Source organism: Rhinopithecus roxellana, chromosome 4 (assembly GCF_007565055.1).
Source record: "Rhinopithecus roxellana isolate Shanxi Qingling chromosome 4, ASM756505v1, whole genome shotgun sequence".
Lineage (NCBI taxonomy): Eukaryota > Metazoa > Chordata > Mammalia > Primates > Cercopithecidae > Rhinopithecus > Rhinopithecus roxellana.
The window spans coordinates 13,467,632-13,611,810 of NC_044552.1; the positions used below are offsets into that span (position 1 = coordinate 13,467,632).

The 144,179-nt window shown below is 42.8% G+C and overlaps 1 protein-coding gene, 1 long non-coding RNA gene and 1 pseudogene across 12 annotated transcripts; 1 reads left to right on the plus strand and 2 right to left on the minus strand.

The window, feature by feature from the left end:
* Window positions 1-17,788: 17,788 nt before the first annotated feature.
* LY86 (lymphocyte antigen 86) lies at window positions 17,789-81,439 on the minus strand. Of its 11 annotated transcripts, none has more exons than XM_030928168.1 (8): window positions 81,272-81,439; window positions 80,852-80,996; window positions 47,330-47,416; window positions 45,905-46,033; window positions 40,218-40,301; window positions 36,162-36,369; window positions 23,080-23,132; window positions 17,790-18,224 (listed from the first exon to the last, which is right to left on the minus strand). In XM_030928168.1, the coding sequence occupies exons 1-7, from the start codon at window positions 81,338-81,340 to the stop codon at window positions 23,102-23,104; spliced, it is 753 nt and encodes a 250-aa protein (XP_030784028.1). In that variant the 5' UTR covers window positions 81,341-81,439; the 3' UTR covers window positions 17,790-18,224; window positions 23,080-23,101. The 11 variants fall into 11 exon arrangements, with proteins under 11 accessions (XP_010380011.2, XP_030784028.1, XP_030784024.1 ...); XM_030928164.1 differs by having other exon boundaries at window positions 23,080-23,127; window positions 81,272-81,433; XM_030928165.1 differs by having other exon boundaries at window positions 23,080-23,127; window positions 40,218-40,298; window positions 81,272-81,432.
* LOC115896812 lies at window positions 47,335-53,702 on the plus strand. Its single transcript, XR_004056696.1, has 3 exons — window positions 47,335-47,439; window positions 49,567-49,707; window positions 50,871-53,702. It is a non-coding gene; the product is annotated as an uncharacterized LOC115896812 (long non-coding RNA).
* A 61,523-nt stretch (window positions 81,440-142,962) lies between the features above and the next one.
* LOC104660004 lies at window positions 142,963-143,926 on the minus strand (annotated as a pseudogene).
* Window positions 143,927-144,179: the final 253 nt, after the last annotated feature.

Here is a 144,179-nt window from a genome sequence, read left to right on the forward strand (position 1 = left end):
GTTTTTTTTTAGAGTTTTTAGCATGAAGCACTGTTGAATTTTGTCAAAGGCCTTTTCTGCATCTATTGAGATAATCATGTGGCTTTTTTTCATTGGTTCTGTTTATGTGATGGATTATGTTTATTGATTTGTGTATGTTGAACCAGCCTTGCAACCCAGGAGTGAAACCAACTTGATCATAGTGGATAAGTTTTTTGATGGGCTGCTGGATTCGGTTTGCTAGTATTTCACTGAGGATGTTCGCATCAATGTTCATCAGGGATATCGGTTTAAAATTCTCTTTTTTTAAATTGTGTCTCTGCCAGGCTTTGGTATCAGGATGATGCTGTCCTCAGAAAATTAGTTAGGGAGGATTCCTTCTTTTTCTATTGATTGGAATAGTTTCAGAAGGAATGGTACCAGCTCCTCTTTGTACCTCTGGTAGAATTTGGCTGTGAACCCGTCTGGTCCTGGACTTTTTTTGGTTGGTAGGCTATTAATTATTGCCTCAATTTCAGAGCCTGTTATTGGTCTATTCAGAGATTCAACTTCTTCCTGGTTTAGTCTCGGGAGGGTGTATGCGTCCAGGAATTTATCCATTTCTTCTAGATTCTCTAGTTTATTTGCGTAGAGGTGTTTAATAATATTCTCTGATGGCAGTTTGTATTTCTGTGGGATCAGTGGTGATATCCCCTTTATCATTTTTTATTGCATCTATTTGATTCTTCTCTCCTTTCTTCTTTGTTAGTCTTACTAGCAATCTATCAATTTTGATCTTTTCAAAAAACAAGCTCCTGGATTCACTGATTTTTTTGTAGGTTTTTTTGTGTCTCTATCTCCTTCAGTTCTGCTCTGATCTTAGTTATTTCTTGCCTTCTAGCTAGCTTTTGAATGTGTTTGCTCTTGCTTCTCTAGTTCTTTTAATTGTGATGTTAGGGTGTCGATTTTAGATCTTTCCTGCTTTCTCTTGTGGGCATTTAGTGCTATAAATTTCCCTCTACACACTGCTTTAAATGTGTCCCAGAGATTCCGGTATGTTGTATCTTTGTTCTCATTGGTTTCAAAGAACATCTTTATTTCTGCCTTCATTTCGTTATGTACCCAGTAGTCATTCAGGAGCAGGTTGTTCAGTTTCCATGTAGTTGTGTAGTTTTGATTGAGTTTCTTAATCCTGAGTTCCAATTTAATTGCACTGTGGTCTGAGAGACAGTTTGTTGTGACTTCTGTTCTTTTACATTTGCTGAGGAGTGCTTTACATCCAATTATATGGTAAGTTTTAGAATAAGTGCGATGTGGTGCTGAGAAGAATGTATTTTCTTTTGATTTGGGATGGAGAGTTCTGTAGATATCTGTTAGGTCTGCTTGGTGCAGAGTTGAGTTCAAGTCCTGGATATCTTTGTTAACCTTCTGTCTTGTTGATCTGTCTAATATTAACAGTGGGGTGTTAAAGTCTCCTATTATTGTGTGGGAGTCTGAGTCTCTTTGTAGGTCTCTAAGGACTTGCTTTGTGAATCTGGGTGCTCCTGTATCGGGTGCATATATATTTAGGATAGTTAGCTCTTCTTTTTGATTTAATACTTTTACCATTATGTAATGGTCTTCTTTGTCTCTTTTGATCTTTGTTGGTTTAATGTCCGTTTTATCAGAGACTAGGATTTCAACCCCTGCTTTATTTTTGCTTTCCATTTCCTTGGTAGCTCTTCCTCCATCCCTTTATTTTGAGCCTATGTGTCTCTGCAGATGAGATGGGTCTCCTGAATACAGCATGCTGATGGGTCTTGACGCTATCCAATTTGCCAGTCTGTGTCTTTTAATTGGGGCATTTAGCCCATTTACATTTAAGGTAAATATTGTTATGTGTGAATTTGATCTTGTCATTATGGTGTTAGCTGGTTATTTTGCCCGTTAATTGATGCAGTTTCTTCAAAGCATCGATGGCCTTTACAATTTGGCATGTTTTTGCAGTGGCTGGTACTGGTCATTCCTTTCCATGTTTAGTGCTTCCTTCAGGAGCTCTTCTAAGGCAGGCCTGCTGGTGACAAAATCTCTCAGCATTTGCTTGTTTGTAAAGGATTTTATTTCTCCTTCACTTATGAAGCTTAGTTTGGTGGATATGAAATTCTGGGTTGTAAATTCTTTCCTTTAAGAATGTTGATTATTGGTCCCCACTCTCTTCTGGTTTGTAGAGTTTCTGCCAACACATCTGCTGTTAGTCTGATGGGCTTCTCTTTGTGGGTAACCCGGCCTTTCTCTCTGGCTGTGCTTAACAATTTTTCCTTCATTTCAACCTTGGTGAATCTGACAATTATGTCTTGGGGTTGCTCTTCTCAAGGAGTATCTTTGTGGTATTCTCTGTATTTCCTGAATTTGAATGTTGGTCTGTCTTGCTAGGTTGGGGAAGTTCTCCTGGATAATATCCTGAAGAGTGTTTTCCAACTTGGTTCCATTCTCCCTGTCACTTTCAGGTACACTAATCAAACATAGATTTGGTCTTTTCACATAGTTTCATATTTCTTGGAGGCTTTGTCTCTTTTTACTCTTTTTTCTCTAACCTTGCCGTCTTGCTTTATTTCATTAATTTTATCTTCAGTCACTGATATCTTTTCTTCCACTTGATCGAATTGGCTACTGAAGCTTGTGCATGCGTCACGAAGTTCTCATGCCATGGTTTTCAGCTCCATCAGGTCATTTAAGTTCTTCTCTACACTGTTTATTCTAGTTAGCCATTCGTCTAACCTTTTTTCAAGTTTTTAGCTTCCTTGCGATGGGTTAGAACATGTTCCTTTAGCTTGGAGAAGCTTGTTATTACCGATCTTCTGAAGCCTACTTCTGTCAACTCGTCAAAGTCATTTTCCATCCAGCTTTGTTCCATTGCTGGCAAGAGCTGTGATCCTTTGGAGGATCCTTTGGCAGATTCAACAGACAAGATTGGAGGAGAAGAGGCGCTCTGGTTTTTAGAATTTTCAGCTTTTCTGCTCTGGTTTCTCCCCATCTTTGTGGTTTTATCTTCCTTTGTTCTTTGATGTTGGTGACCTACAGATGGGGTTTTTGTGTGGATGTCCTTTTTGTTAATGTTGATGCTATTCCTTTCTGTTTGTTAGTTTTCCTTCTAACAGTCAGGTCCCTCAGCTGCAGGTCTGTTGGAGTTTGCTGGAGCTCCACTCCAGACCCTGTTTGCCTGGGTATCACCAGCGGAAGCTGCAGAACAGCAAATATTAGTGCCTGATCCTTCCTCTGGAAGCTTCATTCCAGAGGGGCACCTGCCTGTATGAGGTGTCTGTTGGCTCCTACTGGGAGGTATCTCCAAGTTAGGCTACATGGGCATCAGGGACCCACTTGAGGAGGCAGTCTGTCCATTCTTAGAGTTCAACACCATGCTGGGAAAACCACTGCTCTCTTCGGCGCTGTCAGACAGGGATGTTTAAGTCTGCAGAAGTTTCTGCTGCTTTTTGTTCAGCTATGCCCTGCCCACAGAGGTGGAGTCTACAGAGGCCATAGGCTTTGCTGAACTGTGGTGGGCTCTGCCCAGTTCGAGCTTCCTAGATGCTTTGTTTACCTACTCAAGCCTCAGCAATGGCAGACACCACCTTCCCCCCACCCCCAACCCCCACCAGGCTGCAGCCTCGCAGGTTGATCTCAGACTGCTGCGCTAGCAGTGAGTAAGGCTCCATGGGCTCCTGCTGAGCCAGGCATGGGAGAGAATCTACTGGTCTGCCAGTTGCTAAGACTGTGGGAAAAGTGCAGTATTTGGGTAGGAGTGTCTCGTTTTTCCAGGTACAGTCTATCATGGCTTCCCTTGGCTAGAAAAGGGAAATCCCCCAACCCCTTGTGCTTCTGGGTGAGGCGACACTCCGCCCTGCTTCAGCTTACCCTTCATGGGCTGCACTGTTCAACCAGTCCCAATACGACTAACCAGGTACCTCATTTGGAAATGCAGAAATCACCCATCTTCTGCATCAATCATGCTGGGAGCTGCAGACTGGAGCTGTTCCTATTTGATCATCTTGGGACAGACCCCTCAAATAGCTAGCATCTTGAGATGGACATGGTGGGAATATTTATACCATGGTAACTGGAAAACACTATAAATTTCTGGAAAGCCTGTTGTTATACTACCAACACACCACTGTGACAGATAAAGCAAGGAGAACACAGGAATGGACAGAAGGGTTGGGCATGCTTTCTGTGTTTACCATTTAGAACACTGGGGAAGAGGCTATGCAGGGACTTAGGCCAGTATGCAGGGACTTAGGGGTGATCCAACATGATGGTGTGAGATGGTTGAATACAGAACTAGTCTACTTAACACTCTCAACCCTATGTTGATTCTTATATGGCATAAATGCTGAGTGTAAAGTCAGTGAGTCTGCCGTAGGGCCAACTGTGGTAAGATGTGAGGCTCAGCCGTAGAGTCTGGGCCAGGGTACTCAGCCTCAGTGGTCTATTAACCAGTGAGAGCTGAGAGAAGACCAAGTCAATGGAGACTCTATTGGGAAAGAATGGGCACAGGTTTGTGAGCCACATACGTCATCAGCATACTGGCAGATTCAACAGACAAGATTAAGTCAACTGTACTATACTGCCAGTCTACTATACTACTATACTGCCATGACAATCAAGTGAGGAGGTGAGGATAGTCCTATGTCCCCAAGCCCCTTCATCCCACCATCATGAGGTCACGAGAGGCCTTCTCCCCCATATACCAGACACCACCTTGGAAGGCATGGGCATGGCAAAAGGGCATGGAGATAGCATTCCCCCAAAAATGAGTACCAAAGAGACTATTTAAATTACTGCATCTAAGGTTAAAAAGCAGTCTCTGTATTAACTATCTTTCCTCTGCCCCGGCAGGTGGGAGCTCAGGAGGAAGACCAAGCCAGTAACAGACTGAAACTAAAGAGAATACATTTTTTTCCTCCTGACTAGTAGTATAAATATGCAACCTAGTGACACATGTAAAGTAAACGAATAGTATAACTTGTGCTTACTCAAATGTATAATTCATGAGGTTATTTTTTGAATACTCAATCATTCTTTGCAAACTGAAGTTTGGCTTCACTTTTATTTTTCAGATGGAAAAGAGGCTGAGATTTTTGTATTTGAAGAATTTAAAGACAAAATGACTCAATTTTGGGTGTCCTTCCAGGAGGTGGGGCTTTCCTCTCAGTCTAATAAGTCCACAAACTAAATTTTTATCATTTCTCCCTGGAATAACCAGAATCAGAGGAAGCAGGTCATTTAAGTCAAATTCAGGATAGGCCAATTAATAAAAGGAGAATACTGAGTTCATATAGTTTCTGTGAAAGATGTAACTGACAGCGGACTGGGATGTTCATAGTTACAGGATGTTAGGGCAAAAGAGGTATTTTGAGATAATTTAGTCCAAGAAACAGACCCAGAGAGGTCAAAACACAAACTCAGAGTTAGGCAGCTTATCGATGGCAGAATTGGAACTCCAACCTTGAACCCACACCCAATTTTATAGAAAGACTCCAGGATTTGACACTGCGCCTGCCCTCCTCCTTGTCGGGAGTTCATGTGGGAAACCAAGTCACAACTGGGAGGCTGCTTAGCGATCACAGAATTAAAACAAGAGCCTTCACTCCACTTGGTGATTCTCCTGTGGGCCCATCTTTCAGATACACAAATTCTGACTTCTCTGATTCTCTTTTTCTAAACTCTGTGAAGAAAGACCACTGGGTCTGTAGTTGGGTCATAAAATGCTTAATTAAGGTATGCTATTTTTGGGTTAAATGCTGAGCCCAACACACATTGTTGATGGGATATAAATACGTCCCAGGTCATGTGATAGTTCCCATTGCCGAGTGTTTATTTGCTGTAAATGTGTGACGTGACGTGTTGTACTGAGCGCTTTGCATATACTATCTCTTTATCCACAGTCTTGTAAGCCATCTCTGAAGGGCTGCTAGTTTCCACCTCCTAACGTGGTCTTTTCCCCTTGTCTGTGACCCTTTGTCTGTGCAGAGCCATACGGGTGCTTAGACATCCCACCTCTTCTCTTTCAGCCCCCAGGATCCCCATACGTGTGATTATGGAGAGCTAAGAGGGCCCTGGGAGCACATGGGACTGAGCCTGGCTCAGCCGAGTTCCTATTTACCCTCTTAACATGGATTTCAGCCTCTGTGTTGGCATGAGATTCCATCTGGTAAGCTGTTTTCTACAAGGAGAAGGGCAGAATAGAGGCATTGACTAAAAATTGGAAACGTTTAAGAGAAATCTAATCTTCCAGGGATACAAACATAATACTGTGTGTAAGTGATCTGGATGTATTGTCTAAACCTGAAGACTTGCAGCCCTGCGGGCCCCTTCACGAGTAGATGGCAGTCAAATCACCTTGTGCTGTCCAGGAACTGTGAGGGAGGTAGATTAATCATGTAGAAAAGCTACTGCTGCAGATGCTTACGGAGCAGCTGAGCTGTCGAAGAGCTACTGGAAAACCGACTAAAAAGGGAGATTTACAGGGGAAAGTGACAAAGAAAAAAAGACAGAAAACCTGGCTTGGATCCCAAGACAGAGGAAGGCGCATTCAGACAGGCTGGCCTTTTGAACTTCCTTGCCCAGTCTGACCATTAGAAGCAGAAGATCTGATTAAAAGTACCCAAGAATTTACTAAAAGACTTCACACTTACTTCACCAAAGTTTCTCTTTTCAGAATTTCTGTTTTCATTTCTTAATCAATAGTTGAAATAAAAAATCCACAAAGACTTTTTAAAATGTGGTAAAGTACACATAACATAAAATTTACCATCTTAATCATTTTAAGCGTACAGTTATAAAGAACAAAGCAGGGCAGGGGGTGGTGGCTCAAGCCTATAATCCCAGCACTTTGGGAGGCCGAGGCAGATGGATCACCTGAGGTCAGGAGTTCAAGACCAGCCTGGCCAACATCGTGAAACCCTGTCTCCACTAAAATGCAAAAATTAGCCAGGCATGATGGCGGGTGCCTGTAATCCCAGCGACTCAGGAGGCTGAGACAGGAGAATCGCTTGAACCAGGGAGATGGTGGTTGCAGTGAGCTGAGATTGTGCCACTGCCCTCCAGCCTGGGCAGCTGAGCGAGACTCTGTCTCAAAAATAAACAAACAAGCAAAAAAACATTTTGAGAAAATGTAAAGAATGCATTTGAATAAGTTTCTATTATAGTGTCAATGTCTGTCAGCATTTCAGGATCAAAGAAATTTGAATAGGCTTATACAATAGTGAATGCTTTGTAAAAAATGTTAAATTATAGGGAAAGTCTTCAAGTATTAATCATTCATGGATCCATTTTCTTCTTCTTGCCCAGTAAGGAAAAGGAAAATAAGCTCAGAATGAACTGTTTTTTTGTTGTTTTTTTTTTTTGTTTTTTTTCGGTTAAAGCAGTTTTAATTTAAATATTTTAATATTCAGTACTTTACATTTTGATAAAATATGTAGAACATAAATTTACCCTTTTTAAGCATTTCTTAATGTTCTCTGGCATTAGGCACATTCACATTGTGTAACCATCACCACTGTCTCCAGAACTTTTTCATCTTCCCAAGCTGATCTTTCTATTTTTTTAAGATACAAGTTGCATCAGAGAATTTAGAGTCCACATTTTCTTCTTGACTATATTTACAATTGTTCTAATGTTGTATATAAATATGTGCTTGTTTTAATGTATGCAGTTAAAAATGACTTCAGGAAAAGGAAGAGGGAATAATATCCACTGAGTCCTTACCAAGCTTGGCATGTTACATATTCCACACAACAATCTGGGAGGCAGAAATTGTGAGCCCATTTTACAGATGAGGAAGTTGACACATAAAAAAATTAAGTAGCTCTGCCTAAGGTCACACAGCCAGGATGTGATGGAGGTGAGACTCAACCCCTCTCTGTTTTTCATGCCAACATGTTCTCAGGTTTATACCGCTTTAAGAAAAGTGGGAAAAGAAAGAAAAAAAAGGCATAAGGACGTGGGTTACATGCAATTTTAGTACTGTACGATTGCTATTCCTAAAGATACCACCAAAGAAAGTATGGGTTTTGCTTTGCTGGGAATTTTAGCGGTCTCGGTGGTCAGTTCTCCTACTTAAGGTATCCTTTATCTGAAAGGACCTCTGAAGGGTTTCTGTGATTTGTGGTTGCATGAAGGTCACCCCATTGCTACTTGTCTTTATGAAACAGTGACAATAGGGACTAAGAAGAGAAAGGGGCAGGTATAGAGAGCGCGTGGAATGCTATGGCAGCAGGGAGGGGTCTGGGCTGGGCAGCTGCTCCTGCCATTCCTCCTCTCCTGAGAATATCATATCTGAGCACAGAGCGCTGGAGGAGGGAGGACGGGAAAGGAAACAGATGGCCTCTGCATGCACAAAAGGACAGCTGGGCTCTGTACGTCTCACCCTCCACAGAGGTAAGCTGGAGGCTGCGGCCACATTTCTAATTGAATTCTGCTACTGTCCCCAGGACCACTCCTTGGGAAGACCTAGTTAGAGCCATATCATGATATGATATGAGCCAATTTTTGTCAGTCTCTGTGCTGCACATGATATGGCCATTGTCTTGTCATCATTTCTGCTTAACAGACGAGGAAACAGATGTCTCATGGCCTGTAGGTGGCAGAGGAAGGACTTGAACTGAGGTCCATCTGTACTCAAGCCCCGGCTGGTCTCCACCATGACGGTCTGGTTGTCTAGTGTTGAAGTCTCCTACATGGGTACTAAACCCGGCTTCACCAATGAATACCCTGTAAACTCTCATTGAGTTTCAGCTTCCTAATATTACAAATAATGAAGGTTATAGTACCGACTTTGTGGGATTGCCATGAAGACTTAGTAAAATTACCCACCTGAAAATCGTGGCCAGATCATAGGTGAATGTTACGGCTTGAGTTGTGTGCCCCTCCAACAGTTATATTGATGTTTTAAGCCCTAGTGCCTTAGAATGTGACTGTATTTGGAAACAGAGTCTTTAAGAGGTCATCAAATTAAAATGAAGCCATGAGGGTGGGCCCAATCCAGTATGATTGATGTCCTTGCTAAAAGGGGAAATCTGGACACCGAGATCAACAGGCACATAAGGAAGATGAAGCAAAGACACACAGGGAGAAGGCGATACGTGAAAGATTGGAGAAATACATCCACAAACCGAGGAATGCCCGGGGCTCCCAGAAGCAGGAGAGAGGTGGGAGCAGGCCCTTCCCTCGCAGCTTCGGAGGGAGCATGGCTCACCCAGCACCTTGACGTTAGGCTTCTGGCCTCCAGAGGGATGAGACAATAAATTTCTGTTGTTTAAAGCTACACTTTTTGTGGTATTTTGTTGCAGCATCTCTGGGAAATTAATACAGCATACAATCCAATGTTCTTGTTCTTCCGTAGGCCATTCATTCAACAAATATTTTAAACTAAGTGCTGGGGATTTGTTCAGAGGTGAACAGATCCTGTTTCTGCTCTCAGGTGGCTCATGTCCTAGTTAAGGACACAAACACATCAACAAGCAACGATAGTAGAGTGTGGTTGGTGCCTGGCCATGGTCAAGGCAAGGGCAGGGTGCTTCAGGGGCTTCAAGGAGGGGCCCTTAAATTAGCATGTGCATCAGAGAAGCACATCTGCTTTGAGGGAGTGATATCCCAAAAATGATGGAGCAGTCGTTTTATTTGGAAAAGAACATGCCTGTTATGGTGCAAGGGCGTTAATGACTTTTTGTTGTTATAATTGAACAAGGACAGTTCCAAGTATATATAAAAAATGACAGGAACAAGCAAGATTAGAAGGGAAGCCAACGTGTTTGTTTCACTTAGCGGTTCTGCCTCCAGAATCGCTTTTAGCTGAGATGTTTCCTGATTAAGGTTGGGGGATGGTTAGTAGTGACAAGTCGAGGTTGAATAAGGTGGGGTACTGATGAGATCAGGGAACATTTATCAACAGGAAAGACTGATGTCTTCTAAAGGCAGAATACTCCCTTTATTTAACCCTTCCTCTTTCATCAACATATGCCACATGGCAAGAAAAGATTCCAAAGCCGTTGCTGCTGGGTAAGGTTGTGTAGCTTGTGGACTGCACAAGGACCCTTGACCAAGGGGAGAATGGGGACGGAAATCCAGCACACGCTCCCTTGCACAGGCTGTGTGTCTTGGGATACCTCTTTGTTTTGCACAAACATACCATCTGGTTGCTCAGTCATCTGCCACTGACTCAGGTTCCACCCAGAAAGGGCACCTTTTTCTAATTCATACAAGGTGCCATCTATGCAGCATGGTCTTTGGGTCTGGCTGCATGAGGAAGCATTTGTTTCTTTTGAAACAAAGGCCATTCTACCAGCTGGAAGTCTGCCAAGGAGTCCCTGTTACACAATTGGAGCCTGGTTCTCTGACAGCCCTAATGTGTACTCCCATGGCATTAGCTAAATTACCACCACCCAGTTAACTTGCTAGCCTGCACTCTTACTCAGGGCTTTCAGCTTATGCACCTGAAGTCAAGACCATATGTGGTTTTTATGGAGCCAGAAAGTTAGGGATGCAATAAAGCTCTAAGTAACTGGCTAATAAATGTTAGTTACATGTTTTGTCTGGGTTGCTAGGACAATCTTCTACAAATTCTATTTTGTCATATATTTAAACATGGAATACTTTGTAAATTACTTTGAGCTTCAAGCTTCTTCTCCTTTAGGGCCCTCTCCTCCCAATTTGCTTTGGGAGTGAGGTCAATGGATGTGCTGTGGGGGCTCGGGGGTGTGCTCTAGTCCAGAATATGAACAGACAGCAGGTTCTAACGCTGATTGTCTGGAGGATCGCAAGCAATGCAGCCTGTTTGTCTGAGAGCAGAGGGGAAAACAGCAGTATAGGGATAGTGCGGGCGTTACAAGTAGATGCGCATGGCCTTCCAGACGGCAGCGCGGGGAGCAGAAGGAGCTAGGGTGGGGTGCTTGGTAAGGAAATAGGATCCCCATTCTGGGGTGGCTCCAAGGGAGGGAAAACCTGTTCACCAGGGAAATAGGAGTTTCTTTTGTGTCAACAGTCTGTGGGTTCATATGAAGACATTTCAGCAATAATAACATAATTAAAAATCACTGACTTATAACCCTACTTGCATGTTACAGAATCTTCAGTTTCTCCTCGCTCCCTACCCTGCTTATTTCTGGAAGCCTCATGTCAGCTCAAGAGTACTTCTTTCCTATTTCACCCTTTAGCTCCTTCCTCCTGAGGCTGCTGTCCAAGCTGCTTAAGGTGCACGAAGACAGTCTCTGCTATCGTGTGTACCGGGGTAGCAAAGGGCCCGTTGGCCTTCCCTTCCCTGTGTTCTGGGTCCCCTCAGGTTCATGGAACAAGCTATGCTGTGCCCTACCCTCCTGCCCTTATGCCACCTTGCCACTGGGACCCCATGAAATGCTGCAGGTGCCCTGGCATTTCTCTGAATCCCTCATAAAGTTAGCTCCTAGCTGTTGCTTCTCTCTGCAGGAGGCTCTGCCACAAAACCAAGGGGCTAGGGAGGGAGACGGGACCCCAGGCCATCCTTCCCACTCTGCCTCTGCCCTCAGGAGAGTGTCCACAACATGTAGGCACCAGGACCTCCAGTGTTCCAGCCACCCTTCTAGGGCCAGCGTGCTCCTTCCTTCTACCATGAAGCCAAGCCATATGTCATCCCCACCTCAAAGCCACCCACAGTGCTTTGTTCTTGTCTTGTGTTGCTTACCATGGTTTCTCCATCACAAGAGATTTTTTGATACTCTTCTTCCCTTTTCCTAAAGGATAAGCTGAGTTTGAATTGGGATTATATTATATATTATTCTTTTTTTATATTTGATGTATTGTGCTTAATACAATGCTCGGCAAAACGTAGGTGCTGAATAAAGATTTATGAAGGGAAAGAAGGAAATGGTGAAAAAGCCAGACTATGCTTTTTTTTTTTTTTTTTTTTTTTTTTGAGACGGAGTCTCGCTCTGCCGCCCAGGCTGGAGTGCAATGGCCGGATCTCAGCTCACTGCAAGCCCCGCCTCCCGGGTTTAGGCCATTCTCCTGCCTCAGCCTCCCGAGTAGCTGGGACTACAGGCACCCGCCACGTCGCCCGGCTAGTTTTTTGTATTTTTTTAGTAGAGACGGGGTTTCACCGTGTTAGCCAGGATGGTCTCGATCTCCTGACCTCGTGATCCGCCCGTCTCGGCCTCCCACAGTGCTGGGATTACAGGCTTGAGCCACCGCGCCCGGCCCAGACTATGCTTTTATGGCACATTCACCCAGGTGGGTTTGACAGTGAGTGACCAAAAGTTTTTGTGGAAGAGCCTGATCAAATCATGAAACTGACAAGTATCTGTGATCCCTTTTTCTTCTGTGCTGTCATCATTGAGTTAATCGAAACGACATCCATTTTCCTTTTGTGCTGTCATCATTGAGTTCATCTAAACTGTCATTAGCCTGCCTTTGTTTTTAGCTTGTTTGCTGCTTGCGTTAACACATTCTGCAAGCCTGCAACTAAAACCATGAAGTGTTTCGTTATTATATGGTGTCTTTCCAAATAGCCAAGGAACATCTGGTAGAAAGAGCCTGGATCTGGAGTGAGACAGATTTGAATCCTGGCTCACTGATGGAGCTCATAAGCCTGGGGAACCTTAGGCCAGTTCCTCAACTTCTCTAAACCCCGACTTCCTCTTCTGTCATGTGGACAATCGTGTTACACACCCACAGGCTGTTCTGGGGATTAAGTATTGAGATGCAGGCCGAGCACAATGGCGGCGCAGAGATCCTGCACAAATCATTGTTAGCTTTTACACAATTATTATCATGGTTGTTGTTCTGCCTTCTCAGATGTTATCTTTCTGCACTCACATATTTTAATCTTTGTAGTTTAACTTTATGTGGAAACCTTATTGCATCCCCTTGATTATGTCAAAGGTGTTCTCTGGTTCTTTCTTGAATTTTCTTGTACCACTTCTGAGTGAAGAAAAGGAAAGAAAGCTACAACGATATGATAAAGGCTTTGGTGGCAGGGGTGTTTTCTGTCTTTCCGTGCTTGGCTGGGTTTCAGGGAAATCCAGAAAAATACCAGCTGGCAGAAGGTATCATTGTGTTTGGTTAAAGGAACATTGATGTATACCCTTTTCCAGAGAAGTGAGAAGACCAAACCACTGGAGGAAAGAATGTGGTTTTGTGTCACATGTGAAAAGAAAGCTGGGAGCAAGGGGAGAAGACTATTTCAGGCCAGAGCATTTGAATGCAACTGAAGGTTTCTGCTCCAAACGAAGTAACTGAAGACATTTACAAACGAGATGAAAATAACTCTTTTATAAACCCTATAGGACCCCTCCTTACCTGATGAAATTATTGGAACATTAGGTAGACTAACTTGTTTTGCTGATTGAGAAAAATACAGCCAATTCAAACCTGCAATTGAACTCTTGAGATAATAAACTCCCCCATTCTAATAAGTCTGGGTTATAATCAGGATGTGGCCCTTTCTGTTCTCATGCTAGCTATTTTGGGTTATCTTTCCTGAAGGCACACGTCATTGTTACATTTGTAGATGTCACATTTAGTTCTGTACACCTTGGGTGTGTGTCTTTGTGTGCAGGAAACAAGTTTAATTTTAAAAAAATACATTTTTTTTTTTTTTTTTTTTTTGAGACAAAGTCTTGCTCTGTTGCCCAGGCTGGAGTGCAATGGCATGATCTTGGCTCACTGCAAGCTCCGCTTCCCAGGTTCAAGTGATTCTCCTGCCTCAGCCCCCTGAGTAGCTGGGATTACAGGAATGCACCACCACACCAGGCTGATTTTTGTGTTTTTAGTAGAGATGGGGTTTTACCATGTTGGCCAGGCTGGTCTTGAACTCCTGACCTCAGGTGATCCACCCGCCTTGGCCTCCCAAAGTGCTGGGATTACAGGAGCGAATCACCACACCTGGCCCACATTTTCTTTCATAGGCCCTTTTGGCCGGCTGTATTATTTCTGTCGGGGGGGGGGGGTGGGGGAAGGTGTATCCAAATGTTTTCCTTAAATTCTTTTCAGAGTTCATGGCCCAGGGGACATGCCCCCATGCCAGGTCTAATAAAACTAGCTACACTTAGAAGAAATCAAGATGCCAAGGGACCATCTCAGGACCCAGAAGGGAATGTGGGCTTATGAGTGAGGGCTGGGCTTCTAGGAGTGTTTGCCCTGACGATATAGGAGGATGGGAGAGGTAAATTAGAAAGGAGACTTTAGCACCACAAGTGAACACCCACCTTAACATAATAATGACTCATTTTAATTGAGTGACATGCCAGGCCCTATTCTCAGCATTTTACATGCATTCTCTCATTAATTCTCACAGTGTCTCTACAGGATAGGTACTATTTTATAGTCAGCACCTACAGATGAGGAAACTGGGGCTTAGACAATAAAAGTCACTTGCCCAGTGAACAGCTAGGGGAGAATTAGAACTTAAAACTGGCCTAATTCAAGACATGATCTGGACATGTCCTTTGGCCTAGTTTGAGACATGCCCTTCCTCTCCCTTTACCCTTTGGCAACTTCCCCAGTTTCCACTTAGGGATATGTGTGGTTCTAGTGGGAATAACCCTGATCCAGCTCTAGGGGTGGGGCATGTGACATAGGCTAAGCCAATCAGCACAGGGCCAAAGTGATTGGTCAGGATGTTACTGAGCAAGCAATGGGCTCACTGCCTAATGTGCATAGTGGCCAATACCACTGCACTGGCTTTTAAGAAAAGAAAAGGTTTACTGCAAGTCTACCGGCAAGGAGACAGGAGGAAACACTCCAACCTGTCTCTGCAAGTTGGAGTTTAGGTCAGGTTTGACAAGCACAGGGTCATGAGGCATGATCTGATTGGATTTTGCAATCAGATGATGCTGGGAGGCATGATCTGATTGGATCTTGCAATGAAGTGATGCTGGGAGGCATGATCTGATTGGATCTTGCAATGAGGTGATGCTAGGAGGCATGATCTGATTGGATCCTGCCATGGGGTAATGCTGGGAGCTGATATGATTGGATCCTGGATCCTGACATGCTATGTTCACTTCTTAATGAAGTTCCCACTCCTCAGTCTTGTATTTAGGTCCCTCTGTAGTTGCACACTTGGTTCATCTGGGCATGCTCAGGTTACATAACCTTCCACCTGGGGTCCATGGCAACCGAAAAACAACTCACAACTTTATTACCTAAAAGTTGAACCAGATTGGTCTGATGTGGTTACAAGGAGAGGTCATGTGACCCAAGCCATTCTAGTCAGAATGAGTGACAGGGTTTTGGGATAAAGGTCTCTTTTGCCTTCTGTAGTATGGACAGTGTGGATGTGAGGTCTTCAGCTACGGAAATGATCTTTTTTTTTTTTTTTTTTTTTTTTTTTTTTTTTTTTTTTTTTTGAGACGGAGTCTCGCTGTGTTGCCCAGGCTGGAGTGCAGTGGCGCGATCTCGGCTCACTGCAAGCTCCGCCTCCCGGGTTCACGCCATTCTCCTGCCTCAGCCTCCGAGTAGCTGGGACTACAGGCGCCCACCACCTCGCCCGGCTAGTTTTTTGTATTTTTAGTAGAGACGGGGTTTCACTGTGTTAGCCAGGAGGGTCTCGATCTCCTGACCTCGTGATCCACCCGCCTCGGCCTCCCAAAGTGCTGGGATTACAGGCTTGAGCCACCGCGCCCGGCGGAGATGATCTTTTATTGTGGGACAAACTGTCTGAGGGTGAAGGCAATATTCCAGGAGACTCGAGGTGGAAGAACTGTGGAGAAATGGAGGTGAAGGGCTGATGATGAATGAGCCTCAGCAGCAAACGCTGGCTGACACCTAAACGACCCTGGGACTCAGTGGTCATGGGAGGCAACCTAGTCTGCTAAGCATATGCCAGATTCAGTTGAGTTCTCTGTTCCTCATAGCCAAAACATTCTCAGAGATGCTATTACGCCGTCCTGAGGGGCTTTTCAGTATTCTGCCTAGACTCTAGCCTGACAAAGCTTCCCTTGGGCACTGGAACATCAAAAATGTTTTTTAAAACGTTCTATGCATAACGATTGAAATTGCCCTCCAAATATAAAGAAGAGTGGATGGGCACTCAAATGTCTGAAGCTGGCTGATTTTCACAATAGTTCCTTAATTGCGGGGACACGGGGTCATCCTGAACCAAACTGTTATTTTTTGCTTCAGAAAAGTTTATTGAGGACAAATTTTCGGAGTTCTTGATAGTGATTTTTGAAACAGTAGCAATTCTCTTTACGGGAGAAGTCAATTTAGTTTCTCTGGTAGATTGTCTGGGCACTTTGACACCCACCCCCTCAGTAACCACACAATGGCTAGCCCGAGAGGGCTCAGCTTCAGGTCACCCACCTCCCCTGACACCCCTGCTTTCTGGGCTGGCACTTTCAAAGTCATCTTAGTTAATACATCCTGCCAGAGTGTTAAATAATGACAAAGACTCCAGCGTTTCTCCTACCAGGGCTGTTCGTATTCCAAGAGCAGACTCCTGAACGTTGAAAAAGGTTTTCAACTTGCTGGAATAAAACTAATGGTGAAATTTAAGGTCAAGACAGGACACTAAGAAAAAAAATATTCTGGGACAAAGAAACATTTTTTCCCCCTCTCAAATCATGTCCTTATTGAAACTGCTGTGCACTTGTACATTCAGCGATGACTAGGATAGATTCCATATATGGAAATTCCAGTTTAACACAAACCTATAGAATCTGAAACTTTCTCTCTCCCTCTCTCTGTCTCTCACGCACACACACCCACACAGTCAGTTTAAAGGAGAGGGCAAAGGGATTGGGAAGGGACTGGCTGAGTTCCACCTGTGTCTTTGGAAGGCTGTGACAGCTGTCTTGTGCCGTTAGAACATATGCGTACACAGAGTCTAGCCAGGGCCATTACTACTCGTAGTGATGGTTACTGAAAAGGGAAGGAGGTGAATGTATCAAGCTAGAGGGAATGGCCAGGGGAGGAATCGTTTGCTGTTCTTGTGCATAACACGGTCACCTCCATGTACATTCAGAGGTTTGCTCCTGAGCCTAGTATAGCCATGCACGTCTTTTCCCTCAAGCACTGTGGCCTAGGCAAGGACACTGCTGTAATTTTGCCTCCTCATAACCCAGAAAACCTCAGATGCTGGTTTTAAAGTTCACCAGGCATTTATGACCTGCTATTCTAGGTGGTTTAAAGATGTATAAATAGTGATTAATAGCAACTACTGTTTTTTAAACTATGGAGTTTTTTCTCTTTTAATCTCTAGGATGGCATTTTTATGAATGATAGTGTCAACTCACCCACCTTACGCCAGCCCCTTAGCAGAGCAAGAGGGCCAGCAGGGACACTGGAAGGACAGGAGCATTGGATGGTGAAGGGGCTATGGAGCCCACCCTGCAGTTGGTGCATCCCAGGAGAGAAGACAGGGCCACAGAAATGACTCTGGAAGTAGGATAGGCAACATGCTTATGTATGGAAAGTATTGTAAAAGACAACTTAAGAACACAGTGCCTGATACACATTAAATATTCAGGAGTTATTCCTTGCATTAATGAATGAATGCAGTAATGAATGCCATTGTGTGCTGAGGTCAAGTGTAATCACGCTTTGAGGGATGAAGGTGAAATGAGTGTTTGGATAAGTGAGAGTATGATGTCCCTATTCGTGAGGTTGCATCAGCTTCTCAGCCCTCATGGTCCAAGGGTGGGGGCCTGACCAGGAGAAGCAATGGCGCATTATCCCATCGCTCTAATTTTAGCCAGGCTGTCATCCTCCTGAATTTCTTGGAACTGCTTATGCTGCACCAGCATCCGGCACTGTATCTGGAGGAAATGACTTTTTAACTACAGCATTGTAGTAAGATTCTTTGAACAAACCACAATGAACAATGGTGGCCAGCTTCCTTTATTCTTGGTAACTGTGAGGAAGCACTCCTAAGAAGTTGAAAAGCAGGTGAGTCTGGTGTGAGGCGACCAATTAGAGAAAAAGGATGGACCCACAAGACTGCTTAGGGACTGCCAAGAGGCTCCTTAGAAACAGATACATTCGGGGACTTCATTACATCTGTGGACTCTGGGGATGTCTGGTCCTGGGACTAAAATTAGCAGCTGCACTTTTTGGGGGGCTTCTGTGTAGAGCCTTTCTCTGTCATAGGCTGCTTCTCCCACAGCGGTTTCAGTCAGAGGAGCTTGGAGGTCCCATGAGATGAAGCTGGCTGTGAGTTTTGCTACAGGCCATGGTCAGGAGCACAAGATAGTAGCATTGGCACAGGCCACGGTGGACCGTTTTTCAGTATACAGTTCCAGCAAAATCTGGTATTCTCCCTGCAAGGGGCACAGGTCAAGTATTAGACATGTGACCCACAGTACAATTAATCATTTAACAAATATTTACAGAGAAACTTCTATGTGCTGGGTGATGTTCCGGACATTGAGGATAACCTTAGAACAAAACAAGCCAACCCCTGCGCTGCGGAGCTTCCAGCATCTCTGGGAGAGACAGACCAGCCTTATGATATGTGACTACGTATGGTATGTCAGGTGTTCATGTCATGGAGAAGACTCATGCAGGAAGGGAGTGGATGGAAGCACTGGGTGGGTCAAGGTGGGTGCTGGTCTGCAATTTTGAGCAGGGTGGTGAAAGGAGGCCCTGCTGAGATGACGACGTTTAGGTAAAGACCTGAAGCAGATGCAAGAAGGTGCAGTCCTGCTATGAGCTGGGGCCCCCACCTTAGAGGGGCAGAAGGAGGCGAGTGGGGCTGCAGGGAGAGTGGGGGATGGTGGGGGTGAAGTTAGGGTGACAAAGGAGGCCAGACTCTTAGGACCTCAAAGGCTGTGGTGGGGACTTCAGCTTCCACTCTGAAAGGAAATGGGGTCAGGAGAGGGTGGCCTGCCCTGGCGCCTGTGTCAGTAGGATCCCTCTGGCTGCTTCACTGAAAAGCCCAGGTGGGAGGTGATTGCAGGAATCCGGGTGAGAGATGAAGATGACCTGGATTAGAGGTGGAGGTGAGGGAAGGGTTTGGGTGCTAGAGAAATTTTGAAAGAACAGCCGATAGGATCCGCTGAGGACATGCAAGTGGGTGGAAGAGAAAGAGGTGGGTTAAAGGTGACTCCAGGGCTCCTGGCCTGAGCAACTGGAGGGAGAAAGGGTTGTGTGCTGAGACAGAGAAGACCCCGGGGAGCACAGTTCACCAGCACAAACCCAAAATGCCCCGTCACAGAAAGAATGACTGCCTTTGGGGGTCCTTGCTGGCAGCAACGCTGTGAGGCAGTCTCCCTTCCTTTGCAGTCAGCTTAGCAGAAGCCACCTGGCAGCCAGGTCCTGTGAAGACTGTGGAAGAGCCATGCCAGTTTTGTTTGCTGCCAGCGCCCCAGCCCTGCACCCCAGCAGCCACAGAGCGGTGACGTGTTTGTAGACACTAATCTGGAGAGGAAAATGCTCTGGGGTGGTGGGAGGGTCACAAGCAGAGCAGAGGGACTGTGGCAGAGGAGGCCAGGAGACTGCTGGTACATCTTTGAACTGCCTGTCACCCAAAGGGGGAAGGAGTTTAATCTGTACAAACAAGAGGGAAGGAGTAGGTGAGACCACCGGAGAGAAACTGCATGAGAGGTGGCTTTTGTTAGAAGTGAACAACTTTCTAGCAATGAGCAGAGCTTCCAAAGAGAGTGGAGTCCCCAACCCTGAAATGTATTCAAGAGAGCTAGGCTATGCTCTGGATGGTGCCTGGGGTGTGATTCCATGATTCTAGAAGCTCCCATGAGTCATACTCTTCCAATATTGAGCAGCTGTAATTTTAGAAACAGTGTTAGGAATATAACCAAAGCAGTCCAAATGTTAGAGAATTAATTATGAGTAAAGACCGGCTCAAATTTATATCTCATTGTGTTTCATCCTTCTCCTCCTCCTCATGTACTTTTCTTTAAAATCTCTATGTGCATTTAGGTACACACCTACAAATGTATTGAACACCACATGAATTTTTCATTACTATGTTATGAGCCTAAGAGGAGCTGTTGTATTTGAAGGAAGGGGTTCTAGATTATGAATTACAGATATCACAGACTCTGGTATAAGAGATAAGAGTATTTAGGCAACCGTGCCAGGCTGGAGGCAGGTGGAGGTGTGTGCTGGGAGGCCAGGAGGCCAGGGTAGGGAAGGACTGAGTGCAGCTTTTCTGCTGTTGAGGAGGGCACAAGTTTGCAAGTTAGGAATTTGTAGGTGCACCTTTGGCGATACACAGGTCAGGCTGTGCCTATGAGTTGTTGTCCACATGCTTCGGGAGCCTAAAGGATCCCCTAAATTCTCAGTCAGAAAACAGGAGGCATAGACAGAGGACACCAGGGAAGGCTTCAATCTGTGCCAAGGGGTTGGATGAGTTCAGAGGGACATAATACCAAGGCCCTGGAGACTGAGTGCTAAGTGGGAGCGTTTTTGGCCACATGGGAACTGCCATTAGCCCAGAGCCCATCCCTGGAGGATTTGGTTGGAGGAGGTGATATGGGGTAGGTCTTTTACAACCAAAAGGCTTTGAATTGTGTCTGTTCCATATTAAGAAAGCAAAGCCTCTGTGCTTTGCGGGCCGTCCACGGCTGACCCGCAGCCAGTGTAGGGAGCCCATTTTGGGATTAAGGCCTCTAGCTCTCTCTGCTGCACACGCGATGCCCTCATACTGGGTAATATCTGCTTAAGTACCATCAGCAGTTGAAGAACTTAGGTTCTGCACTTCCTTCCTGTACTGTAAGGTGATTCAAATAAAGCTTTTTTACACATCTGGTCAACCTTTTTTTTTTTTTTTGAGATGGTGTCTTGTTCTGTTGCCCAGGCTGGAGTGCAGTGGTGTAATCTCGGCTCACTGCAACCTCCACCCCCTGGGTTCAAGCGATTCTCAGGCCTCAGCCTCCCGAGTAGCTGGGATTACAGGCATGCACCACCATGACTGGTTAATTTTTGTATTTTTAGTACAGATGGGGTTTCACCATGTTGGCCAGGCTGGTCTTGAACTCCTAACCTCAAGTGATCCATCCGCCTCGGCCTCCGAAAGTGCTGGGGTTACGGGCATGAGGCACTGTGCCTGGCCCCTCAACCTACTTTCAAAGGGGTTTTCTGACTTTAAGAAGTTCTTTTCCGCTCTATCTTATATCAGTTGCTGAGTAACTGGGTTAAAAATAAGCCAACAATGCAAAAGTGAAAGTCAATTGTTAGTGAATTTTAAGTCAGCCTCTAGTCGGGAGGAGGGTCAGAAGGACAATGGGGAAAGAAAAACAATTCAAATAGCAAAGATTTAAAGAAAAATGGAACTCTCTGGGAGAGTTTAGGTACCTCATACTAGAAGTGAAGAGAGGTGTAGTTTTTCTTTCTTGCAAAACTTTTGTATTTTAATGAAAGGCCTGAGGAGAAAACTCTAGAGATTTCCAGAGGGAGAAGCCTGGAGTCTCCCCAGCTGCAAGAGCAATGCTAGTGGAAATCCGAGATGGTAGCAAGATGGCACTCTGACATAGGAACGCAGAGGCTGGGAAAGAAAGGAAACAAACCCGGAGGTGAAGCTAAGTTAGAGATTCTTTATGGAGAAAGAGACCTACCTTTTTCTTCAGCCATATACAGGTTTTGGAGAACTGAAAGGGTGAGGTTCTATTTAAAGTGGTTACATTTTTACAACTGCACCCCCATGCTTATTGCAGCACTATTCACTACAGCAAAGACACGGAATCAACCTAAGTGTCCATGTATGGATGAATGGATAAAGAAGATGTGGTATGTATACACAGTGGAGTACTATATAGCCATAAAAAAGAATAAAATCTTATGTGTGGCAACATGGATGGAACTGGGGGTCATTATCATAAGTGAAATAAGCCAGGAACAAATACAAATATTGTTTATTCTCAATTACCTGTGGGAGCTAAAAAACATGATCACGTGGAGATAGAGAGTGGAAAGATAGATACCAGAGTGGAGAGGGAGGGGAGGAGAGGGAGAGGATAAAGAGAAGTGGATTGAAGGGTACAAACACACAGTTGATAGAAGACATAAATTCAGTGTTTGATAGCAGAGTAGGGTGACTATAGTTAACAAAAACGTATTCAGTGATGGACATCCTAAATAGCCTGACTTGATCACTACATATTATATACACATAATCAAATCTCACAGGTACTAAATACATCAGCATGTGTTTTTAAAAGATCACATTTTTATGATCCTTTCCATATTATTCCATAAGATTCTCTGAGGGCCTGTAATGCCAGCACTTTGGGAGGCTGAGGCAGGTGGATCAGAAGGTCAGGACTTCGGACCAGCCTGGCCTATATGGTGAAACTCTGTTTCTACTAAGAATCCAAAAATTAGCTGGGTGTGGTGGTGCGTGCCTATAGTCCCAGCTACTCGGGAGGCTGAGGTGGAAGAGTAGCTTGAATCCGGGAGGCGGAGATTGCAGTGAGCTGAGATCATGCCCCTGCACTCCAGCCTGGGAGACAGAACGAGACTCCGTCTCAAAAAAAAAATAAAAAAAAAAATAAAAAAAAAAAAATTATCTGAGGGGTAGCGTATTGAACATTTATTGCTTATAGCAGAGTGATGTAAATTGAGCCATTTAATAATGTCACATTATCTTGAACAGAAAGGAATTAGTGGAAAATTCTACTCTGAGCTGTGAGCTTTGCCAGCAAATGCTAAGGATATGGGCATTTTATTGACTTAGTGGCAGCTCATGAGTAACAGTGAAAGGACAGTAACCAGGGGACCTTCACGCCTCCGTGGCTTGTGCATCTTCCTTTCTCTGAACTGCCAGCCTCCTGAGCATGGTCCCAGCACATGCGTGGTGCCGCCCACACAGCCCAGCAGCACTGCCATATGGAACCCCACAAATGCCACGATCCTGCTGGACAAGACGCCGGCATCCCTCTCAGTGGGAGGTTTGTACTCGGAGGATTCCCTAAGGTTCACCGACATGTAAAATATTAAATGCCAAAATGACAAAGTCAGCGTGTCAAGAAATTTCAAGTGCCCACGGTGAAGCAGCAGTTTTATGAAGAAAGGGTTTTTGCAGGGATGGCCTATGGATAAGTTTTAAATTGTTTAACTCCTCCTCTTCTTTCTTGGTTTCTCCTCCTTTCCCTCCCCCTTTTTCTAGACTTCTTCAAGAAACAAACTATTTAATACAAAAATTAAGTAATATCTTACCTGAGGAATAGTAAATTCAGGATTATTGACAGGCCCAGCATAGTAAATCTGCTCTGAAAAAATATATAAAGCATACATGATGTTATTCAATCATTTAAAAAAATGATTCATTTGTATGTTCTGTGGTCACACAGAAGTGTGACAATTGTTGGCACCAAAATAAGAGCAGCTATTGCTAGAAATGTTTTCATTCCCTGATCTACACCTCATCTACATTCATTCACTTATTCATTCATGCCACAAATATTGGTCAGGCACCTTCCATGTGGCAGGCCCTGGGGATCCTGGGATGGAAAAAAATAAGTCTCTGTCCATGCATTGCTTATATTCTGTTATGGTTTGGCTATGTCCCCACTCAAATCTCATCTTGAGTTGTAGTTTCCATAATTCCTGTGTGTCATGGGAGGGACCCAGTGGGAGGTAACTGAATCATGGGAGTGGGTTTTCCCATGTCGTTCTTGTGATAGTGAATAAGTCCCATGAGATCTGATGGTTTTTTAAAGGGCAGTTCCCCTGCACAGGTCCTCTTGCCTGCTGCCATAGAAGATGTGCCTTTGCTCCTCCTTTGCCTTCCACCATGATTGTGAGGCCTTCCCAGCCCTCTGGAACTGTGAGTCCATTAAACCTCTTTTTCTTTATAAATTACCCAGTCTTGGGTGTTTCTTCATAACAGTATGAAAATGAACTAATGTATATTCTACTGAGGAGAATGATGATACAGAAATAACTAAACAAGACAATATCCAGATTGTAACAAGTGCTGGAAAGAGACACCAAGTAATATGAGAGAGGCAGGAGGGTGTGGTGGGGAAGGGGCCAGGCCGGATCCAGGTTGCACAGGGTTAAGTCCCAGGATTAGTTGACTATGGACAGTTGTTATCTCTTTGGGCTCAGTTTCCTTGTTTTTTTTTTTTTTTTTTCAAGATGGGTAAGGTAATGACAATAAGAGTACCTGCTTCCTAGGGTGGTAGGGAATTAAAAGAGGTAATCAATAAAAAGCACTAATAACAACACCCGGGAAGCACTCCATGAATACTCGCTAATGCCAGGAACTGGGAGGCACCATGTTCCACGGGGTGGCAGGTCATGGAGGCATCTATAAGGAGGTAGTATTTGAGCCGAGCCCTGAAGGAGCAGAATGGGCCAAGCATTTAAAGAGTTGGGGGAAGATCATCTCAGAATAACAAAGTAAGGACAGAGGCCTTGATGTGGAAAAGAGTTTAGGAAATTGGAAGGACAGAGGGAGATGAGTCTGCTGAAGCACAGTGAACAAGAGAAACTGTGTTGAGAAGAACTTGGAAAGATTAAGAGGTGACATATTTCAGGACCTGCAGGAAATGGTAGGGAGTTCAGATTTCATTCCAGAGGCAGTGGAAAATGTGTTAAAAGTCATGTCAAAATAGCTAATTTATGTTTTGCGGAGATATTCTGCTGTGTAAAGAATGCAAAGAAGAGGCCAAGTGTGAAGGCTCTTCTGTGGCCAAGGTAAATGATGGATTGGTGAAGGGTGGTGGAGGTGGAGGTAGAGAACATGAATGAGATAATATTTGTGTTGGCTGATAGCACCCACCGATGAGTGGGTATAGAGAGTGGGGACCAGGAAGGTTTTGGTTTGAGCATCTGGATAGATGGGGGTGCCATTTATTGAGATTAGAGAAGCCTGATGAGGCAGAGTGTGTGTGTGTGTGTGTGTGAGAGGATTGAAGAGCTCTAATTCTGGGAGATGGTTAATAAGGATCCTTGGAAGCAGTTGGCTATACAAGTCTGGAATTTTAGGGAAAAGGTAGGAATGGAGCTATGAATACTGGAGTTATTAACATGTGGTGATTAAGCCATGGGACAGGATGAGATGCCCCCCTCACCCCAAAGAGATAGAATTAATCAACAGAGGAGAGGACAGGACCTCCTGAGGCCCTCCAACATGCAGAGGTTGGGTTGAGGAGAAGCCAGCCAAGGAGACTAAGAAGAGATGGTCACTGGAGTGAGAGGTTAGCCAGAGGGTGAAGGAGCAAGGAAGCCAGCAGATGAATGTTTTTCAAACAGGAGGGTATTGCCAGCCATGCAGAATGCTGCTGCTGAGAGTTTGAGTAAGATGAGAACAGAACTGTGCAGTGGATTTGGCAACATGGAGGTCATTTGGTGACCTCGACAAGAGCACTGGAGAGATGAGTACAGATGCCTGAATGGGGTGGACTGAAGAGATACAAGGAGGTGAGGAAGTAAGAGTTTTGTTATGAGAGGAAGCAAAAGCAAAAAAAAAAAAAAAAAAAAAAAAGGATAACTGAAGGAGAGTGTGGTATTAAGAGTGGTTTGTTTCTTTGTTCAAGATGGGAGATACTGTACCATATTTGTTTTTCCAAGGGAATAATCTTGTAGAAAGAGAGATTGAAGCTGCAGAAGAGGGAATAACTGAAGACACGAAGGGTTTAAGAAGGTGGAAACGAACGCTATTAACACTCCCTCCTGCATTTGAGAGAAGCATGAAAATTACTCCCACAATTGCAGGAGTGAAAACAGAGCAGAATGAGTTCAGGTGTAGATATGTTTGTAGATGGGCCAGTAAACCAAGAGTGGGGCTCTTGTCTGATCACTTTGGTTTTTGCAGTGAAGTCCACAGACTTGTAGGGGGCACTAGATGGCGAAGGCCTGTGCTGTGTTGAGCAGCAAAAGGAGGAATACAATATTCGTGGACAGTGGGGAAGAAATTTACTTGAGAAATATAGTAAGATTTCTAGGCAGTGTTGAGTGCTTTTTTTGAGGTTTGTGGCCATAAATGTAAAGATACTCCAGTCAGCCCAGATGTATATTTTCTTAGAGACATTCAGTAGCTCCAGTGCTACTGAAGGTCAGTGGTTGGGGTGGAGTTTCACTGGACAAGAATGAAAAGGAGAGAAAGTCAAGGCTGTTGGGTTAGATGCAAGGAAAAGATTGTAATAATAGACCATAGAATCTAAGGTGGGTAAGGAAGAAAGTGAAGGCAGAAGGGAGTTGTTAACGGTAGTAGTGGGGGAGTGAATTGAATGGAGTTTCTATTATTGCAGTCAAGGTGCTAGAATTGGTGAGCTGGCAGTATATGAGGAAGCCACACGGCAGAGGGCTTGACATTTAGATTTCAGAAATGGTGCATTTTTACAAGCTCTAAGATATCCAGGGTTGACATGAGACATGGTGGTTGAGGTGTAAAGATGGAAATGGTTGTTGGAAGTAAGGGGGTGAAAAAACTGAGACATTATGGTGCTTGGTGGGCTATCCACATCAGTATTGAAGTCAGCAAGAAGGATGACTCCTTGCCCAGCCCCTCAGTGATTACTGCCTCCCCTGTGATTCCCCAGCACTGCAAACAAGCATCGTGGCTAAGAGCACATGTCCAGCGGTCAGACTATCTGGGCTTGAATCTGAGTTCTTTTTTCATTAATTGGTCAAGTTACTTAACCTGTCTGAGCAGTACATGTAGGCACTGTAACTAATATGTGGTTACATATAGAGGGTTCAGAGGGACAGCCTGCCCGGGATTCATTTGTCATGCTGGTGCTTTGCCCAGCCTGAGGACGCACCCCTTGCATTGCAGTCTATGCTAATCGTGCCCCTAACAGATATGCACTGCAGTGGTTCAGCTACTGGAACATGATTTCTTTTTTGGAAGTTATCTTTTTCCCAGTAGATACTCTAGTCTAACCCAAGCCAAGACAATCAGAGCAGAGAGACAAAGAGACCCCTTCTCAATCTGTTCTGGCAAGAGAAGTGTTCACTGCAACTCACCAGTCTCTAGAGCTGCCTACTTTCTGCCTGGTGTTCCAGCTTTCTTGCTAATTCTGTGACTCCTAAATGTCCTTTCAAGAAATTCCCTTTGCTTTTGTTGGCTGGATTGGGTGTCTTCTGTTTGCAACTCAAGGATGTGGCTGCTACAGGCATGAACAAGCCAAGAGCACTCCTGCTGGTTGTCAGGGTTTGGACACAATGTGGCTCAGGAGCAGAGTCCAAGAACAAGGACTGGTGTGCCATCCCTGTCTGATCTGGCTGGGCTCCCTTGGGCATGTTTCATACCTGCTTTATGCTTCTACAAATTGCTGTATGGTGGCACAGTACAAATGACTTGACCTAGGAAGCAGACAGACTTGGGTTTGAGACCCAGCTCTCTGACTCACTAGCTAAGTGATGTTGGGCAATTTGCTCAGCCATCCTGTAACTCAGTTTTTGCACTTGCAAAATAGAAATAGCAATGCCTCCCCATAGGGCATTGAGAGGACTAGAGAACTTGTGTGTAAAGTTGCTGAGCAGAATGTGGTCCCAAGGAAGGGTAGAAACGGCAGTTAGTTATTAACTGTATTATTACTCACCCAGGTGTGAAAAGGAGTAACAGAATGGACGTTCATTTGGTAGAAGCTGAAATATGCCATGAGACTAGGTTTTCTAGCTTCTTACTTGAGCCAGTGTATGTAACTGCTAAGTTCTGTCTGTGCTTTTTTTTTTTTTTAAAAAAAAACTTTTGTTTTAAAAAATGGACGAGTATGATTCTTTGAAGAACAACACTCTAATGATACCTAAAATTTTGTTGTGCTTATTTAATGCCCCCAGGTTTGCTCATTTGTGTTCTTCACCATTAAGAGGTCCCTCACTTGGCTGAGAGGTTTTCATTAAATTGGTCTCTTACAGTTTACAGTTTCTGTTGGAGCTTTTTGGGGAGCTCATGAAGTTCTTGAGATAACTGCAAGTAACTCATGAAATTGTCTCTTTTTTTAACCTGATAAAACAATACCTAAAATTAAATTTTCACTCCATCCTTTCTCAGATCTTCTCCAATTCTGAGATTCCTTTAATTAACATTCTCACACTCCAGGACTAGAAAAAGAGCCCCAGTATATTTGCAGCCATGTCTTCCATTTCTTTCATGTGCAATCTTTATCAGTTTTTAATGTGCAGTGGATTAAAGAAACTCACCTCCCTGGTTCTGAATACTTGATGTCATTTCTGAGTATCAGCTTTTTTTTTTTTGACCCAGATCTTTGGGTGATTGTCATTGAGTGTCTTTTTGAAGAGAAAATTGGTTTATAAATTGTGGAAATAAAAGGTCCCAAGGGTTTTGGGTGACGTCAACTTGATATGAGGGCCTGTGTCTTTTTTTTTTTTTTTGAAACAGGGTCTGGCTCTGTCACCCAGGTTGTGCAATCTTGGTTCATTGCAACCTCCACCTTCCATGTTCCAGTGATCCTCCCATTCTCCCACCTCAGCCTCCTGAGTAGCTGAGACTACAGGTGTATGCCACCACACCCGCCTAGTTTTTTGTAGAGATGAAGTTTTGTCATGTTGTCCAGGCTGGTCTCCAAGTCCTGAGCTCAAGTGATTCACCCACCTTGGCCTCCCAAAGTGCTAGGATTATAGCCGTGAGCCACTGCACCTGTCTGGTCCTGTGTCTTGGTCTGCCTCTTTTTGTTCTCAATAACCAGCACAGATGCAGCCTGCTGACTGCATGAACTCTTTTAGGCGACCCTCTCCCCATTTCCTAACCCTTTCGAGGATCTTACTGGAATTCCTGCCAATTTCCCAAATTTATTATAAAATGTCATTAATACTTAAGCATTTTCAGGGCACTTAACAGTATAAAAATACTCAAAATAATTATGATGACTAGGCCAATTAGCATATCAAGAACAAATATTTTTGTTTAAAAAATCATTCATTCATTTACCTAGCATTTTGTGTTCCTTTCCCACCTGCTTAGGGCAGGGTAGAGGGGAGGCAGTGTCCTTTTTTGCTCCAGTTATATTGAGAAACGATTGACAAATAAAAATTATATATAAGTTGTATAATGTGGTTAACATATCCTCACATAGTCACCTTTCGTGTGTATGTTTGTGTGTGCATGTGTGTGTGCCTGCATGTGTGTGTATGCGTGCATTTGTGCGTGAATGTATGTGCATTTTTGTGTGTGTGCATGCTTATGTGTGTACATGTGTGCTTGTGTGTGTAGTGAGAACACTTGAGAGCTACTCTGCTAGTAACGTACAATACATGGTGATCAACAGTAGTCACTGTGCTGTACGTTAGGTCTCTAGAACTTACTCATCTTCTAACTGCAAGTTTGCACTCTTTGACCACCATCTCCTCTTTTCCCGTACTCCTTAGACTCTGCCAACCACTCATCTACTCGGTTACTGTGAGTCTGACTTTTATTTTTGGATTCCACATGTAAGTAAGATCATGCAATATTTGTCTGCCTTATTTCATTTAGCATAACGTCCTCCAGGTATGTCCACGTTGTTGCAAATGGCAGAATTTCTTCCTTTTTTAAGGCTGAATCATATTCCATTGTGTGTATAGACCACATTTTCTTTATCCATTCATCTGTCACTGTTGTTTTCACATCTTGGCTACTGCGAATAATTCTGGGGGAAATTCCCACTCTTGGTGGGAATGTAAATTCGTACAGCCACTGTGGAAAACAGTGTGGAGATTCCTCAAAAAATTAAAAATAGAACTCCCATATGATTCAGCAGTCCCACTTCTGGGTATATATATATCCAAAGGAGATGAAATCAGTTTCTGGAAGGGATACCTGCACACAGGGAGGCAGTGTCAACCTGGGAGGATGCAGCCCTCCCTCTCCCCTCCAGGTGAGGGCAAGAGCAAGGTGGGAGGGAGCTCAGAGTCTGTGATGGCATCTGGCGTGTGGAGGACCAAGCTGAGGGGCTAGAGGATGAAGAGGAAGGTGGGGAGGATGTTCCAGACCAACCAAGAGCATTGTTTCTGGAGGAGCGGGGAGGGAGTGCATGGCTTTATTCTAGTGAGCTCTTGATTCCTCTCCCTGTATCTGGGTATTTCCCAAGAGACCCAAATCTGGAAGATGGAGAAGGCCCAGGCACTGATCCTCATCATGTTCCCTCTGATCTGTAGCTTTGCTTTCTTCAGTCTCTCTGACCCTTGAGGATGTAGTTCTTACTGTTCCCTTAAGACTTGGAGTTGGTAGGTTAGGGCTCTCATTTAAGGTAATAATAAACTTGCCTGGGGTAGGGACAGATAAGAGTGTCCACTGCCTTTAGGTCGAATATCACTGTAGCTAGATCCCAGTAGGCCCTAAAGGCTGGAGGTTTCTTCAGGTTTCCATGGAGTCCGGGCATTGTGGGTAGGTAAGCTCCAGGCTAGGCCAGGCCTAATTGTAACTTCTTAGTATTATTTTTCAGCGTGTCCTAATTTGGCAGCTCCTCAAGCTCCCAGGCCATTCAACTCTTATCCTCCGAGCCTCTGAGTCCTTTGTGTCTCTCCTGGAGGGGTCCTTCCGGGACTCTCAGTGCTGCAGGCTTGGCTGCTCCGTTTCAGAGGGGGTTCTGCCGGTCCTCCACATGCAGTTGCACAAAATGTGCCTGGCTCAGGGTTGAATGGGATCAGAAATCCAGCTGTGCCCTATTGGGTCAGGGCCTGCAGCCCAGGACTGGGCTGGGTCTCACCAGCATATGCTTTTAGTGGTCTGGGCCACATCCTCTCAGCCCCTGGTGGAATCCCGGCTGCTGAAGCGGGCATCAGCAGGGCCTCTGATACTACTCTGTGTCAAGGGGCTGCCCCTCTGCATGCTTTCCTGCTTCAGAGAAGCCCATGCAGGGCAACTGGGAAGTGCAGAGATGTGAACTCCTGAAGCCTCCTGACTCTGAGAAAGACAATTCTGAGGCACTCGCTGTGGTTCCCCAGGGGTTGCTGAGGGATGGAGCCCTAGTTCCCTGTGCTGGTCATCAGCTCCCTGATGCATCTCTTACTGGCTTTCTCCATCACCCTTGCTTCCTGGCATCACGGCCCAGTGTACTACCCACCCCCAAGTCCTTGAACCTGGCCTTACTTGGGGGTACCCCAAACTAAGAACACTTCCTGGCAGAAGGTTCCCCTTTTTCTAATGTATACCAAGGCCATGGATGAGCTAGTGGTAGCCCTAGCCACCTGGCTGCTGATACATTTGCACCTGTTTCTCGTGATGGAACCACCTAATTCAGAAATGATACCCGAATGCCCTGGAACCTGTTCCTTGACTTTCATGCCAAAGACCAGGAAGGAGAATTTTCATGTCCTGGACTATCTCCTTGAATTCTGTGCATCTCACACTCTAGGAGAAGACAGGAGCTGAGTGACAGGGACAGGAGGTGAAGACCTCAGCTGTGCTCCAAGGGGGAGGAACAGAGCATGCGAGGAAGCCTGTGAGTTTTAGTAAAGAGGGACTGGAGGAAGGAGGAGAGGAGCACAGTCAATCTCGTCTTTGTTTTCTTCATTCAGTTGGATAGAGAGTTACTGTCCCTGATTAGTGCACAAGTGTCCAATAGTGCACAAGTGGAATAATCTATAATAAATCAAGTTAACTCTAATAAAGTGGATTTGAAAACTTTGGGACTCTTTGGCAAGTCAAGTGACCTTTTATTGGAGGATTATTTCTGTTGCTCCATAATTAGAGCTTGCTCAACTTGATTTCTAAATGTTTCTTGGGGATGTCCAGCGTTTGGTCTCACCCCACCGGCTGTGTGAAGGTTCAGCACGTTCTGGGAATAGTTGCTGTCGTGTTTTTGGAGTCACAACTGTACTTTAGAATTTATAACTGTATAATTTGAGTTTGGATGACTTTTTCTAGACATGAGTTATCTTAGTTTTGCTTCCAGCTAACTCTGCTTTGATATCTTTCCCCATCCATTCAACGAGGCATGTGAGATTTTATTTTATGGCCTTTCACTACCTAGAGAAAGTTAATGTTATTTACCACTTGAAAACATTCACTGTGTACTTATAATGAATCATTTATAAAATTAGAATTTTTCCTGGGTTTCTTCACTCATGGTCCTCTCCTTAGGCCTCTGCAGTGATTCAGAGATGTGCTCATTATCTCTACCCTCCTTTTCTTTTCTTTCTTTCTTTCTTTCTTTCTTTTTTTTTTTTTTTTTGAGAGAAATCTCACTCTGTTGTCCAGGGCTGGAGTGCAATGGTGTGATCATAGCTCACCACAGCCTTAAATTCCTGGGCTCAAGTGGTCCTCCTGCCTCAGCCTCCTAAGTAGCTGGGACTACACCACCATGCCCAGCTAATTTTTAAATTTTTTTAGAGACGAGGATCTTCCTATGTTGCCCAGGCTGGTCTCAAACTCCCAGCTTCAAGAGATCCTCCCTGCCTCAGCCTCTGTAGCTGCTGGGATTACAGGGATAGCCACTGCACCCGGCTATCCCTGCCCCTTCCTGCCTTTAAAAAATTTTTTTTTCCAGAGATGGAGTTTCTTTCTCTGTGTTGCCCAGGCTGATCTGGAGTTCCTGAGCTCAAGCAATCTGTGCCCCTCGGCTTCCCAAAGTGCTGGGGTTACAGGTGTGAGCCGCCATACTTATCCCTAGTAGAAGCTGGTTCTCTCTCCATGACAAACATGATGACAGACTCCTTGCCATCTTACCATCTTTCTCTGCCAAGAATGGGCATAATACATGGGCCGTCATTGACTGCTAGCCAAATCATTTCTCCTGTGGTTAGAGGGCATGCAGGTGGTGGCTTTATGGGGGAAAGGTGACAATAATGGCCTGATAAAGCAAGCCCTTGAGAGCAATGATACAATCTCCTAGTAGAAAGACTCATCTCTTGCCTCAGCCTCAGATCTGTGAGCAAGTGCATTTGAGAACTGTGAAGTTCTCAGAGTTGTTGGACTTCTATGAAAGCATTTTCATGGAAAACCTATGGAGTTTGAGTTTTTGCCATAGTAGACACAGTTTTGGGCCTTTTCACACGGCACACAGAGGTCAGCCAAGGCATGCTGGTTTTCCAGATGGGAGTTGTGCAGGCTAGTAATGCCCCCCAAAGAGGTCCAAGTCATAATTCCCAGAAACTGTGAATATGTTACTTTATATGGCAACAGGAACTCTGCAGATGTGACTAAATTAAGGATTTTGAGATGGGGAGACTATCCTGTGTGGCCCAGGGGGGCCCAATTGTAATTACAGAGGTCCTTATAAGAGCGAGGTAGGAAGTCAGAAGAAGGAGAAGGCCAGGTGGAGATGGAAGCAGAGAGTAGAGTGATGTCACTAAGGGCCAAGGAATGCAGCAGCCTCTAGAAACTGAAAAAGGCGAGAAAGCCGGCTCTCCCTGGGCCTCCAGAAGAAACACAATTCTATGATACTTTGACGCTAGCTTTCTGATATCCAGACTGTAAGAGAATCAATTGATGGTGTTGTCAATGGCAACATTAATGGTGATTTGTTACAGCAGCTATAGAAAGTTCATACAGTGCTCTTGGATTAAGAAAGGAGGGACTGGCCGGGCGCGGTGGCTCAAGCCTGTAATCCCAGCACTTTGGGAGGCCGAGACGGGCGGATCACGAGGTCAGGAGATGGAGACCATCCTGGCTAACATGGTGAAACCCCGTCTCTACTAAAAACTACAAAAAACTAGCCGGGCGAGGTGGCGGCGCCTGTAGTCCCAGCTACCCGGGAGGCTGAGGCAGGAGAATGGCGTGAACCTGGAAGGTGGAGCTTGCAGTGAGCTGAGATCTGGCCACAGCACTCCAGCCTGGGTGACAGAGCGAGACTCTGTCTCAAAAAAAAAAAAATAAATAAATAAATAAATAAATAAATAAATAAATAAATAAATTTAAAAAAAAAGAAAGGAGGGACAAGGTGATGAGCCTGAGAAGGGACAAAGGTGATGGTTTGTTTGTATTTGTGCTCTCCACAAAGGGCCCTTCAGAACTATGACACAGATGTAACCTAGGATTTGAGCAGAAGAGAAAGTACTTGGGTTTAGGACTGGCCAAGAGAGTAGAATTTCTAACATGAACTCACAGATGAGCTCAGGATGGACTGTTAAAAATACTTCAGAGCAGTATAGATACTACCAGGTCAGATCTGTGCAATAGAACATTCCACAAAGATGGGAATGTTCTGTGTCTACACCATCAGTAGATCTGCACTACAGTAGCCACCAGGCATGTGTGGCTATTAGGAGCTTGAAATATGTCTGGTAGGACTGGTGCACTGAATTTTTAATTTAACTTAAATATAAATTCTTTAAATAGCCACATATGACTTGTGGCTGTCATATTGGACAGTGCAATTCCAGATCAGCACTGGCTAAGAGAAATATAATGTGAACCATATATGCAACATAAAATTTTCTAGTAACTACACACAAAAAAGGAAAAATAAATAGGTGAAATTAATTTAGTAATATATTTTGTTTAACCCACTTATTAAAAATATTACCATTTCAGCATGGAACCAATATAAAGAGTCTTAATGAGATATTTACATTATTTTTTTTCATATTTTGTACCAAGTCTTCAAAATCCGGTATGTATTCTGTACATTTCACTTTGGACTGGCCATGCTCCTAGTACTTAATGGCTGCAGGGGCCAGTAGCTACCGTCTGGATGGTGCCGGTGCCGACTATTTAGTCATTGATAAGGAAGTGGGGTCTAGCCAGGGAAATGACTTGCTTTCAGCAGCATTCCTTCTGCAAGGCCTGTTTTTCTGCTGTCCAGGATCCCCCTCTGAGAGATACATAACTTTCAGCAGCAAAGCAAAAAGAATTTAAGCATTTTTGTCCCACCTACCAACCAATTCCTAAATTTTGTGGATAAATACTTTATACAACATTCAAAATACAACTTATACATTGGTGGGCTGATTAGATTCCTAGAAATGGAAATGAAGTAGATGATGATGGAAGCAAGGAGAAGAAATTGACTTGATCCTCCAAAACCTGGGCAACCCTGGGAGAGAGTAATGCTGCTGGACAGCTAAGAAAACAGCCATCACAGAGGGCTGCGTTTCTCACACTGGGGTGGGAATCCGGGTTCTTGCACATCAGGGCTTTTGGGATGTCTAGTTTCTTAAAATGCAAATACCAGCGGCTCTGGGATCCGATTGTGTGACATGGGGGAGCCGTGAGTTGGCCTTCTTAATTAGCTTCCTAAACGATTGTTACATCAAAGTATGTCACTGAGCTGGATTTATGAAATTCCATAAGGGTCAAGGATTTGTCAAGAAGCTTGTCTTAGAAAATTAAAAGTGTTTCTGGTCCTAGGTCATCCTTAGTCATAGTATGCTGGGCTCAAGGAACATAAAGATTGACTGATGTTGAAGTACAGTTGCAGTACAGTTGGCTCATTTACAAACGTGCTTGAGTTTGAGGATGGGGAGAAAGCACCCAGGGCTCTAGAATTCCTTAAAAACCAATATGCTTCCTTTGATTTCATTTAGCAAGAAAAAAGTGCTCTTTTGCTTAGTCATTACTGGTGCCCTCTGTAGAGTGGCTACTGCTTTTAGTTCTGTTTTTTTTTTTTTTCTTTGCAGTTTGAGGGTAGGAGTTCTGCTAATACAATAAGTAAACCATTGTTTTTGGTGATTCTGCATGAATTTGCTGCAGCAGCAGCTGCCTGGTAATCACAAGCAGGAAATCTACCATTGAAGTCTGGAGACAAGGAATAATACATGAAAAGAAGAAAGGAACGAAGGGGAGATGATGGTGCTTCAAATTTCCAATTCCATGAGAGATGCAAATGACGCTCTCTCCCCACAGGGACAAGAGGGCCAGGGAAACTTCCCCTTGTTCAACCATCACAAAATATGCAGGCTTGGACCAAAGGCATCTTCTTGCTACCTGTAAGGAAAAAGGTCTTAAACTTCTAAGCCTCAATGACTCCACTGCCTCTTCATGCACCTTGTTAAAATGCAGACTTCCAATCTGAGATGGATGATGACTTGAGGGGCTCAGAGCCCTTGCTGGAGAAATCTGTCTTCAGCTGCACAAAGTTGCTGCCATTATTGAATGCTTGCTGTGTGCAGAACACCATTCTATGGGCTTTATGTGTATTATCCCATGTTATCCTTATGACTGTCCCATGAGGTCACTTGTATTTTCTCTATTGTACAGATGAGGAAACTGAGGCTCAGAGAGATTAAGTTACTTGTCTGAGGTCACATAAATGGTAAGTGGCAGTGAAGATTTAGCTCTGTATAGGTCTGGCTTCAAATCTTGTGCGTAACCACCAGGCTAGTGGTTCTCAAAGTGTGGTCCCTGGGCCAGCATCATCAGCCTCACCTGGGGACTTGTAAGAAATGCAGATTCTCAGACTCCTCACCTGATGTGTGGAACTGGAAACCCTGGGGCTAGGTCAAGCAACTGTGATTGAAGTTGGGCTCCAGGTGATGCCGATGCCTGCTCAAGGTTGAGAACCACTGGACTGGGCGAAGGTCCCTGCTCTCCAGCAGCAGCGCTGCAGTCTGATGAGTCAGGGGACAGGAAATGCTTCCAGAATAATATTGGTTTTGGTAACATGCTGCCTGCAGCTGCAAAATGACAGTGGGGATAATAATGGCAGGAGAAATAGTGCAATTTTTCAGGTCACAGAAAGTCAGCACTCCCTCCACGGGTCTATAGATCCGTCCACGAGAAGAGGAGCCAAGACACATGAGTTCCCATCTCAGCCACTTTGTCACTGGGGATACTGGCAGCGGTTGAAGGACAGGACCAGAAGCTAGGGCTGGAGGAGGTTGGGAAGGAAGTGTGGGGATGGAAAGCCTACAGCTTGTGAAGGAGCAGGAAGTCTAAAATGGCCCAGAAATCAAAGGTAAGCAAACAAGTATAACATAGGTGATACCCTAGAAAACATGTACAATAGACAATAGTCCCCCTTATCTGCAGTTTAACTTTCTGCAGTTTCAGTTACCTGTGGTCAATTGTGGCCTGAAAATATTAAGGTATTTTGAGAGAGAGAGAGAAAGAGAGACAGAGAGAAAGAGAGAAAGAGGGACCATACTCACATATTTTTTATTACAGTAAATTGTTATAATTGTTCTATTTTATTAGTTGTTATTGTTAATTTCTAACTATGGCTAATTTATAAATTGAATTTTATCATAGGTATATGTATGTGTGGGGAAAATAGTAAATATAGGATTTGGTATTGTTCATGGCTTGGGGGTCTTGCACTTGGGGGTCTTGCACTTATTCATGCACTGGGGGTCTTGGAACATGTCCCTATCAGGTAAGAGGGGACTACTGTATTTTAAAATTTAGGCTTCTGTTAAGCCGCTTATTCCCCTTCTGTTATAGCCTAAATCAATACCTGAATTCCTGGGGCTTGCATTTGTTAATGTATGTGTAGTGAACATGAAACAGCTGAATCATGAAGCCCATGGTAGTGCGGCCATGGCTGGGGGCACGCTTTATAGAGGTTGTCAGCTCATCAGCATAGATTAATTTCTTCAAGGTAGCACCTGCTGGGAAGGTGGTTTAGCCCTGTCTTCTACTCCAGCAGTGCAGGGGGTAAGGCATTTTGCAGAAAGCATTTGTGGATTTTTTTCCAAATCTAGGCAGTAAACAGATTGCATTCCCAGCACTCCCCCCAAATTCCCTTCATTTCCCAGATCTGTGGAAAGGAGCACATTGAAACAGAAATAGAGGAGGCCATAGACCTCTAACTGATGGAATCTGACTACTGATCTAGATATTATTGTTAAGACAGAATTTTGAATTGATACAGACAGTGAGATTGAGAAGGCCCTGCAATGAATGATCCTGGGAGGATCACCAGGTCCAAGTGTTCAGCATGAACCAGGACCAGCAGAGAAACATTTAATTAGGGAAGGTAATGAAAAGGAAGGGAGGATGGGTAGCCATGAGCACCCACTCTGGTTACACCTTTGACTTACTTGTATATGTAAAATCAGTGAGTATTATAATAGAATCTCTTAGCTCTGTCAGAAAAACATCTGCCTTATGGGCAATATTATGCCAGACTTTAAATACAGTTCTCAGGGGATCTACTCTGTTTTACATTGAAATTCATCTAATTATAATGTGTTTCTCACTTTGGTCAAACAGTAGGAAAGCTCAGATTTACACAAAAGATAAACCAAGAACCAGTTATTTTCTCAACTAGAGGATTCTTCAGATTGCAAAAGATGTCATCATAATGTTTCTTTTAATTGCAAGCTTTAAATATTAATGCGTTTAAAATCAAGTTTAAACCTGATTATTTTCTCTAGCTTGCATATTGCACACAGGGAGGTACGTTTATCTGTTGAATGTGTTTCATAATGGATTTTGCTCATACTGAGAAGTGGCCTGTGCAGGCATGGATGCACCATGAATCAGCAGTTCTTGTGGTCACCATTGTCTTCTGCACCTCTCTGGGATCCTGACATGAATAAGGCATCATTAAGTCCTCTTAGCTTTTCATTGGTTGGACTACATCAATCACAGCTTTCAAGGTCTCAAAGAAGATTCCTTGACCTACAGATACTCTAATTTATAATCATACACACCCAGTGTATACACACATGCACACACACACACACAATTTGTGTATCTAACTCACCTAAGTCTTTATTTTAATTTCAGCTGATTTTGGCAGTAGGTTGTGTACAACTGATATCTGCAAGTCAATCTGTGAATCAATATACAAATTATTTTTGAAAGAGTATTACTCACTTGGTGCTATGGAACCAAGGCCACTTTGCCTGGGTTGACCTACCCTGGTCAGAACTCACAGAGGTTTGGCCAGAACCAGGTTTGACAGTTGACATGTCTCTTATTATCAAGTGTGAAAATCATGTGTTCCCGGGACACACTGGGGCGAACAACACACACTGGGGTGTGTTGGAGGGTGGGGGATGGGAGGAGGGAGAGCATCAGGAAAAACAGCTAATAGACGTTGGGCTTAATACCTAGGCGTTATCATGGGATGATCCGTGCAGTTATTCACTATGGCACATGTTTAACCATGTAACAAACCTGCACATCCTGCACATGTACCCCTGAACTTAAAATAGAAGTTGGAAATAATATAAAACAACTTTTAAAAAGAAAGAAAATCATGTGTTCATTCTATTTACTTTATGGTTTTAATCCGAGTCTTTACCCAAATCTCCAGGTTCACTTCCAGTTGAGAACCTCACGTCTCTGTGGCCCTACACAATATATTCTTGATGGTCCAAACATGAGCCACCTTTAGGTCATTTCTCCCCACTTTTTATTTGGGTGGAGCTTGTGGAGCAAGCATGAAATGTTGCTTCTACTTCCCAGGGTGATAACTGAGTTTCAGGCACCACAGTACATCTTACAATCAAATTTTGGCTCTATTTAACGTATCATTTTATTCTCATCTTCCTGATGTGGGATATTCTAGGAAACTGCTTGAACAAAATGAACCTCATTGAGAGTGGACATCAAGATGTGTTGAACGCTTGATGAATCAGAGACTGAAAGAGACTGGAGGGAACTTGACTCGATTCCAAGTTAGACAGGGCTGTGGGTGTCTCATGTGTGGTGCTGGTGAGTGCTGACAAGCCCAGACTTTGGGAAAAGTCCTTATGTCAGACAATTGTGGGCTAGGGTGACAGATCACACTTTGACGGATGTCAGGTTCCCTTGAAGGGAGTAGACATTCCTAAGATTATGTATTCTGGGTGGAAGTCAAGCCAGTGGCAGAAAATAAAAATTTTAGAGGCTGACCTTAGATCAAAGGAGGAAAACAAAACAGAACAGAACAGCATAGCCATGAAAGACTTGTTCAGTTACTGGTCAGGAAATTCTGGGATCCTGAGCAGGTTGGCAGTGTGCGACGTTATGGACTGGCTGCTCCTCTGGCTCTACGTTGAGCCAGTTTGAATCTGAATCCTCACCTCTGGCCTGTTTCTATGACAGACCTACCAGAGTTTCTCAATCAGCCCTGCAGTTTTCACAAAATGCTCCTACTTCTGCCTCAAGGTCCCTCAGGTAGGGGAGGAAGCCCAGGGACTCAGTGCTGTGATTCCTAATGCATCAGACACGTTGCATATCTTATTTAGTCTCCGCTGTTACCCAATCATGAATCAACCACTCTCATTTGATAGATGCAGTAATTGAGAAACAGAGAAATGAAATGGCCCTCCAGACTGTCCCTGGCAGCTGTGGGGAGGGAAGGAGACCTCCAGGCCCACTCTCTGGCTTTTTCCTAAGGTGCCCTTCCTCCTGCCAGCTGCCACTCTGCCCAGTCTTTCTGTTAAGTCCCCTTTGCCCCAAATCTAATTTGTTGGCACAGGCCTTATAAAGCAGAGTCAAAGCACAGGTGCAGCATTACCCTTCGTGTCCTGGATCTGAATGTATGCTGCAGCTCAGGTCAAGTGTCCACCGAGTAACAGCCCACGCGTACCTGTGCTCAGTAACTCTGGCGAAGAGCCCTGGATTCTGACAGCTTCTAGCAGTGGTTCACAAAATTTAGTATGCCACAGAACTACTTAGAGCAGGATCGGTCAGTCAAAAGAAGAAGATTTCACCACATGTAAGAATTAAATGAAATTTAAATTTCAGTGTCCATAAATAAGTTAAACAAAGCCAAATCAATCATAAAATACATGCAGCAGATATAGACATACCTCACTTCATGTAATCTGGGCACACAGCCATGCCCACTCATTTTCATATTATCTCTGCAAGGGCAGAGTTGAGCGATTGCCACAGGGACCATATGGTCTGTAAAACCTAAAATGTTTACTATCCTTCCCTTTCCAGAAACAAGTTTGCCAACACGTGGTCCAAAGGGCTTGTTAAAATACAGATCACTAAGCCCCAACCCCAGGGCTTCTGATTCAGTAAGTCTGGGTAGGGACCAAAAATTTGCCATTTCTAATAATGTCCTAGATGATGCTGATGCTGCTGGTCTGAGGACCACACTTTGAGAACCCCTGCCTTATCATAATGGCTGGTTATGCCCAAAGAAGATCCTTTGGTTTCTATAATTTTGTTGTGCCCCTCCTTTAAATCGAAAAAGACTGTCTTAGTGGAGGGCTGAAAGGAATTTACTTCTTTTCTAGCAAAGCTTTCTTTATGTTTATGGAAGATACACAGCAGAAGGGTTTGGAGCTGGAGAGAAACCCAGTTCCACCACCTGCTGGCTTTGTGACCTTGGGTAAGTTAGACTCAAGTTCCTCATCTGTTAAGATGAGGGTGTATATAGGAAAAAACAGTTTTTCCTCCTGTATTCTCAACACAGAGCACTTCTGGTCACCACCTGGCTTGGCTCTTACTCCTAGAGATTCTGATTTCATTGGTCTGGGGTATGGCCTGGATGTTGGGATCTTCAAAACTATAAAGGGAGATAATAATGTAGCACTGTCCAATAAAAATATAAAGAGAGTCACATGTATAATTTTATGTTTTCTAGGAGCCACATTTTGAAAGATGAAATTAATTTTAATATATTAATATCTTATCATTGATAAATAATTAAAATAATATATTAATGATAAATTCTACTTAACTCAGTATATTCCAAACATTAACATTTCAACATACAACCAGTGGAACAATGACAGAGATATTTTACATTCTTTTTCTCAGACTAAAGCTTTGAAACTGAGTCTGTACTTCACACTTAGAGCACATCTCTAATTAGACTGGCTATATTTCGGGGTTCAGTAGTGACCTGTGGCTTGTAGTCATTGCTTCAGAAAGCACAGGAGTAGTTAATGTGCAACCAAGATGGAGACCCACTGGGGTAAGGGCACGCTTGGTGTTCGCAGACCAGACCAAAGCTCCCAGACCACACAGGGGTTCTATCGGCATTATTATTCTTGAGGATTGAGGGAGTTGACTGCAGCTTCCCTCCTTTGGGCTAGGAATTAGGTGTGGTCATTAAGGACATTCAGTGAAGCTCAATTTTGTCTTAAAATTGGATGTGCAGCTTATGGAACCTGTTTGAAAGCATGGCGATCAACTAAAGCAAATAAATCTAAATGACTTGATGCTATCAGAGAAGACAGAAGGACCAGTGCAGCATTAACAGAGCAGGAAGTAAAACCGTGGCCAATTTTGTCTCCTTCTCAGTGAGCCCACAGCCTGAGTAAACGGGGCTGTGGGAATCCCAGGTAAGAGGATGGCTGTTAGATCATCCCTTGATATTCTATGCAACTCTTTGATTCAGAACTTTCTATTCAAGTCCAAATATCACTGGATATTACATAGGCTATCATTCTCTTTGAAAACTCTTAGGTTTATTCCTAGGGGAACAGAATTTATTCTCTCTATTCTTTCTTATAATGATAAACTAATATTTAAAAGAATAACCTTGCAAATTTATCATAAAAGCAAGCAAGATTTCCGAAAAAGACAAAAATAAAGATCTGCAGAGATAAGCGCTCTTAGCACTGAAGTGTGTACTCTTTCAGAGCATTTTTTTGGTGTATACACTTACACACATTTTATACAATAGAATTCAACAGTGACTACACTTTTATAGCATGCTTCTTTGTCACATAATATTCTTACAAGTATATTTTCATGTAATTTAGTAATCTACAGCATCATTTTAAAATCACAGCCATTGTACCATTGTTTGGCTGACTAATGACCTACTTAGTCAATGCCCTATCATTGGCCATATACGCTATTTCCCCCACATTGTCAATCATAGCGTAAGCAGTCATACTGAAAGAGCATCAGCTCGTCTTTGAATCCAATGTGATGCTTGCCTTAAAGCTAGCTGAGGACAAGGCAGAGGGAAAGGAGGCAACATTTCAGTCTCACTAAGTCTGACCCATTTTGTAGTTTTATCTGGCTTGGAGAAAAGCCAGCGAGATGCAGTTTGCAGAGGAATGCATAGTAATGCTGTGACAATGATACCAGACAGCTCAGCTGCGAGTGACACCACAATGTGCCGCCCACAGTGGACATTAGGTTTTCTCACCGCTCTGCTAAGAAGGACCTGCAAGCCCCACAGCAAGCCTTAACGTGTCAACAGCAGCTTGTGCTTGGATTTGGATTGACTTTAGTTCTTCTTGGTGCCATTTTTCCCCTTCTGGTCTTAGTATTAACCACTTCTTTGGAACAGAATCATTCCTGCAGTAGGTTTGTGGGTGGGTTAAAAAAATTTAATAATCCAAAAAACCTCTGACTTTAAGATTTTAGTTTCTCTGCCTTATGTAGTTTACATAATTATTTGTTCATGCAGTGTTTATATATTACTTTTCTGATCATTTTATCCTATATGATATTTTACACGATATGAGGTTTTCTGGCAATTTCCCCAGTGCCAGCTTCTCAGTTTGCCTATGCAGTCATCACTCCCGTTACAATAAAGCAAATAAATAGCTGCAGAGCTGCCCAGCATTCAAATAAGGCAAACGTCAGCCTTTTGAGCTGCTAAACTGAATTGAACACCTCAAACTGATTTAGGGAACCATCTCTCTTCTCTTTCATCCATCCTATTAAAACCATACACAGGGAAAAATAGCAAGGCTTTCTTATACTTGGAGGACCAGGAAAATGTACTCTCTGCTAGAGTTGGATGCATGTTGTGTCTTTATGTCATGCGTAAGCAGTCTTAAGTAGTCATTTTAAAGGTGAACTGGTAAAGTTGTGTTCAATCCATCATATGTTCACAGGCAAATACAACAAAACAAGTATCTATTGTGTCTTTACTTTGTGCCAGGTCTCTTTGCCATGTCAGTGGTGACGGATAGGAGCAAGAAATATGCCTTCCTTCAAGGAGTTTGAAGTTTAATTGGGAGGGACACACACACTAACAATAAAATTCAGTTCCATCTGAGACAAGAACTACAGCAGAAATAGGAACATGATGCTCCCAGAGCACCCAGAGGGAGCACTTCATCTGTTGGGGCTGGAGGAAGTTTCAGAGAGAGAGAGAGAGAGAGAGAGACAGAGACAGAGACAGAGACAGAGAGAGAAAGGGATACTTGAGCTAGGTCTGGATGAAAAGCAAATGGCGATTGGGCCACACATACTAAGTGGACCATCCAAACAATGTTGCAGGTGTTAAAATGCAGGCTCTGAAGAGAAAGTGGCAAAGGATTCCTTAAGCTGATGCCTAAGGTATGTGTGGGGGGTGGAGCAAGATGTAGCTGAAGAAGGGAGGAAGGGAGGGAGGAAAGGAGGGAGAGAAGGGAGGGAGGGAGGAATGGGAGGGAGAGAGGGAGGGAGGGAGAGAGGGAGGGAGGGAGAGAGGGAGGGAGGGAGAGAGGGAGGGAAGGAGGGAGGGAGGAAGAAGAGGGAGGGAAGAAGGGAGAAAGGACTGACTGTGGGTGAAGAGTTCAGAGTTGGCCTAGCTGAGGGCAGGTCAAAAAGGTTAAACAGGGACGGACTAATGAGGAGTTCATCATTCTGAGGAAATGCGTGAACATACTTGATTAATCAGAAATGTCTCCAGTAAGTTGAGAGAGGAAAACTGACTTATCATTTTAAGGTGGGCTAGCTAAGAAAAAAAAAAAGGTCCCAATTTGAAACAAAGTCAGATCACTGGGCAGAAAGATTCCTGAAATGATAATTTTAAATAAACCTGTGGTCAAAAGCAAGACACATTCGTTCATTGTCTTGTTTGTTCTTTTATTGGTTCATTCGTTAAAGCTAAGGTTGGAGTCAGCCTGCCTGGGTTCAAGCCGTGGATCCTGCAAGCTCTGGGACTTGGTGCAAGCTCCTAAACCCCTCTGTGCTTCAGTTACACATTTATCAAGTTGGAATATTAATACAGTATTAACCTGTAAGGTTGGTGTGGGAAGTAAATGACTTATTGGATCTAAAGCTCTTATAACAGGGCCTGGTACGAATGCTCAATCGTGTGAGGCATTTTGCTCTGTGTGTCTCTGTATTCAGAGCTCTCTACGTATCAGCCACATTTGAAATACTGGGAATAAGAAGACAAAGGTGATATGACCGTACCCTCAAGCAGCTCGTAGTCCAATGTGGAAGATACATGGGAGTAAACCAGGACAGTCCAACATGGCAAACGCTAGGATAGAGTGATGTGCCACACAGTTGGTGGGGATGGCGAGGGTGGTGAGGGAGCCAGGCTGAGTCTGTCCTCTACAGATCCCAGCAAAGTTACCCCGGTTCCATCTGGTCAATCTTCCCTTAAGTTCCTCGTTTTCTTTTGTTTGCATCCCTTAGTGTAGGAAGGATATTCCAGTTTCTTCTAGATCTTTCATTTAAAAGGAGTAATTGCCTCATTTCACAAGGAACTTTACTGTTTAAAATTCTAGCTCTCTTGAATGGGAAAATAGATAAAGGGATATTTCTGAGATGTGAGGTGAGGGGTGTATTGGGAGTATGCCCTGCCTTGGCCAGTGGGAGTAGGAAGGAAATCCTGGGAGGGGAGAGCAGCTGGAAGAGAACCACTCCTGCGGAAGGACAGTCAGAGAAAAGAGCCAGGTTTTAACTACACCGTGGAAGCGTCGCAGGGCCTTGGTGAAGCCATGGTAAAGACAAGAAGGAAAGGAGAGGTGGGGACAGGTGGCGGAAGGCTACCTTCTCTTTCTGCAAGGCTGTAAGGCAGGGAGTAGAGGGTTGGTGCACTGGAGAAAAGGTAGCTAATATAATGGGGTTTCTGCCTCTGTACTTCTAGCGTAACTACCTGATGCCTCTGTTAGTCAATGACCCCCGTTGGGAAAGGTGGTGACATATCATAAGCTTTATTTTTTTATTCTTTTTTGAAGTCCATTACTACGTTATGGACACCCTGCCACTAAGGAAGTTGTGGAGGGAAAACCTGGAAGCACTCTGAACCTCAACGGATTTTTGGAAGCTCTTGGCTCTTTCTGCTGCCAGCCCTTTTTATAAAATGCTGCTACTCACAGTAACAATGTACTGTTTTAAAGCATCTCGTACGTGTCATTTCCTTTTGATATTCACAACAGCCCTGTAAGGTAGGCCTTATGGAATGGGCCTTATTGTTATTTTTATGCAACACATGCTGATAAGTGAGGATAAGCTCGTCCAAAGGTGAGGGGCAGAGACACAGTTCTGGTCTGGGTGTCCTGGCCTCAGATGCAAGTTTGCATTTATCTCTCTGCAGGCCCCTGCAAGCAGTGAGCAAGACAGATGGCTTACCTCCTTTCCTTCTTCCACAGAAGGAAAACTTGGGCAGAGCCACCTCACAGATGGGATAGGAGAAATTCAAAACAGATGAGCCTTGAGACATGAGAGCTAGGTCAAGAAATAGCTCTTTGATGTCCTCTCCTGGAGGAAAGACAAGAACAGCTTTACTCTTACTGCGTGTTTCACTGTATATCAAAGGCATTCACAGTATACAGCAGCATGAGCTAAAGAACCTTTTGTTTCCATTAATCTGCTCTGCCTGGGGAACACTTTTCTTCTTTCCTTAGTAAAACAGCATTTAGGCAATGCTACAGGGGATTATGACGAGACCCTGGGTATGAAAGGTGGCTGTTTCTCAGAATACCTGCTTGGAGCGAGGTAATCAGCTGAGCTCCCCACCCTGGTGCTATGGCCTTTTAATGTGAAGTCTGCAGGTCTGGCTTCTGGAATTTCTCAGCTGCAGACTATCATTTGTTCCCCATGATGGTGGTGGGGTGTGGTCATGCCTACATATACCTGCTGCTGTCACCAGGGAGGTATTGCAGCACAGGTACACAGGAAGCTTCGGTGGATCCCATGGTGGTGGCTCCCAATTCTCTCTGCCTTTTTCTCCATTCCTTCCTTTTATGTTCCACCCACTCTTCCATTTCTCTTTTCTCTCTTTTTCTCTCCCCATAATATTTTTCGAGCTGCTGCTAGAGTCCAGATACTGGATAAGATTCTAGAAATACAAAGTTGCGTGAGAGTTCTTGATTTCTGTGAATGTTTCTCCCACTTTTCTGGAACGATTCCACATGCTAAGTTTATTAAACCTCTCTACTTTGATTTTGATATAACTGTTTTGGAAAAGGAGATAGTCTAGTAGCTATAGCAAATATATTGACTAACTATAATTGCATGATCATATGATGAAAATTAAACAATCAGAAAGTGCTCTAGCTTATTGATTGGGGTAGGGGAGAAAATATTACATCTCCTCCTTGCCTATGTCAAGGTTTAAAAATTTGTATTAACTATTTGGGATACAAAATAACACAAATGACAAACCGTACTGCTGGTAGTAGATTTATTTGTTGCTGAGATAACTAAAAAAGTTAGGAGATCCTGAGTAGACACTAATACTTAATCTCAAAATATTTTCCTTTTTTTTTTTTTTTTTGCTGCGTATACTGATTCCAGGTGCTTATATCGTCCAAATGAGTGCCTAGAGTCTTTTTAATACAAAAGTACAGCTTTAAGTGAGAGTTCTACCCTACCTGGATATAAACCAGAGAGAGATTTGAAAATGAAGATGTAAACAGTGTTAATTCCAGAGAGTGGTGAGGAAACAGTAGTTTAGCCAGTCATTGTAGTTAATGTAAGTCATTGGGGGTGTGGAGTTGGAAGAGGCTGTGCAATGTTTTATTTCATGCTAATCATTTTTTTTTTTTTACTTACTCAGAATTATTCCAAATCTAATGTTGATATTTGATTTTAATTGCTTGGAACACTTTTCAATAGAAAAGCCAAAATCTTGTAATGGATCTGCAAAGAAGAAAACAATAGTTGTGAGTACATCGTATATTCTGCAAACATATTCAAAATTTGCACCAATATTGTTTTCACACGAATTACTGCATTTATTCAAAAGCATATTGCCCAACACTTTTTAAAATAAGCCTGTGATATTTTCATCAGCTTCCCCCAGTGTCTTCAAAGCCAACGTCATGTTCACTCTGACAGCAGGGCCTCCATTCATGGAATGAACAGTGTCTTGCTAGTTGGGTTATATCTTTACTTGTTAACGTTTTTATCATAGAAAAATTTTATCATTGCCTGAATTCTTTTAGTTCCTGAACATTTGGCTTTAAAATTGCTCATGGATTGCATAGAGCCTTTAATAAAGTATCTATTATTATTATCAAAACAGAGGGAGGTACAAAAGTTAGGAGAGCTTGAGTAGACATTAATACTTAGGCTTAAAATATTTTCTTAAAAGATTTTCAAAGTTAAGACCTGCCTTTGTAATTCCATTTTATCTCATCCCATCCCATCCCATCCCATCCCATCCCATCCCATCCCATCCCATCCCATCCCATCCCATTTAATGTAATACTTCCCCCCCAAAATATTCCACTATGTACAGGTATTGTGCTAGATATCATGAGGCTATAAAGATAATATTTTCTGCATATAACTTCTGCTCATTCACAAAGCTCCAATGGTTTAGCTATGCCTCAGAATAAAGTCCAGAAATGAGTGACTGGGTCCAACTTCCATCCTCCACATCATAAATCCATCCTCCATTCCTTGAGACCAACACACCAGCACATTCCCACCATGTTTGATTCGCTTGTGTGCTTTCTCCCATTTGCAATGGTCTTAGTCTTTTTGGCTATTATCTAAATCCTCAGGTCTTGCTCATTCCCATCTTCTTTGTGGAGGCTTCCCTAACCCCAAATATTCTCTTGTTTCCTTGAATTCTTAAAATGGTGATGTCTGGCACTCTCGGTAAGTGTACAAACGTATCACTCTGTACTTTGCTACACGGCTTATCCTGCAACACTGAATCTAAACATGAGATTCATTAAAGGCCAGAGCTAGTTTCTTGTTTTGTTTTGTTCGTTTTGTTTTCCGTTTCCTTTTCCTTTATGTTTCCCACTGGGCTGGAGACAGGAGAGCTATTTTTAACAGAGGATTACCTTGTACTAATAGCCGAGCCTTGTACTTTATGAGTGTTTTCCATTTAATTCTCTAGGTTCCCCAGCACCTAGCAGAGAGTCTCACAGCCTCACAGTCTGACACACAGTAAGCACTCCATAAATGTACGCATTGAGTGAATGGATGGGCCGTGTATTGGAGCTGTTTCTCAACTCCAAATCCAGCCCTCTTTCCTCTGATTTTTAACTGGGCTCTCGGTAATCATGTTTCTCCTTCGCTGTCTGCCAGTCAAGATAGCAGGGAGACGGATGCTGGAGTTGAAGAAGGGACTTACTCCTTCTTGAGTACTTTCTGGGAGTGTCACTGGTGATGGACCAACACCTTGGCAGTGGAAGTTGGTTCCAGTTGGCTCTCTTTTGCACCTTCCCAGCATCAGCTGACACTCAGCTCTGTGGGGGCCCTAAGCTACTGCAATAACAGTACACCAGAAGCTGTCACCCCTTCCTTAGCAGTCTGTCTCAGTTCCATAGGGTCCTTCTGTCAAACATCCAGTTTCTAATCCCTATAACCTGTGCCTTTTGCTCTCCCAGCCCTCGGCGGTCCTTTCTTTGCTCTTTTGGCTCTCCAGCAACTGGTTCTCTAACCAACTTCCTATGTCAAATTCTCTCTGTTAAAATAATTGATATGGTCTTCGTTTTCCTGACAGGACCCAGACTTGCAGAATAAACAATAATCTGAAGAGATAGGTATGAGTTACCTCATTTTACTGTTTTGAAAACATGGACTGGGAGATGTTGTATGAACTTACCCAGATCCCGACAGTAGAAAGTGTCAGAGTCAAGATTCAAAGCCAGAGTTAAAAACAAACAAACAAACAAACAAACAAATTGTTCCCTGGTATTATGCAGTGAAACTCACAAAGCAGAACCTCAACTACATATGTTACTTATTTGGTTTGTAAGATTGCCCAGAATATTTTGTGTGCAGGCATATGGCATCTGGTAGTTCTGTTTCATAACTGATTTCCATTTCAGCTTAGCTATGAGCTCACATTTGCCAATGATAGTGTTCCAGGCAGTTTTATCATCCACATTGCTGACCTGGAAGATGCATCATTGTCTATGATATCTGCAATGGAAATGATCACTAGGCAATTTCAGCCTGGCAAAGCTAACGTAAGTACACTTTTGTTTGATCAAAACCCCTTTGGACCAGTCACTACTTTTCCTAAGGGTGGGAAAGAGCCCTTTCGTCTTATGCTCACTGGACTCCTTCCTAAGTATCTCTGTGCTGTCCCAGGGTTTCTCTCAGCCTGGAAAATAGGAGCACGGGGTTGGAGACGATAGTTCCTGCTACATCCTTGGCACTCAGTATTGAAAAAGATAGAAGCCAATGAACAGATGCTTAGGAAGGTGCATCCTCAAAATTATGGATAAATTTAAGTTGCTAAACAGGCAAAATAAAAGAGGCTAAGTATGTATTGTGTTGTTGATTAGCAGCTATATAATTACACTGTATGTGTATCAATATTTTAAAGGTATAGATAGTAAGAATCAACTAAGGGCGGGAGAAGGAAATAAAGCATTTTCCTGGTCCTAGAAACACATTGTTGTTAGAAAAATAATCTCAATAAAGCACAAAGTCACAAAGAAAGCTGTAGGCTGCATCTCTCTGAGGATATGTATATGAAAGTAGAAAGACAGATTGCTTAAAAAGCGCTTAAGGGTTTGGTGAGCTTTCCTAGCAGCTATTTCAAATTTATATGCAAGACTGATATCTTTGAGTGTAAACATGCAGTTTGTGGTTCTCTTGGGGAAAGTGACATTGGTTCCTCCTCCTCCCCCAATCCCACCCTCTCAAACTCATATCCTTCTCTGTATTTATTTGCATTTCCACTCAGGCACTTTGTATGTTCTAGATTACATTATATTTGTTTGTATACCTTTGTCATTCCTCCACTAGATAATGCAAAGCTGACTCCCCAGTGCCAGGGCTATACATAATCTCTTAAGATTATACTAGATCTCCAGTGATTATCTGCTGGATGAATAGTAGTGGTTAATTGTAGTAAATTTGCTGAGAACCTTAAAGCAGGATTCCTCAACGTTGTCACTATTGACATTTTGTTTTGGATATCCCTTATGGTGGGTGCTGCCCTGCGCATTGCAGGATGTCTAGCAGCATCCCTGGTCTCTACCCACCAGATGCCAGTAGCACCCCCATACCCTCTGGTTGTGACAACCAAAAATATCTCTAGACATTACCAAAGTATCCGGGAGGGACAAACTCACCCCTGGTGGCGATCACTGCTTTAAATAATCGCTTTATCAATTTCCAGGCTTTACTGATACTGCAAATGCCTCAGAATCACCTACCAAAATAAAAGATGGTAGGTTGCATTTTAAAGCAGTTCTCCTTCTACAGTATGAACAGTGACGGGCAGGCTGAGAGTGGAGAGACTTTCCCTTGGACCCTTGCTTCAGTAACTTTTAATCATGTAAGATGGATCATCTGACTTTGGACTTTCTGAAACAATAACATCGGAAAGCTAATCAGAGTTGGTGTTCTGAGAATTTGAGGAAAGAGATAAGTGTTTCCTCCGGATACTTCACTGTATTTCAGCAAATGAGCTCAGGAAAGAAGTCAGAGCTTCATCATGAAATAGAAGACTTCATTTTCAATATTTCTTCCTTGGCCTCTATGTGGCACTTCCTTGCTCTTTGTTCTGTTGACTTCTATGGCTTCAGCCCAAGGGAGGACGGCATTATAGTGGGTGAACCCAGCAAACCCCAAACTACCCCTGCTCCCCTCTCCCCCGGGCAGGTGTGCCCTCGAAGGCAGGCTTCTCCAAACCAGCAGCATGTGAACCCTGCCAGAGGTGAGGAAGAGCTCCAGGAGAACAGCCAGCAGCATCTGTTTTGCATACTAAGGGCAGCAACAATCAAATCTCTCCTAGAAAGGTTTTCTTGGACATTCATGGAGTAAAATAGAGTTGGATAAACAAGCTGGGTTTAGAGTGAGCAGCATTTGAACAGATCTCAGCTCCAAAGGTATTTTTGTGCCTTCCACCTCCATTAGTGGCCTAGGCTGGGCTAGACCTGGGCAGCTGTCGAGGGGAGGACAACCTTGTCGGGATGGCTTCTATTAACAGCTAGCGGTAGGCTTTCAAATGGAATCAGTAGGAAGAAGACAAAATCCAATGACACAGACTCTGGGAGTGAAATTCCTCAGCAGAGGATGGTGGGGGCCTGGGTACACTCCACTGGACCAATCCTCGATTTGACTTCAGGCAGCTGGAAAGCTTGGATGTATGTCTCTAAGTCCTGGAGTCCATGGATGTAGCTCCGCCCCCTGTGGCCTCTGCGTTGCTGGCTGGGTAGTTTGAGGCATAGAGGAGGGCCCAACTCTTATGCAGCTAGTTCCATTTTCTATATTCTAGCTCTACTTGAGGTTTTTCTTTAGCTTTATGTTTTGAAATAATTATATTTTCACAGGAAGTTGCAAAAAGATACAGAGAGGTCTCATATGTCTTTTCCCCATCTTCCCCCATGGTAAGATCTTACATGGAGGACAATACCCAAACTGGGACATTGACATTGGTACAATCCACAAAGTTTATTCAGATGTCAACAGTTTAGTCTGTGTGTGTGTGTACAAGTGTATGTGCCTATTTTTTACAGTTCTATTGCTTGGGTTTAAAATGGTTAGAAATTGGTCTTCCTCCTCTCAGGGGAGGGTAGAATTCTTACAGCAGAGTCACTGTGGAAAGGAGCTGACTCCCCTCCAACCTCACTTGCACCAGCCTTCCACATACTCATGGCCAAGTGCAACCCCAAGATTGCAATGTCCTTCCTGCTTTGTAAAGGTAGTCTTTCTCCCCCTCCCTTTATCCTATGCTCTTCTCTTCTCTTTTCCTGTCTCTTATTCTCTCTCTCTCTCTCCCTCTTTCTCTTTTTCTTCTTATATCAGTACTTAGATCTGGCTACCATCCTGAGATTAAGAACACTGACTTTTTTTCAAACACATCTTAACCTTCATGGCTCATTCCCTGTGGCCCACATTACTCTAAGAGCTGGTATTGCTTCCTGCATGTGCTGTTGGCAGAACACAGGCTGGCCCCAGGAGAATGTTAAGTATTACAAGCATGCTTCCGATAGAGGCACGACCTGGGGAGGGAGAAAGGGCATAGAGGGCCCAGGAGACCTTACCAGTCACACACAGCTTAGCTGCACTGGCAGGACTGCCTCTCACAAACAGTTTATGGAAGGAAGGAAAAACTGGGTTAACAGAATGTGAGTAAAGCTGGTCTGCTTCTGAATGCTCAATAAAATAGTACTGGATGGTTGTTTAATAATGGGGGGTGTGTTAGGGTTCTCTAGAAAAACAGAACCACTTGGCACTGGAGACTGAGTGTCTGAATGTGGTTGAACTGCTAGTTCCGGGTCAAATGGTAGCAGATATTCCTCTGCATCTTTCAGAATTCTTTCCCAAATGTAACAAAATAACAAACAGAACTTGCTTTTGATTTCTTTTTTTTTTTAGGTTGGCTGATGGCCAATTCTGCCAGCCTGTGTTCTGTGTATCATACAGATCTAGCTGGGCACAGATCTGGAAGTCTGTCTTCTTTCAAGGCTGTACTTTTACTAGAGTGTCTTAATTTTCTTGGCGAATTCATAGGATGACATTCAAGGGTCACTGTAGACCTTTACAAGAGGATGATGCATAAGGCTTCAGTAAAATCGCATTGCTGGAAATCCATTAGCAGCACAAAGCAAAATTAACTTTCTTCTTTTCTGTCCTTAATGCCACTGTGTTCCCTCCGCCTCCTCCCCTCATATTCCCTCCCACCTTTGTGGAAAAAGAAATAACTTACAATGTGGTAAGTGTATTCTAGCTGTGTTTTTCTATTATGTCCTGATCTCTTCTTTTTTCTACCTGTCAAATCTTATTACTGTAGCACAGCAAGGCTCCCCAGTGGGTCATTATTTCAAATAATAGTAGTTCCACTCCCATTTGACTCTCTTTGGCCAGCATTTCCTCGGGAATTGACTCACACATTCAAGTCAACTGGCTTCTTGTTTCTTCATCTCAGATATGTAAACGGTGTGTTCAAAATACTTAAACATGTTTCTTGCTTTCAAATGCAACAAAAATAAAACTAACACCATCACTACGAAATATCGACTATTTGTGGTATAAGATGGTGAAAAACTGCAACATCCTGCCAGCTGCCTGGCAACCTTGGTGAATGTGTTTTTGAGTGAGAAGGTATGTCTGGGCTGCTAAACTCAAAATTCCGGATCCCTAGCTTGTCTGCTTTTAATTGCAAAAAAAAAAAAAAAAAAAAAAAAAAAAAAAAATGAATTCATAATAAGCCTTTTTATTGACAGAAAAGGAGTAGGAATCTTGCATGACCCCTCTAGCCTCTAAGTTCCACTTTCCCAGAATAACCTGTTTGGCTTCCATCAGCATAGGAGGAGATGGCTTTTCTATCATGATATAAATATGACAGAATGTAAGAGATGAGTGGCAATGAAGACAGTCTTCTGCCCAAAATATCTTGCCAAATGTCTTGATGAAAATAATGACCTAATTGAGGCAGTTTTGTCTGATCTTTGCATCTTAGGAGTAGATCAACAATGCACTGGCGGGACATGGTGGCTCACACCTGTAATCCCAGCACTTTGGGAGACCGAGGCAGGTGGATCACCTGAGGTGAGGAGTTCAAGACCAGCCTGGCCAACATGGTGAAACCCCATCCCTATTAAAAATACAAAGATTAGTCGGGTGTGGTGGCACGTGTCTGTAGCCCCAGCTATTCAGAAGGCTGAGGCAGGAGAATCGCTTGAACCCAGGAGGCGGAGGTTGCAGCGAACCGAGATCACACCACTGTACTCCAACCTGAGTGACAGAGTGAGGCTCCATCTCAAAAAAACAAACAAAAGAAACAAAAAACAAAACAAAACAAAAAAAACAAATGCACTAAGTGCAAAATTTTATTGTGTATTACCAAGAGGGTGCCATGGTGCCACATAGCATAAGATCCTAACACGAAGGTGAGAGGAAACTGGAACCTGTTTTATGGGTGAGAGACAGTGCATCTTAGTGGCTGGAAGATGCAATAGGAAGAGCAACTTGGCTCATCATTCATTACCCTGTAATAGGAAGGGGATTAGGTCTTGGGGATAGAAAGACAAATCAGAACTGCTTCTGGTATCATCATATTTATAATATTTCCATCATCTGATTATGACAGCATACTACTGAATAATAAACTCAACAAAAGATGTGTGTCTACTCTATACTCTAAATCTCTCATTTATAGTCAATGCAACACATTATAGTCTCATTATAGTCAACATTTTATAGTCTTCTGTAGGCAAGGCATGTTTCCCATGGATTCACTTTATACTATCTTGCCTGGCCTCTCTTCATTTTAAACACCATCTTAATAGCAGTGTCACTATTCTTTCTTACAATATGTTTATTAACTGTCTAATATGCGCTGGACACTGTGCTAGCTGTGATGGAACCGAGGTGGAAAGGGAGGATTTTGACCAGGCCAGTTCACCCAAAGCCCTACTATTGGTTAAGTAGTGACCAGATTACTAGAGCTCCCTCAAGTCTAGAAGCATCAGGGGAACTTGCCTCTTCGGCTTGGTGTTGGTAATCGTTTAACTTTCTGTTACTAATTTGGAGGCAGTCCATGTGGGATAGAAAAGTGGATAAATGCTAGTCTGTTCTCTTTTTACAATGGAAGATTAGACTTTAGCACATGCTTCTCCACTGCCAATGTGGATTTCACCAGCAGGCAGACTCCTTCTAAGGGAGAGCCTGGCTTAGAGACAGCGGGAACCATGGCATTGGTGACACCCACACAACCAGGATACACCTGTTGTATTTAATGTCTGCAGTTCTTACACATTTGTCTGTCTCTTGACAGTCTTGACAGGGGACATAAACAGGGCCAGATACATAGGGTGCTTTACTTGACTGTACAGCTACAAAGATGATCTCTGGGACTTTTCTTGACACGCTGCAAATGCTGAAAAGGAATTCCCTTCTGCTTCTAGAAGTCATGAACTAGATATGATTTAAAAGAAAAAGCTAAGTTGTTTGTTGTCCTTGGCATCGGAGGTTGTGGAATATGATGGTTGGGTGAGCAGGAACCGACAAACTGTCTGGGAGGTAACAGCTGAGGCCAGCCTAGTCTTTGCTCATTGATGGTGCTGGATTTGAACCAAACATACCAGGAGGTCCTCAAACGTTATTTGAATTGTTCTCATTAGCCTTGAGAGTGACCAGGGCATGGGGTGCTAATTAACATCCCTGTTTGCTAAGGAAGAGACTGAAATTTCAGGCAAGGAAGTGACTTCCTCTCATCTCCAGACTCAGCCTCCTGGGCCCTGAGCACTGCACCCTGGTTCCTGTGTGGGTCTCACCCTGGAGCAGGTGAGCGAGGCAGACAAATGACAGAAGCAGAGCTTTAGATGGAGGCGAAATGAGTCCAGACATGTGTGCCGGAACCTGGTCCTCCTAGGATTCAAGTTGCTTACAGAGAGGGACAAGACCCAACAAGCTTCCCAATTTTGATAAAATTCTTCACTGTGATTGTGCAGGTCACTGTCACTCAGCGAAGGTGCTGCTTTTCTCAACCCAAAGGAAACTGGGATAGAGGAAAATGCATTGGAAGATTTTTATTAGGAATTAAGAAAAATAATGCATGTAAAGCATCTTGGCCAGTGTTAGGCACATAATAGACAGTTAATAATTGGGCAAAAGGAGGATGGAGTCTATTAGAAGATATTACAATACTGACTATTCTCATTATAGTTGCAGAAAATGAAACCAACTTTTTTTTTTTAACATTTTTCTTTTTAATGTAAGAATACCCTAGGTTTAAAATAATTTAGTTAAGTTCATACATCTTTTTTGTATTATTATTTTTCTTTTGAAATAGGGTCTGGTTCTGCTGTCCAGGCTGGTATCAAACTCCTGGATTCAAGCGATCCTCCTACCTCAGCCTCCCAAACTGCTAGGACTACAGATGTGATCCACTGTGCCCAGCATTTTTTTTTTTTTTTTTTGAGACAGAATCTCACTGTCACCCAGGCTAGAGTGCGATGGCACAATCTTGGCTCACTGTAACCTCCACCTCCCAGGCTCAAGGGATTCTTATGCCTCAGCCTTCCCAGTAGCTGAGATTACAGGTGTGTGTCACCACAGTGGGCTAATTTTTGTATTTTTAGTAGAGATGGGGTTTCACCATGTTGGCCAGACTGGTCTTGAACTCCTGACCTCAAGTGATCCACCCATTTCAGCCTCCCAAAGTGCTGGGATTACAGGTGTGAGTCACTACACCTGGCCTTCAGCCCAGCTTTAAGTTAAATAGATATTTCTGAGATGAAACCTAGATGCCAGTTGGGGCCTCCCAGCCCTTAAACAGGATTGGTGGACATAATCTTATGGTTGGGATGCTCTTTGCTGATGGTTCTCAATGTGGCTGCACGTTGAAATCATTAGGAGAGTGCTGTGAAAATACCCATGCCCGAGTTCCACCCCAGACGGTCTGATGTAATAAGTCTGGGTGCTGCCTGGTTTTTCAATGCTACCCAGGTGATTCTATTGCCCTGCCTAGTTTGAAACCCACTGTTAAAAGCCACACCAAGTTTTTTTGCTCATTTCCTGGTACATGATCTTAAACGTGAGACCCTACAGGTCTGCCGTGTATCACTCAGGCTCAAATTTTAACCCCTTCATAGATGTCCTAAGAAATCTCCTTACAAACCATTTTACAAGGTGTACAGAATTTATGAAGCGTTAAGAGGCAGCCCCCTCCGCTTAGCCCCTTATGACCTGGTGAGATGCTCCCGGCCTCTCCCTCTTTTTTCACGTCTCTGGCTCCTGTCTCTACAGGACACCATGTGTCCCCCTGGCTCAGTCCTGAGGAGTTGGAACCTTAGCAGTTACCCAAGCTCCTCTCCAGAATTCTTTCAAGAAAGGCACGGCTCTGCTTAGGTAGGATTCCTGCAACAGCCCCTAAAAGCGTATTTTTTCTGTTTCATTTCCTGAGCATTGACTCTCTGCCAAACACGATCTTAGGCATGAAAAGATTTGAGATGAGAGTTCAGGGACGAAGAGAACAAAGCTGAAGAGATGAGCAAGGAGAGCTAGCGGAGGATGGGGAGCATGAGACAGGACACGCCTGCAAAAAACTCCCAATGTGGAGAAGAACGTGGAGGAACAGCAGAGCTTGGCAGATGTGAGTGGGCGGCGTGGGGCAGGGAGAGCCGAGACCAGAGAGCCTGGTATGCGCAGGAGTCCTGGGCTGCCTGCAGGCTCGCGGGAGCTCTGTGCTGGGCGGAGAGCAATGATTTGAAGATGGGAATGCAAGCACGCACTCAAATTAAAAAAAAAAAAAAAAAAAAGAGTTGTGATTATAAATAAAAGACAATTGGCGTCAATGAAGGAACTAGAGACCAGCAGCATCTTTTACAGCCGAATAAGCTTTACCGTCCTTTACGGTCTGTGTTTGTAAGGCAGTCAAGGTTCACACTCTCAGGAATTTTGGGTGTGGTTCTTCCATGACTGTGACTTGCGCAGATTGTGTTGTGTTGTGTGTGTTTCGTGTCTCTCCATAAGCCGCCCTGACTTTTGGAGATGGAAGGTCAACTCATCCATTTTCTTTGTTTTCCTAAACACTGATTTTCTTCTGGACAGGCTGCCTGTGTTCCTGAACTTTATAGCCTGAACAAGGCTATAAAGAACAACTTATTCTTTTAGGGGAGAGAAGTAGAGGGTTCTAAGGAATAAACCTCTGTGAAAAATATCTCCATAAGAATTTGATAATGTGCTAAAAAATCCCTTCAGTACTCCTAAATTCCCCGCTCTAGCATCACCTTGCTTGGTTCATCGCACTGCACTGTGCGAGCTGGTTAAGTGTTCGAGGAGTGAATGAAGGAAGGCGGATAAACCATCAGGCAGGGAAAGTGAAGGGGCCGTATCACCCTAGCAGTCGTTGAACTGATTCTGGACACAATCAGCTTGCTCTTGGATCTCCTCAAATGTTTTGCTAACACACTGGCTTTTTAATGAATCTTAACTTCATTTTGCCCTCTCCTAATGCAAAAGGCCATAAAGATTATTTTCATCTTCATAGTGTTCAGTACTCAGAGTTAGAAGGGTAAATATCCCTCCAATTAGACTGTTTGGGACACGTGCTTGAAGTCAGAGCAGCTAGCAGAACACAGCAGCAATTTGATTTTTCCTATTTTTGGTACGTGTGGAGAAAATGGAAGGAGAGATGCTACTTCGACAGGAGAGACAAAAGCCCTGCTATTTGTTTATTGGTCCAATTGTAAAGCTTTTTGAGCCCCTACTGTTTGCTAGGCACCATGCTAGATGTGGGATACGAAGATCACTTAGTCTTAGGCATAGCCCCTGACTTTCAGGAGAAAGAGGCAGTAAAAAGATGATTGGCACGCAGCCTAGCCACAAGGTGCAGTGAGAGAACAGGGAGGCACCAGTGTGCTAGCGCTTTGCCTTGGAAGCTGTGGAAGCGCTTTTGTGACCATTCATCTTAAGTATGTTCCTATATATTTCCAGTAATTACAGATGGATGTAATAACAGTGGTCACTTCTATAGCTCTTTCCACAGCAGGTGCTGTTCTAAGCCCTATGTGTGTGTTAGCTGAAATCCTCACAAAAGCCTTAAGAGAGATGCTGTTATCATCTGTGTTTTAGAATTGAGGAAACTGAGGCAGAGAGGGTTTATGGAAAGTGTGAAGGTTGCAAACCTTGTACGGGGCTGGAGTAGGAGCCTGTGTATGTAGACTCTTTTCTACCAACTCAGGCACAGAGAACAACATATACAAAAAGTCTCAAGTCCCAAAGTCTGTGTATTCTGGTCACTTCACGTTTGTCAACAAAAGCTCTTCATAAAATCAAGCCAGTTGTGCTTTTGTGAGCTTCATCTTGAACTCTATAAATGCAATCAGTCCAGCTTCTTTCTTTGAAAGGCTGGAGGTCAGAGGTGGCTGGTGTTTGCTTAGACATGGACAGACCTTAAAGGTCCTAGAATCACCCCGGAAGGATAGTGGAAAAACTAGATAATTTTCTTTTCCTCTATTGCTTTAAGTGGTATCAGAAAGGTAGATTTCTGTCTTCTTCCTATATATTTTCAAAGAAGGAGCCTTCCTTGGCAAAATACAAGTTTCTGTGGCTGCTGGGGTCAGAAAGAGTTTCTACCATCATCACAGGCCTTCATCTTGCAGGTAAGCTCGGACATGCTCACCCTCGTACCCTCTTACTGACTTTGCTGAACATTGCTCATGATGTGGAATAGAATTTCTACATCATCCATGCCCATAGTGTGACATCAAAACCAGTATGTCCTTTGCAGCCCTTAAATACACACATGACAATGCACACACGCAGACACACACACACACCACAAAACAAAACCCCAGCCCTGCCTCGCTTTGGCCTTCTAGCTTGACCATTTTAGGGCAACCTGTCTTGGTGTGTTCCCAGGGACCAGAAGCTTCCGTGTAACTTAGGCAGTAAATCAGGGTGTCAGCTAGCACTCACCTTGTCCCCCTAACCTTCCATTTCCTCACTTGTAAGAGGAGGAACTGAGTACTATTTTAGGCTTCATGCTTCCTTCCTATACCAGGCTTCTCAGATGTCCCAGAGGCCAGGGCAGTGGAGCCCAGACTCTGGGGGCCCAGGGACTGCACTGTGGGTCATAAAGGCAGAGGGAGATGCACAGCCTCAGGCTCAAGAGCTTCAGGCCATTTTTTAAAATAAAATCTTTTTATCTTGAAATAATGATAGACATAGGAAGCTATGCAACGAGTACAGAGGTGTCCTGTGTACTTTCACCCACTTCCCTTCATGGTAATATCTTACAGAACCGAGTATCAAAACCTAGTCATTGACACTGGTGTACTCTACAGACTGTATTCAGGATTTAGCAGTTTTCACACACACACACGTGTTTGCTCATGTAGTTCTATGCAGTTTTACTGCATGTAAGCACCACCATATAGATCCTGGCTGGGCATGGTGGCTCATGCATGTAATCCCAACACTTTGGGAGGCCTAGGCAGAAGGATCGCTGGAGCCCAGGAGTTCAAGACCAGCCTGAGCAACATAGGGAGACCCTGTTTCTATAAAAGTAGAGGCCAGCACCCTTCCTTGCCAGTGCAAACGTTTCTTGCAATGTTCAGGGCCCTGGAGCCAATCTTGGCCATACACAGAAACCTATAGAACAAGCATGAATTCTTTTTTAAAAAATTTTTTTAACTTTTAATGGACACACAATAATTATCCATATTTATGGGTTTGCTTCCTAAATGCTTTCTAGTATGAGAGCAACTTAGCTTATTTTTCTCCTTGGTCTCCCTACATGTGCTAATGAGTTGTCTGTGGCTACTTCCAATCCCCCAGCAGACCAACAGGAGGAAAAAAATCAATTTGCACTTTTCCTAGGAAGCAATCCTGTTGGCAGAGCGGACTCATAGAGACCCTCCTTTTCTATGTTAGCATGTTGCCGAGGGGCCCACGTGACACTGCTTCTGAATGTGGCCTCCTGGATTTAAGGTGGAGGAGTGCCTCAACTGAGAGGCCCTCGAAGGAAGAGAAACCGTGTAAGGAAGTGCGTAGAGAATAAGAGACCCCGTGTCTCCAGGGTGTGGAATCCAAGGCTTCCTTCCTAAAGATATCATGGAGCTTCCCCAAGAAGGCAGAGTGGATACCCAGCGGGAGTTCCCACCCAGATGTCTTGAACTGGAACCAGGGAAGTCAAATTCTACATTCCCAAAGCCAATTCGCCATTTCTTTCTGCATCTCTTACGTCAATGAGATGAAGCCAGAATAGGTCTGCTGGAGGCCGCAAGTCTGCAATAGAGCTCTCCCGGATAGGAAGGAGGGAGGTGCTTCTACGGGAAACCCTGAATTTGCTTGTACTTTATCTTCATGTAACACAGACCATCCGGGAATAGGATCCCGGGACCATGAATAATGTGAGATTACAAGCTCTTACAGGTGGATGGTGGAGGGGAAAAGCAGAGCTGCCATTGGCTTGGTCTCTCTGCCAGCAAAATAAATTCCTGACCAAGGCAAGGACTCATTTCTCTGCCTCCAGAATCAACACACCCTAGCATTCCCTTCCTGATTAGAGGAATAAAAAATACTTCTGCTAAAGATATAAAAAGAATTATATTGAAAGATAGCAAGCTGCTATGAAAAATAAGACAGGAAATTGGATTTCAGATGAATAAAGGAGAAGAGTGCACCCGCTGAACAATCACAGCCTTCCCCCGCAGACCTGCACACAAGTTAAACACCACGTGTGAGTTTCTTCTGCTTCACAGCAAAGTTTAAAGGCCTGGCTCAACACTGTGCCGTTCTCTGTAACACCATTGCTGTAACCATTTGGATATTGTTCAGCCTTTTTTTGCCATCTGTTCATGTGTCTTCAGAACATAACATTTAAAAACTGTTAGTGTGCATGGAACTATTACTAGACAAAACTGATACAATTAGAGCAATTAGTCTAAATACCTTTGCCCAGGCTTAAGCTGCTGAAAACTGGAGAAAGAAAGAAAGTACTGGGCTGGTAAACATTTTCTGACACAAGAGACATAAATAACGGATATTCATAAGTTTGTAATTGCAAAAAAGTGGAAACAACCTAAATTTGTATCAAAAGGAGGAGGGACACAATTGTAGTCGATACACATAATGATGTACTGTACCTCCATGAAAATAAATTAACTAAAGCAATGCATGCTAGCTATCTCTTGAAATAATGTAATAAATTAGTCTCCAAATAAATTGCTAATTCAACTTTCATTAGTTGCAGTAATTTGTAGGTTAGCTTTTCTGTGTAGACAGTCATATTGTATGCACTTAATAACATTTTTGTTTCTTCCTTTCAAATCCTTAAACATTTTCTTTTTCTTGTCTTTTACACTGGTGAGGTGCTTCAGTACAACTTTGAATACAAGTGGTAGTGATGGGTGTATTTGTCTCACTCTTGATTTTAAAAGGAAGGTTTCCAGTGTTTCACCATTAAATGTATTGTTCACTGTAGATCTATATTTTAGGTGTATTTCTTTAAAAAGCAGACAGCTAACTTATAAAATGCAATTTGTCATTTTTTGTTTTGTAAGATCAGGTTAATATAGTCCATTTATATTTATTAAGGCTTTATTTATTTATTTATTTATTATTATTATTTTGAGATGGAGTCTCATTCTGTCAGCTGGAGTGCAGTTGCACTATCTCGGCTTACTGCAACCTTCGCCTCCTGGGTTCAAGCGCTTCTCCCGCCTCAACCTCCCGAATAGCTGGAATTACAGGCACCTGCCACTACGCCCAGCTAATTTTTGTATTTTTGATAGAGACGGGGTTTCGCTATGTTGGCCAGGCTGATCTTGAACTCCTGACCTCAGGTGATCTACCTGCCTCAGCCTCCCAAAGTGCTGGGATTACAGGCATGAGCCACTGTGCCCAGTCAAGCTTCTGATATTTTAATAATTATTTTATCCTATTTTGGGTTTTCTTTCTTTATGCCTTTCCTCCCTTCTTTCCAGCATTCTTTTGGATTAATTGGAATATTTTAATTTTTTCTTTTGTTTTTATTGTTTTGTTTATAGTTTGGAAATCACGTACTGTATTTCTAGTCTTGTAGTACTTACCTTTGAAATTTTAACATGAATATCTGAGTAAATCTTAAAAATAAACTTGTCTTTTTCCTACCTATTTTAAAAACCTTGGTATATAAGTATGTATGTATTTATTTGTTTGTTTTTATTGTGGCAAAAAACACATGACATTGAATTTCCCATCTTAACCATTTTCAAGTGTACAGTTTGGAAGTCTTCCATATATTCACATTGTTGGGCCACAGATTTCTAGAACTTTTTCATTTTGCATAAATAAGCATTGCCTTTACTCTCCTCCCTATAAAAGACCAGGTCAAGGACATGAGAATGCTTTATGTTCACTCACCAGCCCCTCCTCCGTGTGCTATTGTTATCTGCCATTTTGCACTAGGCAGCCTCCAATATGGCCCCAGGTATCCCCTCCTACATTGCATGTCCTGTGCAATCCCTTCCTCTGAAGTAGCCCAGTAACTTGCTTCTAAGCAGTGGAACATGGCAAAAGCATTGGGATGTTGCTTCTGAGATTAGGCTGCAATGTCATGAGACTTTGACAGCTATTTATCATGTCCTCTCTCTCACTCTGGTAAGCACGTTGCCATGTTGTGGGTAGCCTTGTGGGAAGACCCCCATGGTAAGGCACTGATATCTCTGGCTAATAGCCACTGAAGACTTGAATTCCACTAACAGCCCTGTGAGTGGGCATGGAAGCGGATCTTTGGAGGTCTGTTCATTGCCATGTAATCACATGAGTTTGGAAGCAGCTGCTCCCCCAGCCAAGCCTAGAAATGACTACAGTCCACCTTCATCACCCTTTGTCAGAGACCGCCAACTAAGCCACATCCAAATTCCTGCCCCAGAGGAAAAAAACTGCAAGGTGAGGTGATAATGCTTATTGTTGTAAACTGTCAAATTTTAGGGCATTTGTTATGCAGAAATAGACATCTAATACATTCTTGTTCCAAATTCATCATTATCATCATTACATTCATTGATTGTTAAAATTGCCACTGCTTTGCTTGTCATTTTTTTACATCTCAAAACTGACTTCTGGGATCATTGCCTTCTCAAGTACCTTTACAATTCTTTTTTTTTTTTTTTTTTTTTTTTTTTGAGACGGAGTCTCCCTCTGTCGCCCAGGCTGGACTGCAGTGGCCAGATCTCAGCTCACTGCAAGCTCCGCCTCCCGGGTTTACATCGTTCTCCTGCGTCAGCCTCCCGAGTAGCTGGGACTACAGGCGCCGCCACCTCGCCCGGCTAGTTTTTTGTATTTTTAGTAGAGACGGGGTTTCACCGTGTTAGCCAGGATGGTCTCAATCTCCTGATCTTGTGATCCGCCCGTCTCGGCCTCCCAAAGTGCTGGGATTACGGGCTTGAGCCACCGCGCCCGGCCACCTTTACAATTCTTATAGTGAGAGTCTTTCGATGGCAAACACTCTAGCTTTTTTTTTTCTCCAAAAAGTCTTTAATTTACTCTTATTGTTGAATGACTTTTAACTATACTGTATATAGAATTCTAGGTTCTAGGTTGCTTGTTATTTTCTCTTTTCTATGATAGTATTGCTGAAGCCTGCTATCAGTCTTTAACTTCTTTTAGGTAATTTCTCTTGCAACTTTTACCATTTTTTTTCCTTTGGTGATTTGTGGTTTTATCCTGGTTGGTCTAATTGTGAAATTCCTTTTACGAACCTCTGTGGGAAACTCTGTGGGAAGCACGTTGCATGTTGTGGGTAGCCTGGTGGAGAGACCCCAATGGTAAGGCACTGATATCTCTGGCTAATAAACATTGAAGATTTATTGTGTTTATTGAACCCGAGATTCATGACTTTTGCAGTTCTGGAAAATTTTCAGCATTTTTTCTTTAGGAATTGCCTTTTCCCCTGTTTGTTCTATTTTCTTCTTTAGCTGTAGCTCCATATTTTTTGTTTTTTTATTTCTCTGTGATAGATTTTGAGTCATAGCTCTAAACCTTTCATCCAGTCCATCAGTTCTCCCTTCAGCTATTTTAAAATCAATGTTTTAACATATCCATATTTTTTATTTCAATGATTAAATGTTGCATTTTAAAGGGTTTTATTTTATTCTTTTTCACACCTCCCTGATTATTTTGATATTATTTTTTCTCATGCTTTTATTTTTTTAATTAAAGAAGTTGTACATTTTATTTTTATATTCTGTACCTTATATTTCTAAAATCTAATACCTTTGGGAGTAGAATTCTACAGTTTGGGTTTTCTCTGCTGACTCTTCCTCATGGTGGTTTATTTCCTTGTCTTTTTAAATTTTGGACTGTGAGCTTATGGTTAAAACTTTAGAGACCCAGTGAAATGTGAATTGAGGGTATATGACCCCATAGAGATAATTAATATTTCCTTCTGCCTGTATGCTTCAGATGTTCCCAATCAGTAACCACTCTAAATTTAATTTCTAGGCTTGAGTTTTTTTGAACTAGGAAGGTAGTATATACATTTGGGGCCCAAACCTAGATGATAATATGCTTAGATGACATATTTGCATAGAAGACTTATTTTCCCAAGAGATTAGGCAGAGTTAGATAAGTTTTTTTGTCTTCTGTTCTGCATAATAGTGTTTTTCTTCCTTACCTGCTTTTTTCTTTCTTTTATTTTTATTATTTTTAATTTAAAAAAATTTTAATTAATTGTTATTTATTTATTTATTTTATTGTGACTGTAACTCTTAGGAGGTTGTAGCTTCATGGAGGGATCAACTTTCCATCTCACACGGTGAAGGGCTTGGTTACCAAATTCATGCACAGCCATTAAAGCCTAAGTTCTGGCTAATGGAGATTGACACATTTTCTGTGGGTAGACACAGAACTTTATTGTTGGTTTTCCACTCTGTGTGTGTTTTTTTTTTTTTTTTTTTTTTTTTTTTTATTGCAAGCTCTGCTATATATTTAAAAGATTTGTGTCATATCTTATCCATTATTTTCAGATATTTTATAGCAAGGCAGTTTTTTATGATAGAAAGAAGTTTTTTATGTAGACAAGAAGACTGCCCACTTCATACAGTTTCCTTAGATGTGTGAGTAATTTTTTTGTGAACTGTCTTGGTTTCTCTTTTGCCAGGGTCCTGTTCATGAATGCTTTAGTGTGATGTTAGAGATCCAAGTGCACAAGGACACTGCAGGGTGCTATGGTCTGAATGTTTGTGTCCTCCCACGTTTATATGTTAAAACCTAATTCCCAATGCAATCATATTAAATGGTGGAGGCTTTGGGACATGATCAGGCCATGAGGGCAGCACCCTCATGAATGGGACAAGGGCCTTCATAAAAGAGGCCTGAGGGAGCTTATTTGCCCTTTTCGCCATGTAAGGACAGAGTCAGGAGGCACCATCTGTAAAGCAGAGAGTGAGCCCTCCCCCAGACACTGAACCTCCTGTCACCTTGATCTTCGACTCTCTGGCCTCTAGAACTGTGAGCAATGAATTTCTGTTGTTTATGAGTTACCCAATCTAAAGTACTTTGTTATGGCAGCCTGAATGAACTAAGACACCAGTATTTATTTTCCTCAAAGATTTCTTCCTGTAAACACCTATAACTCTTTGCTTGAGGGCTTTCTGTGACTGTGGGAGTAAGCTTGTGCAGTACACAGTTGAGCCAAAAGTGCTGAGAGTTAATGCCTCCAGGAACAGCTCTCAACAAATAACAGGTGGGAGTTGATAGATCAATACCCCAGTTTCTTCCCGCTGGAGATGTGACATCTCTAAGGCGTGTTCCACAAGGGCTCCCCAGGGTCCCCAGAAGGACTGAACCCCAGTTACCCACAGCGGTGGGCTGCGCTGGCTTCCTTTTTTTCCCTGTTTCGCTTCTTCACTCTCCTGCTGATGCCTACCAGGATCATTTCTCAAACAAACTTGCACTCAGTTCTTTGTGCCAGGGTCCATTTCTGAGGAAACTCTAAACTTAAGCAATATTTAAGCAAATTCCTATAATTCACATTGAGTATGGACTATGTATACTGTACTAATTCAGATGTAGTTTCATCACCAGAGTAATTTACACCAGGTTTCTTGCTTTTGGCTTTGTTTTGGAAATGCATGTTTCAGTGGTGTTTGTGGGTATCAAGAAGAATTTTTCATAGATTTGGGTCTGCTAATTACCAAATCTAGCAATTCCAGATGTTCAAATGGTGATGGGACTGGCATGAACTAGGTATCCTTGAATACTTGATTTTTGGGCTGATGAGAATATTCCAAATTGAACAAGTGGATACATAATTATCATATAATTAGCATTCTTCGGGACTCGTGTGGTGACCCCACTTTGATGCAGAGGGTGGTGATGGTGAAACTGAACTGAAGGATGTTTCCTGGAAATGCTTTGAGTCAAGAAGGGGAAGGAAGGTGGTAGGGTCAGGTGGCATAAAACGCATGACCTGGCTAAACCCTTTCTTCTCCATAGCAGAGGCTGCAAATGGTTAGCCCCTGTACTGTTCCTAGCTTCCAGATGGGTTTTGTTGGTCTGCACAATGTTTAAACACACTTAGAATAGCTGCCATATTTATAAACTAGGAGGCTGCACCTCTAGATGAAGAACTTTAGCTTCTTTTGAAAAATGAGGAGATCAGGCATCCCAGTTCCTGCATTCCCACATGGCAATTAGATGGAGGGAAACAGAAGTTTCCCTCTTGAAATGAGGCAAGCACCATGGTCCCTTCTGCTTTCTATTGTATATTGCTATTGTATATTACAACTACTTTCTATTGTATATTGCAACTTACCCTCTTTGTTCATCATCTGCCCTTTCCATGAAGATATTTTCGTGTTTGACCCTCGCTTTTCATCTTCTGGCATGGGCGAGATATAGGGGATGATGATTTAGTAGGAAGGGAACTGTGGCCTTCTCTCTCTGTTGCCTGTTCTCCTACCACTGCTTCCCCCAAATGCTGAAGATCCATTCCCCCAGGAAAGAAGCCCTGCTGAGATCCTGAGATCAGGTAGTATTTACTTAAGAGTCTCCTGCTCATTGTTTCTGTTACTGGCTCTAAAACCTCAGGCACATTTTTGTTAGGATACCTGATACTTGCTAGCAAGCTTGCACTCTGTTCAGCTACTGCTTCAAATAAAAAAAGAGCCACTGGCCATTTTCTCCTCAGGTATTTTTTGGAAATGTGCACACTTATTTACGCATGAATTGTCCTTTAATTTAGTCAAAACTGAAGCCCAATGTGAGGCAGAAAAGCTATTGCGTATCCTGGAAGAATGATGTTCCTGTCTTCTCTCCAAAAACCTCAGTGTAGGTCAGGCTAGAATTTATTCTCTGGAGACTTGAGGTTCCTCATACTTCCCTTTAGGAATATCCTCCATCCAGTTATCTAGACCCGTGGCAGAGATCCCAGTGGAGAGAAGTGGAAGGATTTTGGTGTTTATCTGATGTATGAAGTTGGTTGTATACAGCAAGCTTTTCTACATTTGGAGAAAAGACCAAAAGAATCAGGCCCTGGCATCAAGCTTTTGGGTGTTGGGGGCCCAAGTGACCTGCTATATTTTCTTTTCTTTTTTTTTTTTTTTTTTTTTTTGAGATGGAGTCTCTCTCTAGCTTGCAAGCTAGAGTGCAATGGTGAAACCCTCTACTCAATGCAACCTCTGCGTTCCGGGTTCAAGCAATTCCCCTGCCTCAGCCTCCCGAGTAGCTGGGATTACAGGTGTCCACCATCACACCTGGCTAACTTTTTATATTTTTAGTAAGGAGAGGGTTTCACTATGTTGGCCAGGCTGATCTTGAACTCCTGACCTCAGGTGATCTGCCTGCCTTGGCCTCCCAAAGTGCTGGGATTACAGGCGTGAGCCACCGCGCCCAGCTGACCTGCTGTATTTTCATCAGGCATCCCCTGTCATGGTTATGTGTTTACTGAAGGCTGTTGGAGTCCTTAATGAGTCTCCTGTCACAGAGGAAGGCAGCCCTTACTCTAAACAAGCTCTTGCTTTCACTGCCCTATGAAAATGCCATTTCTATGTAAAGTTTACAATAATAGTACATTTATGGAATTCCTTATCCTCTCAATATTATAAAGGAGCCCCCAGTGGTCTCTTGCATATTCAAAGACCCTTATTTTGTAGGGTCTTGGGCAAAGCAAGACGTGGGGAAATTGCCCTAAGAGGAGGGCTGCCTAGAGAGAGAATCCTTTTGTGCTTTGGGGATGTGGGTGTGCAGGAGGGGGTCTGGTCTTGCTTTATGTGGCATCTTTCGTCTGACATTGGGTGAGTTTGCTTCATGTGATGGTTTTTATGCTTGAATAAGAAGCAGAGCTTGCCTGGGAGGGTGCTGTCGGGCTCTGCTGCTGGCTGGCTGGCTGGCTTTGTGACCATGGTTAGGACACATTGCTTTTCTGGCTCAGATGTTCCTTTTCTAAACAAGGAGGCACTTGGAGTGAAGCCCTGAGGCTCTATCTTGCCTGAACATTTTCCAGTACTATAAGGGAACCCCGTCTGCCTGTGGGCAGGGACTGGCAGAATGCTGACCCCACTTGCTGTGCCTGCAGAGCACCAGGCTTGTGGGGAAATAGGTCGTCGTGTGGCAGCTCCCTGCAACCCAATGTTTCACCATCAGCTGCAAGGCAGACTGTCAAAAACCAATCACTCAGCCTCACAGGACATCAAGCTGATATTCAGGAACCACTCCAGTGTCTCACCCCACACTGGGGCATGCTTCCCTCTTATCCCTAGCCACTAAGAACTGACTGAAAAGAACAAAGTCCTTTACGCCTGCACTGATGGAATGCTAGAGGGTAGGTTAAGGGAAAGTGCTCGAGGGTCCTCTTCTCTGCTGGTTGGGGTGAACGGCATTAACGATACCAGGCAGTTCCTAGAAATAGGAAGACTACTGAAGACCTCATCTCTCGTGATTCTGTCTTTAAAAATTACTTAGCAGGCATCTCTGGGTGATAACAAAGGTGGGAAGGAAATTGGGTCGTGTCCCAAACACTAGATGAGCACGGAGCCTCGTTCTTAGTTATTTGGAGATTCCAAGCATTTCCATCCATATGGATAGATCAGAGACAACTAGGCAGTTTTTTCTATCTTTGTAAGCAAGTAGGAGTCAGGACAAAGAGTTGTGAATGAGCCAGATAGTCTTGGGAAAAATGGAACAGAAGGACTGATCAGCTCAAGTGGTCCCATATAAACATTAGGCAGAGTATCAGGCAACAGTCAAATCAGCACCAGGGATCGCACAGAATATACAAATGGAAAGACAGGTCAATGCCATGTTCTAAGATGATGAACTAGCTAAGTGTTGTAAGGATTAACCCTCACCATGCAGACAAAGTTCATCATGTCCTGTAAATCACCCCTCTAATGATATGTGGAGAAGGCCAGGGCAGGCGTGAGTTTCCAATGATGCCTGTAGGCCAGGTCAATATACAATAAGGGTGGGACAATGAGTTACAAGACACTGACCTAGCACAACTTAAAGAGCATGTCACTTGAGAAAAAAAGCAGCAGGGTAGAGGGAACTTTTTGAAAGAAGAGGTATAAATTATCTTGAGCATGTAATAGGTCAACTTTAAGTAAAGAGAGCTCAACTTGTGGACTGTCCACCAAGCCCAGAATCAACTGGTTGGTAAGTCAAAACCTGCATCCTCAGAAGGTCTGAAGAGGTAGCCTTTATCTTTGGTCTGGAATGTATTAGACATGCAGAAAAATACTGAGATAAATTTTACTGTAATCTTGGGAAAGTTTAAGAGTATAGGTAAAAATAAATGTCAGTACAAAGATAATTAAGAGATAAATGTAAACTCATGGTATCAGTATTTTGAAATGAGGTTAAGAAAAAGAATAATGGGTTGAATAATCTTGTGATAATTTGTGTGTGCTTTGTCTGCTTTTGAAATTTATAAAGCAAATTTTAAAAAATCTGCTATATTCGATTAGATGTTTAAGACAAATTTGTGGCCAGGGTATGTATGTCTGTAAAAATTAATTTGTTAAATTTACAAAGTTTCGACTTATTGGTTGTGTAAGTAGTGTTGAATTGTTTAAAGGGATATTTTAAAAATACAATATAAGAAGACTAAATTGAGCACTAAAGCACACAGAGAAGCCCTTTGAATAAGAAAGATCTCAGCTATACGGGTGGATTCTAATGGTTAGGAGGCAGAAGGAATCCTGATAATTCCATCCTAGATTTCTCACTGAGGCTGGTATAGCTTCCACTGGCCAGAAGGGAAGGTGTCAGGTTTCAACTAAGAGAGCCCTTGGAGGGCATTCTGGCTGATCAGACAGCCTACGTGAACTATAAACTGCTTGGAAATGTGAGTGGAGATTTCTGGGCTGGAGATTTTATTTTTCTTCCTGGCCACTGGGTTGGTTACTACTCACTTCTGCTCTGAGGGCAGGGAGCACACAGTGATGCCTTCCTGGGTCCCAGGCAGGGGCTGGTGGATGCTGACATGCACACTACCTACTGCACACGAATCCCACAGATGGAGGTGCAAATACTGGTTTCCCGATAGACCCCAGCACACTTCTTTTGTTGCCCACTTGGTGTCTCTAGAACCCCAGTCAAAGCTAATGGACCAGCAGCCTCAGATACTGCCTTACATGGCATCCCAGAAAAGGAATGAACACCAAGCTAGATGGTACACAGGTCGCGGATGGGTCATCCTTTTATTTCAGTGAAAACCCCGCCTTGTCTTTCAGGTTTTAGAAGAAGCATCTGCCTCTCTACTCCATCCTCAGCCCTGCTCCCATTCTGTGCCTTCTGACTGCTCTAATTAGGATCGACATGAGGTTGAGAAAAAGAATAATGGGTTGAATAATCTTGTGATCATTTGTGTGTGCTTTGTCTGATTTTGAAATTTATAAAGCAAATTTAAAAAAATCTGCTATATTCGATTAGATGTTTAAGACAAATTTGTGGCCAGCGTATGTATGTCTGCAAAAATTAATTTGTTAAATTTACAAAGTTTCGACTTATTAGTTGTGTAAGTGTGTTGAATTGTTTAAAGGGATATTTTAAAAATACAATATAAGAAGACTAAATGGTGCACTAAAGCATACAGAGAAGCCCTTTGAATAAGAAAGATCTCAGCTATATGGGTAGATTCTAATGGTTAGGAGGCAGAAGGAATCCTGTCTACCTGGAGCTCCTGCCTCATGGGGTACCTGAGTCCACCTGGAGCTCCTGCCTCATGGGGTACCTGGTGCTGTCGGGTTCTGCCTGGAGCTCTGGCTGCACTACTGGAGCTGGGAATGGGTTCTTCCACCTTTGCTTTCCGTGGGCTCTGGAGAAAACAGAAACTGCTCTGGTCTTTACACTCCTCCTCCCGCGGGTCTGGGTCTGAAAGCATGCCCAGGACCTCACAGTCGCTGCTGCTTTAGGAATGTGTTGTCTATGCTGTAGTTTCTACAAAAATAACTGCTGGGCTGGAGGACAGCCCTTCCCATCTCTACCTCTCCAAAGATTCTCCTCCCAAAACATGAGCAGAGCTGCCCATTAAGATTTTGCCTGAGGATGGAAATAGTGGTGAACAGCGTTTGGGAAAACGTTTCCTGCCTGCAGAAGAGGCCTCTTTAGAACTGTAGACTCTTGGCTTTTTTCCCTCTCTAGGTTCCTATTCACTAAGTTACTTAGCATCTCGTTTAAAAAGTGCTTTGGAGAATTTTCTCTGGCTTGGAGGTTGGGCTGTAAAATGTTCCCACCAATGGAAACCCAGAAGATCTTGGTGGCATGGTCACAGGAACACACTTACGTGGTTTGCTTCCCTTCTGGCAGAGTTCACTTTCATCTAGCATTAAAAAAATCTGCACCACAGTGTGAATATTCTTGTGTTTCTTTATCAACTTCCTGTCTTTAAATTTGGGCCAAAAGGCCTTGCCCTACTCAAGGAAGCTAGCTGTTCAATCCTGCACGCTCAGAGTCATCCTTCTGAAATTGCATCTTTGTCTCTCCAGCTATTTGTCTACTTTTCCTTAATTATAGTTTTATATCCTTGTTAATCTGGGAAAATAAATGAAAAGAGAAATTGCTGTCTGTGTGCAACATTTGAAAGTATTCCTAAGTGACTAGATGACCTGTGACATTTTTCTTTTCTTTTCTTTTTTTGATGTTGTTTCATGCATGTTTATTTTATGCTCTATTTCTTTCAGAATTATTAGGTTCTGAGGAAAGTGGCATTTTTCCCATCCATTTTCTCCTGGGGCAGCTTTTAAAATGTTTTCTATGAACATTTTATCAATATATCCTGTTGGTTCTGCTACATGGCGAGGTTGTTTGCAGCTTACCCTCTATTCTGTACGGAGATGTTCTACATTCTTAAAGTCTGATTAATTGTCCCGTCTGGTCACTTTGATGGATGATTCAGGCACATGTGACTTGATTCAGGCTTTGTAATTAAGAGGCTTTTTGGAGGTCAGCTAAAGCACCTGCCCTGTAGCAAATATCAGCAACATGGGAAGCCTATTTAGGCAGAGGTGGACTTAAAGGCCGACTGTCTTTAAGGGGAGGAGAGCAGGTGCTGATTGCAAGTGTGAAGCCTGGTGACCAGATGCCTTGGTAAACTGACCCTGGATGCTTCCAGGGGGCTGCCAGGTCAGCCCACAGCCCTCCACACACTGCTGAATAGGGATTCCTCCCTCCCTGCTCACCGACTACCCCACAGTGGAATGGTTGGGTGTGGTAAATAGGGCTTCCTCAGGAAATTAGCATGCCTCCTGCGCAGGAGGGCTCTGACTATAAAATATACTGTTCTTAATGATAGGAGAATGGCTCTACATGTACTTCTTTTAATTTGGAAGATGTCATTTCTAGGCACCACTTTGCAACAAATAAGAACTTGGTGTACATGGCTGAAAAATGGAGATGTGGTGGGGCTCCTTCTCCTCTGAGGCAGCCATATGTTCCCTCCTCTGAGGGATACTTGGGAAGAGCCAAATTGGCCCAGCTCTGGATGTGTGTAGAGAGGATGGGGCTGGGGTGGGGTGGGGTGGGGCAGGAGGGAAACAATTCTTTCATCAGCAGATGAATCTCTCCCCTCCTCTCCTCTCCCTCTCTTCTTTTTCCACTTCCCCCTCCTCCCCCTTCTCTTCTTTCTCCTCTTTCATCTTCTTTTCCTCCTTCTCTTCTCCCCTCTCTTCTTTCTTCTCCCCTCCTCCTTCTCCTCTCCTCCTCCTCCTTCCTCTCCTCTTCTTCCTCTTCCACTTCCTCCTCCTTCTCCTCTCTTCTTCCCCACCTCTTCCTACTCATCCTCCTCCCCCTTCCCTCCTTCTTGTTCTCTTCCCTCCTCCTACTTCTTTTTCCCTTCCTCTTCTTTCTCCCCATCTTCCTTTCCCTCTTCTTCCTCCTCCTTCCCTTCTTTCTCTCCTCCTCTCTCTTCTCTCTGCCTTGCCTCCTCCCTCTCTTCCTGATCTCCTCTTCCTCCCTATCCTCCTTCTTTTGCTGGTCCACACACTGCTTGGGGTTTTCACTTTTTTACCTGAAGACTTATCTTTTGAGCTGTGCCTTCTGCCTGGTCTCACCCTGTATTTCTGGGGTCTGAGGGCATGGCTTACTCCCTACTAGAGTTCTGTGATATAGCTCTATGTCACTGAGCATGCAGTAAGGACACGTAGGTTTGTATCATGGCTCAGGTATGTTACTCTATTAAAATGCTTAGTGTGTGTACGCTTCAGTTTCTATATCCAGAAAATGGAGATAAACATCCTATCTACCTCTGTTTGTAAGGATTAAATGAGGCTTTGTCAATGGAAGGACTTCATAAATTTTAAAATGGCATGCAGAAGGGAGAGGTTATTATGACAATGATGACGCTCTGAAAGGGATCTTATCAATTCCTCGCAATCATGGTGGGTTTGCCATTGAGTTCATTTGTCCATGCAGCCTCTCTGTGGCTAGAATCATCTGGAAGGCCTGGAACTTGAAACCCTGATCCAGTGAAGAGCTTAAGAGATTCCTTCCTACTCTTGGCCAGGGATCGGCAAGCCTTTTCTATAAAGTTCCAGATGATCAATATGTAACGCTCTGTGGAGCCTTGCCGTGTGGTCACTGTCGCCCTACCTTGCCATTGTAACACAAGAGTAGCATAAACAACACCTAAAAGAATGGGTGCAGCTGTGTCAAATAGAACTTTATTTATGGACACAGAATTTTGAATTTCAGATAATTTCCATGTGTCATGAATATTCTTCTTTTGAATTCTTTAACATTAAAAATGTAAAGATCATCCCTAGCTCACAGGCCATACACAAACAGGCACCAAGTGGGGTTTGGCCTGCAGGCTCTAGTTCGCAAGTGTCTGCCTTACACAACATCCAGGAGCCACTCCTATGTCCAGGTAGCCTGTGAGTATCAGGGAAACCAAAGGGGCACATAAGTCATTTGAGCATGTGTCACAGGTCCTCCTCTGCCTGGTTGATGTCAAAACATGTGAAATACAACACTGGGCTTTTGCCAAAAAATACAATCCAGAACTCTGCTATCTGACCCTATGAACATCCAGTAACAAAAACAATGGCAACAATAATATTTATGGAGGATTGCCCACAGGATGTGCAGCTTATCCATTCCTGTACACAATCTAACCTTCTCCCTCTAAGAAGCCTGATCTGTGATTGCTGTATTCATGGAGGATTCTGCCTTGGCCCTTTGCAGAATGTATCTTGATTCTGGGCTCTTGACCTGCACCAAGGGGCATCATTAGAAACAGCGGGTTTGAGTCACCATGGCATCTCAATAGAGACGCCGTCCAGGATGCCATCTACTCCGGGGAGAAATTCCCCTCATCGCTCATCCCTATATCAGGAAAAGCTGAGCATCTCAAAAACTAATTTTATTTTAGAAACAATGCCATTTCCTTGTTTGATTTGGCTTCAAGGAAGCTCAGAGTCTATTATACCTCAATCAGTTGTAAAATACCGTACAAAGTCATCAGCAGCTAAGATGTATTGAGTGCATAGTATGTGCTAAGCACCTTTCATGTAGTCCTTCTCACATAATCTTCACACAGCCCTTTGGGTAGGTAATATGTTCTCCCTATGATATTAGGCTAAATAATGGTCCCAAAAGATGTCTACCTCTTAATCCCTGAAACATGTGTATCTTATCTTATGTGGCAAAAGAGACTTTGCAGATGTGATTAAAGATCTTGAGTTGGGGAGATGATCCTAATCACAAGGGTCCTTACAGGAAGGAGGCAGAGGGAGCTTTGAAACAGAACAGGAAGGCCATGTGATGATGGAAGGAAGCAAGATGCTACACTGTCAGCTTTGAAGATGGAGGAAGAAGCCTCAGGTCAAGGAATGCAGCTATACAAGCTGGAGAAGAAAAGAAAGGGATTCTCCCCCAGAGCTTCTAAGGGAGCAAGGCCCAGGCCCTGCCCACCCAGTGAAATTGATTTTGGACTCTGACCACAGAACTATGCGTGAATGCATGTGTTGTTTTCAGTCACCAAGTAGAAATTTGTTACAGCAGCAACAGGAAACTAATACACCCTCCTTACAAACAACAATGTGAGATCTAGAGTGTGGCCCAAGATTAGAATGAGCTTTGCTGACTCCAGATTCTAAGCTCTTAACTCTCATGCTGCCTCATCTGTTACATGTGTCCTAACCTTTCCTGCCTTTATGATTTCCCCTTAGCCAACTCAGGCAGGTTTAACAAATTATATAGACTGCGGGGCTTAAACAGCCAACATTGATTTCTCAGAGTCCTGGAGGATGGAAGTCTGAGATCAGGGAGCCAGCAGGGGCAGGTTCTTGGTGAGGGCTCACTTCCTGGTTTACAGACAGCCACCTTCTGATTGTGTCCTCATGTAGTGAAAAAAGGGAAATCTCTGGCCTCTTCTTTTAAGGGTATTAATCCCATTTATGAAGTCTCCACCCTCATGACCTAGTCACCTCCTAAAGGCCCCATCTCCTAATACTGTCACACTGGTATTAGGGTTTAACACGAATCTTCAGGGGACACAAACATTCAGTCCATAGCACTTTCCCTTATGCTTCCCCTCACCCTGCTTCTTCCACTGCTGCCTATTTCCCCTTCTAATCATAAGTATTTCTGTCATCTCCTCACATCTTCGTGTATATGTTGGAGGCAGCATATAAATAAATACATTGGTGGCTGTTTGTGGTGTGTGCATGGAGTGGAGTCCCTGGGCTTTTGTAACCCTGGGACTTGTGATTTAGCAAACCCAAGGCCCTGACTGTGTTTGTTCCTCCTTTTGCTTTAGTAAAGAAAGTGGCTCTCTTCTTTCCTTTGTCACTGACAGTTGGCCAGGTCAGGACTTCTGCTTTTTCAGAAAACTATGCTTACTTCCTAGTCAGTATTCAGAGCCCAGTAACTGCTTGTGAATTTCCCTTCTCCTCAAGGTTATCAAGACTGCGGAAATGATGTCAACTCAGGCCTTAGTGGTTTCTTTCCTGAATTATTGCTCCGCCTGGAGAAAACCTTATTTTCAGCCTCAAATAGCTTCCAATTAAAAATCTACACTCCTGTTTACTGCCCGAGGATCTTTCCAAAATACAACCTCCTCCTGGCCAAAGAGAGGCAGCCCACTATTGTATGAGGTCCTGCTCATATCTCTCACTTCCTCTTTCAGCCCTTTGTGTTTTCAGCTCTCCTGCAGTTCCCTGAACCCTGTGCCTGGTCCCATTTTCCTGCCTTCACACGTGTCATTCTCTCTGCCAAACTTCTCCCCTCACCCCTCCATTAGTCCACTTTGCCTGCTGATGAAACTAGACCACAGGGAGTTTTAGAGCATGGGCTCTGGAGTCAGGCAGGCTGGGGATCAATTTGTTTTAATTCCATCAATAGTTCCTCAATGTCTTACCTTCTCTGTGACCCTGGGGATATAATTCTGCCATTATTAGCTGTGTGGCATTGGAAAAGTTAACTATTAGTGACATCTTTATCCCTCAGTTTACACATCTGCAACATAAGAATGATGCATGTAAAGCACTTAGCATGGTGGCCTCTACCAACATGAAGTGTTATCATTACTATTTTAATCAGTCTTTAAGCCTCAACTTAGGCTTGGTGATTCCTTTACCAACCTGAGGTTGCAGATGCCAACCTCACCATCTTCTGACTACCACGTCGCTGGTGCACAATGCCTGCCTTCACTACAGCCTTTCACACAAAGCATTTACCCTGTTGCTAAATTGTCTGATCTTCCCACTCCCTTGGATGAGAACTGCATCACTTCCATCTCTTATTCTGAGTGACTTGGCTAAGACATTCACTGACTTCATGGAGCAACTTCACCTACAGAGGAAAGAGCCATCCTCCAGTGGGCAGGTGATGTGTCTTTGTTCTTTCCCTGACATGCCCAGTCCTCTTGCAAGTGACTTGAAAGGATGCACCGGCCTGGCTGCAGGCAGAGGGTGAGTCTGGGAGACAGATCAGCTATGGCGACCTTTTATTCAAGGATGAATTAGAAAAACCAACCCTGATCAGTCCATTTATCTCACATCTTGCTTCTCATCCTGCACCGAAAATGAATGGGATACTAGTGGTTCTGACCCCATGGAAAAACCTAGAGTGACAAGGTCAGCACTGCCAGATCCAGTCGTTCATTCTCTTTTACTTATTTTTAATTTGTGTGTGTGTGTGCACTTCAATGTCCCTTATTTTTAAAAGAGTAAGGTCAAATTGAACAAATGGCCCTGGTGACTAGAGTGACCATCTGGACCTCTCTGGGCAGCTCTTTGGGTGGCAGTTGTAGGATCAGGTACTTGCTCAAGCACCACAGCCCCAGCTTAGAGTGAGACCAATTCAGATGCTTAATCAACTTCTCTTTCCTACCTCCTGCAGTTCAAATGGCATTTTGCCCCCATCTCCCTCCAAAGTGGCAGATATCACAATGCCATGCATTTGCACAAGCCAGTCCCTCTAACAGCAGATGTGATCCTGAGGCTGGGCTCATGAGTTGCTCCCCACTTGGGAGCCCTGTATGGGATGAATGACATCCCCTCAAATTTATGCGTTGAAGTCCCAACCCCCAGTACAGTAGTGCCCCCTTATCCAAGATTTCACTTTCCAAGGTTTCAGTTACTCTCAGCCAACTGCAGTCCAAAAATATTAAATAGAAAATTCCAGAAATAATTCATAAGTTTTTCATTGAGCATCCTTCTGGGTAGCATGATGGAATCTCATGCTGTCTAGCTCCATCCCACCAGGAACATGAATTGTCTAGAATCTCCATGCTGTCTCTACTACCTGCCTGTCCGTCACTTAGTAGCTGTCTCATTTATTGGGTCCAAAAAACATAGTATATGTAGGGTTCAAAATGATCTGTGTTTTCAGGCATCTACTGGGAGTCTTGGAACATATTCCTAGCAGACTGGGGGGACTACGGTACCTTAAAATGTGACTGTATGTGGAGATAGGGTCTTTTATTTATTTATTTATTACTTTCATTTATTTATTTATTTTTTTTTTGAGACAGAGCTTCCCTCCTGTTGCCCAGGTTCAAGTACAATTGCACGATCTTGGCTCACTGCAACCTCTACCTCCTGGGTTCAAGCAATTCTCCTGCCTCAGCCTCCCAAGTAGCTGCGATTACAGGTGCATGCCACCATGCCCTGCTAATTTTGTATTTTTAGTAGAAATGGGGTTTTATCATGTTGGTCAGGTTGGTCTCGAATGCCTGACCTCAAGTGGTCCGCCCTCCTCGGCCTCCCAAAGTGCTGGGATTACAGGTGTGAGCCACCGCGCCCTGCTGGAGGTAGGGTGTTTAAAGAGCTGATTAAGCTAAAGTGAGGCCATGAAGGTGGGCCCTAATCTGATATGATTGTGTCCTTAGAAGAAGAAGAGATGAGGTCACAGATGTACACAGAAGGAAGAGCACATGAGGAGACAGGGAGAAGATGCCACCTAGAAGCAAAGGGGAGAGGTCTCAGGAGAAACCAACCCAGCTTCCACAGCTGTGAGGAAATAAATCTCTGTTATGTAAGCCCCCAACCTGTGGTACTTTGTTATGGCAGCCCTAGCTGACTAAGACACAGCCCGACTGGTTGGTTCTGACACTTCTTACCACAGTTCACTGGATTCTCTTCACTGAATTGCAATTTATCTGTTGGCATATTGGGTTGGCCTGCTGGGGTGACAGGCCTGGCTTATGCACTTTTATTATCTCTAGCACTGAGAAACCCTGGCATTGAGAGCTGCACGCGAAGTGTTTGCTGAATTCATGAGAGCTGCTCCTGCAGTGAAAGCTCTGCAAGTGTCCAGAGAGGGACAGGAAGCTTCTTTCTGGGCAGGAGTGATCTTTTCACCTCACTTGCAAAGTACATCAGATGGGAAGGTAGCCCAGGTGTACAGAGTTGGGGAAGGGCCTACTGGAAGTTTCTTTCCTAATTTTCAACTGGTGGGATTTGATGATTTGGTAGACGCACTGATCATTTTGTTCTTTTTTGGGTTCTGTGGTGTTAGTAAATGACTATATTTATATTCAATTTCTCTGTCTTGTACTCTTTGTCGCTCTACCATTCTCTCTTCCGCTCCCGGCCCCAGCCCCACCTCTCCTTCTCCCAAAGGCTCCCAGTGGCCCTCCCAGACCTGCTGCAGGTGGAGAAAGTGTTCAGCTGCTGGTCCCCTCTCCCCTCACCCACCCCAACTGAGCACTAACAGCTCACATCTGTGGGCCTTACTTTCCCCATAAACACACATGGGTGTACTGCAAGGGCTTACCGCAACTCTGGTAGAGCACTTCCAAGCCGCTGTCACTGCAGACCGTGTGTGTGGGCCAGGCTCTCCCACCGCTGCCTCCACTGCAGCTGGGAAAAATCAGAGTCCCGAGGAAGAGAGCAGCTGTGAAACCCTTCATGGTGAGGGCCTGTATGGGATACACAGAAAAATAACCGGCCAATAAAAAGCCCGTAAAGTTTCTTCCTCTCCCCTCACCAAGGCGGTGGGATGTTCAGTTTCACTTCTCAAATTTTAGGCTCCCTGGGAACCACAGTCAGAAGTAAAAGGCAGTGAGCAGAGGCATTTGAATACTGTTCCCCCAGGACCCTGAAACTACAGATGAGGCTGGTCTATTCTGGGGTAGGATGCGTGTTGACTTTCTGCTTTCACAGGGAGAGGGGCAGTAGTGATGCGTGAACTTACCTCTCGGGGCTCCTCAGAACAGCCCAGGTGAGGTTGTAAACTTGGGAAAGACAAAGCACAGGCCACCATCTGTTTCCCATCTCCAGCCCCCGTGCCTCTGCAGGCTTCTGATGCAGGCTGCGTGTGGACCAGGGACCTGGCTGCAGCCAGCAGGCAGCAGTTGATAGCAAGAGGGCTGCAGAATGACGTTGGGATCTGGGATGAGGCTTTGGCCCTATTGTCACTTTTTTTTTTTTTTTTTGAGACGGAGTCTCGCTCTGTCGCCCGGGCTGGAGTGCAGTGGCCGGTTCTCAGCTCACTGCAAGCTCCGCCTCCCGGGTTTACGTCATTCTCCTGCCTCAGCCTCCGAGTAGCTGGGACTACAGGCGCCCGCCACCTCGCCCGGCTAGTTTTTTGTATTTTTTAGTAGAGACGAGGTTTCACCGTGTTAGCCAGGATGGTCTTGATCTCCTGACCTCGTGATCCGCCCGTCTCGGCCTCCCAAAGTGCTGGGATTACAGGCTTGAGCCTCCGCGCCCGGCCCCATTGTCACTTTTGTCTCCTCTGGCTCTGGCTCTGCTCTTCGGTTTGGGATTTTAGCAGTGAATTGTCCAGCTGCAGAACAGGCCTTGTTTTGGGAGCTGCAGATGTGGTCTCTGAAGTTGAGGCAGAGGCAGTAGCCCTGAGAAGTGAGCCGTGTTCTATTTCTGGGTTTGGCTTGGTAGAAAAGGCAGGAAGGGTGGGGAGGTGGGGCCACCCTTAACGAGGCTGGTTTAATGGTTTTGGTGTTAGTGGGATCATTGACATCACATCTCACTTTCTCTTCAAAGCCAAGATTCTGTCTTCCTTCTTCCATGTATCTCCGTTCTGCTGCAGGACAGCAAGGTTTCTCAGTCTTGATTCCCCAACCCTGCCCCAGCTCCACCTTAGTGTAAGAGGACCAGAGTCAGTGCCAAGGTCAGCAGATTTCAGGAGCAACAGAAAACACGTTTCCTTGGGAGGAACAGCAGTTTTCAGAATGCACTAGGTAAATTTACTATTTCTGCTGATGGCTAATCAAAAATGAGAGCTCAGAACTTTTCTTGAAATAGGTGGAACTTAATTACCAATAAAGTAATTGGTAAATAATTTGGATTTCTTGACAGACATCAGAGAGTAGTCATTTGGAGAAGGAGCAGTTCTGGACTGATTATTTTTAGGTGCCTCTGCAGGTAAGTTCAGTGATGTTGGCTTTCAACAGCAGTTCTCCAAGCACACTCTGAGAAGATGACAGTCTCGGCTTCCACTGGGGGCTTGTTAGAGATGCAAATTCTGGGCTACTCGCAAGACCTAGTAAATCAGAAACTCTGGGGACGGGACTCCCCATTCTGGAGTTTCACAAGCCCTCCAGGTGCGCCTGATGCGGTCTCAAGCTTGAGAACTGTTGACATTTACAGAACACAAAGCGAAGGTTGAGCCCCAAGGGAGTGGGGGAACGTTGCTCTAAGAGGAGACAAGGTAGCCCCTCTGGCCTGTGTGAGCGGAAGGCAGCTGTGCTGTGAGCAAGATCTCAGGAGATGAGAGTCTGAAGCTCATGGTGAGAGTGGGGGCCCTGGTGGAAGGGTGATTGCCCCTAGTAGGTCCAGGATGACACAGAAGCTTTCCCTTGGGATATTTGAGTGCTCCAGCAGTTGTAAAGAGAGCTCTGAACATGTGAGTGAGGAGAGCAATTGAGGGTGAGACCTTCCTTCCCTGCAAAGTGCGTGATGACTGACACTGGAGGAGGAGCCCAGGAGTGCAGGGCAGGGAGCAGACAACCTGGCAGAGAGCTATGAGCAGCTGTGGCAGGGAAACAGTCTTTCTGGCAGTCTGTTCTGGCTGCCATACAGAAATACCTTAGACTGGGTGGCCGAAATGACAAGCATTTCTTTCTCACCGTTCTGGAGGGTAGAGGTCCAAAGTCGGAGATTAAGGTGCTAGAAGATTCGGTGTCTGGCGAGGGGCTTCTGGTTCACAGGTGGTGCCTTCTGGCTGTGCCCTTACATGGTGGAAGGGCCGAGGGGTTTCTCCTAGGCCTCTTTTATAAAGGCACTGATCCCACTTATGAGAGCTCCATTCTTATGTCCTAATCACTTCCCAAAGGCCCTACCTCCTAATAACATCACCTTGAGGCTTAGGATTTCAATATATGAGTTTGGGTGGGGACACAAACATTGGCTTTATTGAAGAAACCGTGCCATCTGAAGACAGGGCTACGGATTTCTGAGAATCAAAAGACCTGGAAATGAAAGGAATCATAATTCAGGGATTGCACTAGCATTTAGAAATATTCCATATGGACCAATCAGGAACCTTGTGATCATGGTGACCCTAGGACAGTGGTCTTCAGGCTAGAGTGGTCTTTGGGGCATCAGCATCAGCTGGGGGACTTGTTAACATGAGCAGATTGCTGGGCCCTACACCAGAGTTTCTGTTCCTGTATGTCTGGTGAGGCCTGAGAATCTGTGTTTCTAACATGTTCCCAGGTGATGCCAGTGCTGTTGATCTGGGGCCACATTCTGAGGACCTCTGGTTTAGCATATAGAATTTGGTTGTTTGCAGAAAGTACAATTAAAAAAAATCTTCTTAATAAAATGTTTTGTTTTATAACAGATGGCATTTCATATAACCCATATATAACACATCCAAATTGGATAAAAGAGTAAGCCACATTCTCTAAGGAATTCTACTTACTAGTTCTGCCTCCTGAAAATGGGATTTGGTTGAAATCATTAGTCATGGCCCATCTAGTTCAGAAATCAACCCATAATGATGTCTTGAAGAGTTCTTTAACTAGAACCTTTATAAAGACAGCCAAAGTGTTCTTTGAGAATGTCCTGTTTCCTAATTATAGAATAAAATTAGAATCAGTTTATGATAGTTATTTAAAATATGGTTATGTCTATGTAATGGTAACCAAACACAAACATACTGTCAGGCTTTGATGCTGACTTCTAACCTCTTAGCAAGCTGTAGCTGAAAAAGCTGTGCTCTGGTCTCATTCAGATTTCTCTTCTACTTTTTGGACAATATTCCTCTTCTTCCATGTCTCAGGCTGCTCTCTCCACACACACACACACACACACACACACACACACACACACAGACACACACACATATATATACACACACATACTTTTTTTTTTTTTTTTTTTTTGAGATGGAGTCTTGCTCTGTCGCCCAGGCTGGAGCGCAGTGGTGCAATCTTGGCTCACTGCAAACTCCGCCTCCTGGGTTCACGCCATTCTCCTGCCTCAGCCTCCCGAGTAACTGGGACTACAGGCGCCCGCCACCACGCCCGGCTAATTTTTTTGTATTTTTAGTAGAGACAGGGTTTCACCATGTTAGCCAGTATGGTCTCGATCTCCTGACCTCGTGATCCGCCTGCCTCGGCCTCCCAAAGTGCTGGGGATTACAGGCATGAGCCACCACATGTGTCATATATATATATAATTTTATTTTTTTTTATTTTTTGAGATGAAGTCTCACTCTGTCACCCAGGCTGGAGTACAGTGGCATGATTTCAGCTCACTGCAACCTCCACCTCCTGGGTTCAAGTGATTCTCCTGCCTCAGCCTCCCAAGTAGCTGGGATTATAGGCATGTACCACCATGTGCAGCTAATTTTTGTATTTTTAGTAGAGACAGGGTTTTGTCATGTTGGCCAGGCTAGTCTTGAACTCCTAACCTCAGGTGATCCACCCGCCTCAGCCTCCCGAAGTGCTGGGATTATAGACGTGAGCCACTGCACCCCCCCTTGCTTTCCTTTTATAGAGGTCTTCTTGGGGATGGTGCCTTTCTTTTCTTGCAGAGTAAAAATATTCTTATAAAGACGACCATTCCTAAAGCTGTTCTTAAGGAGAAAATGTTTGAGGAGAGATTTTAAGAATCAAATGTGAGAGTCTGGGGGCAGAAGTCCAGCTATGTATGTAAGCAAGTAAGGGTGAAGTTGCGCCACAAGAGAAAATACAATACTCCAGGGAGTGAGGGGAGAAAAAAGAAAGGACTGGGGAGAAGAGAGGAGAGAAGAGGAGAGGAGGGAGAGGAGGGGTAAGCAGGTGAATGGCTGGTGTGGAGTGGAAGGAAGCAGCCTGCCAGCAGGTGGGACAAGCAAAGGTCCCTTAGGAACAGATTCTGCATTACTTCCTGTGCAGTGTGCAATGTGACAGCCCTCTCCTCTCTGTGACCCACAAAAGTTTACAGGAGACTTAACAGCGAGGAGTGCTCTGTGTGTGTGTGCGCATATACACACGGGAGAAAAGGCCAGAGCTTTATGCTTGCGTCAGGACGGTGTGCAATGGAACTGAGGGCCATGGCAATACGCCCTCCCTTGGGAAAGGGATTCACTAGCTGGGTGAGCATCCCACTTCCCTAGGACAGGGAAGGGGGTTGGGGCCAATGTAACCTACATCACATGTGCCAGTAGATGGCAGACAGTCCTAACCATTCTTTGACGCTACACAATGATGATGTAGCACTCTGTCTCCAGTGCAAATGTACCTTCCTCATCATTTGTATTCAGCTGTGGCTGCTCTCCTCTAATTTCCCTCAGATCTTTATTATATCAGGCAAAAATTTCCCTTGGCATAGCACTGCCACTTTGCTTTTTTCTCTGTGGCCTATCTTTGAGTTTCTGCCTCACTGCAGTGGGAAGAGACAGGTTTGATCACATCCTGCCTTTGTCTTCTAGATTAGGTGTCCCCACCCCCTGGACCACAGACCAGTACTGGTCTCTTAGGAACCGGGTGACACGGCAGGAGGTGAGTGAAGCTTCATCTCTATTTACAGCTGCTTTCCATTGCTCGCATTACCGCCTTAGCTCTGCCTCCTGTCAGATCAGCAGCAGCATTAGATTCTCATAAGAAAGCAAATCCTATTGTGAACTGTGCGTGCGAGAGATCTAGGTTGCACACTCCTTATGAGAATCTAATGCCTGATGATCTGTCACTGTCTCCCATCATCCCCAGATGGGACCATCTAGTTGCAGGAAAACAAGCTCAGGCCTCCCGTTCATTCTGTATTATGGTGAGTTGTATAATTATTTCATTATATATTATAATGTAATAATAATAGAAATAAAGTGCATAATAAATGTAATGCACTTGAACCATCCTGAAACTACCCACCACCCACCCTCCTATCCGTGGAAAAATTGTCTTCCACAAAACTAGTCTCTGGTACCAAAAAGGTCGGGGACTGCTGTTCTAGATTGAGTGCAACCTGAAAACTGCTCCCCTCCTGTGTAGAAGTCAGGAAACCATGCTACTTCCTGGGTAACACTATTTCACAACCCCCTTGACTGACTGCTGAGGTTTTACTTTTTAGTTAGTTTCAAACCCTGTGTTATATAGGCTACACAAATATTTTGTGGAATTGATGCCAGTCTACAGAGCTTTTCGGTAGAGTTTTTCTCACAATCTCTCAGACTTCCGGAAGATTCACTCCACAGAAAGTGTGAGATACCCCCAAAGTCGCTTGGCCTCTTGATGTCACATACTCTGTGTATGTATTTGATAGAAATGTATAGAAACCAACTGTATGCTTTCTACACAACTAGGAAAAATTCATCTGTCTGTCTACTTGCTTCAGGTTCTCCTACTCATTTATCCAACAAATATTTATTAAGCACCTCCAAAATGTCAGCTACAGTTCCCAGCACCAGGAATACAGCAAAACAAAGTTCTTGTTCTCATGGAGATTACCTTCTAGTAGAAAAAGACAGACAATAACATTTTTAGTACAATTGTTTAATAAAAGAGAAGAGACTTTGCTTTTTGAAAGGCTTCTTGGGTTTCCCAAGGAAAATTGGGATAAGTGTTCTGAAATATTTTCAGCTGGCTGTTTATTGTGTATACACAATAAGCTTTTTTTCTTTGATTTGCTCCAGACTGGTAGCTCATCAGGGTTACCAATAACTGTTTGCTCCAATGGACAAACTGTGGCAGGCCTATCTGGGACACTACCCTTTCCTTATTTCCTTGTTTCCCCATTTGTTATTATTATTAATATTTCATTATTCTGAGGACATACTATGCAAAGTACTTGCTTTTCAAATAAGTCTACATATACTGTGGCAAACTACAAACAGAAAGGTTTTTGTTGGTGTAAGGAACACGTATGCTGGGCCAGGAAAGAGGTGAGCACTTATAGATCAGTCTGATCAATTTTCCAGTGATGAAAAGAGCAACACATTGCAGCATCCGAGTAAGGTCAAAGAAATTGCTCTGAGCTTCCGAGAGGGGAGCTCTAGCATGAAAGGACTGACGACCATTGTATAAAAATCTTCTGCAGCATGGGACAAATTAGCAACTTGTAGCTACAACTCTGCTCCTCAAATTGAGAATGCTCTTAGATCTCACCTTGATAAGATTGAAGTGATTTCAGTAAGTCGAAGGGAAAACACTGGGGAGGGAACCGGAAATGGGATGAAGAATGCAAAGAGTTCTTTTACGTGCTGTGAAGAAAGGGTACTCATTCGCTGTTGTAGGTAGGATCCCAGGCTCTGGCTTCACTGTGCCCCTCCGGTTCTGGCTAATTCCAGAACTTCCGGCTGCCATTATGGGATTTGCACTTGCCACGTTTAATCCAAAGTATTGGAGAGCCCGTTTTGCTGGACTGGCAGGTGGTATTTGGAATAAAATAATTTATTTATTCTCTGGATCAAACCCTTGGGGATGTTCTTGAGTTCTCTCTCCTAGCAGTGGCTGGCAGATCCACCCAGAATTCTTCTGAAGAGGTCTGATGAGGTCTTTCTAATTCAGAATTCTTCTGAAGATGTCTTCTAATTCCCTGAAGTGGTAAACATCCCAGCAGTAATTTTGACAAACAAATAATGGCCTCTGAAGTAGCCTGTGTTTTTTCTTTTTTGGAATGAATAAGAATATCTGAAATGCACTTCTATTATGTGTCAGTCATTCTTCTATGTGCTTTCCATGTATTCTTTGATCCATTTCATCCTCACAGCGGCCTTACAAGGTAAACACAGTTCTGTCATCCACTCCTTGCCCCACCTCCCTACCCAACCCCTGGCTCTGCAACTCTGAAATAAATCCCAAAGTCTTCCAAGTCTGCAGAGGAGGAAATTTTTTTTTAAAGGTAGTTCTTTTGGTGGAAAAATTTCATCTAAACTGATGAGACTGTTTATAGTTTTAATTTATCTCACCTGGGTGTAGTTCACTTTGTTTTGCTGTGGATTATCAATGATTGATTTGTGGTTAGTGGGTACCGCACCAGACTCTGTTGCGGGTGTTATAAAATGTAAACTCTGTTACCTTTGTAAAATCAAGAAATTCTGATTTGTGAAACGCATCTGTACCCAAGGATTTCAGGGAAGGGATTCTGGGCCTGTTGTATGATGATTCTTGTTCTCCTGATGAGGAAACTGGGGCATACTGAGTGATGCATCCAAGATCACACACACAGTAGGGCCACTAGAGGTCAGACAGTGAAACTCCCATCTTAAGTTCTTGGTCTCTGAGAAAACGGCCTCTTTCCTACTACACCCAGTGGTTTGCTTATCTTCCACTGTAGTGATATCCCAAAAATGACCCTCAAGCGCTTGGAAACTGATGGGACTTGGACCATGTTGCTTCAAGAAGCAGGTCTGGCCCATGCTTCTGTCTCTCTCAGACGGAGGCAGAGAGGAAAGGCTGAGGGGAGGGGACTCAAAGTGAATGGCCTGTGTGGTCTTGTAGGCCTGGGCTGAATCTTGTCTCTACTCTGTGGTATTGGTAGGTCACATAAGTTACATTCCCTTAATGTAGGTTAATTTACCTACAAAAAAGTCAGTCATAATTAATAAATGGTAACTGTTTTATTACTATTTTTATTTTTGGAGGAAACTAGATATCTGGAGGTGCCTTAAAGCTGAAAACTTTGTAATCTAATGTGCAGACTCAGCTGGGGCCAGGTCTCCATAGCGAGGGACTACATGGATGAACCTATGTGATACATAATAGCTTCTCATTAGAAATGTAAAATAGCCACGGAAAACAGGACTCAGTTCAGAAGAGAGAGGCTTGGCAGATGGCTCCTGGAGGAGTCTGATGAGTGGTGCTTTTCCTGTCTCCACTGCACACGGATGAAAACAAAGGGTCAGATGATTTCACGGCACGCTGCTTCATAGACACAAATTGAGCTCTCTGATTTTACTTGGAAGCTTGGATATGTGAGCTCCAATTGTGAGGTTATTGATGAACAAAGTACGCTTTCAGCAGAGAGTGGAAGGGGAAGCAATTTGTACTTTTCAGACAAAATGGTGCTTCATTGGCTGTGGCCTCTGCTCACCTGGAATTTGTATCATAAAGTCTCTGGTCCTGAGCTGTCACTTCTTGCCCAAAAAACTGGTTTTTCTTTGTTACTGTTTTTGTTGTTGTTGTTTCTTTGTTTTAGAGATGGAATCTTGCTCTGTTGCCCAGGCTAAAGTGCAGTGGTGCAATCATAGCTTATTGCAGCCTTGAACTCCGGGGCTCAACTGATCCTCCTACCTCAGCCTCCTGGGTATGACACTAAAGGCATGCACCACCATGCCTGGCTAATGTTGTATTTTCTAGAGACGAGGTCTTGCTGTCTTGCCCAGGGTGGTCTCAAGCTCCTGGCTTTAAGCAATCCTTCGCCCTGCCCTGGCTCAACCTTCCAAGTAGCTGAGACTACAGGTGTGAGTCACTGCACTCAATCTTTGTTACCGTTTGGAAGTGCAAGATTGGAAATTCCCCACAAAGTCACTGAAAAATAGTATTTCCACTTGATATGGTTTGACTGTGTCCCCACCCAAATCTCATCTGAAAATTTCACATTTTGGAGGTAATTGAATCATGGGGGCAGGTCTTTCCCGTATTGTTCTTGTGATAGTGAGTAAGTCTCACTAGATACGGTTCTATAAGGGGGAGTTTCAGCGCACACGCTCTCTCTTTGCCTGCTGCCATCCATGTGAGACATGACTTGTTCCTCCTTGCCTTCCACTATGATTGTGAGGCCTCCCCAGCCATGTGTAACTGTAAATCCATTAAACCTTTTTCCTGTATCAATTACCCAGTCTCTGGTATGTGTTTATTGCAGTGTGAAAACAGACTACTACACCACTTCATTCCACCCGTGTGTCACCGCCCTAGATAGGACTCCTCATGGTCTCCTGGGATCCACCATGGCCCCCTCCCAGATCCATTCTCCAGTCTACACCCAGAGGTATCCTGTCTGAAGGGGCATCTGCTAAGGGATGCTCTGCCAAAGCCTCTAGGTGCCCCCTGCATGTGCCTTTGAGGCCTCTCATGCTTTAGTCTCTTCCCATCCAGCCTCCCTGGCTGTGGGTGCTCCAGCCTTGCTGCCTGCTCTCCCCTGCCCTGGCATCTCTAGTGCCTATCCTGGAATGCCCTTCCTTACCCCTTCTTTGCCACGTCCTTGAGAGCTCAACTCAGTGCTTGCTTCCTGAAGAAAGATGCTCTGTCAGGACTGGGCAGCTTCCACTAAATTCAGCTCCTATAGCCCTGTGACCCTGCCTCTGCCTAGCATGGCTCAGAGTCAGTCATTTGATGAAGGTCAGACTCCTGCATAATACGCCAGGGAAGTTTTCTTCCTCCCCACCTTCTTCCCATCCTTCCTTCCTTCTCTTCCCTTTTCTTTCCACCCTCACTATTGTGTGCCCTATGCCTAACACATAATAGGTATTCGGTAAGAGATTTTAGGCTAAATGGACAAAATATAGAGGATGAGGACAGCCCCACAAACTTGTCTTTCTGGCTGTGCCACTGGACCTCTGGATTTGGCAGGCAGGGCAAAGTAAGGTGGGGCAAGGAACTTCCCTCCCAGGCGGTCTGGCCCCCAGGAAGTTAACAGAGTGTGGGTGTCATCTTCCCCTGAAAGTAGATCACAGTTCCTTTTTCCTCTGCTTTTGCTTCTCATTCTTAAAGTAGTATATTCTAATTGAAGGATTTGGGGGATATACAGGCCAACCCTCTTCTGTGGGGCAGGGAAACTGGAGAGACAGGAAAAAAAATCACCCATAGTCTCAATACCTAGAAGTCACTGTTATTTACATCTTGTGAAATATCCTTCCAGTACACACACGCACACACACAACCATACTGTACCAACTGTATAAGCTATAACATATTATAGTACTTCTGTTGGTTACTTAGAATTCTCCCATTACTTGACTTTTAATAACTACATAGGATTCTGCTGTATGAGTTGACCACAACTTATTTAAACAATTTACATGTAGATACTTAATAACAAAATAATTAATAGGAGATGATGCTACAGAGTTGCTTTATTGCTCTATTTTTGTGCAGCCATGCTTATTTTTCCATGTGATAAATACCTGAAAGTGGAATGCTTGGTGAAAGAATTACCACATTTTTCAGGAAGTTTGATACATGCTATTATGTTGTTTTCCAGATACATTGAAAAATGTAACCATCCCATCAGCCACTAGACATTATAATTTTACAGTATTTTTTGTTAAACATTGTCAGATAAATGTTAGGTAAACATTGGTTCTCCTTATATTCACTTGGGGTTTTTTTCAGCACTAATGGAGTTGAATGTTTTTTTTTTTCACAATATTATTACTGGACATTTGTGTTTCTTCCTTAGTAAATTTCTGTGCAAGGCTATTGCCTATTTTCTATTATAAAATCAAATTTAAAGGAAAGAAACAAAAGGTAAGAGATTGCTGAATTTAAACCTTCATGAAAATTCAGTTTAACCAGCATTTATTGTTACCTCCTTTTTGCACAGTGCTTTTTATTCTTGGACAAACATTGTTACGATCTGGTGCAGTTAAAGAAAATCTTGCAATGAGATTTGTTTGAGACTTAAGTTTACTCTGTGGATAATGCCTACTATTAATAAAATACACAGTGCTTATAATACATAAATAAAAGAAAAAGAATTCTTGACCTAAGGTATTGCATTTTCTTGGGCGATTTGTCTATATTTGTAGATGATTAACTTGGAAGTCATGTGGGAAAAGGTGAATTCAGGTACATTGTTTTAGTTGCGACTGTTCAAGGCAAACACACGACTGTAGACTGCTGCTGCAGTTTCAGCTGCAACTTGGAGTACATGGTCTTCTGGAGAAGCTTCTAAATGTTTGGTAAAGTCAATTGAAGTTGTGTGACCAATTCCTTATACTTTTTAAAAATTTTTTATTTTTAAACACAGGTGTCACTCTGTTGCCCAGGCTAGAGTGTGTAGTAGTGTGATTATAGCTCACCGTAGCCTTGAACTCTTGAGCCCAAGTGACCCTCCCACTTCTGCCTCCCAAAATGTTGTGGTCACAGGCATGAAGCACCATGCTTGGCCATCAATTTCTTATATTTTGAACAAATACAAAATAGTATTACTCAACGATTGCTCTCTCCTGAGCACTCACCAGCAGAGGACACTATATAAGGGAGGCTGCATGAGGTGGGTGGAGTCAGACAGGCAGACCTGTGTCTACACTCTGGTCTCTCTAATGACCACTTTATAACTTTGGCAAGTCACAGACTCTCACCGGCAAAATGAAGCTTATTAAATCCATATTTCAGATTTGAAAACAAAACAAGATAAAGATTGAACATGTATCAAAATGTTTTATGTACACACACACACACACACACACACACACACACACACACACACACACATATACCTGGAGGGAGACACTTAAGTTTCCTCTGAGGATGATGCCAACTATTAATAAAGTGTACAATGCTTACAACACGTAAATAAAAATAAAAATAATTCCCAACCTAAGAATGAACACACACGACTTACACACACATACACACCTGGTAGCCTTCATTAGGAAATAATTCTCAGTCTAAATTAGAATTAGGGGTTTGCACAATATGTGAATGAACACAATAGTCTAAAAAATGCTAGTGAAGAAAATATCAACAAAATAGTAGTTTCTAACAGTGTTGAATATGATTCAGAAGATTGGAGCTTCTTGGTGAACAAGTAGAAAACTACTCTTAAAAGTTAAATGAGAATGATTTACTTCCCACTCATTGGTAGACTAAAACCTAAAACCTACTAATTTTTGGAGAGAATGGCTGGATCATAATTTTTCCAGGCTGCTTGGTTGCTGTATTTTGCCAAGGAAAAAGATTACACATCATAATACAGACACTTCTATAGCAACATTTATATTTTTACCCTAGTGCTTCTGTCTGCTTTCTTATTTCTGCCTCATAACAGTTATTTAAATAGGCAGTCAGATATTACAGGTATGGCTTCTCTGTTAAGGAAAAGGTCTTTGTCATACACCCTTGAATCCTTTCTGTCTTGAATGGTGTGAAAAAAAAAAAAAAAAGAGTTAGTTAACTGAACAATAATAAAAAGAAACAACTAACTTACCTTTTTGAGAGCTTCTAAGATGCTAGGCACTGTGTTTTACAGGGATTTGAAGCAGGTATTGTATAATACCCATTACACAAATGAGGAAACTGAAGTTTAGAGCAAGTAAGTAATTTGTCTAAGGTCTCAAAATGACAGAGCCAAGATTCAAATCCAGAGCTAATATCCAAATCCATTTTCTTAACTATAACACTCTATTGCTCCAAGTGAATAAATTAGCAGGGAAACAAGCTCTATGGTAAAGGAATAAATGCAGGATAAGAAAGATCAGGTTTTTTGTCCATGTTCACAAAGCTTACCATTCGTGGGTTGTAACTAAATGTCTTTGTTTGCATTACTCCATCTGCCTCGGCTTCCTTGGCTGTACCCCATTCCAGCTGGAGAAGATAAGAGATTAATCTGTCATGCCTAGAAGTGTTATTTGTCCTATCTACTCTTTGCTTTTTTTCATTCCCACCTCCTTCTGGATTAATATAGTATTCCTTTGGTATTCCATTTTATCTCCTCTAGCAGTTTTTTAGCTATACCTTCTTGTTTTATGTTGTTAGTGGTTGCTCTAGTGTGTTGTCCAGTAGGCTAGCCATTTGCTACGTTAGCAAGGGAAATACGGCTGAAATGAATTGAGATGTGTAGATGGTTTAACATACACACTAGCTTTTGAAGGGCTAATGTAAAAAGTGTAAAATAAATAGCTCACTAGTAATTTTTTATGTTGATTACATACTGAGGTTATAATATTTTCAAGATCCTAGGTTAAATATAATACTACAATTAATTTCCTCTATTTCTTTTATGCTTTTAATGTGGCTTCTAGAAAATTTAAAGATATATTCGTGGCTTGTATTTGTGGTTTATATTATATTTCTATTGGACAGTAGTGCTCTCAAGATATTATATTAATAATATAATATAAGATATATTGTATTAGAATAACATATTCATAATACAAGTAATAATTATATAATTATCAATACTTATATAGTATAATAATTACATAATTAATACATTAATTATATAATAATTATATTATAACATAATAGGTTAATAAGAAGATATATTAGAATAATTAGAATATAATACAATAATATAAGAAACTTGCAATAATACATTTCCACTTAACCACTCCTATTTCTTATTCTATTGCATGTATTTAACTTCTACATATGTTGTAAATCTCACAATACATTGTCACTATTTTTTGCTTAACTAGTTATTAAGAATTGTGAAGTTTCAGAGACTTCATCCCACTTGCAAGCTAATAGGTACCCTGTTGCTGTTTGATGGATGTTGACAGGAGACATGAGACTCCTGGATCAGAGACAAAGGACTTTATTACTCAAAGAACAATGAGCAGCATGATCATCAGTATATTTGCATTGATTCCTCTTTCCCCTAAGTTCCACATGGGTGATGTGATGGGCTCAGACAGATACTACACAAGCAGAGGGTTTGTGATGAAGCTAAGGAACTCAGGGTCAAGTGCCTAGCATGTTTTGAGCAAGCAATAAACATTGCAGACATCAGCTAACAGGCCTGTCTTCCTACCATTAGAAAGGGAGTAGTTTCCTAGTATTTACACTGTCATTTCCTTGCTACTTAGTCACCTCTGTGATTAGCTACAGAAATTACTGCTTATCAGGAGGCAGATAAACTTGGAAGTCTGGCACATGCTGCAAGAACTAGCATAGATGCTCATGGTGCATGGCAGACTGCCTCTTTCAACACAATCAATGGCCTTAAAAAAATCAACAAATGAGAAAAAAATGATTTCATATTTACCCATATGTTTACCATTTTTGGTGCTCTTCATTCTTTTGTGAGAATCCTAGTTTCCATATATTGTTATTTCCCTTCAAACTGAAGAACTTCTTTTAATATTTTCTGAAGTGTAGATCTGCCTGCTGGTAATGAATTCTCTCAGCTTTTATTCAGCTGAAAATGTCTTTCTTTCACTTTTTATTTTTGAATAATTCTTCAACTGTATATAGAATTTTGATAACAGTTATTCTTCCAGAACTTTAAATATTTTGTTTTACTGTATTCTGGTTTACATTAAATCTCATAAGAAGTTAAGGATTATTTTTACTTTTGTTCCTCTGTATCTAATATTTCTTTTTTCTTTGATTGTTCTTAAAATTGCTTGTTTATTTTTGGTTTTCAGAAATTTGACTGCGATGTACCTTGCTGTGACTTTATCTGTGTTTATTCTACTTGGAGTTCTTTGAATCTCCTGGAGCTATGAGTTGAATTACTTACAGTTTGGAATATTTAATGCTATTATTTCCTTAAGTATTTTTTTGCTATATTATTTATCTCCTCTCTTTCTGGGACTCTGATTACTTGTATATTAGACTGTTTGATATCATCACACAAATTCTTAGGCTCTGTTTTTTTTTCTTCTTATTTATCTCTGTGTTTCAGTTTGGATAATTTCTATTTGAAATTCAAAATATATCATATTTTATTTTAAATAATATGTTTTCAGTTCCAAAATTTCCATGTGGCTTCTTTTGATAATGTACATTTCTCTGCTGAGACCACTCATCTGTCCACTCATTATGTTTATCTTTTTCTTAAAGTATTTAATTATAGTTATAATAGGTATCTTAAAGGTCTTTGTCAGCTAAACTTAATATATGAGACACCTCTTTGTGTTTCTATTAACTGATATATTATGGTTTCCATTTTCCTGCTTCTTTACAGTGTCTAGTGATTTTTTCATTTTATGCTGGGCATTGTGAGAGTTTGAATTATGTCAAGAGGTTGAATTATGTTGACCTGCCTCAAAGAATATTGAATGTTGTTAACATAGTCTTGTTAGCAAAAAATCTTGAGTAGTGAACCCACGACAGCTCAGGTTGATTATGTTGAAATTTGATTTAGGCTTTGTTAGTGTAGGCCTAGCACAATCCTCACTATAGAGCTAAGAGGGGCTCTGTCTCTGAGATGTGTCTTTTCTTGGGTTTCAGTTGAATTCCTACAGTCTCTTTACTCTGGCTGATCAAATTCAAATGTCTCTCAATAATGAGTAACCTCCAGGATCTCTGTCAGTTCCCAATCTTTCTTTAGTTGTTCTTTGTGAGGCTTTGCAGAATTTTGCCCTGTATAGTGTACAATAGTATTTAGCCAAGGAGTCCAGAGGGCTCATGAAAATCCAGTTATCTAAGTATCCCCAAACTCCAATCTTTGTTTTCTCACTCCAGTTAGACAGCTGCTATGTTTGGGGTGTTACTTCCCTGTGCCAGGCCGAAAGTCAGAATAATGAGGATATAACTTTGTATTTCTCTTATTTCAAGTATTAAAGCCCCACGCTGCCTGTTGTCTAATTCTTGAAAATAATTGTTTCATATATTTTATCCAGTTTTACAGTTGCTTAGGGTGGTGGGTAAGTTTGATGCTTATTACTTCCTCATGACAAAAAGCCCCTAGAAACCTTAGAAGATTATTTCATTTGAACCTAAGTCTGCCTGGGTCCCAAGCTGATCTTGCCCCTATACCAGCAACTGGCAGATTTCACAACTAAATGAAATAAGCAACTTTTGGTCAATATGTGAGAAACTCACAGGTAACATCACACTCAACTGTGAAAGACTGAAAGCTTTCCCCCTAACACCAGGAACAAGACATGGATTTCCACTTTTACCATTTCTATTCAACATAGTACTGGACGTTCTAGCCAGAGAAATTAGGCAATGTAAATAGTAAAAGGCATTCAAATTGGAAAGGAAGAAATAAAATTATCCCACTCAGCAGATGACATTCTTATATGTAGAAAACTCTACATATTATACAGATGCACATACACATACACACAATACACATATGCACACACTGTTAATGAATTCAGTAAAGTTACAGAATACAAATAAGCACACAAACACCAGCTGTATTTCTATTCATTAGCAACATACGATCTAAAAAGGAAATGAAGAAGTCAATTTCATTTACAACACCATCAAAAATAATATAATACTTACAAATAACTTTAACCAAGGAGACAAAAGCCTTATACACTGAAAAGTACATAATATTTTTGGAAGAAAATTCAAGAAGACATAAATAAATGGAAAGATATCGGTGTTCTCGGATTGAAAGACTTAATATTGTTAAGATGTTAATACCACCAAAAGCAATCTACAAATTCAGTGCAATCCCTGTCAAAATCCCAATGACATATTTTGCAAAAATAGAGAACTCATCCTAAAACTTATATGAAATCTCAAGAGACCCCAAAAATCCAAAACAATCTTGAAAAGAAAGAACAAATTTGAACGACTCACACTGCCTGATTTCAAAAATTACAGCAAAGCTACAATAATCAAAATATGTGTTATTGGCATAAAGATAACATATAGATCAATTAAACAGAATAGAGAACCCAGAAATAAACACTTGAATACATGGTGAATTTCAACCATGAATTTCAGTGCTGCTAAGACCATTCAATGGGGAAAGACAGTTGTTTTCGTTTTTTTTTTTTCTTTCTTTCTTTTCTTTTTTTTTTTTTGCAAATGATGCTGGGAAAACTGGATATTCATATGCAAAAGAATGAAGCTGGATCCTTACCTTATGCATATACAAAAATTAGCTCAAAGTGGATGAAAGACCCAAATTTAAGATCTAAAAATAAAAACTCTTAGAAGAAAACACAGGGAGAAATCTTCATGACATTGCATTTGCAATGATTTCTTGGAAATGATACCAAAAGCATAGGCAAGAAAAGAAAAAAACCAGACAAATTGGACTTCACAAATATTAAAAACTTTTGTGCATCAAAGGACCCTGTCAACAAAGTGAAGAGACAACTCACAGAATGGGATAAAATATTTGCAAGTCATATGTCTCATAGGGGATTTGTATCCAGAATATTTAAAAAACCCTTACAACTCAAAAACAAAACAAACAATCCAACTCAAAAACAGGCAAAAGGTGTGAATGAGTAGAAAGAAGATCTATAACACATGAAAACATGCTCTGCATCATTAGTCATTAGGGAGATATGGATTGAAACTATGATGAGATACTACTTTACATCCATTAGGATGGCTAATTTTAAAAAACTGGAAAATGACAAGTGTTGACAAGGATGTGGATGTGAACTCTCTCAAATGCTGGTAGAGAAGAAAAAGGTGCAGCCAATGTGGAGAACAGTTTGGTGGTCCCCCAAAAAGTTAAACATAGAATTACCATATGATTCAGCCATGTCACTGCTAGGTATATACCCAAATGAATTGAAAGCAAGGACTTAAACTGATACTTGTGCACCAATGCTTATAACGTATTCACAGTAGCCAAAAGGTGAGAAGGAAATCAAATATCCATCAACAGATGAATGGGTAAACAAAATGTGGTATATACTTACAATTGAAAATTATACAGCCTTAAGCAGTAGTGAAATTATGATACACTACAACATGGATGAACCTTGAAAACATTACGTTCAGTGAAACAAGCTAGACATAAAAGGACAAACGTCATATGATTCTACTGATATGAGGCACTTAGAATAAACAAATTCGTAGAGACAGGATGGTGGTTACCAGGAACTTGGGGGAGGGGAAAATGGGAAATTGTTGTTTAACGGTTACAGAGTTTCTGTTTGGGGTGATAATAAATTTCTGGAAATGATGGAGATGGCTGCCCAACACTGTGAAGGTACTTAGTGCCACTAAGTTGTACACTTAAAAATGGTTAAAATGGTTTCTAAAAATTAGGCTAAACTAGGATTGCTAACTTTTCATTTTGCAACAGATGTCATTAGAAAAGAAATTCCATCTACTATTGCTGTAATTGCTTTAAAAGAAAGGGTAGTTTAACACCAAGAAAGGGATGAAAGATCCAGTCTTAAACTAAAGGAGTGTTCTTCACAATCAAGACAGTTGGTAACCTCACACTGACATTTATATGATTGTTTTTTGTTTGTTTTGTCTGAGTCTGGTAAAAATGTTTCATGTATCTGTGGGCAAGCATTTCAGAGCTACTTGCTGAGCTCAGGATACCAGGGACATTTTATAGTGGCAGAGAGCCCTGAGAGATTCTATACAACACAGTCTAAATTCTTTATATGATATTTGGGGTATATATACTATACATTTTATGCTGAAAATTTTACGTGTAATATTCATAACAGCCCAATATTCTGAGATATGCAGGGAAGGGGTGCTCTAGTTGCATACTTCTATAACATTTGTGTCTTTTAAAATAATAACCATGTAGCAATTGTGCAATTTATGAAGAAAATTTAAAAACAGTGTTGAATTAGTTGGAGCAGGTAGAGATTCTTTCTTTCCTTCCCTTTCTTTTCTTTTCTTTCTTTTTTCTTTTGCTTGCCTGCTTGCTTTTTGAGATGGAGTCTTGCTCTGTCATCAGGCTGGAGTAGAGTGGCGGGAATCTCAGCTCACTGCAACCTCCGCCTCCGGATTCAAGCTATTCTCTGGCCTCAGCCTCCCGAGTAGCTGGGACTACAGGTTTGCACCACCACGGCCAGCTAATTTTTGTATTTTTAGTAGAGATGGGGTTTCAATATGTTGTCCAGGATGATCTGGATCTCTTGACCTCTTGATCTGCCCACCTCAGCCTCCCAAAGGTTTCTTTCATGTTTAATGTCATTTTCTCAAACCTTAAAACAAATCTGCAGGATCTTCAAAGTCAGCTTCCTGGTATAGCATCACAATTATTGTTTTTCCTTAATTTTTACTGTCCATGACAAGAGGAAATTTGAAAGCGATCAGGTTTTTGATTTTTGCAAAAGGGAGCTGTTTTTCTGCTGTGGTGAGTTGTCCTTGACAGATTCATATAACATGTTAAAACTGATATGTCAGGGAATATTTAAACAAATCAACATGTCTGTTAAAATGTAAATTGTGGACATACGTAAATATTTCTTCCTTTATTGAACAGGAAAAGCACATCTCCCCTGACCATACCTAAATGTTTGAATTTTTTCCAAGAACAAAGCTGGAGACAGTTGGCAAAAATGGAGGGCACATGCATGAAGGAATTATTGTGTTTTATTTGCTTAACCTCAGGTGTGCGGGTGGCTTAGCCCTTTGGGGTGAATGGCAGAGACGAACCTTTTCTGGGAGTTCAGATATGAGGTTATCAAATTTCTGATGGCTCTGAATCCTATCTGCTAGACTTTCTCTCCCTAGAGACAAAGATATCCTGTTTGTATTGAATATATTTTTTTTTTTCCAGAAGGTCAGCTGCAGCAAGGAAAAAGAGAGGAAATAAACTGCTTTCTACAAACTTTTTGCAACAGCCTTCATATCTAAGACTAAAGACTCCACTTAATTCAAACTGGGAACAGATTTTAAAATGTCACGGACAGCTGGGGAGTGATTCTTTCAAAGTCCCAGGGCTCAAAATACTTGTCAGGCTAAGAGAACAAGGAGAAAGAGGCAGTACTCCAGCTGTTCAAATAGTAATTGTTGCCTCCCAAAAATTCCCTTTAAAACAGGCCATTCCTCTTCTTGCTCCCCAGCCAGCTCTCTGGCAGACCTCTTCGAGTTCCACTCAACATTAGCTTCCATGCTGCAAACTTAGAAGCTGTTCTTGACTCTACCTCTCATTCCTCACATCCTCAGTGTGGCGTGTGGAAAGAGGAGGAACCAGAAAAAAATATGTTTGTGAAATTCTGGCTTGAATCTCGTGCCTGGAGGTGAGTCTGTGCACACAGTCCCCAATCCTTCTAAGTGCACGAGGATAATGACTTCTATTTTCCCAGGGTTGTTTGAGGATTCGGTGAAACAGTCTATGAAAATACATCTGTTGCAAAGTAGGCATTCAGTACATGCAAAAAACAAATGCACACACAAACCAACACTTCCCTTATTGCATCATTTCTCAGCTCCATCCCTCCTTTGTGTTCTCACTGCCTCTCCGGCCCTGGCCAGTGCAACCTTGAGCTTGAGCTGTGGAATAACCTTTGGTCTGTTCCTGCCTGGAGTCTCTTTCCAAGCCCTCCTCTGGGTCACAGGGACAAGGTGCTCTGACCCACACCTGACACTGGTCTTTCTATGCACAGAACCCTGTGCATGTTCTTTTCTACTTTTAGGTTGGCGGCCAAAGTCCTTGGTCTGGAATTGGCTTTCAGAGTTAATTTCCCCAAAGCTGGTCTTCACACCTTGCTCCTTGGGCCTCCTCGTTTACAGGGAGGATAAAGGTTTGCCTTCTCTTCCTTTTATAAGCAAGTCACGGGGCGCCCATCTCCACCTTTGTCGGTGCAGCTCTTCCTTGACTTCCTCGCCTTTCCTCTGCTTCACAACTACTTTCCATGGACTTTTCCCAACTATGCCCTGGAAGGTCACTCTTCTCTTACCTCCATTGCATCAGCAGAATGGCTTGGAATTTATCAGAGGTCACACTCTGTTTTGTATAAGTTCTGGGCCCTCGTCTGGATTAGAGCTCCTTGAGGTATTGGCACATGCAGCTTGAGACCTGCAGAACCTAGCATTGCTTCAGAGGGGCCATAAATCCAGGTTAACGAGGAGGAACAGAATGGGATAGGTATTCCCCTGACCCGCCCAGGGACTTCCCTGATGCTTGTAGCCCTGTCTTGGATAATTGTTCACTGCTATTTGAATATGGGCTTTACTGTTCATTTATTCTTTAACACATTTTTATTAAGCACCTACTGTGTGTTAGGCACTGTGGTAGGCACTGGCAATGCAATAGTGAAGAAAGCATTTCCTAAGTCCTTTTCACTTTTAGAAGCTTCATTTCAAAATTACTTGGAGAAGGGTAGGGGTGAATCCAGGTTTTGTGGAGCCTAGCATGTTTATAATTGATGGGCCCCCTTGAAAAAAATACAAAATTTCAAATACAAATGAATCTTTCCATTCAATGTTTAAAATGATAAAAGATTATTAAATATTATTAAATTTATTATATTTAAAACACTGACCAATACCACAAACATTGAAAAATACATGAAAAAGCATTTTAGCTAGTTATCTATGTAGTTTTCCTCTCTAAGTACTTGTTTCTCTTAGATATTTTTGGCTTCCCTCTCTTCAGATGAAAGTTTTGTAATATTTTCCTAGAAAGAAGCTAGGAAGATAATTAAGTCTTCCCTCTAGCGTTGTTGATTGAATTTGTTATTATTGTTATTGATAGTTTACAACAAATGAATTTTTAGTTTCCCAATTAGTTATGGGTAAATTTTCAGGAATAATGTCAAATTTGGGCAAATGTCTACTGAATTTCCCTTATACAGTAATTATAAGGTTCAAGGGCTTTCCAACTTTTCTCCTATACTAGTTAATCTCTAAAAAATCTTCAAGTTGGAGCTGAAAACCAAATACTACATGTTCTTACTTGTAAGTGGGAGCTAAACACAGGGTGCTGTGGACATAAAGGTGAAAGCAATAGACACTGGGGACTCCCAGAGTGGGGAGAAGGGGAGAGGGACAGGGCTGAAAACCTACCTCATGGGTGCTATGCTCACTCCTTGGGTGAGGGGGTCATTTGTACCCCAGACCTCAGCATCACACAATATACCCATGTCACAAACCTGCACGTGCAGCCCCTGAATCTAAAGTCAAAGTTGAAATTATTTTTAAAATAATTCATTCTCTTTACACATAGGGAAAAAAAGACAATGGTTTGTTTATAATTGTTTTAGCTGAATCCCAACAATATTTCTAATAGGAGAGAACTTCCATTTTGCCGAGGTGCCTGTAAGGACTGAAACCTCCACTTGCAATGATACAAGCCTGCTGACTGGAAACATTCCCACAGATTCCATTCCAAACCTTGTTTCTCCCCACCCCACCCACTGGTTTCCGAGGGTTGGTGCTATGGAGAGACTGTAAGGCATGAGCCATCTGGTCAGTGTTGGTGCCTCAGCAGAATGGGTGGTAGGACCATCCCAGAAGCAACTCCTGCGCCAGAACCCCCAGCACACAAAAGTGACTGGGAATCACAAAAATAGACGCCTCTTGACCAATCGAATGGATGCCCAATACCAATCTCCCTTTAGCATCATCCCCAAAATACCTTCAGCCACTCCACACCACCAGATAGGTCCTGGAAGGGGCCATAGGAGTGAGGGCTTGGCAGTCGACTTCATCCACTTCACAGTAAGTCTGCCTGTGACAAAGGACAGAAGTCAGCTCTGGGCTTATTGCCATGGACTGGAGGGACTGGAGTCCTTCAGAATGGGCTCCCCAGAGTGAGAGTCATGGACCAGCAGTGTCAGAGTCACCTGGATCTTGCAAGAATGCAGATTCTTGGGCCCTATCCTAGACCTACTGGATCAGAACTGAGATCTTCAGGTGGTTCTGTTGCATACTAAAGATGTAAGGATCATTACTTTAGAATTATACTATCCAATATGATAGCCACTCACCATATATGGCTGTTAAAGTTGATTAAAAGGAAATAAACAATTTCTAGTCCTCAATAGCCACATGTGGCTAGTGGCTGTCATAGTGTACACTTAGACGTAGGGCATTTCTATCATCACAGAAGCTTCTGTTGGACAGGACTGTTTAGAATACATGCCACCCAGGTATGCTTCCACCTCAAACTCCTTCCCACTATGGTCAGTTATATGGCTAGCATTATATAGCGTATATTCAACTAGATCATCAGCTATGGCATGATCCCACTTTATCAGCATTATCTATTTATATGTGAACCTCTCCAGCTATAAACTGTGTGAGTTCCAGGACCCTGGGTTGTTTGTCTTAAAACCTGCAAAGCCTGGCCTTGAGTCTAATACGTAATGTTTGTTAAGTGTATGCTAATGCCATAAATACCTAAATGAAATATATCAATATATGTTATCATATGATGCAGAAGTTTTCCTTTCTTCTGTAATTCTAATTCATATGTTTATCTTGTGTTATGTAATGCCCTTTTTATCAATGCTCTGGTTTGGGGAAGACTAAGTCCACTTGCATTTGATGAAGGCCACTGGCCTTGAGTTTATACCTTTTGCTCCAAAGGGTAGTGAATATTACCCACTATGGCTATTTGGGAAACATATTCTTTGGCAAAATAATCTCTCTGTCTTGCAGAAGCCCCAGGTTGTTCTTGAAATAACAGAGGCAGGGAAAACACTGATGATAGTGCCATTCACTCAAAAACACCAAGATAAGAACTGAATTACTCTACCTACTTAAATCATTTTTATTTAGCTCACAATAGGAAGATAATTTAATTTCAGGAGATTGGAAACATTGATTGAGCGGTGAGTCCCTAAGACATTTATTAGACAAATGAGACCAATGAAGAAGAAATATGTTTTTCATCTTTAAATTTCCATAAAAATTTATAGCTAAACTTGGTAGAGTTGATTTTAAAAATGTAACAGTTCCCACAAAAGTGGACACCCACAGGATATAGTAGATAAGGATACAGCAGAGGAGCTGCTGTATCCTTATCTACAGGTGGCCTTGGGTTTTATGATGTGTCAATACCTCTCTTGCCTGCAGTCTTTGGCCTGAAGCCCAGGGTGAAAAAGCCAAGGGGCAGCCATGACTCCAGTGTATAAGAGTGTTTCACTTATTCATCATAGCCATGATTATAGAGGAGCCAATTTAGCTGCATTTCCAGAAAGTATGTCCCCTGATTTCAAAGACAGGAATCTGGACCCATTTGTAGGTGATGGGAACTGCAGTAGAAGAGGTGTGGATTTTAGGGCAGGAAGACCTGGTTTCAAAGCCCAGCCTTGCCTCTTAAAGGCTTTAACTGAACTACCTAACCCTCAGTCTCCCCATTTGTAAATGGTGAGGTAGTATAATAATAGTTACTGAAGTTCATAACTTTAAGCATCCCCTTCTCAGCAACTGACAGGACTCCTAGGCAGAAGATCAACAAGGATATAGAACATCTGAATGGCACTATCAACCAACTGCATTGATTGACATGTATAGAACACCTGCCCAACAACTGCAGCACACACACCTTTGAAAACTCCCATAGAATGTTTACCAGGATAGAGCATAATATGGTTTGACTCTGTCAAACCCAAATCTCATCTCAAATTGTAATCCCCACATATCAGGGGAGGGACCAGGTGGGACATGATTGAATCATGGGGTTGGATTTCCCCCTTGCTGTTCTTGTGATACTGAGTGAGTTCTCATAAGTTCTGGTTGTTTGAAAGTGTGTGACATGTCCCCCTTTTTTCTCTTTCTCTCCTGCCACTGTGTGAAGAAGGTGCTTGCTTCCCCTTCACCTTCTGCCATGATTGTAAGTTTCCTGAGGTCTCCCAGCCATGCTTCCTATTAAGCCTGTGAAACTGTGAGTCAATCAAACCTCTTTTATTCACAAGTTACCCAGTTTCAGGTAGTTCTTTATAGCAGTGTGAAAATGGACTAATACAGAAAATTGGTACCAGAGAAGTGGGGCATTCCTGTAAAGATATCTGAAAATGTAGAAGCAACTTTGGAACTGGGTAATGGGCAGAGGAACAATTTGGAAGGCTCAGAAGAAGATAGGAAGATGAGGGAAAGTTTGGAACTTCCTAGAGACTTGCTCAATGGTTTTGACCAAAATACTGATAGTGATGAATAGTGAAGTTCAGGCTGAGGTGGTCTCCAATGGAGATGAGGAGCTTATTGGGAACTGGAGCAAAGGTCACTCTTGCTATGCTTTAGCAGAGATTGGTGGCATTGTGCCCCTGCTCTAGGGGTCTGTGGGAAGAAATTTCTTGGCAGTAAAGTGTTCACAATGTGATCTGGCTGCTTCTAACAGTGTACACTCATATGTGTTCACAAAGAGATGTTCTGAAATTGGAACTTATATTAAAAAGGAAAGCAGAATATAAAAGTTTGGAAACTTTGCAGCCTGACCATGTGGTAGAAAAGAAAAAAAACATATTTCTGGGGAGAATTCAAGCCAGCTGCAGAGATTTGCATAAGTAAAGAGGAGCCAAATGTTAATAGCCGAGACAATGGGGAAAACGTCTCCATGGCATGTCAGGGAGCTTAGCCTCAGCCCCTCCCATCACAGGCTTGGAGACCTAGGAGGGAAAAATGGTTTCCTGGGCCAGGCTCAGGGCCCCTCTGCTCTGTGCAGCCTTGAGACATGGCGCCCTGTGTCCCAGCCACTCCAGCTCCAGCCATGGCTAAAAGGTGCCAAGGTGCAGTTTGAGCTGTTGCTTCAGCGAGTGCAAGCCCCAAGCCTTGGTGGCTTCCATGTAGTGTCAGACTTGTGGGTGCTCAGAAGGCAAAGATTAAGATTTTGGAACCTCTACCTAGATTTCAGAGGATGTATGGAAACACTGGATGTCCAGGTATTAGTTTGCTGCAGGGGCAGAACCCTCATGGAGAACCTCTACTAGGGCAGTGCAGAGGGGAAGTGTGGGGTTGGAACCCCCGCAAACAATCTCCACTGAGGCACTGCCTAGTGGAGCTGTGAGAAGGGGGCCACTGTCCTCCAGACCTAAGAATGGTAGATCCACTGACAACTTTCACCGTGTGCCTAGAAAAGATGTAGGCACTTAATGCTAGCCTGTGAAAGCAGCCATGGCGACTGTACCCTGCAGAGCCACAGAGGTGGAGCTGCCCACGGCCTTGGGAACCCACCCCTTGCATCAGCGTGTTCTGGAGGTGAGACATGGAGTCAAAGATGATTCTTTTGGAGCTTTAAGATTTAATGACTGCCCTGCAGGGTTTGGGACTTGCATGGGGCCTATAGCCCCTTTCTTCTGGCTCATTTCTCCCTTTGCAATTGGAGCATTTACCCAATGCCTGTACCTCCATTGTATCTTGGAAATAACTAACTTGTTTTTGATTTTACAGGCTAATGTAGGGAAGGGATTTACCTTGTCTCAGATGAGACTTTGGACTGTGGACTTTTGAGTTAATGCTGGGATGAGTTAAGACTTTGGGGGACTGTTGGGAAGGCATGATTGGTTTTGAAACATGAGAAGGACATGAGATTTTGGAGGGGTCAAGGGTGGAATGATATGGTGTGGCTCTATGTCCCCACCCAAATCTCATCTCAAAGTGTATTCCCCACACGTTGGGGGAGGGGCCTGGTGGGAAGTGATTGAATCATGGGGGTGGATTTCCCCCTTGCTGTTCTCTTGATAGTGAGTGAGTTCTTGCAAGATCTGGTTGTTTGAAAGTGTATGGCGTGTCCCCCTTTGCTCTGTCTCCATCCTGCCACCATGTGAAGAAGGTCCTTGCTTCCCCTTCACCTTCTGCCATAATTTTAAGTTTCCTGAGGCCTTCCGGCCATGTTTTCTGTTAAGCCTGTGTAACTGTGGGTCAATTAAACCTCTCCTCTTCATAAACTACCCAGTCTTAGGTAGTTCTTTATAACAGTGTGACAATGGACCAATATAGAGCATATCCTAGGCTATAAAATAAACCTAAATAAACGTAACATTTAAATGAGTTGAAATTATGCAGAGCATATTCTCTGACCATAATGGAATTGAGGTAGAAATCAATAACAGAATGATAATAGGAAGATTTTTAAATAGATGGAAATTAAACAACATACTTCTAAATAATCGTAAGGTCAAAGAGAATGTCTCAAAAGAAACTAACAAAAACCTATAGAACTGAAGAAAAATGAAAACACAGATATCAAGAACACCTGAGATGAAGCGAAAAGCAGGGCTAAGTGAGAAATTATAGCCCTAAATGTTTACATTATAAATGAGGAAAGGTCTCAAATGAATAACCTACATTCCTACTTCAAGAAATTAGAAAAAGAATAGCAAAATATACCCAAAGCAAGCATAACAAAGGAAATAAAGATAAGAGCAGAAATAAATGAAGTGGAAAATAGGAAAACAGTAGGGAAATTATGAAATAAAGAGCTGGTTCTTTGAAAAAAATCAACGACATTGAAAAATATCTATGATCGAGACTGTCCTGGCTAACACGGTGAAACCCATCTCCACTAAAATTACAAAAAATTAGCCACGCGTGGTGGTGTGCACCTGTAGTCCCAGCTACTAGGGAGGCTGAGGAAGGACAATTGCTTGAACTCAGGAGGTGAAGGTTGCAGTGAGCCGAGATTGTGCCACTGCACTCCAGCCTGGGCAACAGAGTGAGACTTTGTCTCAAAAAACAAAAACACAAAAACAACCAAAAAACTCTATGAAAGTTGACAAAAATAAAAAGAATGAAGGCACCAGTCACCAAATTTGGAATGAAACAAAGGATTTCCCAACAGATCCTGCAGACATTGAAAAGATAACAAGGGAATACTATTAATAATTATATGCCCATCAATTTGAGAACTTGGAAGAAATGGATCATTTCCTTGAAATGACAAACTACCGAAACTCAACCAAGGTAAAATACAGTTGTCACTCCTTATCTGTGGTTTTGCTTTCTGCTGTTTCAATCAACTGTGGCTCAACAATATTAAATGGAAAACTGTGGAAATAAACAATTTATACTAGCTTCTGTGTCATTCTGGGTAGCATGATGAAATCTCTTACCATCCTGCTCCCTGCAGCCAGGGTGTGAATCCTCCCTTTGTCCAGTGTCTCAGTGAGTTGTACCACTACCTGTTGGTCATTTAGTAGCTGTTTTCTCAGACTGACTGTTGTGTTATTATAACACTTGTGTTCCAGTTACCCTTATTTTACTTAATAATTGCCCTAGAGTGCAACAGTAGTGATGCTGGTGATTTGAATATGACAAAGAGAAGTCACAAAGTACTTCCTTTAAAAATGAAATTAAAAAATGAAAGTTCTCAACTTAATAAAGGGGAAAATAATATGCTGAGGCTGCTAAAGTAAAAATGAATCTTCTATCCTTGAAATGGTGAAGAATGAAAAAGAAATTCGTGCATAGTATAGATAGCGTTCAGTACTATCCTAGGTTTCAGGCATCCAGTGGGGGACTTGTAACATATCCCCCGCAGATAAAGAGGAGATACTGTAAATAATCTGAATATCCCTATAACCATTAACAACTTCTTTTTTTTTCTCGCTCTGTTGTCCAGGCTAGAGTGCAGTGGCGCGATCTTGGCTCACTGCAAGCTCCGCCTCCTGGGTTCATGCCATTCTCCTGCCTCAGCCTCCCAAGTAGCTGGGAGTACAGGCACCTGCCACCACGCCTGGCTAATTTTTTTGTATTTTTTAGTAGAGATGGGGTTTCACCGTGTTAGCCAGGATGGTCTCGATCTCCTGATCTCTTGATCCGCCCGCCTTGGCCTCCCAAAGTGCTGGGATTACAGGCGTGAGCCACCGCGCCTGGCCAACCATTAACAACTTCTAATTGAATTTGTAATTAAATCATCCAGAAAAAGAAATGTCGGGGCCCAGATAGTTTCACTGCATCTGTGGGGGGTCCCCAAGGTGATCACCAGGTTCAGTGATTCACTAGGAGGGCTCCCAGGGTCCAGTATGTTGTCTCATGCATGCCTGAGATTTATTACGGTGCAAAGATACAGGGTGGGGTCAGCAAAGGGAAAGGCATGCCGGACGAAGTCTGGGAGACACAAAGTGCAGGTGTTTGAGTCACCTCCCAGTGGAGTCAAACAGGATGTTCTGAGTTCCTCCAGCAACAAGCTGCAACAGTATGTGTGAAGTGTTGCCTGCCAGGGAAGCTCACCTGAGCCCTGGAGTCGAGTGTGTTTCAGAAGGATTGGGCATGTAGGACCACAGTGCCTGCGTGACTGACTGCTGTCACTGACACTCCAGACACTCAGAAGGAAAACAGTAGTTCAGCATAACCACACTGTGCTAGCAGTTTAGGTACAATGAGTTGCTCTTACCATTTAGGGAAAGTGTTATATCACCATAGGGAACTACTTTTCCAGCCACATTATCCTGCCAGCCAAGGGCTAACCTTGCAAGAGAGCCTTTGTAAGAACAGCAGTTCCAGATCTGCTATGCTATTGTCTCTACACTGAAGAACTTTACAAAACAACTAAAGAATTAACACCTATTTTACATAATCTCTTCCAGAAAGCAGAAGAGAAGGGAATACTTCCCAACTCATTTTTTGAGGCCAGTATTAACTGATACCCAAACCAGACAGTCAATACAAAAGTAGGAAACTACAAAACAATATTTCTCATAAACTTAGATGTGAAAATCCTCAACAAAGTATTAGCAAACTGAATCCAATGATGTATAAAAGGAATTATATGCCATGACCAAGTGGGGCTTATTTCAGGTGTGTGAAGCTGGTTCAGTATTTGAGAGTCAATGTCATCTATTATATTATAATCAAAAATCATATAATCATATCGATTCATATAGAAAAAGCATTTGACAAATCCTAGCTCTTAGCAAGAGTTGATAAAAAAAAACTCTTAGCAAGTTAGGAATAGAGTTGAATTATTTCAACCTGATAAAGAGAATATACGAAAAACCTATGGCTAACATCATACTAAATGGTAAAGACTGAATGCTTTCTCTCTAAGATCAGAAAAAAGTTGAGTGTCTGCTTTTGTTTATCTTATTCAACATAATGGTGAGAGTTCTAGCCACTGGAATGAGATAAGATAATGGAGGATAAGGAGTAAAAATGGAAAAGATGAAACTGTTTCTACTTGCAGCTGGCATAATTGTCTACATAGAAAATCTCAGGGAATCTACAAGAACCAAACTCCTAAGATGAATAAGTGAGTTCAGGCCATAGGATGGAAGATCACACAAAAATCAATCAATTTTCTGTATACTAGCAATGAACACTTGTAAACTGAACTTAAAAGCAATACCATTTACAATCATTCTGAAGAAAATGAAATTCTAGGTATAAGTGTAGCAAAATATGTATAAGATCTATAGGCTGAAAAATAGAAAACACTGAAGAAAAAAGCAAAGAAGTTCATGGACTGAAAGGTTAAACATGGTAAGGATGTTAATTCTACCTAAATTGATCTGCAGTTTTAATAGAATCCCTGTCAAACTGAGCAAGATAATTTTTTAATAGAAACAAACAAGCTTATTCTAAAATGCACATGGAAAATCACAGGCTCCAGAACAGGTGAAATAATCTTGACAAAGAACAATAAAGCAGAGGATTCAGTCTATCTGATAGTAAGTCTTACTGTATAACTATGATAATTAAGACTCTGGTATTGGTGGAGGAACAGACATATTGATTAAAGAAGCAGAACAGAAAATCTGGTAATAGTGCCCAAGTGGTTTTTGACAAAGGTACAAGAGCAATTTACTGAAGACAGGATAGCTTTTCAATAAATGGTGCTGGAGCAATTGGACATCAATAGACAAAAATAAATAAACTTTGACATAAAGCTCACACCTTATGTAAACATTAACTCACGATGGATCATGGACTTAGAAGTATATGTAAAACTACAAAATTTTCAGGAAAAAAAATTAGATAACATTTTCAGGACTTGAGCTTTCTTCCACAAGCACAATCCATGGATGGAAAAATTGACACACTGGACCTCATCAAAATAGAAAACTTGCTCTGTGAAAGTCCATGTGAAGAGGATGAAAAGACAAGCTGTAGACAGAGAGGAAACATTTGCAAACCAGATATCTAACAAAGTATTAGTATCCAAACATTATAAAGAACTCACAAAACTCAACAGTCAAACATCAATTTAGCTAGAAAATGTGCACAAGACATGAAGAGATATTTCACAGAGAAAATACACTTAGAAAGTAAGGATACGGACATGTTCAATGTCATTCACCATCAGTGCTAAAAACATCACCCAAATGTTCAGTAGCAGTTTTGCTTAACCATCAAATCTTGAATCAGCTCAAATATACTTTGACAGGTGAATGGTTAAATGTGCTGAAGTGCGTGCAAACACAAAGGAATAAACTATTGATGCATGAATCAACTTGTATGAACTCAGATGACTCTGCAGGGAGCTATGAGGAGTAAAAAGGTAATCCTGAAAAGTAACAGCCTATATTATGCCATTTATATAATAGTTTTGAAATGATGAAATTTTAGAAGTGGAGGAGAGATTGGTGCTTGCCAGAAGCTTAGGTTGGGTGAAGACGTGGGAGGGAGGGGTTGTGGTTATGAAAGGGCAGCTTCCGGGATCTTTGTGGAGGTGGAAGTGTTCAGTATCCTGAATGTGGGGCCAGGTGCGTGAATCCACAGATGATAAAATTGTATAGAACTAAACATGGGCTCACACACACACACGAGTAACAGTAAAACTAGGGAAACCTAAATCTGATTACTAGATTGTATCTTGGTTGTTATATTATAGTTTTGAAAAATGTTACTTTGGAGGAAGCTGGGTAAAGTGCATATGAGACTCTTGGTCATTGACTAATAATCTGTAAAGCAAGAAGTATTGATTAGTAACAATCTTTATCAATTTCTTTCTTATGGTTATTGACTAATAATCCGTAAAGCAAGTAAGTATTGAGTAGTAACAAACTCTATTGATTTCTTTGTTATAAATGTATGTGAATCTACAATTATCTCAATAAAATTTTTAATTAAAAAGCAAGAACACCCAGCCTTTCCTACTGAAATGCTGTATTTGGGTAACTCTAACAAGATTCCTGCTTCTGCAAGGACAGACGATGCCCTGAGCCCTGCATTTTGGGGTAGAGGGTCTTTCCAGTGGCTACCATGAGGCATTTAGCCACAGGGTGCCCCTGTGGCCTTGTAGCTGACCCCAGTTGGGCACTCTTGGCCAGAGTTAAACTTCTTTTCTTTCCAAAAGTTAATGAATGAAAAACAGTTTCTCCTCGCTTGACATCTGCGATATTGTTATGGTATTCCAAATCTTTATGGAAGAAGAAAATAAGCAGTTTGATAAGCTGTGTGGAATGTATAAGAAAACACGAGGGACTGAGCCCTCTGGCTCTGGCAGCTGTTAGTAGGGGCCCCTCTAGTGGCTCCCTGGCTGGTCTGCAGCTTCCCACAAGGCTCCTGGAATCAGAGCCTCCTGTGGGAGAGCCAGATAAGGAAAAACCGAGAGACTTTTTCATGGCGGCTCCCACTTGAGCCCGCATGTAGATGTAGTAGGCGGGGGCAACCAGGGTGAGTCAAAGGGCAGGTTTCTTTGGCTTAGTTCGTCCACAGCAACTGGGATCTGTGTGAACTGCTGCAGCACTGGACTGACTGGGCACACACAGACCCTGGGGTACTGGGATAATTTTCCAGTTAGGCAACATGGTAGAAATCAGAATCAATGAAACAGTGCTGTTGCAGATTAGAGCTATCTACTTCACTCAGTTCACGGTGGCAGTCCTTCTAACTTTGGAGAAGAACATCTGATGAACACACTGACGTCCTTCAGCAATATATGTATTGGCCATATGGCAGAGCTTACTGTTGTTGGAAACAATGCATTGGAAATGACCTAGCAAGGGGCAGATGGGGTGGAGGGGGTAAACCTGCTTTAGTACAAAGGGCAAATAAAGGATCTGGCCCAGAAAATGACTCTCATTATTTTCTGTTTCAGACAATCATCCAAATGCCTCTGAAGGCACAATTCTCCCTTTACCTATTTTGGTACATTCTGGGACAGTCATCCCAGGATGCTATTTTGGCCATAGAAAACCAGATGGACCTGGCAGATTACAGAGAGGTGGTAATGTTAGAAGGGAGACGATGAGTCACTCAAAGTTTCCTCAGGAACAGTTAGGAGTGCTCACAGAGAGGAACCCCCAGAACTGGTGTTTTCTAACAGCATGGGAGTAGCCGGCTGCGTCCGTGTGTGGGCTGGAGTCTGGAGTTATTCTGCTGAATGAATCATAATTAGTGCACTATAAGTTTGAAGCTGAGACCAAATAGTTCATGAACTTTAAAAGTGTTCTGGAATTATATTTTTAAGGGAAGCACTCAGTGGGAACCATGTTCTATCAAGATCAAGGATTGTGTGGAAGCTTACAAAAAAAGAGTGTGAGCCTTGGTCTCTGTCACCAGAATCTTACAATGTAGTTGCAGAGGTGTCATGTACAAAAAAAGAGTGAACTCTAGATTTAGGGGGTAGAGAGGCATGTTTTGTAGTGGGAGACAAAGAAATTGTTAAGCTGAGAAGAGAGAAAAGAGCCATTCAGATGGGTAATATCTTGAGCAAAGGCGCAAAGGCAGTAACAGCATTGGCTACAAGTGACAAGCCCAGCATGGTGGCTTACCCTGATTGGAGGATTATTTTTCTCTCATAAGCCAGCATCTTGAGGTAGGAAACCCAGGCTTCGTATAGTGGCTCCATGATGCCATCGGGGCGCTAGTCCCCTTTTACCTTTCTGCTCATCCCTCCTAGGTATGAGGCTTTCGTCCTAAAGGTGTATAGCCTCATGTTCACAAGAGGGCCGGTTATCCCAGCCTAACATGGGAGCCTGTATTCCATGCTAGAAGCAGCAGGGAACAAAGGGTCAAGGCACAGACCAGTGGAGCCTGCCCCCTTTTAGAAAACCTCTGTAGAGAGACGTATCAACCAGACACTTCTGCATCCTCCCAGAAATGTGCTACGTGGTCTTCCCCACCCACATGAGCTGAAAGGAGATGTGCACGTTACCACCGGAACAAAATAGAGGCTCTGCTACTACAGAGGATGCAGAGATTGGGCGGCCAGCAGGCACAGGCAGGAAAGGGCAAGGCAGGTTTGGGCCAGGGGCGGATGTCTCTACAACAGTTTCCGTGTGGTACAGTTAATTGTTTACCATCTTCTTGCAGATTTCTCTTTATTACAGCAAAAAACTGGTACATAACATACGGGGTACATTTTATTGATCAGAAGCTTTGGATGGCTACAGCTGTACCCTTTCCACTTTCCCCAACCAGCTATGGCCCCTCTTGACTGGAATGCACCCTGAAATATTTGCAATTTGCACCAGCTTGGGTGCTGTCCTTCACAGTCTCTTGAACTTTGGGCAAAGGCTTTGATTGTATCTCAGCTGAGCCTGACAGGCCCTGGTTTACTGATGCTCAGACCTCAGCTCATGGCAATATTTTCCACTGCTCCAAGTACTTCAGGAAGGTGGTGGGAGCATTTTCAAATGTGCTTATGAATAAAAATATTTCAATGATCTCTACACTGCTACGATGGGCTGCAGCCTCCACGCGGTGCTTTCGAGCAGCCAGCACATTGCAACCCAGCCTTGCTCTGTGGGGTGCAGTAGCTCCTCCTGCCTCCATGGTGGCCAACTCAAGACTTGAGCCGCCAGAGTTGCATGGGCGTCACTGTCTACACTTCTGCTCCACAGTGCTAGTGATGATGCAGCTCTCTTTCAGTCTTATTTACAGCCCTGTGTCCAGGACTCAGACCTGTGTGCAGTTAATTATATTGCAGACGATTTAACCATGAATCACAATTTCTCTCTGATGCCCAAGGTTATTATTATTATTATTTTAATTATACTTTAAGTTCTAGGGTACATGTGCATAACGTGCAGGTTTGTTACATAGGTATACTTGTGCCATGTTGGTGTGCTGCACCCATCAACTTGTCAGCACCCATCAATTCATCATTTACATCAGGTATAACTCCCAATGCACTCCCTCCCCCCTCCCCCCTCCCCATGATAGGCCCCGGTGTGTGATGTTCCCCTTCCCGAGTCCAAGTGATCTCATTGTTCAGTTCCCACCTATGAGTGAGAACATGCGGTGTTTGGTTTTCTGTTCTTGTGATAGTTTGCTAAGAATGATGGTTTCCAGCTGCATCCATGTCCCTACAAAGGACGCAAACTCATCCTTTTTTATGGCTGGATAGTATTCCATGGTGTATATGTGCCACATTTTCTTAATCCAGTCTGTCACAGATGGACATTTGGGTTGATTCCAAGTCTTTGCTATTGTGAATAGTGCCGCAATAAACATATGTGTGCATGTGTCTTTATAGCAGCATGATTTATAATCCTTTGGGTATATACCCAGTAGTGGGATGGCTGGGTCATATGGTACATCTAGTTCTAGATCCTTGAGGAATTGCCATACTGTTTTCCATAATGGTTGAACTAGTTTACAATCCCACCAACAGTGTAAAAGTGTTCCTATTTCTCCACATCCTCTCCAGCGCCTATTTTTTCCTGACTTTTTAATGATCGCCATTCTAACTGGTGTGAGATGGTATCTCATTGTGGTTTTGATTTGCATTTCTCTGATGGCCAGTGATGATGAGCATTTTTTCATGTGTCTGTTGGCTGTATGAATGTCTTCTTTTGAGAAATGTCTGTTCATATCCTTTGCCCACTTTTTGATGGGGTTGTTTGTTTTTTTCTTGTATATTTGTTTGAGTTCTTTGTAGATTCTGGATATTAGCCCTTTGTCAGATGAGTAGATTGCAAAAATTTTCTCCCATTCTGTAGGTTGCCTGTTCACTCTGATGGTAGTTTCTTTTGCTGTGCAGAAGCTCTTCAGTTTAATGAGATCCCATTTGTCAATTTTGGCTTTTGTTGCCATTGCTTTTGGTGTTTTAGACATGAAGTCCTTGCCCATGCCTATGTCCTGAATGGTATTACCTAGGTTTTCTTCTAGGGTTTTTATGGTATTAGGTCTAACATTTAAGTCTCTAATCCATCTTGAATTAATCTTCATATAAGGAGTAAGGAAAAGATCCAGTTTCAGCTTTCTACTTATGGCTAGCCAATTTTCCCAGCACCATTTATTAAATAGGGAATCCTTTCCCCATTTCTTGTTTCTCTCAGGTTTGTCAAAGATCAGATGGCTGTAGATGTGTGGTATTATTTCTGAGGACTCTGTTCTGTTCCATTGGTCTATATCTCTGTTTTGGTACCAGTACCATGCTGTTTTGGTTACTGTAGCCTTGTAGTATAGTTTGAAGTCAGGTAGCGTGACGCCTCCAGCTTTGTCCTTTTGACTTAGGATTGTCTTAGCAATGCGGGCTCTTTTTTGGTTCCATATGAACTTTAAAGCAGTTTTTTCCAATTCTGTGAAGAAAGTCATTGGTAGCTTGATGGGGATGGCATTGAATCTATAAATAACCTTGGGCAGTATGGCCATTTTCATGATATTGATTCTTCCTATCCATGAGCATGGTATGTTCTTCCATTTGTTTGTGTCCCCTTTTATTTCACTGAGCAGTGGTTTGTAGTTCTCCTTGAAGAGGTCCTTTACATCCCTTGTAAGTTGGATTCCTAGGTATTTTATTCTCTTTGAAGCAATTGTGAATGGAAGTTCATTCATGATTTGGCTCTCTGTTTGTCTGTTACTGGTGTATAAGAATGCTTGTGATTTTTGCACATTAATTTTGTATCCTGAGACTTTGCTGAAGTTGCTTATCAGCTTAAGGAGATTTTGGGCTGAGACAATGGGGTTTTCTAAATATACAATCATGTCATCTGCAAACAGGGACAATTTGACTTCTTCTTTTCCTAACTGAATACCCTTGATTTCTTTCTCTTGCCTGATTGCCCTAGCCAGAACTTCCAACACTATGTTGAATAGGAGTGGTGAGAGAGGGCATCCCTGTCTTGTGCCAGTTTTCAAAGGGAATTTTTCCAGTTTTTGCCCATTCAGTATGATATTAGCTGTGGGTTTGTCATAAATAGCTCTTATTATTTTGAGGTACGTTCCATCAATACCGAATTTATTGAGCGTTTTTAGCATGAAGGCCTGTTGAATTTTGTCAAAAGCCTTTTCTGCATCTATTGAGATAATCATGTGGTTCTTGTCTTTCGTTCTGTTTATATGCTGGATTATGTTTATTGATTTGCGAATGTTGAACCAGCCTTGCATCCCAGGGATGAAGCCCACTTGATCATGGTGGATAAGCTTTTTGATGTGCTGCTGAATCCGGTTTGCCTGTGTTTTATTGAGGATTTTTGCATCGATGTTCATCAGGGATATTGGTCTAAAATTCTCTTTTGTTGTTGTGTCTCTGCCAGGCTTTGGTATCAGGATGATGTTGGCCTCATAAAATGAGTTAGGGAGGATTCCCTCTTTTTCTATTGATTGGAATAGTTTCAGAAGGAATGGTACCAGCTCCTCCTTGTACCTCTGGTAGAATTCAGCTGTGAATCCATCTGGTCCTGGACTTTTTTTGGTGGGTAGGCTATTAATTATTGCCTCAATTTCAGAGCCTGCTATTGGTCTATTCAGGGATCAACTTCTTCCTGGTTTAGTCTTGGAAGAGTGTAAGTATCCAGGAAATTATCCATTTCTTCTAGATTTCCTAGTTGATTTGCATAGAGGTGTTTATAGTATTCTCTGATGGTAGTTTGTATTTCCGTGGGGTTGGTGGTGATATCCCCTTTATCATTTTTTATTGCGTCTATTTGATTCCTCTCTCTTTTCTTCTTTATTAGTCTTGCTAGCGGTCTGTCAATTTTGTTGATCTTTTCAAAAAACCAACTCCTGGATTCATTGATTTTTTGGAGGGTTTTTTGTGTCTCTATCTCCTTCAGTTCGGCTCTGATCTTAGTTATTTCTTGCCTTCTGCTAGCTTTTGAATGTGTTTGCTCTTGCCTCTCTAGTTCTTTTAATTGTGATGTTAGGGTGTCAATTTTAGATCTTTCCTGCTTTCTCTTGTGGGGATTTAGTGCTATAAATTTCCCTCTACACACTGCTTTAAATGTGTCCCATAGATTCTGGTATGTTGTATCTTTGTTCTCATTGGTTTCAAAGAACATCTTTATTTCTGCCTTCATTTCGTTATGTACCCAGTAGTCATTCAGGAGCAGGTTGTTCAGTTTCCATGCAGTTGAGCGGTTTTGATTGAATTTCTTAGTCCTGAGTTCTAGTTTGATTGCACTGTGGTCTGAGAGACAGTTTGTTATAATTTCTGTTCTTTTACATTTGCTGAGGAGTGCTTTACTTCCAATTATGTGGTCAATTTTGGAATAAGTGTGATGTGGTGCTGAGAAGAATGTATATTCTGTTGATTTGGGGTGGAGAGTTCTGTAGATGTCCATTAGGTCCGCTTGCTGCAGAGATGAGTTCAATTCCTGGATATCCTTGTTAACTTTCTGTCTCGTTGATCTGTCTAATGTTGACAGTGGAGTGTTGAAGTCTCCCATTATTATTGTATGGGAGTCTAAGTCTCTTTGTAAGTCTCTAAGGACTTGCTTTATGAATCTGGGTGCTCCTGTATTGGGTGCATATATATTTAGGATAGTTAGCTCTTCCTGTTGAATTGATCCCTTTACCATTATGTAATGGCCTTCTTTGTCTCTTTTGATCTTTGATGGTTTAAAGTCTGTTTTATCAGAGACTAGGATTGCAACCCCTGCTTTTTTCTGTTCTCCATTTGCTTGGTAGATCTTCCTCCATCCCTTTATTTTGAGCCTATGTATGTCTCTGCATGTGAGATGGGTCTCCTGAATACAGCAGACTGATGGGTCTTGACTCTTTATTCAGTTTGCCAGTCTGTGTCTTTTAACTGGAGCATTTAGTCCATTTACATTTAAGGTTAATATTGTTATGTGTGACCTTGATGCAGCCATTATGATATTAACTGGTTATTTTGCTCGTTAGTTGATGCAGTTTCTTCCTAGCCTCGATGGTCTTTACATTTTTGCATGTTTTTGCAATGGCTGGTACCGGTTGTTCCTTTCCATGTTTAGGGCTTCCTTCAGGGTCTCTTGTAAGGCAGGCCTGGTGGTGACAAAATCTCTAAGCATTTGCTTATCTGTAAAGGATTTTATTTCTCCTTCACTGATGAAACGTAGTTTGGCTGGATATGAAATTCTGGGTTTAAAATTCTTTTCTTTAAGAATGTTGAATATTGGCCCTCACTCTCTTCTGGCTTGTAGAGTTTCTGCCGAGAGGTCTGCTGTTAGTCTGACAGGCTTCCCTTTATGCATAACCTGACCTTTCTCTCTGGCTGCCCTTAAGATTCTTTCCTTCATTTCAACTTTGGTGAATCTGGCAATTATGTGTCTTGGAGTTGCTCTTCTGGAGGAGTATCTTTGTGGCGTTCTCTGTATTTCCTGAATTTGAATGTTGGACTGCCCTACTAGGTTGGGGAAGTTCTCCTGGATGGTATCCTGAAGAGTGTTTTCCAACTTGGTTCCATTTTCCCCCTCACTTTCAGGCACCCCAATCAGACGTAGATTTGGTCTTTTTACATAATCCCATACTTCTTGCAGGCTTTGTTCATTTCTTTTTCTTCTTTTTTCTTTTGGTTTCTCTTCTCGCTTCATTTCATTCATTTGATCCTCAATTGCTGATCCTCTTTCTTCCCGTTGATCGAGTCGGTTACTGAAGCTTGTGCATTTGTCACGTATTTCTTGTGTCATGGTTTTCATCTCTGTCATTTCGTTTATGACCTTCTCTGCATTAATTAGTCTAGCTGTCAATTCTTCCACTCTTTTTTCAAGATTTTTAGTTTCTTTGCGCTGGGTACGTAATTCCTCCTTTAGCTCTGAGAAGTTTGATGGACTGAAGCCTTCTTCTCTCATCTCGTCAAAGTCATTCTCTGACCAGCTTTGATCCATTGCTGGTGATGGGCTGCAGTCCTTTGCAGGGGGAGATGCGCTCTTATTTTTTGAATTTCCAGCTTTCCTGCCCTGCTTTTTCCCCATCTTTGTGGTTTTATCTGCCTCTGGTCTTTGATGATGGTGACATACTGATGGGGTTTTGGTATAGGTGTCCTTCCTGTTTGATAGTTTTCCTTCTAACAGTCAGGACCCTCAGCTGTAGGTCTGTTGGAGATTGCTTGAGGTCCACTCCAGACCCTGTTTGCCTGGGTATCAGCAGCAGAGGTTGCAGAAGATAGAATACTGCTGAACAGCGAGTGTACCTGTCTGATTCTTACTTTGGAAGCTTCCTCTCAGGGGTGTACTCCACCCTGTGAGGTGTGGGGTGTCAGACTGCCCCTAGTGGGGGTTGTCTCCCAGTGAGGCTACTCAGGGGTCAGGGACCCACTTGAGCAGGCAGTCTGTCCGTTCTCAGATCTCAACCTCCGTGTTGGGAGATCCACTGCTCTCTTCAAAGCTGTCAGACAGAGTCGTTTGCGTCTGCAGAGGTTTCTGCTGCTTTTGTTGTTGTTGTTGTTAACTGTGCCCTGTCCCCAGAGGTGGAGTCTACAGAGACAGGCAGGTTTCCTTGAGCTGCTGTGAGCTCCACCCAGTTCGAGCTTCCCAGCGGCTTTGTTTACCTACTTAAGCCTCAGCAATGGCGGGCGCCCCTCCCCCAGCCTCGCTGCTGCCTTGCGGTTAGATCGCAGACTGCTGTGTTAGCAATGAGGGAGGCTCCGTGGGCGTGGGACCCTTCCGGGCAGGTATGGGATATATTGTCCTGGTGTGCCCGTTTGCTTAAAGCGCAGTATTGGGGTGGGAGTTACCCAATTTTCCAGGTGTTGTGTGTCTCAGTTCCCCTGGCTAGGAAAAGGGATTCCCTTCCCCTTGCGCTTCCCAGGTGAGGCGATGCCTCGCCCTGCTTCAGCTCTCGCTGGTCGGGCTGCAGCAACTGACCGGCACCGATTGTCCGGCACTCCCTAGTGAGATGACCCCAGTACCTCAGTTGAAAATGCAGAAATCACCGGTCTTCCGTGTCGCTCGCGCTGGGAGTTGGAGACTGGAGCTGTTCCTATTCGGCCATCTTGCTCCACCCCTCCCCCAAGGTTATTGTTATGAGCTCAATATCAGTGAACCTGGTTCCTCCCCCACTTAGCTTTCTTCTGAGAAATCCTTCTGTCATTCTGGAATGTAGATCTTAACCTCTGCAGTGTATAGTGGGAGGTTTTTGGATCACGCTAGCATCTCTGTTGTATAGGAAAGCTAAATCATTTCGAGTTAACCTATTCTCTCACTCAGTGACTATTTTGAGTTGGTTCTAGGTACCCGTCCTCGTATTAGTCGCACGAAGAGGATGCTAACATAAGTAAACGTGATCATTGGCCTCAAAAAGCTAAGAGATTAGGGTCATTGTCCTCTCTACTTGTTCTTTTCTATCTCTTCTTTGCATCTAATTCGTTCTTGTCTCTGCGACTACAGGGAAATATATTGTTGAATTTGGAAGTTTCTTAGTTACCACAAAGTAGACACCTTTCAAATTCTCCATGCTTGAAAATGTGGGGTCAGTCATGTCTCCACTCTTTTCTCAAACCCTCCCCTCTCATCCATCTTCATATCCTTTTGAGTTTTCCTTTGGACTTTCTCCTGCCTTTCCAAACCCCAAATCACTAACCCAATTCTTAATTTCATTGTTGAACTGTTGCATTAAATCCTGGCTGGCCTTCTTTCTCCACCTCTATAACCTTTCTCTTTCCCAGATCATTTTATATAAAGCTCTACACAATTCTCTTAAATGGTTCTCATCTGGAACTCAAGGCCCCTCCCTAATTTCTCCCTACCCCAGTTTATTTATGTGTTTATTTATTTATTTTTGAAATGGAGTCTCGCTCTGTCACCCAGGCTATAGTGCAGTGGCACAATCTCAGCCCACTGCAACCTCTACCTCCTGGGTGCAAGCGATTCTCCTGCCTCAGCCTCCTGAGTAACTGAAACTACAGGCACCCAACACCATGCCTGGCTAATTTTTTTTTTTTTTGTATTTTTAGTAGAGATGGGGTTTCTCCATGTTGGTCAGGCTGGTCTCGAACTCCTGGCCTCAAGTGATCCACCTACCTCAGCCTCCCAAAGTGCTGGGATTACAGGCATGAGCCACCATGCCCAGCCTTTATTTTTTTATTAAAAAAAATTTTTTTTTGAAACAGAGTCTTCCTCCGTCACCCAGGTTGGAATGCAGTGGTATGATCTCGGCTCACTGCAACCTCCACCTCCTGGGTTCAAGCAGTTCTCCTGCCTCAGCCTCCCGAGTAGCTGGGATTACAGGTGCGCACCACCATGCCCAGCTAACTTTTGTATTTTTAGTAAAGACAGAGTTTCACCATGTTGACCAGGCTGGTCTCAAACTCCTGACCTCAGGTGATCCACCCACCTTGGCCTCCCAAAGTGTTGGGATTACAGGCGTGAGCCACCACGCCTGGGTTTCATTTTTTAAATTCCTCTGTAGAAACTCTCGCTCCATCCACGCCCATTCTTGCCTTTGGCATATTTCTGGCCCTTCCCTTTGCTTTCCTGTTTGTCCGTGTTTTCATGTGTTGTGCATTCTCTTCCCTTTCTACTAAAACTTGTCCTTTGACTCCTACTAATCCCAGCTTGGAACACCATTCCTGTGACTTATCCTGCCTAGTAACTTCTCCAGTCCCCTTTGTTTGTTGACCTCAGCACAAGAATGACATTTGAAGAAAATTATTGTGTATGTGTTAAGCTGTGATTTTTTTTTTTTTTTTTTTTTGAGACAGAGTCTGGCTCTGCCAGGCTGGAGTGCAGTGGCGTGATCTTGGCTCACTACAAGCTCCACCTCCTGGGTTCACGCCATAAGCTGTGACTTTTGCAGATACGTTTAGCTTTGCTTGCCCATGGCTCTTCTTTCCTGCATAGGAGAAATTAAATGTATTTCCCATTCATTTTCTGTCTCATGCTGAACTTGGCACAGCACATCGAACTCAGCAGCCTTCAGATTAATATTATTGATTGATTGAGTGAAAGGTCTGACACAGTCTAAACAGCCTAAGCCCTTTCATTCTGTTTCCTCTGTGAGTTATTCCATTAGTGAAAACATAATGGCTATTTCGTTGTGGGTTCAATTCCCTGAAAGAATTAACTTCACACGGAGAATATATTTGTTATGTGACCACCCTCTCTGTTATGGATTGAGTGTTTTCATCCCCCCAGCTCGAAATCCATATGTTGAAATCCTCACCCCCAATATGATGGCCTTAGGAGGAGAGGCCTTTGGGAGGTAAATAGGGTGGAATTTTCGTGAATGGGATTAGTATCCCTATAAAAGGAACCCCAGAAACCTCTCGCCCTCTTTTAGCTATGTGAGGGAACTAGGAGAATTTGGCCATCTGCAACCCACAAGAGAGCCCTCCCCAGAACCCAGTCATGCTGGCACCCCGACCTCAGACTTCCACACCCCAGAACTGTGAGAAATAACTTCCTGTTGTTCGTGGCAACTACTTCAGGGCTCTTCGTTATACTAGCCTGAACTAAGGCACCCTCTTCACAATAATCTTAAAGTAAATGTTCTTAACAGCCCAGGGTAACAGAGCGGGTAGAACTCAGCAAAACCCATTGTTCTTATTAGAATCATGGCCTATATGTGCTTGGTGATGGGTTTATGATGGTGAATTAGTAAAGGGAGTTCATAAATAGCACACACTCAAATGACACACTATAAGCAAAACAACGCAAGGAAATGTTGTGTCAGGAAAGGATGCCTTATATTTCAGTAACACACATGCCCAAATCTCAAGGCTTTAAAGCAATAACAGTTTATTTCTCAACCACCCAAAGTTCAGTGAATGATGGGTGACTCCTAGGGTAACCTTCCCCCATGTGGTAACTCAACAATTCAAGGTGCTGCCACCGCCTTGTGATTCTCCTCAACATAGGAGACTCTCATCTCAACAATCACCGTGGCTGCAGGGACAGAGCTGAAAAGTTGGGCACTGGCTCTAAAATGCTTTGGCTCAGAATGGACACAAATCACTTCCGCTCACTGTGTGTTGCCTAGGATAAGTCACATGACCCTTCTCAACTGTAGGAGGTGAGGCATTTGGTGAGCAGTAAGTTCTCTGTCCAGGTACCATTTAGCTTCAAAGAGTTAACACAGATTTCAAAGTTACCTCATTACCAATCTTGGCACGGCTGACAGATTGAAATGACACCATCCATGTATCCTTTCAAAACAGTGCTGGTAACCACAACTGCTCACCCAAAGAATAAGTGTACTTATATGAATTTATGGTAAAGGAAATAGCTAAAGATAAACACAGTTAGTTTCTTGCTCAGTCAACTCTTCCTTCCATAAATAAATCATACTGCTCAGTGCTGTCAAGCTTTGCTTTACCCTGACAGTAATGACATGTTCTTTTCATCGTTACCATAAATTTGGGTATATAATCAATGGTTTATGAGAAGTGGAAGATTTTAGGGAGTGGGAGTTTTTCTCATTTATGAAGTAAAAAATTTCTTATTGAATTTTATATAGAATAATTTGTAGAAACATTTGTATTGTATGTAAATTTATGTTTATTGAATGTGAGGCACAGGAATACACGTACATCATTAAAACAAATTATATAACTCCCTAGGGTTTAAAACCTCAAACTGTAGAGTCCTTTCTCCTGCCTCCTTCCAGATCCTCACTCCCTGTTCCAACCGGTCAGCTGTTTTCTTTAGGATACACCTTCAAACATTAAAAGCAGAAAAACACTTAAGCTGCGATTTCTTGATTCTTTCCTAGCTAGGTGTGAACTAATGTGTTGACTTCTTAGATCTCAACTTCCCCTGCCTCCCCCACATACCCTCTCCTACTTGACCCATCACCCCAATAAAATTATACATAATATCTGGTAAACTAATATTCAGAATTAATATTATTATGACCACAGAAACATTGTTCACAACACAACCAAGTAGTGTACTGTGATTATGTTTCCTTATTGTAAGACTTTTGTTTTTCCTAGAGTTTATAATTGACTTCTTTTCACATTTTTATTGCTCTCTTAGTTTGTATCATTATCAATAATTCATTCCCATCGTCCCAGATGCTTTCCTCTCGGTACATTCAGCTCCATTTACCCATTTCATCTTTTAGGAGAGATTCTATAGAAGGCTTTTGTACCTTGCCCTACTTTCCTCTCCTTTTTACCTTCAGGGCTGGAAGATTGCAAACCGCATTTTACAGGCCCTCTTCCCAGCTGAGTTCTGGTTAGGTCTGCCAATTGGAGGAATTCCCAGCAATTAGGAAGTATAGAAGATAGAAGACATTATTTTTCTGGTAGCTCCACATAGAAGGTGATTGTTGGCAGCTGCGACTGTGCTAACGTGTCTTTACTAACAACAGCAGCTATAGGCTCCTGCCTGGGGTTGCTAGCACATGACTACAAAGTCTTGGAGCTGCTGAGCAACAGTGCAGGGGCTGGGTTGTATGGGCTCACCTGAGCACTGGATCCTGCAAAAGTGTTAGCAGCTTTCTGCAGTTCAGGGCTTCTGGAAACACCACCTTTTCCTTCTTGCTTTTCCAGTTTTAAGAAGAATTTGGTAACCAAATTCCCTATATGAAATCTCCTCTGCTTTGAAACACCTACAGTGGTGTCTGCTTTCTTCCTCGGAAATGGATGAATCCAGCCATGGCCAGGCCTGCTGCCCTGACACCTTGTAATGGAAGAGCAAGAAACAAAACCTACAAATCACTAGGTTGGTGACTGGTTCTGTCATAAACCTCTTCAGACCAGCATTCTTGGATCACGATACAACAAGAGCCACATTTTTAAAATATTCTGGTAGCCACATTTTTAAAAAGTTAAAAGAAACAGGTGAACTTAATTTTAATAAAACATATTATTTAACCAAATACATCAAAACATTATCGCTACATGTAATCAACATAATGCAATGATTAATGACCTACTTGACGTTGTTTGTTATGTGGAATCTGATGAGTATTTTACACTTGCAGCACAACTGCATAAAACGAGCCAGATCTAGGTCTCAACAGTCACATGTGGTAAGGCTTCTGTAGAACAGAGCTTTCAATCCTCAGGGCTGACATGGCCTCCTCGCCTTCCACCCACTTTAAAACAGGCTGCAAGGCAGTGAGTGACCTATGGTTTTAACTCTGATGAGGAGGATTCATCATGGCATGGGTTGCTGAGAACCCTGAGTCACAAGGTATAAAGCAGGGACCAAAGGGTTGTGCCCACTGCAGCAAACCCCTGCTGGGTTTAATGCTCTCCTGTCACCACCTTGAAATTTTTGAAGACTTTTTACGGGGTTCTGCTCTGTCATCCAGGCTGGAGTGCAGTGGAATGATGTCTTATACTTCATCTGGCTGAGACTCACTAGAGAAGGTCACTAGTTAGAACTACAGAAGCGGCTGGGCAAGTGACTCAGGCCAGCACTTTGGGAGGCCGAGGCAGGAAGACTGCTTGAGTCCAGGAGTTTGAGACGAGGTTGGGCAACATAGTGAGACATCTCTACAAAATAAAAATTAAAAAAATTATCTGGGCAAGGTGGCATGGCCCTGTAGTTGAAGTCCAGGAGTTCAAGGCTGCAATGAGCTAGAATTGAACAGAGTGAGACCCTGTTTCTTATCAAAAAATTAATAATAAAAAAAAGAACTAGAAAAGGTTCATTGCAGCCTTTAATTCCTGGGCTCAAACAATCCTTCCCAGTAGCTGAGACTAGAGACATGAGCCACCATGCCCAGCTAATTTTTTTTTTTATAGAGACAGGGTCTCACTATGTTGCCCAGGCTGGTCTTGAACTCCTGGGCTTAAGTCCGCCTCCTGGGTTCAAGTGATTCTCCTGCCTCAGCCTCTGGAGTAGCTGGGACTACAGGCGCGCGCCACCACACCCAGCTAATTTTTTGTATTTTTAGTAGAGACGGTGTTTCACTATGTTGGCCAGGATGGTCTCAATCTCTTGACCTTGTGATCCACCCACCTTGGCCTCCCAAAGTGCTGGGATTACAGGTGTGAGCCACCGCGCCTGGCCAAAATTCATAAACAGAGAATTCCACATCATCATTTTTCACTGAGCCTCTCAAATTACGCAGCCGACTTGGCCTCTTGGGCTGATGTTGTAGTTTTCCTTCTTTCTAAAAATTGCCCTTTTGCCTTTTTATTCTACTTTCTGGAAGGCTTCACTAAATTTCTATTCTAACTCTTCTTTTGAAACTTTCATTGTTGCTATCATATTTTTTAATTTCTTTTTTTTTTTTTTTTTTTTTTTACACGGAGTCTCGCTCTATCGCCCAGGCTGGAGTGCAGTGGCCGGATCTCAGCTCACTGCAAGCTCCGCCTCCCGGGTTTACGCCATTCTCCTGCCTCAGCCTCCCGAGTAGCTGGGACTACAGGCGCCCGCCACCTCACCCGGCTAGTTTTTTGTATTTTTTAGTAGAGACGGGGTTTCACGGTGTTAGCCAGGGTGGTCTCGATCTCCTGACCTCGTGATCCACCCGTCTCGGCCTCCCTAAGTGCTGGGATTACAGGCTTGAGCCACCGCGCCCGGCCATATTTTTTAATTTCTAAGAGGATTTTTCCACCTTCTGAATATTCCTTTTCTTGTGGCATCCTTTTTTCATGTGTGCAATATTTTTTATTCATTCTTCTGAGAATGTTAATGATAGTTTCTTGAAGTTTCCTTTTGCTTCTATTTTGAGTTTTTTTTTTTTTTCTGCTTTGTTTGGGCTTCATATTTTATGTTAGAGATAAAAGCAGATGCATTTGGTTTGGAAAGACAAAGGATCTTTCCCTGTTGAAGTAATGTGGAATGAAAAAGTAAGAGGTGATACAAACATTTTAAGGGCAAAAGAGGCAACATTGAGGAAACTCACATGAGACCAACTTCATCTCTGGAAAGTATAAGTTGTTTCTCAAATTGTGAGATACTGTAAGGGCAAGAGCTAAAAATTAGAAGGAAACATTTGGAGTATCTGCAATGCAGGAATCAACAAATGCTGAAAACTGTGAGTTGCAGTGAGGACTCATCTGAAGTCCCACAGCCTAAATTTACAGCTGGTCCAATTGGCATAGTTTGGTGACATTCTCTAGTTAGTCTTGGCCAGATGGGATACAAGACAAAAAAGCAACTGTAGGATGCTGGGCAGGTCAAAGTAAGAGGCAAAGAGTAGAGAGACAGCTGAGGGGTCCGAGGTGCTGGAGCGCCCTGGCGGGAGGCCAGCTGCAGGCTTGGGTAGTAAGGGAATAAAAGGAAGTCTGAGGGACCGAGGGCAACTCTGGTGAGCATCAGTGTCCCGGGAGTTTTTCAGGCAGTGTGGAGTCTGCTTTCAGTCCTGAAGGAATGCATGAGCTGGTGGAGGCCACGACAGCATAGGAATGTAACACATATAAAACAGTTCCACAGTTGGAATCAAGAGGCATGCATTCACATCCTGGTTTGATGGGACCTGGTAAGGTCAGGTAGTCAGGCTGGAAATCAAAGCGACTGGATTTTTTATGTCCCATGTCTCCCTAGCTTCAAATCCACTCTCTCTAGAATAGACTGCAAAAAGGGGAATTTCTGTTACAGCATACAGCATTCGTCCTATGAAGAAACCCCCTCGCTCAGTGACTTACAGGAAAAACTGGGGTATAAAACACCGGTAACATCTGGCCTGCTGCAGAGCTGGCTTCAGGAACAACTGTGGACCATTACATCACTCTCTCCGGTCTGCAGGCATTGGCGTGTACATGCGGATCATAACCACCAGATGGCGCTGTTGGCCTAAGATCGAGCACAGTCCCCAGGCTGGAGGTCCTGGGAAACCCTGACCTGAATCTAAAACTTCTCTAAACTCCCGAATTTGATTCAAAAGCAAAACAGCAGAAAAATGCTGCACATCCCAGCGAGGTCAGAGCATAGCATCTGCGTGGCCGGTAGGCAAGACATCGGTGGTTATTTAAAGTTCGAGTTTAAGAAAATGACTTCACATTGCGGAGAACTGGGGAGCCGGCGCTGGTCCCTCAGTCCCCGGCATGGAACTCTCCTGCACCCGCAGCGGAGTGGCTGGCAGCGCCGCATGGAGGTGGCGAGCTCCGGGTCTCACGCAGTGTCTGTCTGTGCAGTGCCCAGATGGCAGGGGCTGTAGAGGCCTCCAGAAACCTGCAGATCGGTTGCATTTCACCAACCCTGGCCCTGCCATTCGCCCTCACCACCCCAGCTCCAGGCTGCCGCACTTTCTGGCTCTGGCCACCGCCGAAGCCCTAGGGACGGTGCGCTCTGGCTGCGCGGTGGCCGCGGGAGCTGGTGGCAAGGGACTAGGTCCTAGGGGGAGAGCCTTATTTAGTCTCCCAGGGCCGGCCTCTTTGCATACTCTAGGGGCCCCGGGAGCTTAGCGTGTGCTTCCCACGGGTGTTTTCGAGAATAACATGGCTTTCAGCTAGGCCAAGCCCCTCGCAGCTGGGCGGTGCGTGAGTTCCCAGGTGCGCGCTTCAGGATTGGAGGCGCTGGCCGGAGCAGGGCCTGCTGGATTCCAAGAGTACGTGCTGAAAGGCCTGAGCCCGAGTGCCGGGGCCTCCATCTCGGTGGCCTCCAGTCTCGTGGCCCACTTCCCACGTGCGCCCGGTTCAGGCGCGCGGCTCTCCCGGCTGGCAGGTGCACGGCCTCCCTTCTGCGGTTGCGGCTGCGGCGGTTTCACTGCTGCTGGTTCCTGCCAGGTCATCTGCTGTGTGGGCATCTGGGCTGCGGACAGGCAGAGGCTGATTAATTTTTCATGGCGATTCACTCGGCTGTCCGTCCGAAGGCAGCTTCTGGGGCAGGAGCTATTAAGGACCCGACTGTGCCAGGGGCTGCCCTTTCTCCTGCCGCACTAATTACTGACCTGGGAGGGAGACTCGGATTTCTCTCCCCAGTGAGCTGTTTTGTGCCTTTTGGCCTCCTTTGATTTCCCAAGCAAAGCTGGGGGCTGGGAATTCCAAGGATGAGGGCCAGGAAAGGCTGAGGGAGGAAGGGCGCCTGTTCAGTTTAATCGCATTTGTGGAAAGCCCGCCTGAGCTCAGCCTGGAGAAGGAGCTTGGGGATGGTGACATCCTTGTCCCAGGAGCTCGCGGGCTCCCGGGGAGATGGGACTCGCAGAGTGGGGGTAAAAGAGTTGATTGACAGTGTGGGAATGTATGTACCAAGGGCCAGTGTAGTGGGACCCAGTGTAGAGGAGTCTCGGCTCCAAGGACGAGCCGGGGGAGTGAGCGAGAAAAGGTATTGAAGGAAAATGAAACAAACCTCCAGGCACGGTGGCTCATGCCTGTAATCCCAACACTTTGGGAGGCTGAGGCGGGTGGATCATTTGAGCTCAGGAGCTCGAGACCAACCTGGCCAACATGATGAGACCTCATCTCTGCTAAAATATAGGAAGCAGCCGGGAGTGGTTTTGGAGTGGGGGAGGACACTGGGCTCCCAGCGGAACCTGGTGTGGATGTTCCAGGTGTGCTCTGTAGACCACCCCACACACAGGGGCCCCATATATCTGGGACTGGTATTTTCTCAAAGTTTCCCCCTCCTTCCCCCATTACATAAAAATTTGAAAATTTACAGATGTATACAGAGAAATCACTATGCAGAGGAAAGCACTGGGATTTTTTTTTTTTTTTTTTTTTTTGGTGGAGGGCGGGGAGTTCTATCCAGGTGTTTTCCATGTGGATAATTTTTACCTAATTGTATGTGAAACATACATACACAGCATATGTAGTGTTGTGTTAAACATCGTGTGTTTAGGCATTTAGAAAATATGATTTTTCATTATAAAAGTAGTCGATGTTTTTCTCAATTTTTGGAAAATAAGGAAATATATGAAAACAAAAATTAAATATTACCCAGATTCTAAATACATAATAATCCTTTTGGTATGTTTCCTTCATGTATTTTTTTCCTGTGGGTGTTTAATTTAGTTGAGACCATATGCTATTTGCTAATTTCTAAACATGGTCAGTACGGAAACATCATTAGATAGAAGGCTAAATGAGAGCTGCTTCTTTTTTTTTTTTTTTTTTTTTTTTGGAGACAGTCTCACTCTGTCACCCAGGCTGCAGTGCAGTGGCGCGATCTGGGCTCACTGCAACCTCTGCCTCCCAGGTTCAAGCAATTCTTCTGCCTCAGCCTCCTGAGTAGCTGGAATTACAGGTGCCCACCACCACCCCGGGTTAATTTTTGTATTTTTAGTAGAGACAGGGTTTCACCATGTTGGTCAGGCTGGTCTCGAATTCCTGACCTCGTGATCCGCCCACCTCGGCCTCCCAAGAGAGAGGTTTCTTAATGCTTCCCAGGGCTCCAGTGACACAATGTCCCCCTCTGTACCACTTCACCCCAACACTTGTGGTGGAAGAGCCAGGGAGGGCTTGGACGAAACACTCTAAAACCACCTCCCAAACCCCTCCTCACAAATAATCCCTGCACCCAGCTGCCCACTGACCCCTGCCCTCTGGTTGTGGCGAGGGCTTGGGAGCTGTAAGATCCCTTCTCAGCCGCCTCTGCAGAACATCCGTGCAGACATTGCTTTGTATATGATCTCAGTCTTTTTAGTATATTGTTTGAAACATTAATTAATGTCCAATTAATTTAATTTTTACAAAGGAACAAAGTAGGGCCCACATCGGAGTTATCCTCTGGATCATCGAGTGCAAAAGGAATGTGGCCAGCCTTGGAGGCTCACGCCCATAATCCCAGCGCTTTGGGAGGATCGCCTCAGGTCAGGAGTTCGAGACCAGCCTGGCCAACACGGTGAAACCCCCGTCTGTACCAAAAATACAAAATTAGCCAGGTGTGGTGGTGCATACTGTAATCCCAGCTACTTGGGAGGCTGAGGCAGGAGAATTGCTTGAACCTGAAATGCACAGGTTGCAGTGAGCCGAGATGGCGCCATTGTACTCCAGCCTGGGCAACAAGAGCAAAACTCTGTCTTGGGAAAAAAAAAAAAAAAAAAAAAAAAAAAAAAAAAAAAAAGAATACGGAACCACATCTACAGAATTTTGAGGATAAAGTGTTTGTGAACCAAACATTTTTGGTCTATGTCAAATTATCTTTCACATTTAAAGTGAAGAGAAAACACATTCATTATATAAGAATATATGCCACCTAGTACTTTTTTTTTTTTTTTTTTTTTTTTTTTTTTTGCGGAAAAAAAAAAAAAAAAGAAAAATCCAAACACTTCCAGGGGATTTCCATTTCTGGCTGTGAAGGAGTATTTTGTATCAGAATAATCCTCCTGCTGAAGATCTGTGAAAGCCAAACCAAATAAAATGTAATGTAGTAGTCTGAGAGCATCAAAGAGCAACCAAGGTTGCTGGACTCCAAGGGCCAAGATGTTAGAAAGGAGAGAAGTGCATTGAAGTGAGTTCTTTCTTTGCAGCTGTTTTTGTCCCTCGGGAGCATTTGCTGATTCAGGTCCTGTCATGGGGTGTGAAACCCAAACAGAAAGTGGCAGCTCATAGCTTGCCACAGTCAAAAAAATTGGAATTCAGGATACAAAGTTGTCAGGACTTGATGGGCCATGAACACAGAGAAAAGGGAACCAGGGAAAATTGTGTCTTCATGCGATTTCTTTTCAAACCGTTTCCTGATGTCTAAGCTGTGCTTGTGAACAATGTGATACCCAGAAACCAAACAGAAGCAGCTGCTAAGAGGCTGGAGAGCTAAGCCAAGATGCTGGCACGCTCGTGGCGCTGGGTGGACATAACTGTCAGTTCAGGCACAAAGGAACAGGTGCCCTGTAAGCACCTCGGGTTGTCAGCTGAGACCCAAGAGACCAAGCGACAGGAGTAAGGGCCAGCAGGTGAGCAGGCTTCAGACAAGAGCCACACAGGCTCTGATGGGCTCGGTTTCTGCTGGGGTGTGTGCAGATGGTCTGCATGCACTCTGTCTTTTGCCACAAGCAAAGAAAGCCTTTCTGGAGGAAGGGAACATATTCCTTGCCACACCATGTTTTGTACTCAATCCATAGTTACCAGGTAGGAACAGGGGAGGAGGCACTAGCTAGCAAGGTGCAGTGCAGGGGAGTTGCTGCTGCATCCAGGAAGTAGCTGTCCTCCCTGAGGCCTTTATGGGGTGCTCCTCTGTGGACCATATGTGGTCCATGTGGGAGGGAAAGTCAGCCTGAAGCCACTTTAAGACCTTGTTCAGAGGCCACCATGGAGGACGTAATGGACTCCAACTAAGAGTCTGCAAGAAGAAATGCAGGTGGGCTGAGGGGAAGCAGCTGGTTCCATTGGGAGAAAGGCCATCACCCACTTTGGAAGACAATGGGCAGTTCTTACAAAACCAAGCATACTCTTACCATAGGATCCATCATTCACACTCCTTGGCATTTACCCAAAGAAGGTGAAAACTCATGTCCACAGAGAAAATGGCACAGAGATGTGTACAGTAGCTTTACTCATAATTGCCAAAGCTTGGAAGCAATCAAGATGTCCTGCAGGGAGTGAATGGATGAAAAAGCTGTGGTACACCCATACAATGGAATATTACTCAGCTATGAAGAAGAAATGAACTATCAAGCAATGAAAACATACGGAGGAAGCTTAAATGCATATTACCCAGTGAAAGAGGCAAATCTGAAAAGGCTTCTTCATGCACAGTATATGATCCCAATTGTATGACATTCTGGAAAAGGCAAAACAAGGAAGACAGTAAAAAGATCAGTGGTGCCAGGGATTAGAGGGGAGGGAGGGATAAATGGGTGGAGCACAGAGGACTTGAGGGCACTGAAACCACTCTGTATGATACTACAATGATGGACACATCTCATTATACATTCATCAAAATTTATAGACTATGTAACGGCAAGAGTGAGGTCGAATGTAAACTGTGGGCTTTGAGTGATGATGTGTCAATGTAGGCTCATCAATTGTAACGAATGTACCACCCTGGAGGGGATGTTGATATGGGGGGCTGTAAATGTGTGGGGCTGTGCGTGTGGTGGCCACCTCCTTGGCTACCTGAATTAAGAGTTATGCCTGTATCTTCTTCTCAATTTTGCTGCAAACCTGAAACTGCACTAAAAAAAAAAAAATTCTGATTAAAAACAAAAGAAGGCATCACCCATGTCTCATGGATTGCAATTGGAAAAATCCAATAGGAGAATCTCTGAAGTACCCATGAGGTGTCTATGAGAGAAAGAAGCAGCCAGCCATACTTGTCACAAAGTTGGCCCTGCTGGAATGTGGTTCCTTTTCCCTAATCCGCTCTTCCCTGGTCCTGACTCTGGGGGACTCGAAGACTACAGTTGGCAAGCTATGGTGGGAAGGGAATACTGGGGAGACAGGACAGAGGAAAGAGGGGTAGTACCCATAGTTCTCTTTGCAGGTGGCTGGAGGAGAGGAGATTTAATATTCAATCAAAGGGCTTTGGCTACTGTCAGGGACTGGATATATTAGTTTCTGAACTGCGACTGTGTTAGCAACTTAAAGTGACAGTAGAACCTGAGAGTTAGCTGACATGTCATGACAAGTGTTCAGCTAAGGGCCTCCAGGCACCTTGCAGAAACAAACATAAATCATCCTTGGAGGAAAGCATTTCTCTGCAAGCCCCTTTGAATTCCCATGGTTTAAATCCAACCTCATAGGAACTCAAAAGTTACCAGTACCCAAGAAAGCAAGTCATAGCTAGTGAGAGTTACCAGGAGTAAGCAGATTTAGACCATTCATGACTTTAGACTGTAGGCTTTGCAGATACAGGATATAAAATGTAAAAATAAAAAAATACAAAATAAAATCATCAAAATGAGTTAAAAATGAGACTATCAACAATAACTAAGGAGACTTGAAAATTAGCAATAAACTTCTAGAAATAAAAATACATGTAATGGTTGAAATTAAAGCTCAATTATTGTTTTAAAAACATGTTAATATAAATTAGAAGAAAATTCATAAGCGAGAGGAAAGTTTCTGAAGATATCACCCACAAAGAGCAAAGAAAGAAAAATCTAGAAGAGAGGTATGTAGTCATAGAGGATAAAATGAAAATATATAACATGTTTAGAGTTAAGATGAGAGAATACAGAGGGTGAGGCAGGGAGGGAATATTCAAAGAGACTGTGTCTAAAAATGTTTCAGAATGATGAAAGTTATTCTTCCACTAGTGTAGGAATAACAAACAAAGTAAGTAAAATACATCCCATTATAGTATTTCATTGATACATTGTCATATAAGAGACAAAGAGAAGACCTTAAAAGAATCCAGAAAGAAAAGAAAAAGGTACGAAAGAAAGAAAATGAACAACAATAGCATGTAAGTTGGCAGGGAAGTGATTGAAGTTAAAGTTTTTACATTTCTCACAAGGAGGTAAGATTTAGTGAACACTTGACGTTGTTAAGTTTGCATGGTAAGATTTCAAGGGTGATAGCCGAAGGAATAAAAACAGAGTTTACAGTTTTCAAATTAGCACAGGAGAAAATTGAATAAAAAACCCCTCAATCCAAAAACATGAAAGGAAGAAAAAAAGAAGCATGGAGAATGTGGGATAACAAGAAAGCCCAGGTATATAGCTGAAATGGTTGGAAAAAGTTCATATATTTCAATAATCATAGTAAACAGAAAAGAACTAAACTTGTCAATTAAAAGGCAGAGCTTAATCAGATTGGATAAAAATCAAAATTCGCTATTTGCTCTTAAGCAACAACAAGCCTACAAATTAAGGGCATGGAAAAGTTAAAAGTAAAAGGATGAACCAAACAAACAGAACTAACCAAACAAATAAAAACCCCAAACAAATATAGGGTACCAATATTGATATCAAAAAAGACAAAAGCAAATTATTTAAAATATAAAGGGTAACTACGAAATGTAAAAGATTCAATTCACCGGTAATACCTAGCAATTCTAAATTTTTATGCACCTAATAAAATGGATACAAAATATAGAAAGCAAAAATTCAGAAAAAGTCAAGGAAAAAATAGATAAATCCTCCATTAAATTACCTCGCTAGTATTTGACTGGTTAAGAAGACATAAAGCAGGATAGAGAAAACCTGAACACACTAATAACTAAGGAACACATCATCTTTCTCAAGAGTACATGCAGCATTTGCAAAAATTGACATGCAATGGTCCTTAAAGCAAGTCTGGAGAAACTTCAAAGAATTACTATCAGAGAGACATAACATAGAATTATAATGGGAATACTAATGACCAAAACAGAAGATAAAGTTAAAGAGGTAATTTGAGGAAAATCAAAGTGAATATATGAGAAAAGAAAAAGGATTAAGAATTAGTGAACTGCAGAGCCAACTTAAGTTAGGGGAAAAAAGAAAACAGAATAAATTCAAGAAAACAACAGAAATGAAAAAATAAAAACAAAGAAAAGTGGAGAAATGAATGAAACAGCAAACTAAAATACACCAGAGAGATCTGACAATGTCAGAAGTTGTGTTTTGAAAAACTCTACCAATACAGATAAAACTCCAATGACTTTACTCCATGGAAATGAGAGATGGCACAAGTAAACAATTAGGAATAAAAAAAGGGATATACTCCTGAGTACAGAAGACATGATGAAAGAAAATTCCATAAAAAATTACATGCCAGTAATTAGAATCTTTAGATAAAAGGACAAATTTCCAGAAACATCTAACTAGCCAAAACTAGTTCAAGGAAAAAATAGCATAAACAATCCTATAATGACTAATTAAAGGTAAAATTAGTAGTTTAAAATGTTCTCATAAAGAAACCCAGGCCTGGGCAACATGGCAAAAGCCTGTCTCTACAGAAAACACAAACATCAGTTGGGTGTGGTGGCACATGCCTGTGGTGGTTCTACTACTTGGGAGGCTGAGGCTGGAGGGATCATTTGAGCCCAGGTGACTGAGGTTGCTCATTCAATTCTAATCACACCACTGCACTCCAGCCTGGGTGACGAAGTGAGACCCTGTCAAAAGAAAAGAAACCCAGGCCCAGATCCTTGATAGGTGAGTTTTGCCAATCCTTCAAGGAAGAGATAATTATAATACTACAGAAGATCTTCCTGAGAGTTAGAAAAAGAGGGAGTTTATTTTCTAAGGCTACTATCATCTTGATTCCAAAACAAGACAAGAATAATATGAACTTACTTATGAACATTGTCACAATATCTTAAATCAAATATTGGTAAATTAAATCCAGCAATGTATGAAAAACATGGTCACATTGGGTTATATTGGGATAAAAATTAGTTTAACGATAGAAAAGTATTTTATTGCAATTTGTCAATCACCACATTAGAGGAGAGAAGCATTAAGATGATGTCAATTGATGTACACAAAGCACTTGATAATGTTCAACATCTATTCGTAATTACCATTACTACCAATGTAATTTGTAAGTTCAATGCAAGCTACGATTGGAATAAATGCAGATTTATAAGCACTTCTAATTCTAAAATGTATGCAAAAAAGCAAATATCCAACACTAACTGAGAAATTCCTGCAGAAGTAAAAGGTGCAAGTGGGGAGACTGTCTTATCAGAAATCAAGGTTTAGTATAAAGCTCTAATAATTATTATAATCCAGTATTGGCTCAGATCTACAGAAATATAAACCAATGGAACAGAACTGAGAGCCAGAAACAGACCCCATTCATAGAAATATGATTTGCCTAGTGAAGAAAGCATGGACTATCCACTAAATGATGTGGAGGTAATTGGCTATTTATGAGGACAAAAGGAAACTGGATTCCTTCATCACACCATACACCATAATCAATTCCACACAGATTACAGACCTTTAGAAAAAAATTAGGAGAATGTCCTTATGTTCTTGCAATAGAAAGGATTTCTTAAACAAGGCATGAAATAAAAGCCACAAGAGGATGATATATTTAATCACAGAGAAACGGGGCCAGATCATACACAGCCCCATAGGCTCAAGGAAGGGACTTGGTGGTCATGCTTGGAAAGACAGTGGAGGGTTTTGAGCAAGAGTATTATGTGGTTTACAATTTTAAGAACCACTTTGGCTTTGTGGATAATAGACTGTAGGAGGCAGGACTTTGGAGGACTGAAACTAGCTAGCAAGAAGTCTCTTACAGCAGCCTAGTCATGAGCTCATGGAGCTTGGATAAGGGTGGTTATGGTGGAGATAGACGGAATGGAATCAGTGTATATTTTGTTTTTTTATTTTTTATTTTTATTTTATTTTATTTTTTTTTGAGACGGAGTCTGGCTCTGTCGCCCGGGCTGAAGTGCAGTGGCGGGATCTCAGCTCACTGCAAGCTCCGCCTCCCGGGTTTACGCCATTCTCCCGCCTCAGCCTCCCGAGTAGCTGGGACTACAGGCACCCGCCATGTCGCCCGGCTAGTTTTTTGTATTCTTTAGTAGAGGCGGGGTTTCACCGTGAACTCGTAGAGTAGGGATAGATTTTCATTGAATGAGCTAAATCAAAGATAAGTCAGAAGATTTTTGGCCTGAGCAACTGTGCAGCTGTGATGCTATTTACTGAAATGGAGAATCCAGGGAAGGAACTATTTAAGGGGCTGCGGAGAAAGGATCCAGGAATTGTGTCTTGCCTTTTAGCCAATCAGTCAGCTTGGTAAAGAAGGCATTTAGATGCACGAGTACGGAGCTGAGGTCGGGAGTGGAGATACATAAATTTGGAGAGTCATCAGTATAAAGATGGTATTTATAGACATAAATTAGGTAATTTGGGGCGATGCCACAAAGGATCTATGTGTCAAACAAAAGCATTTACTGAACCTGGAATATTTATGTGCTCAAAAAATATTTGATGATTAAAAGTTTTTGGGACTACTTGTATTAGATATGTTACTTTCTTACAACTTAAATAAAATTAACACTTTGCCTAGTGGTTCTTATTAATGAATATTAAACTGTCTTAGCATTTGCATTTAGTAATAGAAAACACACCAGACAGAGTTGGGAGAATAGGGTTTTTGTGCTTGCTCTGTTGCTTCTAAGTTATGGGATCTTGCGTAAGTCATTAATCCCTTTTTCTTGCAGATTTCTCAAGGGTGTTGCACCAAATGCCTTCTAAGATTCTATGATTACAATGAAAGATGCATTATAAAAAATATTCTTTGTAGCAACATTAGCATTTCTGTTTCAGGGAACTGGCTTTGTTAAAAAAAAAATAACATCACATGTCACATGGGGTTAGCAGGAGAAAAGGAAATAGAAGAGCTAAATGTTCTGCACTTGCAGTCAGCAGGATTTAGGAATTGAGAGGAGAGAGAGGAGAAAGAGAGGGAAGTTAGCAAGATGCTGAGGGGGCAGAAGCTTCACTGGGGTTGGCATGACCAGCAATCCCATGGCAGGGAGGCGAGCCAAAGTGGTTTTGGAACCAGGTTATACTCTCCTCATCTGTTGTTTGCACTGCTGTGATGTAAATTTCTTTGATCTTCTCCAACCTCCTGTATAAAGTCTGCCAAGTGGAGTATTGGTGTGAACATGGGCTTTACTTATTGCTTGTTTTCTGAATTTTGTTTGTTTGGGAGAAAATGAAGAAAAGCAATTTCCATATCTGGATTGATTTGGTACAGAACAGAAGCAGCCTGTAGAGGACTATGCTAGGATCCACACTGACATCCAATTCAGTAGAAATAGGGGCATGCAGTCAGGGGTAACCATAAGAACGTGAGCCTCCTCTGGGAAGCCCCATCCATCATTGATTGGTGCCAGACTGTCCGTAAATTTTGGCACTGGCATTTAATCCAAGGGAGTTAAAAGATGGGGGTGACCCTCAGTTCTCACTGGCTCTCATTGGCTCTCTATGCACAAAACTTGTAGATTCTGAACAATTCTGAGTATTCCACCAGTTCTTCATATAATACTTATGTTGCTATGACAGACTTCTTTGCATTATTTGAGGCAACTCCATCTATGTATTTTTCTCCTTCTGACTGGTATTTATATAAAGGGACTCTTAAAACCATTTTTATTTAGTCATTCATATTTTAATCTAGCTTTTAATAGGAATTTGTGGAGAAACAGAACATGAGTTTAAAACAAGCTTGTGAGTCACATGCTACAAACAAAGATTTTTTTTTCTCTTTCTCTTATCCCCTTTTTTGTGTTTTATTTTGTTTGTCTTGATTTCTTTCTGTCTTTTCGGTCTTGTGCTGGAGTCGGCTTTCTGTTCTTAGGGATTTAGTTCGTTTAGGACGCTCGCTTTTTTCAGTTAGCGAATTAACTTACTGCCTTATTCATACGTAAGGAATTCCTTCCTTCCTTCCTTCCTTCTTCCTTCTTACTCATACCTCCCTTCCCCCTTCTCCCCTTCCCCTCTTCTCCTCTTTTCCTCTTCCCCTCTTTCTCTCTCTCTTTCTTTCTTTCTTGGAGGGTGTCACTATGTCACCAAGCCTGGACTGCAGTGGCGTGATCATGGCTAACCGCAGCCTCCACCTTCTGAACTCAAGCAATCCTCCTACCTCAACCTCCTGAACAGCTGGGACTACAGTTGTGCATCACCACATCAGGCTAGTTTTTTGTTTGTTTGTTTGTTTGTTTTTTATTTTTTGTAGAGATGGATTTTCCCCATGCTGCCCAGTCTAGTCTCCAGCTCCTGGGCAAGTGATCCTCCTACTTCAGCCTCCCAAAGTGCTGGGATTATAGGCATGAGCAACCACACCCAGTACAGCAGGATATTTTCTAATGCAGAAGAAGGAAGGAAGAATTGTATTTATCTTTTTCTTATGCAAGAATTTTTTGTTTATTTATCTGTACAGGATGACAAGGAACTATTCAGCATGAAGAAGAAAAAAGACAAAAACTAGAATTCATTGGAAAAAGTTTTGGGGGTTAACCTAAGTTTTAAAATTTCCTCTTAGCAATTAGATCTATTGTCCAATTTTTCCCTAATTATTCTAAAATAAAAGTTTGAAAACTCATGATTAACATTTTTAATTATTTTATTTTTTGAATGTTCAAACAAAATTTATGTGCAAAAAATGTAGTGTGGGCCGGGTGTGGTGGCTCACACTTGTAATACCATCACTTTTGGAGGCTGAGGTAGGTGGATCACAAGATCAGGAGTTTGAGGCCAGCCTGGTCAAGATGGTGAAACCTCAGCTACTCCGGAGGTTGAGGCAGGAGAATTGCTTGAACCTGGGAAGCGGAGGTTGCAGTGAGCCGAGATCATGCCACTGCGCTCTAGCCTGGGTGACAGAGCAAGACTCTGTCTGAAAAAAAAAAAAAGAAAAATTAGCCAGGCATGGTGGTGGCATGTGCCTGTAATCCCAGCTACTCCAGAGGCTGAGGCAGGAGAATCCCTTGAACCTGGGAGGCGGAGGTTGCACCATTGCACTCCAGCTTAGGCAATAAGAGCGAAACTCCACCCCCCCCCCCCCCCCCAAAAGTAGTGTGATAAGTTCATGCTGAGCCATTCAGCAGTCAATACAGTTGAAGGATGCAGAGCCGCTCTGCATTGATACATTGGCAAGATCAGGAAGAGCAAATGCACCACCCAGATCTAAATGTCTGCAGACCATTTCATACATACTCCTTTGGAAACATCACTCTGAGAAGATCTTGTCAGCTAAGGAAGAGAACGAGTACATATATAATCATAAGCACACACTGATCTTGACTTTATTTAAAAATTAACATGGTGGCAACATTGATATGTAAATTTCTAAAATGTTGCAACTTAGGTTTAGTTGGCAAAGACCACATTTAGAAATAAGGATGAGCTTAGTCTTCCAGGCAGAAATCAGATACACTTAACTGTACAAAAATAATAGTTTCCTATTGTTTGAAAATAGCAGTTTAAGATTGTAAAAATGCATAGATCTTTAATAAAAGAATTGGCTGTGTAAGAGTTCTCCCCTTTCACCGTATTCCTTTTTATTTCAAATGCTAGTTATTGGTTATGCTGTACGATTTAACGATTACAAGAAAAGGCAACCATTTGGGGAAGAGGCAGATAAAGAGAAAAGGAATGTATGTAAGTCATTTTTTTAAGGTACAATAAGTTTAATCGTGTTTTAGGAAAACAAGATAAAAATTATTTAAAGACAGCTTGGTTCTCACTGAATGAAAACAGTAGACTAAATACTGAGTTCTTTTCTGTGAATCTAGTCATCGATGCCTTGGTCGCCATATTGGTAATCTCCAGGGCAGTCACCTTGGTACTCGCCATGTTAGTCATCTGGTTATTCTGTGTGATAATCACTATCACTGATTTTCAAACCATTTGTTTCTGTTGTGAATGATAAAGCAGCATGTGTGCTGCTTTATGATAGAGCAGCACAGTATTTGCGACCATATACTTGTCCCCAAGCCCATGCACACCCATTCTTTTCTGGGAAGTGTGTTGGTACCCATCTGTAGAGAAATGGTCAAGTGGTCTACTGGGTGTAATGTTAGCTTCTGATAGTAGATGGCCCTTCTGGTGCCTGGTGCTGACATCCCCACCTGGCTGTCTGCTTTGTTAGTGCCCATCTGCAGACAAATTGTGGTCTGGTCAAAAGGTTTGTCAGTTTGCATTTTGGGATCATAAAGATGCCTGTAGTCCTACAAGTTGACATACCTGCCTGGCTAGCACTTCGTTGGTTCCCATCTGCAATCCAATTACAGTTTTGGCAGCTTTTAATTTTCCTTCATCCTAATGTCTTGTTTGTTTTTCTGCATATTTAACCCTGATGTCCATGGTTGTGTCCTTTTGTGTTTGCCAGACCTACTAGGGCCACCAGAGTAGCCTGAACCTGGATCATGTTTCCATCCTGAAAAGATCACTTACTTCAAATATGTCATGTCGCTTCATACCATAATCTTGAATCGCTTTAATAAAGTTGACAATATTCTCCGCTGAGGCCAGTTTAATGAGGACTCATTGACTTTCTTCACTGGGCCTGCCTGCAGCTTGTTGATGAGTTTGCCCTCCTTTAAACCCAGCTGGAAGTGGGTGCCAATGCTCCTGCCTGTCACCTCTGCTATCCAGTTGTGAAGATCTTCTGTTTGATAATCCTATTTGGAAGCAATCTTGATCTTGACTTTGGCCAAGAGCCCGTAGTAAGGGCCCTCGTTGAAATGAGTCATGATGGTTCGGGTGGTGGGAAGAGGCTGCCCTCGGGGGTCCTGGTCTCTCGCGCTTGGGTTCCAGGCTCCTGGCTGAAGGAGTGGCCACCCAAGGATGCTTGGAGCTGGCTCTCCTGGATGGGGTGCCTGGAAACCTGGGTCCCACGGGGTTTACAGAGGTTCCAGGGCCGCTCCGGATCCTGCTGGCTGCCTCGCTCGCTGTCCGCATGGCGGCTCACTACAAATTCAACTTTTTATTTTGCATAAAAACACT

Bases quoted from the DNA above. Each gene is read 5' to 3' on its own strand.
- LY86 (XM_030928164.1), bottom strand. From the start codon at position 81,340: ATGGTGGCCTGTGCTTTGTCTTTCCCAAGTTTACAACCTCACCTGGGC. The intron at 47,417-80,851 runs GTAAGCCCTTGC...TCTTCTTTGCAG, and splicing joins AGTGCTCTACCAGAGTTGCG to ATCCATTACAAGATTTTGGC. The intron at 40,302-45,904 runs GTAAGCCATCTG...TCCTGCTCTAAG, and splicing joins CTGTGGAAGAAGGAAAGGAG to TAGTTCTGTGGCATACTAAA.